The sequence below is a fragment of the Toxoplasma gondii genome, chromosome V, assembly GCF_000006565.2.
Source record: "Toxoplasma gondii ME49 chromosome V, whole genome shotgun sequence".
NCBI lineage: Eukaryota > Apicomplexa > Conoidasida > Eucoccidiorida > Sarcocystidae > Toxoplasma > Toxoplasma gondii.
In genome coordinates, this window is record NC_031472.1 from 1,532,581 (window position 1) to 1,635,857 (window position 103,277).

At 51.4% G+C, this 103,277-nt stretch overlaps 6 protein-coding genes across 6 annotated transcripts; 3 read left to right on the forward strand and 3 right to left on the reverse strand.

The window, feature by feature from the left end:
* Window positions 1-3,001: 3,001 nt before the first annotated feature.
* Window positions 3,002-18,992, forward strand: TGME49_287180 (hypothetical protein). Its single transcript, XM_018782002.1, has 11 exons — window positions 3,002-4,173; window positions 4,616-4,846; window positions 6,133-6,248; window positions 7,231-7,499; window positions 8,079-8,184; window positions 8,635-8,999; window positions 9,930-10,349; window positions 10,989-11,115; window positions 11,810-11,939; window positions 12,597-14,613; window positions 15,183-18,992. Exons 1-11 carry the CDS (start codon window positions 3,535-3,537, stop codon window positions 17,297-17,299), a joined length of 6,537 nt encoding a protein of 2,178 aa, XP_018637764.1. The 5' UTR covers window positions 3,002-3,534; the 3' UTR covers window positions 17,300-18,992.
* TGME49_287170 (hypothetical protein) lies at window positions 17,600-24,363 on the reverse strand. Its single transcript, XM_002369272.2, has 3 exons — window positions 22,514-24,363; window positions 21,311-21,709; window positions 17,600-20,758 (listed from the first exon to the last, which is right to left on the reverse strand). Exons 1-3 carry the CDS (start codon window positions 23,156-23,158, stop codon window positions 20,711-20,713), a joined length of 1,092 nt encoding a protein of 363 aa, XP_002369313.1. The 5' UTR covers window positions 23,159-24,363; the 3' UTR covers window positions 17,600-20,710.
* A 2,442-nt stretch (window positions 24,364-26,805) lies between these two features.
* On the reverse strand, window positions 26,806-39,435 carry TGME49_287160 (internal kinesin motor domain protein). Its single transcript, XM_018782001.1, has 14 exons — window positions 37,596-39,435; window positions 36,713-36,891; window positions 36,045-36,271; window positions 35,399-35,519; window positions 35,018-35,067; window positions 34,446-34,523; window positions 33,872-33,958; window positions 33,208-33,389; window positions 29,712-32,259; window positions 29,401-29,495; window positions 28,872-28,978; window positions 28,580-28,648; window positions 28,130-28,260; window positions 26,806-27,735 (listed from the first exon to the last, which is right to left on the reverse strand). Exons 1-14 carry the CDS (start codon window positions 37,698-37,700, stop codon window positions 27,641-27,643), a joined length of 4,074 nt encoding a protein of 1,357 aa, XP_018637765.1. The 5' UTR covers window positions 37,701-39,435; the 3' UTR covers window positions 26,806-27,640.
* Window positions 39,436-43,624: 4,189 nt separating this feature from the next.
* On the forward strand, window positions 43,625-46,988 carry TGME49_287040 (hypothetical protein). The gene is made up of 3 exons (XM_002369269.2): window positions 43,625-43,957; window positions 44,477-44,633; window positions 45,192-46,988. Exons 2-3 carry the CDS (start codon window positions 44,507-44,509, stop codon window positions 46,109-46,111), a joined length of 1,047 nt encoding a protein of 348 aa, XP_002369310.1. The 5' UTR covers window positions 43,625-43,957; window positions 44,477-44,506; the 3' UTR covers window positions 46,112-46,988.
* Window positions 46,989-47,182: 194 nt separating this feature from the next.
* On the reverse strand, window positions 47,183-96,027 carry TGME49_286932 (ATPase family associated with various cellular activities (AAA) domain-containing protein; the record flags this gene model as incomplete). The annotated part of the gene is made up of 59 exons (XM_018782000.1): window positions 47,183-47,371; window positions 47,856-48,091; window positions 48,664-48,920; window positions 49,600-49,748; window positions 50,277-50,539; window positions 51,027-51,198; window positions 52,345-52,615; window positions 53,144-53,297; window positions 53,808-54,083; window positions 54,301-54,563; window positions 54,852-55,145; window positions 55,847-56,311; window positions 56,845-56,994; window positions 57,525-57,713; window positions 58,895-59,110; window positions 59,538-59,774; window positions 60,061-60,252; window positions 60,638-60,782; window positions 61,702-61,783; window positions 62,367-62,519; window positions 63,009-63,165; window positions 63,480-63,647; window positions 64,353-64,952; window positions 65,276-65,536; window positions 65,758-66,268; window positions 66,706-66,850; window positions 67,186-67,240; window positions 68,690-68,893; window positions 69,411-69,530; window positions 70,401-70,564; window positions 71,428-72,072; window positions 72,945-73,192; window positions 73,620-73,773; window positions 74,117-74,384; window positions 74,658-74,802; window positions 75,550-75,693; window positions 76,357-76,481; window positions 77,444-77,859; window positions 78,789-78,950; window positions 79,822-79,985; window positions 80,443-80,635; window positions 81,110-81,352; window positions 81,665-81,833; window positions 82,213-82,544; window positions 83,559-83,751; window positions 84,300-84,554; window positions 85,333-85,513; window positions 86,178-86,408; window positions 86,794-86,969; window positions 87,810-87,896; window positions 88,618-88,777; window positions 89,501-89,577; window positions 90,270-90,409; window positions 91,215-91,336; window positions 91,936-92,174; window positions 92,824-93,032; window positions 94,452-94,689; window positions 95,317-95,542; window positions 96,008-96,027. The coding sequence occupies 59 exons, from the start codon at window positions 96,025-96,027 to the stop codon at window positions 47,268-47,270; spliced, it is 12,615 nt and encodes a 4,204-aa protein (XP_018637766.1). The 3' UTR covers window positions 47,183-47,267.
* A 13-nt stretch (window positions 96,028-96,040) lies between these two features.
* Window positions 96,041-101,304, forward strand: TGME49_286928 (hypothetical protein; the record flags this gene model as incomplete). Its single annotated transcript, XM_018781999.1, has 4 exons — window positions 96,041-96,060; window positions 96,125-96,315; window positions 97,675-98,046; window positions 98,530-101,304. The coding sequence occupies 4 exons, from the start codon at window positions 96,041-96,043 to the stop codon at window positions 99,081-99,083; spliced, it is 1,137 nt and encodes a 378-aa protein (XP_018637767.1). The 3' UTR covers window positions 99,084-101,304.
* Between the last annotated feature and the right edge of the window lie 1,973 nt (window positions 101,305-103,277).

A 103,277-nucleotide genomic window follows, 5' to 3' on the forward strand; every position in this document is an offset into this window, starting at 1 on the left:
CAGAGCAATTGTTGCAACTTCTCGATTTCAGTCAACTTCGTTCAATCCGTTTTTTTAAAAAAACGCAGTCGAAATCTACACCGGCAGTCCAACTCTCAGGAGACTCTCCTCAGAAGAGGGTGATCACTGCTCATGTCTAAGAGAGCATTTCTCTCAGAACGATGGTACTGATCGTACGAGCCTTTGAGCGGCCGTCGTCTATATGCTGCCGAGAAAAGAGAAATAATGCTGTCTGTGTGATTACTACTCCCAGAACGATGGAATACTAGTCAGACGAACATTTGAGTACTCGTTTTCTGTTACTGTTGATTACAGTGAAAACAGCAGCCTTCCGAAACAGAAAGAATTCTGTTTGAGAGGCACAAAACGCTCAAGAGTAGATTTTCCATGTTATGCACAGTCACGAGTCGCGGAAGCACTTATTTGCTATGCAGTGTCATAGCAGATCTCAGAGAATGTTACTTTCAGTCCGATGGTACTGATCATACTGGCATAGGTACGCATAGGTACATTAGGAAGGAAACTATCCCAATGAACAGCAAGATATTTGTACAACTTGTACACACTTGTGCCACTGCTGTGAACATGCCAGCTTGACAGATGGAGAATTCCCCAATCGTCCACGGGCGCTTCAATCGGTGATGAGCACAAGTGTCAGTGCTGCTTGCGCCGTAGCCGTTTTTTGTACTGGGCGTTCTGAAGTATATGTAAACGGTAGAAGTGCAAGTGCCATCCCCTTTCACATATGCGGCCTTTCCGGCTTAAATTTGGTTCATTTTCAGTAACGGATTTCATGCAGCCACCGTTCAAAAATTGCCGCCTCTTGCTACTTGAGGCAACACGTACAGATAGCTGACTGAAGGCAAGGATCGTTCTGCTCGTGCAGAACTGGGGTCAAGAAAAACCGATTACCGTAGACGAATTCAGCAAATGATGGAGGGTACACTATGGTATCGGGGCGTGTAGGTGCCTCAGAAATCAGCTGAAGCTGGACTCCCTGTTATACATTGTAAGATCGGATTCCGAGGCCTCTCGAAGCGTCGACTGAGGGTTTCTAAACTGCAAGTTGGACTCCTGGTCTAGATCTCCTAGATGAAACCAGATGAACTACGCATATATGAATACGTAGGAATGTTGCACATTCCTGGAAACCACCATGTTTTTGTTGTTTGTTGTTGGAAAAAACTCGCCTTTTACCCCTGTTGTCTTCAGGTTTCGCTGTACCGTCGGCTACCAATGCCTAGGTCGGCCTTCTGCTGCTGGCAAGTTTCTTGCAAGTCGCCAGACCTTTGTTGTACGCGAACGGCTGCTAAACATAGGACGGTCGCTGTATCGAAAACACTGCCACGATATCACAACGGCAGTCTAACAACAATTGGAAAGTGACTAGTTTGACACTTAAAATGAGTTTCGGCGCATCCGTGTCCCTATCGAAACCCGAATGTAGAGCCGTCGTTTGCTTTGTTCTTCCATACATTTTACACAGTATCCCACACAAATATGTACGGTTTATACGCGAGAACGGACACGTCAACAGACTCCATGATTAATCACCACTTTTCCTCCGTACACGTTGCTACAGTTTGGCTGGACACGCTGACGGCGAGAGGAACGGTAACTTACGATGCATCCTGCCATTCATTTCGCCAACCAATTCTCTAGTTCGGACCTCCTTTACTTCCATAACAAGTAATTCCTTTTCATACGTTGTGAGATCCTCTTCACTGCAGCAAAATGCTGTTGGTTACAGGGCTTGCACTAAAGTAAAAAGGGCACTCTACTGTAGTTGGAATACCGTAGGCGTTTATGTGTTGGTAACACATGAGGATAAAATACAACTTTAAGCGCAACACCTGTGTCTGCAAAGCTGCTAGAATCATTTACACGTAAGATGAATTTATGTGGAACTACTATGATCAGCCTATGAAAGGCGATGGGAAATGTAATGCGAAAAATCGTTTTAATGTTACATCGGATACATAGTACCGCGAACAGTGGTGAGATGCTGAACGCCGTACCAGAGAATTCACCCTTTCATGTTTGTCACGCTGCATCTCTCATAGTGCCGTCCGGAGAGGGTACTCAGTCAGTAAGCTTCGCTGTCTGCCTGTGTATCCTTGTTTGCGTTCCTGAAAACCTAGGAACCCCTTTTTTGTAATGTGTGACAGGAGGTCTAGCCTCATTTGTTATTTGATTAGCACTGCATGCCTTTTTCTTGTCTTCAAAGAAGCTTTCTGTCACTTCATCTCTCACAGGAGAGTCGCGAACCCTTCTCAGGTCGGTGCGAATTCCGCAACGATCTCGGATTGCCATTTGCGGCCCCCACACTGAGGCGACCCCTAAAAAGAAGTGCCTCGTACAAGCGACCAAGCACTGCTCTGTGGAATCTGGATTAATTGGTGGCTGTGAACACTTCCACTGCATTCGTTAAGCTCGTCACCTTGTCGTTTCTTGAGAGACTGATTCAGGTTTTCTAACACTCGTCGGCGGCCCTCTCCGACAGACCGTCAGACTGTCTTGCTGCTACCCCGTTACTCCATGATTCAGAAACTGGAGGTCAGTGGACTCAGGTGAAACGTTAGTTATGGTTTCTGCAGAAGAAAATGACCGAGAATGCCATTCCTGTCGGAACTGGACAAACGCAGCCACTCCCGGAAGGTTCGGTAAACAGACGTGTTTTCAAACGACTGGCGGCTGTCAGCAGCAAGGCAGCGCAGTATCTACCATGGCGTGATGGGGTAATAACGCTCCGTCAGACTTGAATACCGGGCGTCTCAGGGTTAGGAGACTCTGGGAAATAAAACGAAACAGCGAAAACTCAGTCTGTTTGTGCGCTGTCTGGCGTCGCAGGATGCTTCGACGTTGTTTCGCGGGCATGCATCGACGCTAAACGGCCACATGCAGATTCGAGGGTTTTTTCTGCATGGGTTTTGGAAACGAGCGCGTTTGCCACTGATGTAGTCTCGGTGATCTCCATTTCCCATAGCTTTCTTTCCGTTATGGCTTCTGCACGTTATGATTTCGTCTGTGGAAGGGCAAGTTTCTCCCGTTTCCAGTCCCTCGAACCTCGCCTTCGACGAGTCAAAGCAGTGTGGGGCCCGGGACGCCAGACCCTTCCGTCGTCTGCTGCGGTGTACATACACCTGACTTCGTTTCTGGCGCTCACCTTTGAATGGTCACTTCCTCACACTTCTCAGGTTTCTCACAGGGTTTCAGTTGTCTCTTCCCAATCCTTTCCCTGCCTTGCGAGGAGCTGTCGCGCCCACGGTGTAGCTTCACGCTAGCAAACCAAGTGGGGAGTTGAGGAGGCGACAGAAACGTCTCGTTTTCCAGTCCAGCGTTCCTCAAACCGTTTTCCGCCACTCCAAGGCAGGAAGATCTCAGGATCTCGTCGCTGTCATTTGAATTTACTGCGCAACCATCCTACGATGTTTCTCCGTAGAAATCGAGTTCTATGTGGTACAGTGTCTGCTGCCGTCGCTCGTTCGGCGCTTGATCTTTTTTTTTCGCCTGTTTGTTCGTCGCACTTCTTGTATGTCTGCGTACTGTTCCGTGACGATCCGTCTCGCGGCCCGTGGATCCGGAAGCTTCCGATGCGGGAGACTAACTTCCTCTTGGTTTCTTCCTAACGACTTTGTCTTGGCTGCGTGCCGAGCCAAAAAGACATTACCGCCTTTCAGATTTGTTCGTCTTCGCCAAGTTCGTCAACATCGGGCCCATTTAGGGCGCATTTCGGGACCAGGCTGGCGCATCCCCCGCCGCTGCCAGCTTGTCCGACGTCTCTGGAGTGACTGTTTCGTTCTTTTGTGTCGTCTTCCCGTTGATTTCACCATGGATTCCGCGAGACACTTCCTCGAATTCTTTTGGGCTCTTGGGAACAGCCAACCAGAGACCCGAGTGGAAGCTGCTGTGGGAATCGTAGAGTTCCTCGTCGAACGCCAGAAGGCTGGCGCCATCCGCTCCGGCCTTTCCCTGCCGGCCTCGGAGGCGACTGAGCCTGGCTGCTCACAACCTGACGCTCGCGAAGCAGAGGAGAAGCCTGAGTCCCAGAAGCGGAAGAAGAAGCGGGGATTCAAAGGGAGGCAAGGAGACCTTGGTCAACCGATTAAAAACCTGATTTCTTTTCATGGGTCCAGCGCATGCGACGATCTCCAGTATGCTGCCAATCGGCTGGTAAGCTGCGTCGGGGCCGTGATATCTGTACAGGGTGATACGTGGGGAAACACCTTCTTCTGTGGTTTCACAGACTCTCTGCAATCCCTTGTGTGTCTCCTTTTCTGCTTCTTTTCCTTCGAAGCCGATTACTGGGCTTCCCTCGGCTCGCCGTTTGCTTCCATCCTCCTGGATTTCTGAAGACCGCTGAAACAACGCAGGATTTCCACGTCCTGCCGATTTGCGAGTTGGCAGAGAAACTGGAGTCTTCAACAGAAGTGGCTTACGAAAATCATAGAACACCTCTGGTAGTCGATACCACAGTTGGTTCTGCATGCACTTTCACTCATTTGTTTCCATTGTATCGGGGCTCTGTTTCCGTTAGGATGTACGCCCTCAAAGGAAGACGGCATCTCTTAATTTTTTAATTTCTTGCCCCATGCGTTTCCGTGCCATCTTCCAGCTCGCAGGGCTCACGTCCCCGAGGGCGTGTGTCCGGCAAGGGTATTCTCTGGCTCTGCTTCTTCTCCTCCTCCATTTCAAGAAGGAGGTTCCCAGGGAAAAGGTTTTGACTGCGCTTGAGCAGCACACTTCTATCGCCAAAGCGTTTCCAGCAGACGTCAAGACACTTCTTCTCGGCCGCCTTTTCGGCTACGCTGTCTTACAGAAAACGGGGTATTTTACAAGTAACGCTGTAAGTGCGAATGGGGCTCTTTGGTAGTCTCTGAGAACCCGTGAGACGATGGTCGGCGACGCTTCGTTACTAGATGAGGTGTTTGTGTGGAGAAAAGCTGGCACATTGGATGTTCATTCAAATGGTCCAGGGAGAGCTTGGAAACATGCTACATAGCTAGTGGGGGTGCGAGTGGACTGGCGCGTCACACCGCTTCCTATCGAATCTGAAGAGTGTTTCTAGCCCTCCTAAAAGAAATTCTCTCGAATCTCGGTGGTGTGGTGGTATTCGTGTCATCAACGTCTCAAGGAAATATCGACAACGGTCGAAGTTTCTCTCAGCTTGCCTCAGGTCTGTGAGTGATGTGGCACAGCCTCAATGACATTTTACGGTAGTATCGAAATCCAACGCTTTTCGGTGTCCTAAGCAGTCCTATGGGGAGGTAGTCCCCAAGGCGACGACGCAAACCGCACACAAACAAATAAATGTCCAATATACATAGGAAATAATTATTACGTAAATAAAGTTAGGTCTGCATACATTTTCCCACTTGGTCTGGTGGCCCTCATTCAGTTACTACACAAACGCGAGGCAAACAAGAATTCGATTTGCTTATTCCTTAGAGACTCCCGCGGAACGCGCAACAGGGAGAAGACTGCCAAAGTGAAAGTGTTTCAGTCAAAAGTTTCAATTTCATTATAGGAGGTTTCATGCCTTGTAAATATCTATGAGAGCAAAACAGTCCCCTGTGTGGAAGAGCCGGGCAGGAGTGTCTGGACTAACCAAAGTATCTTTTTCCATCGAAGCACACGGGGTTTCTCTGGAAGCTTGCTGAGACTGCATGAAACGTCTTTTTCGCACTCATCGCCACTCCCCATTAATACTCTCCGTCTAGTGTCTGTGTGACATTCTTCGCATGCAGCTGTGTGTGGTTTTATCTGCATGCAACCCTGCGACCGGTTCGTCCTGTTTCGTTCCATTTGGCTCAGAGTGAAGGGAGATAGAGTCGTTTTTTTGATTTGTTTGTTTCCTTTATTAGTCGCAGAAGTATACGGTAGTGGCCCTGTAAACATGCACGAGTGGATAGGTGTTGAAATTTCTCCAGAGGTCCAGAGGTCTACTTACAAGATGCTGCCAATACAGCTCGCGTTGATACAGTGGAGTCTCTTGTGCGACGTTCCCTTTGATACATAGGCGGGAGACGAAAGCAAGAGTCGGTGATGTCTGACTCCTTCGCTACAACGACGGGTTGTGTGCTTGTGAAACGTTTTCCCCCCTTGTTTCTGCTTGTTCGTGTTTATCTGCAGTGCCTCACTCAGTGTAACACAACCTTCTCTTCGCTCTGGGAAATCGTGGATAAAAAGGTCTACTTGCAGGAAGCGGCTTTCCGGCTCATGCGTCGAATTGTTGTAGACTTATCCTCGTAAGTCTACGATTGAGAGGCCAGGCTGTTTATTCCTCATCACGCATCTGCATTCGTCTTCACGTATTGTTCTCCCTCTCATAACCTTTTCCCGTCGTCTTTTCTCTACGTTTCTCTGTGTGTTGTCTTTTTTTTCTGCTGCTTCGTACTTTTTCTACAGCAGAAAGAACGTCTTCGTTAGGTCTCTGAAACACACATGCGCGAAAGTTCGTGTGCTGACATGTTGACATGTGCCGTTCTGCGGGATATACATTTAGACTCTTTCCAAGTTCAGTTCGCATCGCCCACCGGCGTCGCTTGTTCCTAGCTCTTGTTTGCGGCACTGCATGCGCACCTCGATCTACGCGAGATGCAGATGTCCCCCCAGAGATGGCGCGACAAATGCTTGCTGTCTGGTTTCGTCTCTGCCTTTCTCTGAGTGGCGAATACCTCATAGATGTCTAGGCTGTCGGCTTTCGTGACAATGTGTGATTTGTCTTTTCTCATGGACGCCGACGCCTGTGAAAAAGGGCATTGAACCTAACCCACAGTTCAATCCTGTTTCATTCACCTGAGTTAAAGAATGTTTCGTTGTTTCCGCGTTTGCTCATTCCGACTGGTGCAACAGTCTTTCGACTGTGTTATTGTGTCTCATAAATTACCCACTAGAAGGGAGTTGTTCCCAAACAACTGGATGGTGTTATCTAGGTGAACTGGTTGTATTTCTATTCTAGGTTTTCTAGTGTGGGCGTATCACAAGATGACTGTCGGTCTAGAAGTACATACACAGCATACGTCTCAGCCCACCTCTGTCCGTTCTCTTCCTGTCATGCAACACTTTGACAGCCACACGCAGTCTGGTGGAGCAGCGGAACGTTCGTTTTGCAGCTCTTGTTTGCCGTTCTTGGTGCTTGGTTGTGTTCCAAAGGCGGCTGCAAGTACGAAACGAACGCGTAGCGAAGCTGCACGCACCTAGCTCCCTGTATGCGTGGCTTTTTCGCAGATTCTCTCCGTCCATTGCTCTCCAGTTCGTCCACGCGCGTCTGGGGGTGATGGCGTCTGTAAGAGTCACCACGGCGCCTTCGTTGCCTGAGGGAGAAGCGTCGCAGAGAGAAGCAAAGCCGCAACTCGGAAAAACCATCACAGGTCGCTTGCCTTGCAGCTTAGCTGCTTTCCTCCTCGATCTTCGGTGGGAGGCTTCTCGCTTGGCGTGGCGGAAGAAGGAAAACTTCAAACATCTGGAGACTCTGTTCAGCGTCGACCTCCTCCATGGTAACTCGCTGTAAACCGAGACGCTGTGAAAAAATTGCTGTACAGGGATTTCCATACTCTAGCCCCCCCTGTTGAAAAACATAATATAGTGGGATGCCTAAGTTCATATGAACTGCCTTTGACTGGGGAATTTGCGCCACGCGTTGACTTCTGCTTTACCGTGACCATCTTAACTCCTTCTGTGTGGCTCGTTCGCTGTCTGGACAGCCCCGGAGTGAATTGGCTTTGTGTTTCATGTAGAGGCCGGAGACGTTTGTGTGCTTGCGGATGGGGTCTCTTTCTAGTGGATCGCTAAGGGTGAGCATTCTATCGTTTTCTGTAAACTCCAAATGACTTGGTCTGTGTAAACCTCATGGCATTCACTGTGGGTGTTCACATCCCGAGTGCTCTTCTTCTCTCTTGTTGTCTGACCGAGCCCCTGTGCCAGCGGGAATGTTGTGCTGTGCCACAGTCCAGACTCGTTGTCGTTTCATAGCGTGGATCTAATCAGCTGGCTGTTTCTGCAAGCGTCTGTGAAAGAGTGTGTCCAAACTCACCTTCTTGCTGATCGAAAAATATTTCTTGTCTTTGTTTTCGCAGAAGAAGAGCGCCCGCGGCTTATGGCTTTCCTCGCTGATACAGCGGCCTTCCACCCTCGCCTTCACAGTCTATGGGACTCATGCCTGACACTGCTACTTCACTCCAAGTGAGTAAACCGGACGAAGCTTGATGTCCAGTCCAACTTAGATGCATGCTCGTGGATTTCACATCATGCCATGGTTATCGCATTCTCCAAAGATTCTGTGGTCCTCTGACCAGTGTCACGTCCACTTCCGATAAAGAGGCGCCAGGCCGACGAGAAGCCGCTGAGAGCAGCAGGGCAGACACTCGAGACAGTGAGGGGCTCTTTTCCCGTCTTGTTAACTTTTTTATCCGCCCTTGCTCTTTTCGTCGTCTTTTCTCCCTTTTAGCCTTGCATGCGTGCACACACGACAAGAGTTTCGAGCGCAGGTCTGAAGTTTCTTCATCCGTTTCTGGTTTTTCGGCCTGGTTGTGTTGCCTTGTGTTTCCGGAGACCAGACCCGAAACGCGACTTTCTGTGTCGAGGGAGACTCGTTGTTATCACTTTTTCTCTCTCGTTTCTCTTTCGTTGCAGAATCGACTTGGAGCCAAAGGATACATTTCTCAGGTGGTGCCGGAACGTGGATAAGACGCTCTTTCCGCCTTCGACGACCTCGCAAGTGGTGAAGGACCAGGCGCCTCAGCGAGAAGGCGAAAAAGCTCGCGTGGAAACGCAGAGCATGCAAAAGGAATTCCTGGGCTTCCGCCTCGCCATCGAGGTCTTGATTCGCCTCAAGCATCGCGCAATGGCACGCGAGGCCGGTGAAGACTGTGTCGACCGCAAGAGCAGAAAGGATACGGGGAAGAGGCAACTGACCAGCGAAGAGGCTGTGGAAGCCAGCGCCGAGTTCTGGGCTGCTGCCGACGGATTGCTCCGCGCTCTCGTCCGACATCTGGAAGGTGAGAACTGGAGAACACCTGAACCACGGAAACAAGGACCGCCGCATGCACGAGGGAAATCCGGAAGAAATGTTTCAGTCCCGAGACGAAATAAACGCTGCAGGATGTAGGACACAACAAACGCGACCGTGTTCAGGAGAAACGGCTACACTTCGTAGGGGAGAACTAATGCAATCTGTAGGAGCAAACAGAGACTGCAGTTTCTGAGTAAAGAAAACTTGTGCAGTTTGTAGGAGGAGTGGATACTGCAATCCCAGGAAGAAAACAAACGCTGGACTCTCGAGAAGAAAGACAACTCTGCAATCTGAAGAAGAAAGACACACAACAGTTTCGAGAAGATAACAGGTGCTGCCATCTATAGGCACACGCGTCTCGTTGAACGTCCTCCAAACTCGCTGCTGCGCTCCTCTATGAGGACAGGCGGCTTCTCGTCGGGGGGTTTTTTGAGAGATGAGCACAGTTTTGCTGTGAACTGCTGTGCATGTTTGCTTTGAGGCGGAGGTTGCCGCGCATGCATTGAGGTGGTCACACCCGTTTTTCTGAGCGTAGCGTCTTCCCCTTGACTTGCATCCCGTGTCTTTCCCGGAAAGGCAACTGTGAAGAGAACTGGCCTTGACGGGCTAGGCGAGAAAGTCTTCTTTCCCCGTCTGAAGGCGTCACATCGGATTTCTTGAACTCAGCAGCTTCGCGTCTCTTCTTTATTTCCGACGACTTCCAAATCTCCTGCTTATCTTTTCGCCTTCTCGGGTGGGCTCCGTGTGTCTTGTGTAGCGGAACGACACAGCTAGCTCTGTGAGCTGTTCACGCTCACTGGACTTGTCGTAGATAACTGCGTCTTCGCTGCTTGTCTATCCGCGACTCAGTGCCTATCACACACGCGGATTCCCGGTTCTTCTAGGTCCTTCTTTTTCTCCGTTTTCCTGTGCCTAGGCTCCCGCGGCGACCCCCTGCGCCTGATGGCAGATAGGATTTTGGATATTTTGATCGCCGTCTTAACTGGGAGAAGCGTTTCTGCGCCCCCCTCTCTGTCGTCGGCGTCGGTGGAGGACTCAGAGGCGAGCTCCGTGTCTTCGCGGCTAGCTGTCTCCCCGTTCGCACCCGTGTCATCTTCTGTGGGGAAGACGCAGGAGCACAAAATGAAGCGGGTGCACCTCGATTGCGGGTGTCTCCGCGACCCCACCGAGGAAGGTTTGTTTGCGACTCTACTCTCCGAAGAAAGCGAGGGGGACGCATGCAGAGGCTGGGTGCAGCAGCAGCTAGCTGAGGTTCTCGAGGATCCGGACAACCTGAAGGAAAGGCGAAGGCGGAAGGCCAAACAGGAAGCGAGAACGTGCCACGCTCCCAGTGCAGGTAAGGAGACGGAGACGCAGGAGACAAAAAATTCTCGAAAGGAGACTCCAGTCATGAGTTGGGTGCGCGTTTCTGTGACTCTTTTTGGGGAACCAGGACACTGATCATGACGCCAGTGAGGAGACAGGGTAGATTGCCGCTTAAAGACATCGAAAAGCATGCTTTTCCCAGTGTCCTACGGCCGAGCGGATACTCAATAGAATTCCAGTTCTGAGATACAACGTAGTACTTTGTGATTACTGTGCGGCACCTTAGTGGGCTGATTAAGGTAGCTGAAGGTCTTGTATTTCAAAAGAGTTTACAGGTGCGTTTCTCTGACATGTAACAGTGCTCTGCAAGCACATTTACGCTCTCGCCCCCAGCAGCGGGCGTTGCACGCGCGTAAATAAGAAGGCCTAGGTGAATGGGAAGAAAAAAACATATCTGCATCCATGTCCAGGCATGCAGAGATACACAGAAGTCCGGCGGCACAAAGCAGCAGTTTTCTCGCCTTCAGCAAATCTTTGTGACGAATCTGAGAGATGCATTTGCTGTTTTGCGGTTAACTTGTTTTTCTTTGTCTTGTGCACAGGCGATGCATTTGCCGCGTTGTCTCCACAACTTGTTTGCCGCATGTGTTTCTTTTTTTTGGCTCTGCAGCTCTCGGTGCCAGGCTCGAGGTTCTGCGTCAGCCTCTATCTCTTCCACTTTCCTCGCGTTTTGAGATTTTGCGTTCTTGGGGCGAAGCCGTTCGTTTCCGTCCGCTGAAGAAAGGCGTTATGAAGAAGTAAGAACAGAACGCGTCCTCGTCGAGCACATGTTCCTTCGGTTAAAGGCCTTTTTTCTCTTTCGTCTCTCCGCTACCGTCGGCGTGAAGGACGTGGAAATCGTTTTTTCCCCTGATTTTCGTGTCACGAACCCAACGAGCTCCCCGACGAACTGCCAAGCCTTTCAGAGAGACATTTGCATGTTGAACATCGTCTGGTTCATGCGGAGGCACTCCACGCATCCGGGTCCTCCGACGCTTCCGAGACCGGTGGAAGGACAAAACACAGCGTCCGTGTTGTGCGCAGACGTCTGAATCGCGTTGAGGCTTGTCGACACCGCGCCGGAAGCGTTTATTTCCTTTGAAATTGGCGGGCCGTGCCAATAACCAGTGCGAAGTTCAGGTTCTCCATGAACCTACTGTGAAAGAAGAGACTAGCGCGCAGTGTATAGACTTGTGAGGGACAGTGCGCGGCTCCAAAAGAAGCAGGTGTCTCCCTCGGATGCTTCAAGATCTCACCTTTCTCTCACTCAGGGCGTGAGGTACCCCGCAAAACCGTTTGCCTGCAGTTCCCTTTGGACTTAATTTCTTCCTACGCATCCGCGTTTCCGATGACTTCAGCTCACATTCGGGCCATGCTGTTGGGATTGGCCAGCAACTTTGGGTGATGGTTTTTCTCCGTTGTTTTCGCGTCTGTGGGTTTGTCCTTTTTCAGACTTTGCCTGCTGGTGTTTGGCGGCGGTTTGACCGCGGAGGCACTGCGCCCAGAAGTCATTTTGTCTCAGATTTTCGAGAGCTTCGAATCGGAGAAAAGCAGCCTTGCAGCTCGCCACGGCTCCGCCGAGGTAGGAAGTTGAAAACTCGAAAACAAGAAAACGGACAGTTCGTGAAACGTCTAGAGCTAACCGCTCTCAGAACGACTGGAGCGCGCCACTCGAAGGACAGTGGGGGACATGTAGAATCACCCCAGAGGCGGAGGCGTCATTTCATGAGCGAGACGAAGGCGGGACCCGGGGAACGGACGCCCGTCGGACGAGAGAAAAGAGCGAGAAGGTCAGGGCGGAAGAACGGACGGTCAGATGACTGGAACCGTAGATTGGCGCAACGCAGAGATGATTTGAGTGGATGCAGAACCAGGCGGAGACCTGGAGGATATCGGAGAATACGTGCCTTCGTCTTTTTTTTCTTGGACGGCAACGGAGTCTCAGCCTGCACGCACAGCAGTCTCGCAGTGGACGGCTTTCGAAGTCAAGAGCAATCGCGCACAAATTCAAAGCTGAACTGGATTTGTTTTTTCTCCAAGTTGAGGACGCGGCATCGAACTGACTTTTGAGTCAACGTTTCTTCTGCAGTATTATTTCTTGCGTGATGAATGATGCACGACTGTTGAAATGAAAGATTTCGCACTCCTACCGATCTCGTTGCTTCAGTGGATCCCATTCCTTAGATACAACAGCACCCCACCTAGACACGAAATACTTTCTGTGTCGATGTTTTCGCAGGCTTCTCCGGACATGGCAGGGTCGAGTTGGCGGCGTTTGTTGTGGCTAATCGACTTTCTCCTGTTGCTCCCACAGCAGTTTTCTTCTTCCGGATCGGATTTGGCGTGCGGTCTCCCGTTGTTTGCTTCGCTGCTTCTCTCACTCCTCCTTTCGTCGTCTTTCCAGGTTTCTTCTCGCTCTCCCCTCTCGTCGGTCCTGTTCGCTTCGCCCTCCCGGCTGCTGTCGGCTGCCAAGAGTTCGCTTTCTTCTCGCTCAGACGCCATGTCTCAGGGCCTCAAAGGGGTGTCTCTCACGCAGTTTTTCGCGTTTCTTTTCTCTTCCGCGCGGTCGCCTTGGCCTCGAGTCCTGCCCAAACTCATGTCCCTACAGTCTTTCCTTCTCGCGCGCCTTGTTGACTTGTTAATCAAGTCTCAGAGCTTTTCTGGAACCGAGGCCAGCCCCCAGTCCACTTCAACAACTGCCCCTTCTACCTCAGCGGCGGCTGTGGCCTCGCGCTTCGTCGAGGCTTTGCACGCTGCGCATGCTGTTTGTTTTTCTCTCGCGATGGCGACTGAGACAGAAAACGAGAAGTCCAGTGTGGAGGTCGTTGTGACGGCCGACGGGGCAGCAGCGCGGAGATGCCACGGGAAGAAGGAAGCGCCTGCAGAGACGGCGGGAGTCCATTTGGAGCTGTCTCGCGGGTCACTGCTCGTAGCGGGCTTGGCCGTTGCGAGCGAGATGTCCGAGGAGACGGAGGATCTGTCGGACTCGACTCGAGAGCATGGCGTCAAGTCGAAGGCGCTGGCGAGAACGCGAGAGAAAGGAGAGAATCCGACGAACAGCAAGAAAGGAGACGCGCTCCTCAGCCTCTGCTTCGAGGCCTCGACGCATGCGAGAAACCTCGATGTTGCCTTGCGGGCGTCAGAGACTTTGGAGATCACCTCCCCGGAGGCGAGGGCTGTGAAAAAAGGCTTGGAGACCGCGTGTCGCGCCGTCGCCACCAGCGTCGCGACTCTGGCGATGTACCCTTATTTGGCTTTTGCGAGCAAGAAGCGGCGCGACGAGGCAGAACGCAAGCGCAAGGAGACGAGTGAGGCGGCTGAGGCTGGCGAGGTGGGCGAAGGGAGTCCACCGAAGCGATTGCGCCTGTCGTCCGCGGACGGAGCCAGCGACGGCGACGTCTCCGACTCCTCACTGTTGGGCTCCGACTCCTCACTGTTGGGCTCCGACGACGAAACGGAGACACTGAGGGGAGACCGTCCCCTCGACGGGCCGCTCTTTGGTTCGCAGGCGGCCGAGTGGGGTGACAGCGCGGGAGTGCAGGAAGAGGAGGAGCGCGAGGAACTGTCGGATTTCGCCAGTCTCCTTCAGGATCTCTCAGCTCAGGCTGAGGCCCTCGCTGCGCTTCTGACATCGACGAAAAGTCAGGCGCGGGAGGAATCAGGATGTGGGGGCGCCTCTGCGAAGCTCGCAATCACTCTATCGGAGACCGCGAAGAGCGCCAGCCAGCTGATCTTCCTCGAAGGAAACAGTGCAAGCGTCGGCTTTTTGCGCGCCACTGGACGCTCGCTCTGGAAAGCGCTCTGCCCCTTCTCAAGGGAGACAGAGCTCGAGGCTCTCCTGGACATCGTGTTGGAGCGCAAGGGCGAGGCGGAGGGAGAAAACCAAGAAACGGAAAATGCAGTGGCCCGTCAAGACAAAAGTGAAGACTACGAGGAAAAAGAGGAAGAGGAGGAAAAAACAGAAGAGGAAGAAGATGAAGAAGAGGAAGAGGACGAAGACGAGGAAGAAGAAGAAGACGAGGAAGAAGAGGAGGGAAACACAAAAGGAGGTGGTGATAGAGTGGGGAACAGTAGGGAGAAATCGGGGAGACGCGGCGATTCAGAAGATAGTGAAGAGGGGGAGAGCGATGGGGAAAGTGGAGAGAGGCCGAAGGAAGGAGACAGCGACTCTCACGACGATGACAATTTCTCGATTGAACTCGACGCCGACGCAACCTACCGAGCGTTGCTCGATGAAGACGGAGATGCGCTTCCAGGTAGGTTTCTTGAGACAGATGGCCCAAGTCGCAGTTGACACCTATCGGATCCTTCAGCTGAATGCGCCTGATCTTGCGGACGGTGAATCGTCGACCCTTCATTGTCTTGTGATTCTTTCAAGATGATGGATTGACAAACATTTTGGTCATTGCATGATTCTTTGAACGCGTAGAGAACTCGTCATGAAAGGCTTCTGTCTGGTGGTGTCTCTTCGCGTCCGCCTCCTTCTTGATAAACGTTCTTGCGCCGTGACGCCTCAGGTGACTAGGCATGAAGACGGGGTCAAGGAGGTACATACCGTACAAGGATTAATTTCTTCTGGAGCAATCTTCGGTGTCTTCAGACGCCTTTTCTTGGCGCGAAGTCTGTTTTTTCCTCCCTCGGGATACGGTTTCTACTCCCTTTCCTTAATATGTTCCTACTTTTCTCAACACAATTGTTGTACCCGGTCTCCTTCATTTGATTCGTTTCTTTCTAAACATCAGTGGTGGAGCTCTTTTCATCATCTGTTTCTTTCTTCTGTATAAATTCATTTGCTGTACTCCGTTTCTTTACCTGTTTTTTTCAGGAGCCTATGCACCTCCGCATGCCGCGCTTCGTCGGCAGGCGCAGTCGGAGCGGAAGCAGCTCGAGCGGGAGCGTCTGGGGCACCTTCAGTTGCGCTTGCGAGCTCTGGATCTTTTGCAGGTTTACCTGGAAATGAATCCGCGTTCGTCTGACGCGTTAGCCGTGTTGTCTGCACTCTTTGGTGGCTTCGACCGGATCGCTTTGAGGAGCTTTTTGCGGCGACAAAAGAAAGCCGCAGGGAAGGCGACACCGACAGGCGGGCTTCACCAGCACATCGCAGACAAGATACAGAAAGTCGTTCTCGATGCATGCACCGCCTCAGGCAGTCGCCACCGGAAGCGTCCTCTCGCGAGCATCTCGTCTGAGTGCGAGAGTGTCGTCGCTTCTCGGAGAATGGAGCTGCTTCTCGAGAGCGAGAGGCGTCCGATTTCGCTGGCTGCTGCGCTCCTTCCCTGGCGAGAAGAGTCCTGGGCAGAGGGGGTCAAAACCGAGGCCGACGCCAGAGCCGCGAAACAAGCGCTCGTCCCGCTGCATGCAGTCCCGCCGCTCGTGCTGGGCGCCGGGTGGCGCAAGCCGGGGCGGGGGTTCGAGAGCCTCGCGAACAGCGTCACCTGCAAGGTGCAGGCGAGTTTTGGGTCTGTCGACGGCGTCGACGCATTGTCTGACAAGCCGAAAGAGAGAGGCAAGAACTCGGGAGGTTCACGCGTAGCTGCGCATGCAGAGAAGGGTCTTCGGAGGGCATGGGAAGCCGCTGAGACGTGCCTAGGCCTTCGCGCGTTGGAGATTCTGGAAACGTGCATTGCAAGCCGTCACTTGCCCCAAGCGCAAGCTGCAGCGAGCTGCCAGTTCGTGGGTTTGAGTCTGCTGGTTCACCTGTTTAAAGTTGAACAGCAGACTGCTGATTTCTTTTCGCAGCTTCTCACGGGAGAGCCGCGCGTGTCTGAAAGCTGGGGTGGCAGCGTCGCCTCCCAGGTGCTCAACTTGGCCCTCACCGACTGGCTGACGAAACACAGTAGTCGCCAGCAGCAACTGGACTCGGCCTTCTTCCGCTTTTTTGCGGAACGGCGCCCAGAACTCATGCGCTTCATTGACTTTTTCGGCGCAGCACGCCAGCGAGCCAGAGGTGCCTTTGTTCGACGCGAATGTGTAGCAATCGGCGCCGCCGTCGCTCGGCATCCGACCTTTCTGTCGGGGCGAACGGAGGAGCACAGAAGCCAGAAGCCGACCCATCGCGGAGACCTGGAGCCAGACTGTGGTGGAAAGCACTCGCGGTCAGAAACGCAGGAGACGACTGTCAAGAGAACAAAGTCGCCAGGTCTGCTGCCCCTGGTTTCGCTGGACTGGGAGGCGTGGACCCGGCGTGGAAAACGCAGCAGAGACAAGCGACGCCGTCGGACGCGAGAAACTGAAGAAGATGTGGAAGAGAGTGCAGAGGCGGTTGCAGTGTCTCCGCCTTTGCCTGTGAGGGACGAGGTAAACGGAAGAACCTTCTTGGGGCTTTTAGATCAACTCGCGAGCTTGGCAGACGAAGCCGCTGTCGAAGGAAGTCGAGGAACGTTTTCGTCGGCTAGCCAGATGAAGGCAAGTCACAAAGAAATGCTTTTGGCACTGAAGACACTGCTGCAAGCCGCGGTCGCGCAGGTGAAACGCGAGCGGCTGCGAGCAGAGTGTTCCGGGCAAAACGTCGTCGAGGAAACGAACATTTCGAGTTCAAGAAACGCCGAAGAAACCCGAGGCGAACGCGAGCTACAAGAGGCCTGGACAGAGATCGGCGAGAAAGTAGAAGCCGCTGCAGCGAAACTCAAGGGACAAACCGGCCGCCATCAAGGCCTCCACGACAGCGTCGTGCGTTTGGTGGGGACGCTCCAAGGACGGGAGGAAAACGTGACGGGGCAGACCGAGGCGGAGAAAAAGTTCAAAAAGGAAGAAAAACGGAAACGCCGTGAAGAGCGCAGAAACTCGAAAGGGAAGCGGACGGTGAAAAAGGAAGCTGGTGGCGACGCGAGACCCGCGCCAGCCCCAAAGAGTGAAAAGGAAACCCAAGTGAAATCGGAGACTGGCGATGAGGCAAACGACGCGCATGCTCAGTCCAAGAAAAAGAAGCTCAAGTCCACGTGAGTTGATTTGGAATGGAAGATCTCGCTGTCGTCAATATTGCGACTGGAGACATTTCTGGGTGGAACGAAAATGCCGCACCGTGCATGTTCTCAGTGGTAGAACGGGCCAGCAGTTTGCCTGCGAATCTCGGAAACCAAAGGTGTTAAAACAGTTGTAGACTGTATGTCGAGTCATGAATCGTTGACGAATTAACACTCAGACATTCAAAGCTCGACACTGTATTTCAAGGAACACACGTGTAAACGGATGTGACATAACAGAACAAAAATCTGTCACGCTGCATAACACAGAGAACTCGAACACCAATTGATCTTCGGTGCCCTTGCACTGAACCTCCGAGTGCCGACATGCACGCGTTGCGTCCGGGCGCTTCCCTGAGAGTCCTCCACTTAACCCGTCAGTAGCGGCAGGATTTAGAACCATTATCTAGGACTTAGTGAAGGGCATATTGTCCAATCCCGATTGCTGCTGAATCTGTTTCATGTGAGTCTCGCTCACGGCGTTATCAATCACTCTGGTCACGAGAAAATACCGGGCGCGGCACAGAAGCGCCATCCCCTAGAGCCTGTGGTGGCAGGGGCGCCAAAGGACCAGCGCCTCTCAGTTGAGTGTCCTGATCCAGACGAGGTCGACGGGCGATCTGAACTCGTGGACGTGGATTCAAAGCGACGGGGTGGGAGGCAAGGCGCGGGCAAAGCTAGGGAATGCACATGGTTCAGTCGAGTTCTTCGCTTCTAGCTCTAAGTTAAGGACGAGCGTCCAAACCAAGAGCAGCAAGCCAAGTAGCCATGCTCCTCCAACAGTACAGAGACTCCGAGAACCACGGGCCAAAACTCAAAACGCTGGTGTGTCCATCCAATTCAACAGACGTGCAGAATGCAATTGCAAACTAGACAAGAAGGGCGCATTTGCACACCTGTTGGAATCTTCATGCTGGTTGCGAGGGTCCACACAAATGGAGCTCGCTGTTTCATCCGTTCTTGCTGCACGAATAAAAACAGTGACGTTGGAAAAAAGACTGGCCTCAGTGCTTCGAGGTACGCGAGATATACCGGTGATGAAGATGTCTTTCATTGAATTCGACGCAGAGAGAGAGAGAGCCTGCATGTTCCGTAAAACATCTCAAGAGGGATGCAACTTTTTCTCTTCGAATAAATGCAAGCGACACTTGAGAAACGGCACCTTTCATTCTCCACACCGTGTCGTGCTCATAGTTGTTGTACTGTCGAATGACTCTTTGCACAGAAACTTCTCGGCACTCCGGGTGAGGGAAACAAGAACAAGAAAGGCGTTCCGTGCATTAAAAATTTGCCTCTGGGTGGCGGCGGGGTCGGGCTTGATACTACCGCCGTATGTACATAGTAGACAGTCCCAGCAATACCAGTTGAGCTGTAGAAGGCTCGCCTTTTATCCGCATATTCCAGGCGTCAAAAGACAGAAAAAGTGGATGGGAGTTCTGGTCGCTCTGGACCTGCTGAGTAAAAAGCGGAGTCGTACCGCGTGCCTATCTCATCTTCTGTCACACTTCCGAAAAACAAGAAAGTGAAGTCCACGTGAGAGGCGAAAAAAATATCAATACACCTTCGTGCAGGCACGTCTCCCCATGCAAACCTCGAAAAGCCAGAAGATAGCACGCGAAAAAACCCACATTATCCCGTATCTACACCGCCAGGTGATATTAAGTCTAAAGCATATATCCACCTCTCATATATATATATATATATATATATATATGGTTGTGATGCATTTACGAGAGTTGTGGGTTTCATGTGTGGTAGACTAGATGATCTCTACGGGGGACTTCTCAGTCGTTTTTTCTGACGACGCCTTACGTTTTACAGCGTGAAAAAAAAAAGACACTAAGCGAAGATGTGTTTGCTTCGAGCCCATCAGGACCTTTCAGGTTGCTTCGGTTTGTTTCTTTAAGGAATCTCTTCCCTTGATTTTGCTCAGCCTTGTTGTTCCACGCACGAGTCGTTCAGCACCTGGCGAGTTTGCGGATTTCCCTTCTCCACTTCAATCTGACGACAACGACTACGGAATATGTCCAATTCGTTTCGCAAAATCCTATTAAAAAAAGACTCAAGCCTCTGAACTCCTCCCAACGACGCGAGGAAAGACCAGCGGGGACTCACATCAACGCTCAACTTCTTCAAACGTGTAAACGCTTGACACAGAATGACAATATAAGTATCCGCCTGCATTTATATATATATATATATACATATATGTAGGCGGATACTTCTGTGTGCATGCATACTATATATATATATATATATATATATATATATATGCATCTGTAGAACTCTTCCCCGGTTGAGCATTTTGCTGCGGTTTTGAGAGAAGAGAGAAACTCCACGTGCCCATGCATACTGTCAACTTTTGATATCCATTTTTCCCGAGCGTCGTCGTCCCCTCCAAATGACACAAAGAAGTACGTCGACGGAACACAGAACGATGCGTGTAGTCGTCTGCGCGTCTGCAGGGATTGTGTGTGGTGTTGTGCCGGGCTCCCGAGTTCGACCAAGAGGGAACCCAGCTCCAACAAAGAATCGAAAGCGGCAAAAAACCACAAGAAAGGAACTTGTCTGTGTTTTCTCGAGGCCCCTCGATTTCCATGTCTCACGCTGAAAAAAAGAAGAGGGATGGAACAACGCCCTTCGAGATTGGAGACACGGACAAAGTGGGCACCCCACACTTGTCTGTGATCATGTGTGTGTATGTCTGCATCCATTTCTATATATCTCCAGTTCTGGATCTAGCACTTTCTTCTGCCTCTACACACGGATACGCGTTTCTCTGCTTGGTCGCCTATATAATATTGAATATATATATATATATATATATTAAACATTCATGCAGATACACCTATTTTGTATTGAGGCTGTATATAAGAACGTATAGACAAGAATGTGAACTTCAGGATAGAGGCTAGACGGAGAAGACGCGTCTCAGGGTCTGTTGAAACGTCAGTAACAGAGACAGTCGCTATGGTTGACGCGCGGGGACGTTTTTGAAAGTGAAGAACTCTCGAGAGAAGTGCGGCGTTTCCGCTTGGCATTTTTCCTCTCGAAAGAGAAAAGAGACTGCAAACGCGAAACGGCGAAAGTCACTTTCGCAAGTCTGCATCGCATTGGTTCGCCCATCTCGCAGATAAAGAAAAGTGGATAGCCACTTTGTCGCGATAGCTTAATCTTCTTCTGAGCTGTTAAACACATTCCCTCGTACCAGCAGCGCATCTCGCACAACATTTTCCCCAAAGAATTTGAGATCATTCCGGTGTGCTTCCCGGGCGAGCGTCAGGCCCACAAGGCTGTGTAGAGCCAAGCAGAAACTATTTTCGCTTCAACTCTTCTTCCTCCAGCTTTTACAGCCAGCCTGCAGGCAGGCCGAGACGAAAAAGCCTGGGATCTACATGTCCACGAGGCTCTGTGCGATCGTAGCTTGCATAATCGCCTCCTGAGACAGAGGACAGCGAAGACAATTTCAGCAGCTGCAGGGCCAGAAGACGGACACGGACAGTCCGGCAGGCGAAGAAAGAGATAAAAAGAAGAGTGAGAAAGAACCCAGGAATTCCACGAAGCGAATCCCCTGAATGCTCCCCATGTGCAGCACAGTAAACCAACCGAAAATGTGGAATGAAAACACACGAGACTGCTGGAGAGACGTGAGGAAAGAACGACAGAGATTATGAGGATAACCGTAGAGAGGGAAGAAAGAAGAGATCAGAGTGAAGGACCGTGACAATTGAGAGAGGCGAAAGACAGTCATAGAAGAAGAAAGGAAACAACAGAGGAAAGGAGAGGACCCGAGACGAGAGATGGCAAAGACAACTTATCGCTTAGCTCTACGTTACATGCATATATATATATATATATATATATATATATAGATACGTATGAACATATACAGATGTATTTACTGATCTCTAGCTCTATGTATACGCATGTATTTATACACGAATATAAATGTACATGAATGTCCGGATTTTTTTACATTTTTTAGACTCACATCGGAATCAATATCAATGCCAGCAGCGGCGAAAACTTCCGCCTCTGGAGAGGCGGCTGGATAGGCTGCCGCACTTCCCGGAGTAAGACCCCCTGCGCTCGCGTCCAGTGCAGGCGAGGTCCCTCGAAAGCCCCACGGAGACACCGAGCCGGCAGAAGTGTCTCCTTGGCGAGTGTGGGGTGGAGAAGCCGGAGAGGGTGAGTTCGGACGCGAAGAGACAACCTGCACCTCGCTGTCGCTCTCTCGGTCTACGTCGATCACGCACCTCCCGGGCGAAACATTCATGTGAAAAGGAGACGCTGGATTCCCTCCACGAGACGCCAGACCTTGAGGTGGGGTGTGAGCAGACAGCGTCCGCGAAGGCGATCCTCCTGAAGGAATCGCTGGAACAGGAGACATCTGAAGAAAAACACACAAACAACTGTTTCCCCAGTTAGCCGTCAACACTCAGGATACTCAAGATGCGGAAAGGCGCGGTACTCTACATATGGGAATAAGCATATATATATATATATATATATATATATGCATATATATATATATATTTTTTTTTCCGTATATGTGTATATATGTATGTATAGTTCTACAATGTCGGTTCACACACGTATGCGAAAGATGGTATTTTTATTCAAGGGAATCCTTTCTCCATATGTGCACATGATGAACTGAGTTGTTCTCTGGAAGTTGACACTTTCTGTGTTCAGCGAAATAGATCGAGGTGCAACCATCTGCAAAAGTGAGTGCGTTCTCTGTTTAATGTGACCGTGGACAGGCTAAGATAACAAGGGGGGGCAGAGCGCAGTTCGACATTGTCCTCAACAAGAAGGCACCTTTTCCTTCTCCGTTTGTACCTCCTCTCTCTTCCTTCTACCTTTCTCTTCTTCTCTCCTTTCTTGCTTCTTCCCTTGCTTTCTTCCTTTTTCTCTCTCTTTCGTTCCTCTCCCACGGTCTTCTTCACCTCTCCATTTCATCCTCCCTCTCTCCTTTTCTTCCTGTTCATATCTTTCACTTCGTTCTTCTCTCCGTTTCTTTCTTCTCGCATGCTTCCGTTCTGCTCCAGTCTGTTCTCTCCCTTCTCATTTGCCCTCTGTCTTGCTGTCTTTCTTCTCGCGCGTTCTCTCCTTTTCTCTCTGCGGCGCCTCGCTTCTCTTCTTTGTCTTGCTGTGCGGCGCGCGCGGCTCTGTCGAACGTCGCTGTTCGTACCTCTCGATGTCGGCTGTATTCTTCTTCCTGAAGTCGTCTGGCGAGAGCGGCGTCGTCTTCCTCGCCGTCCTGAGGAGACTGTCGACTCGGGGGCTGTTGACCTCTGCGACCGTCACTTCTCATCGACGCCGCGCGCGACAGACGAATCGGCGAGGCGCTAGGTCTTTCCCACCAGGCTCGGTGGGAAGGATGGATGTCCTCAGAAATCAGCGTTTCCTCGTAGGTGTCGTCTGGCGGTCGAATGCCCTCCATTTCCGCCTCGAACTGTCTCTGCAGCCGCCGGGCCTCCTCGAGGGACGCCGCCTCCTCCGCAGAAATCCGGTCCGAGTCCACCACCCCAAGTGCATGAGACGAAGACGCAGCCGCGGGAGAAGACCCCGATGGTAACGCGGCAGACGAAGAGGGTGAGGATGAGGACAGAGAAGAGCGCGGCTGGGAGAAGGCAGAGGAGGAGGGACAGCAGACGTGCGAGGAATCTTGCGGAGGGTTCTGTGAGTTGCTGGAGGAACAAGAGGAGGGAGCAACAGCGGGTTCTGTCGAACCGTTTCGCTGAGATGCTGCCTGTCTCTCGCGTTCTTCACGAGCCTTTTGCTCTGCCACGCGGCGCTCGTACGCATCCCGATGACGCTGGCGATAATCCTCCATTTTGGAGACAGACGCAATGAAACACAGACCGTATTCACATGAAAAGAACGCGAGCTACACGCATAAAACAGTGCGTACAGCTATCTGCACACACACCCATGCAAACCGACGGAGGAGAGAAGTCGACGCAAATAGATTTCGATGTAGAGATGGACGATGCCGATATAAACGATGGACATGGAGAGTCAACACGGAAGTCGAAATCGGGAGATTGACCAGTGCAGACCCCGGTACAGAATCCAAGACCTGTTCCCGGCGTACCTGACGACCGTTATTTTTAATTCAGAGGAGGAGGGTGGGACCAAGAGAAATATGAAGTATGGAAGAAGGATTCTGGAGAGGGTAAGAAGGGGTACACTTTTGAAACAGCCAGGAAAAGAAAGGCACGAGATCGGGACGGAGACAAAGACTCCTCTCGGGAACAGAAAACTGAGGACGGTGAGACGAAGTACACGAAGACGCCTCGCGTCAACAGACAGGGAAACGATGAAACAAGAAGGCGGGAAAAGGAAGCAAGCAGGCAAACAATCGCACTACACAGCGGAACTTGAGAAACGTCCCCCGCAACGCCGGCAACTGGACCCGCCGTTTGTTGTCTCCTTGGACTCTTTCGCGGCCTCGTTTTCGCGGACAGGAAGCGCACAGAAAAGACGAGTTCCTGATGAGGCGGAAATCTTTCGAAGAGACAGAATTTTTTCTGCAACCCAGAAAGAGAGCCAGCGACCTAGGGAAGGTACGCAAAAAAGGCCAGGCGTTGTCGCAATGCCAACAACTTTGGCGGACAAAAAGCCTTTCTGTTCACTTTGAAAGACAAGAAAATGGAGGAAAGGCTCGTTGTGAAAAAGGCTTTCTTCACTCGACGTCTCTTAAATGAACTACCACCGCCCAGATTTTCTTGAGCCGCCGTCGCAGCGGGAAGAGTGGAGGGAACGGCGGACGAGAAACGCCGTTACGTCTGTAGTTTCTCTTCGAGAGAGAAGTGTCTAGAAGAAAAGAGGGATATGCGTGAGCAAGCGTCTGGAGAGCGGAGCCGCGAAAATATACACAAACAAAGCAGAAATGCGAGTTTATCCATTCAACCTCGAAATAGCGAGCTGTTAGACACACCATGAATGCAGATCAGCGCGAGAAGGATTTTGCACAAAGAAAAACGTCGTCTTTCTCCGATTCCTGCATGCGTTTCTTCGGACTGGCTGGCATAGAGCAAGCACGCTGAGAAGAAAGTATGAAAAGCAGTCCATTCCGTGGCAGAACGAGGAAGTTTCCGCGAGAAAACTCGGATTTTCGCGCGGCACGGAGTAGACGGCTTAAAGACGAGAACGCAACTTCCCCGCCTCACAAGCACGGAGGACGGTAGAAAAGGCTGAAGAACCCGTGAAATTGCGCTGGAGGAGAGTGTCAGCGTCCCTCATCTAGAAATTTTCGCAGCGGATGGCACGGATCACTTTTTTTCTGTCGAAAAGCCGCCCTCTTGGCTCGATAACTCGCAGCGTCGCTCCCGCCACGCCACAACACACCTAGAGAAGAAGTGAGAAAAATGCCTTTTTTCACCCCAGACTCGAGAAACTCTGAATTCGGCAGCGGTCTGAGTCGGACGATGTACACTCTACCCATCAAGGAGTAGTATGATTCTTCAGAGTCTAGGGGCCACTGGTTGGGTCCTTCGGAGAAGCTTAGAAACAATTTTCTCGTCTTAAGGAAGACACAGATTTGCTTCCTAAAAGAAAGTCCGCAGTCACCGCGACACCGTACAGGCAAAGGAGAGAAAGTCAATTTCAGCGGCATTCACGAGACAATTACGATAGAACATCCGGTGGCAGCGTAGGAAGTTCAGTGCATTTCGCCCGATCACGCTAATTCGGTTTTCGCTTCCTCTTTGTAACACAGGGAGAAGCGCCAAAGAAACGGAACAGAGAGGGAAATTCAGTGACTAAAGTCGATCGTTGTTGGAGAATGCAGGTAACGGTGCAAAGGCAGGGAAGCAGCAGCCGAAAGACGGACATACCTCACAGGCGGGTATCTCAGTTTCGTGACTAGCCAAACAGGGGATTCACGAGCTGTCCTTGCGTTTCTCGTTTGCTGCAGGAGGTGCTCAGAAGAAGTTGAAACGCAGTCACTTCACGGCACGATGCTGATCCTACTCTATATCAGTGACGTTCCAGGCATGATGGATGAATAACAGCTAGCAGTCGTATTTTTAAAGCCGAAGAAACGACGACTCGGATGCCAGCATAGTCAGTAAACGATCGGGCTGAGAGTAGTCATCTCTTAGGATCTATATAATGTAGCGGGGCATTAGAACGAATGCGTGATAGCTAAGAAAATGTTGAATAACTGTACATCAGCGGCCAATTGCCAGTCAACCACGTGGACTTTAGGTTCTCTATGAAATCCATTTGAAGGAAGACGCTGGGCAGTGCTGCCTCAAATACATAGTATGAAGTAGCAGCATTAGCGGTGAAATACTTTCTTGGAAGGTGGACCTTAGCCTCTGTAGTTGATGACTTGTAGTCTCGGTGGAAAAAAGCTACGAAATCAAACCAGGCAACAAGAGAACGGCTTCTCTTCACTCTTACACCAAGGAACTACGTAGGGACCAACTCTATGAGAACAGTGCGCTCTCCAAGCCTTACACTAGTCTCCTGCTGCCAAGAATAGACGAAGGCAAACCCGTCTTGTCGAAAGAGAATCTCCTCTGAGGTGTGGTTCACGGGATTGGAGCTCTGTTGGTCTGATTTTAGTATGCAGTGAGCTGGATAGACACAAGGAACACGGCAAGCATCGCCACTAAACCTCAACCCACTATCTTGTCGCGACTTTTTTTACTTCCCAGTCAAATACACTCTGTCGATGCGCTAGAGCGCAGCTGCCACTCCTCATTTTGAGTTCAGGAGTCCTTTGTTTACAGCTTCTACCGTTCTATTAAGGAGCATGCCGTTATATTCGATGATCTTGTGTGTCTGGTGGAGCGTCTGCTCCGTGGAAATTCCAGCAGCTGAGACTCGCTCGGAGACAGTTTTCTCGACACACGGCGATCAAACCGACCTCATTTCTTGGAACACCGTCTTCCGATCCCCCAGTCGAGATTGGGACACAAAAGTTACGAGGATCCTCTGCACAGTGCTCGCAAAAATGATTCTCGCGTTTCCGTGTCTTGCACAGATATGTTGGCCGGAAAACACAACACGAAAATGACAACTAGTTGACCACGCCCAGGAGTAAAGACCAGTTTCGGAAAAAGCCTCTGAGCAGCACCGGATCGTGGTTGTAATCAACGCAGGAAAACTGTGGCTGGAAGACGTAGCGTGGAAGGCGTGATCGTGAAAACAGTTTGTTTCGTGCAAGCATAGAACCAGTTGGCGGTGTCGGTTTCCCCAACTTGTGGAACGAGCAGCGCGAATCCGGATAGGACGTTCTATTTCAGTCATAACTCCTTGCGGACTTTGGCATTTTATTGTCCAGAAGGCTAAATCTCGACAGGTTTCAGAATGAGTTGAAAGACAGAGGTTGAGCTCTCGCCTTGAGCCCGTAGTGTTGCACCTATCGCGACAAAAGCGTCATCACGTTCAAGGCTGGTCCTTCTTCCAGTGTGCGTGCACTGCCATGGTAAATCAGACTTCAGGAAAGCCAAGAAGAAAACTATCTTGCTCAAAGAGTCGCTGTCTCCGCGCCATGTCTCGATGAACACGAGACGGACAGGAAGGCAACAAGCGTTGCGGGGAAAAAGGTGACACCCAAGTTCCTTCCAATTTTGCGATGAGATGAGGCGACGAAGTCTGACGCCACCCACACCCGCCCCCTCCAGGAAAACGTAATTCCACATTGACGATAACCCACACATCTTCACAAGAAACATGGCAGTCGACTGGGGGTGCGACAAAAACGCAGTAAAAAATCGACGTCGCCAGAACACTCGAAGCGGCAGTTGTTGGCAAATGCCCCACGGAAAAAATCGCAAATCCACTGCAGACTGTGGAGTTTCCAGTTCCCAGTGCATGCAGTGTCGAGAAAAAAAGAGCTGCGACGAGCGGGAAACAGGACAATCAACTTTTCCAGCCCTCTGAACCCTTCGGGCAGACAACGCCTTTCTATCCTACGCCTACGGCAACCACTGGACTTCTTACGCGCCGTTGCAAACGTTGACACCGGCACATTCTTCAGACGGCGTCCTCCCTCGACCATCTATACATCTATACCAGTTGCTAGAGTAGAAAACGTTTTTCATTTTCTCGATGGGCGCAAATGCGGAGTGGCAACCGCCATGCGGGTGAAAAGCCGCTCGCGTCCTTCCGGTCCCTGACGCCACAAAGGCTATTGTCTTTGTACGAATTTTAGAATCGCCTGTGGCTCTCGAAAATGTAGTCTCGTGGGTGGCAAGGCGCCCTTGGTTTTTCTGTGGAACTCCCGCGTTCAGGATTTCGCGCCTGAGTCTACGGTGCAAGCACCACCATTCCGAACGCAAGCAAGCCACAGAGACTCGCTCTACGCAGAAATCCCGCTCTCTGCGACGGGAGAACACCCGGAGAGCAGCGGCGGGGAAGAAAAGGCCTCTGTCATTTCAACGTCTCTCGCCGTCTCTGAAACAAGGACGCAAAACATTTCGTTTGCTTTTCTAGCCTCCAGTCGCTGTGTCTCTTCTGGCTGCGAATTTCCCTCGAAAGAGGCCGCCTCTGCCTCGCAGGCTTTTTAAAACGCAGCTTTTCTTAGAAATGAACACCGCGTAAGCACGAAAACCAGACATTCGCGCAAGCGACAGTAAACACGACCCGAGCCTTCTTGGACAAACATATTTGAAAAAGAAAAAATTCGCGTACCCCGACACCACAAATGAAAATCTGCACATGCAAAAACATTCCACGATTCCCTGTTCTCTTTGGAAGTTCTGAAGCGCGACCTAACTTCCCCTGACTTTTATCTGCGCAGTCTGTAAAAAGGCCGTCTCCGATGCTCGCTCTGCATTCGCTCTCTTACCAAGATCCGGTTTCTTCCAGAAAGACGGCGACGCACTGTCTCCGTCGCCGGCCCCCAGCCTGCGAGAGGACGGTGACAGTCCTGCCTCCGGCAATGCCCCACCGGGGGCAGGAGCCCTTGCCGCTCCCGATCTGCGAGAATACATGGAGAAAACGCAGACATATTCCTGGAAAAGGATGCTGTATGTACACATGTCTGCATGCGAATGTGAATTGTGAATGCACACTCATCACAGTATATATATATATATATATATATATATATATATACATATATATATATATATACATATATATATATATATACATATATATATATATATATATATATATACGAAGACAGCGGGACACGCATGTGGATCTTGAATCAGCTGGCAGTTCTGCCTTCCGGAATCTGATGAAGGCATGGGAGCGTGAATCTATTTACGTATATAAACTGGCATCGGCTTACTTCGTTTGATACTCCGACGTCAGGAGGCGATTCAGCATCCTCAGCTCCTCTGCTTCGACCCAAAGCTGCCTGTGGTAAACAGAGACAAAGCGAGACGCGCACAGAACGTGAGACCTCCTCTCCGGAAATCTTGTATGCTTTTTTTGCGTGGTCCGCTCTGGCCCTCCACCGGCTCGAGTAAGGCGAGAGAACGAAACGCATAGAAGGTTGAAAGCCCAGTTTGCCATGTCGCTGCCGCAGAACGAGTTCTGGAAAGCGTTTCCGCCTCTCGCCTGCTCGACTCTGTTCTTACCGCATCGCCAGCAGCTTTCGGAAGTCTGCCTCCATTCTTTGTCTCATGTACTCGCCAAATTCGCTGCTTCCTGGATTCGCTTGATGAAGACGGCAGACCAAGATGTCCTGAGTCCGCGAAAGAGCCAGGGAACGCGCGTCTCTCTTTTGAAGGCACTGCGCATGTTCCATCTTGACGCCTCTCCACCGTGACACCACATTTGTTTCTACGCTCAGTCTCACCACACTCGTTACTCTTCTGATCCCAGGATCCAAAAGACGAATACACACTCAAGTTCACACATGCATTTATACGCAGACCTGCATTCATAGATGTGCAGATATATATGCATGTACATATATAATATGTGTGTGTATACGTATATATATATATATATATATATGTATATATTTATATATATATATATATGTATTTATATATATGGATGTATGGAAATGTACGTGAATAAGCGAAGATTTTTGAAGTTAGGGGGTCGCTTTGAAGAAAGTACTGGAGAGGTGGACAAGACAGGAGTTGAAGGATTTCTCACCTGTTGGCTTTCATTGATGCCGTGGCGACTCGAAGCTTCTTCCGCGCGTTTCTTCGCAAGCTGCAGCAGCTGCTGCATGCATGTGTCCCTTCGATCTGAAAAAAGCCAAAGCCGATTTTTTAAGTTTTACTTCTTAATTTAAGAACAGAATGTTGATCTTAAAGAGGCGCAACGCCCAATAACTGACAGTGAGGACTTCAACACTCACGGGGGTCCCTACTACGACCTTCGTTGTCTTTTCTCTGTCTCCTACGCTGGTTTTCCACGTCCTACTACTCTCTCCGTGCATGCTCTGTGTTTTTCTCGCTCACCGGCGACGGCGTCTTGAAGTCTGTCGAGTTCGGCGAGGTCGAGGTTGTGGTAGTCGGCGTTGCATGCAAAGGCCTCCTGGAGAATGGTCTGCGGCTCTCGCCCACACCCAAAGTGAATGCGTTCCTCGCGAGCGCTTCCCTTCGCAGACTCCGCGACGCACGCATCCCGCGCGTTCTCTTCACCCTGCTTCTTCCGCTTGACCAAGGCAGGGGCATCACCTGAAGCCTCGCCTCGCTCGCCTGCCGCCGCCTGCTCGGGAGCGCGCCGGGGCGAAGCGAGTGTGGCGCCGCGGAAGCCCGCGCGCGGCAGGAGGTGGGCGAGGAGGCGTTGGGAGGAAGCGTCGAGGGCAACAGCGACAGGACTTTTTATCTTTTCTCTGTCGCCTCCGAGGCCGGCGTCCAGCGAGAGGCCCGGCGCATGCGCCCCCGGCGAGGGCCTGGGGAGCTTGGACGGAAATGCCGCCGCGCGGGGGGGAACGGCCGCGCTCGCGGGTCTCAGTTCCTCCTTGTCGACAAGGTAGGACGGCACAGTGACGCGCGCTCCTCGGGGTGCGGCGTCTTCACTTCGCTGGTCGCGCCGCGCGTCGCCGCAGGCCTCTGCCTCGTCCTCGCGACGCTTCTTCGAGAGGCCGAGACCGCCGTCTGCACGCTCGGCCATCTCCGCGTCTTCCGGACTCGCGTTGGGGCCGACAGAGCGCGCCAAGGCAGTGGCAGTAGGCTTCTTCTCTCGCGACGAGAGGGGCGAGGCCTCGCGAGCTCTCCCGTGTCGCGGCACAAAGATGATGCTGCTGCCGTCCGGACAGACGAGGGCGCCGTCCTGGGCCTGTTGCTCGTGGTTCGCGCGGAGCCAAGATTTTCTCAGGAGACTCAGAGGCGGCGTCGACGCCGCCCCCGGCCGCCCACCGCCTCGCGCCTTCCCAGGTGCACTCGCGTCCTTCTCGCTCGACGACGAGTCACCCTTCTCCACGTCCGAACTCCGCTTCTCGCGTACACCCTGCGCGTTAGGTTCCGAGACTGCCGTTGCGCTTCGGAGGCCGCGGCTGCGCGCGACTGGCTTCCCGAGCAGGCGCGTCGTCTTGTACAGGCGCGTCGCGGAAAGCCCCTCGCTGCGCGGGGTCGCCTCGCTGGAACTCTCCTCGGCCTTGGGCAGCGCCGCGCGCAACGCACCCTTCTTACGCCCACCGTCACTCCCCAAAGAAATTTCAAAGGCCTCGCCGCCGCGCCCGCGCGTCGTCTTTGGCTCGGAGCCGAAGCCCAGCGTCTCAACGTCGGGAGACGCCGAGTCCGGAAGATTCGGGACCGGAGAAGCCGCTCCGAGGGACGTCCGCGAGGCTCCGAAGGGTGAGGCGCAGGCCGCGCGAGTCCCGCGGAGCCGCGGCAGCAGCGAGGCTCTTTCGGGGGCGGCTCTGGAGCCCGTGGCGAGTTTCCGCGACGTCGAGCGCGTAGCCAGAAACGCAGGCCCGTTCTCCATCTCACCCTCTTCGGCGTCCAAGTCCTGCGAGCTCCGAAACTCTTCGCTGCTTCCCGACGACGCTTGCAACCGCGTCAACGGACGGCCCATCCCGAGGCTCGGCCCAGGCCCCGTCACGGGTCGTGCGACCGAACCGCCACTCGAGGCCCCCCTGTATCTCTTGTCTCTCTCTCCGCTCGGCTCCGCGTCCTCTGCGCTCTTTGGCTCGCCGCCTCGACGCTCAAGCTGCGGCGATGCCTGCGAAGTTGCGGGGCGGCTTGGTCGCACGCTCGCCGCTCGCCTCTGAGCCGTCTGGGCGCTGCCGCAGCTCGAGAGTCTCTCACAAGAGCTCGGCGCACAAGTGCTCGCGCTCAAGCTGCTCCTGTCTCTCTGGACGTCTGCGCCTGCGGCGACCCCTGGGCCGAGTCCTGCAGCGAGGCGCAGCGGTCCGCTGGCGTGCATCTCCGCGTCTGTCTCTGCGCGCGCGTCGCTCGAGCTCGACGCTTCCTCGTGAAGTTTCTCCAAACTCGACCGCGCCGGAACTGTCTCCGGGCGCGCGCGCGACCGCGTTGAGCCTTGGGCCCGCGGGCCCGCCGCGCTTCCCGCGCGCCCCAGGCCCTCGCCCTTGGCTCGTGCGCCCTTCGCGGAGACACGCGACGGCGAGCCGGATTCGAGAGGCGAGAGGGCATGAGTTGCCTCCGCGAGATGTGGGGTCGGAAACTCTCCGAGCGCGCCCAAGTGCGGCTCGTCGAAGCCACTCTTTGGGAGTTTCTCCGCCAGAGTCCCGAGACCGTCGCTGGACGCGGCATGCATGCAGGGAAGCGACGCGCGAGCTTGTCGAGCAGCAGCGTTCGCCGAGGAGATCGACCGACTGAAGGCGAGACTGGAGCTCTCCGCTGTGCTGCTAGATGGCCGTGGTGGCAAGGGAGAAGAGGCAGGGACCACCGCTGTGGGTTGCGGTGGAGTTTGACGAAAATTCTTAACGCGAGACGCGTAGCGAAGAGTGTTCAGCGTTTGTTCGCAGCAAGATGTTGATGGAGACACCGTCGCGATCATCACGCTGCGACTGCTCCGACCCACGAAAATCTCGCGAAGAACCTAAAAAAACGAGACGCCAACACATGCAAACCATGCGAAAAAAGAGTAGAACTCTTGTCTATGTTTGTGCTCTCTTTCTCTCTCTCTATCTATATATATACATATATACATATATTTATATACATATATATATATATATATATTTATAAGCGTGGATGTATACTTACGCGTAGGTTTCGGTCTAAAAGCATAGATAATATGTCACCCCGGTAACGAAGCAGAAGCTACGCCCGAGTGCGGATACAGTCCGAGGATTCGAGTTTCCGCCACCCTGAACTGTGAAACTCTACTCGGCTGGAAAGTAACGTTTAACAAGCGCATGCGTCTTGGCACGAGCGTCCAGACTTATTTGTGTGCATTTCTACCGCATGCTTGCGTGAGTATCTCGGGGAAGATGCGTGGAGGACCAGGTAGTCGTGAACAGGCAGGTACGCATGCATGCAAAGGATTCGTCCACCCTTTTTGCCGTGTTGAGCGTTGGCCAGCTTGCTGTCTGTGGGCCGCCTTTCTCGACCTACGTCTCTGTGACCCGCAGTCAGACGTCTGACAAAAACTTCTATGTTTTTAGCACTTGCACGGAAAACATGTAAATGATCTTAAAAAAGACAGCTTTAGGTCTCTCTGCCGTTGATTTCCTTTGTTCTCTCTTCGCGTTTCGTTCCTCAAAAGATGCCACCTGCTCTTTCGCTGTTGGGAGAAAACTTCCTTGTGCAGTCGCTGCCATTTGCATGCGTTTCTGGTCAGCGTTGCAGGAACTGCAACGGTGTCATCAGTTCCTTGCGTCTGCGAAGCTGGGCGTCCGTTCGGCTACGCGCGCAGAGAAGTGAGCCATTGTTTGTGAACAACGCTGAAGGAAATCTCCTGTCTGGGGACCACCCTGCTTAGAAGTACGGTGCGCCTGTGTCCAAGATGCATGCGTCTCTCGGCTCTCGTTCCAGCAAAGTCTACCTTGGTCAGTTCGCTGTCTCTGAAGGGAATGTGACCTTTGTCTTGATCCATCGCTCGAATGCATTCCTTCAACGCGAGAAGCGACCGATTTATGCCGGCGCCGTCTTGCTGCGTCTGCCTGCTGTGTTGGAGAGTGTCGGCGCCGCGTTCGCTCCCGGCCAAGTCGATGAAGGCGATGCGGCCTAGAAGAAAACGGAGGAAAGCAGACAGATGCAGAGGGAAGAGACGCGCAGGGGCGAGAGCTTGGAGCGAGGCGACAGTGGCAGCCGGCGAGCGCAGGAAAAACGAACGCACAGGACACAGGAGCAAGAGAGCAGAGACTCGAGCCCAGGCCTGGGACAATCCGAGAGGACGCGAGGGAGAACAACAAAGAGAGGCAGAGAGAGAGGTGGATACACAGGAAGAGAGAGACGCAAACCGAGGGAGAAAGAGAAAGAGAGAGGAGCGACAGAGAGAGAAAACGAGGGAGAGACACACAGAGGGGGAGAAAGGGAGAAAAAAACAAAAGGGCGCAGAACAGAGACAGGAAAAGAGAAAAATGAGAGAGGGTGACGGAAAGGAGACATCAAGAAGAAAAAAAGTGAGAGAGAGACGGAGGAAGAGACCACGAGAAAGAGGAAGAGCAGACTGCAAGTGTCTGCGAACTCGCTGTATTGACTCTCACCACATGCTTCGCCGGAGTTTCTCTTTCTAAAGATAACTTGAAGGATCGCATGGGACCTCGAGGATTCGTCATTAACGGAGTTCACGCCTGAACCCCAGGACCGCAGCACACATCGAGTTGCCTTCCTTTGGTGTAACAAAGCGAATGCAAAACGCATCTGGCGAAGTCCAACAACGTATACGGACACAGAGAACATCGCGACGCAGAAGCAGAACGATACCACGCAACGTACCCAGAGAGGCAGACATAAACAGAGTCACAGAGAAAGATGGAGACAAGAAGACAGAGAAAGATGGAGACAAAAAGTCAGAGAAAGAGACCGATACGGAGAAAAACGAGTAGATCGAAAGAGGTGATGGACACAGATGGAGAGATACATGTAAATCGGAAGAGCGACAAACCTATATGGAGACAGATACCCCAAAGTAGAGCAGGCAGACGCCCGCGAGGAAAGGGAATTCGGCGCCTGAGTCCGTGCAGAGAACAAGGAAAGAGTTGTGACACACAGCAAGGCAGAGACACGAGGCCATACAGAGAGAGGAACGTTCTTCAGCGACGCGACTCGATTCCTCACCGATTTTCCGGAGTTCGATGCCCTCGATCATCTTCGACAACAGCATCTCTTTGTCACGCACTTGCTCCATCCGCAAGTCTGAGAGAGAGGCGGGAAAAGAAAGAACAATCGAAAATACGAAAGAGAGCATTCCACACCGAAAAAAATCGCTTAGCCGTAACGCACAGTCAGAAGGAAGCAGGAGTATATATATATATATATATATATATATATATATATATATATATAACTATAACTGCAAGATACACGTATGGTACCCAGCTTTCACTTGAGATCGTATACTCGGACAAAAGTGCGAATAAATACCGGTTCATACAAATATATAAATAGATATATATAAGAGTGTGCGTGGATAGATGGACTGATCGGTGGATGTCCATGGCAAATAGTGGCGTGGATATATTTACATTTATATATATATATATATATATATATATATATGTATATATGTATGTATGTATACGTAGAGATACAATTAGATAAAGAAACTTCGTTTCGAGAGGAATTCGCGGACTCTCTCTCTCTCTCTGGCCTGCGTTGTGATACTCCGCCAACGAACTCTCCAAGCTTACCGCGGACAACCACCTCCTTTTTTCCATTCTCCAGCGCCGCAACGAGTTTCCTGAAGAACGCGAGCAGCGGCCAAGACGGGCAAAGGACAGTTATTTAAAGAGCCTTCTCGACTCCAGCCAGCATGCATGCGCCAGAAAGAGCACAACTCGAGAAGTTTCACACATGCGCAACGTTTCCTGCACTGACTGCATGCACAAACCGCGCCGTATACTAGAACAGTGCCGTTCAGGGACGACGCGAAGTCACGTTGCGAGCCGGTCGACTGGCAGTGAGTTATCCAGATGCGACAGGTGCTACATCGAACGAAAAAACCCGCTGGGGTAAGGAAGCTGGAGTCAAGACCTCGGAAAAGAAGCGTCTCCCGAGAGAGGAGCACGAACCTGTTCTGCAGCAGGTCAAAGAGCTTTCCATTGTAGATTTCGAAGAAGGAGACGAAGGCGTCCTTCTCGCCACCCTCGAGACACTTGAAGATATCTTCCGCCGCGAGCTCAAAGACGCCGGCTGAGCACAAACAAATGCAAGGCCGTCTCTAAGCAGATCCATCCACAACGGATCGCTTGGGTTCCACGCCGAAAGTCGACTACTCCTTTATTTACGCTGTCCCTCAAAAAGATGGACAAAAGAAGACGCCTCTGTTCAGTCGACGTGCAGAGACGGCGCCACGCAGGACGACAGAATCATCCACATTTACGCATGCACACACATATGCATGTATTTGTCTACATGTGTATTTGTCTATACATGTATACGCATACAGGTAGATCTATAGATATGTTGAGACATACTTCCACAGACATCCCGACCGCTGCAAATGCATGTATGTCCAAGCAAAGGTGGACAGACGGAATGAATGAGATGCACACTCCTGCATTCGACATCTGTCACCAGGTATTCTATGTATGCACACTGCAGAGCGTGGAAATATGTAACTTTGCGAGAGAGGTCTTTTTGTCTCCAGACAGCAGTCTTTACGCGTTTCACTCGACCTTCGCCGTTCAAGTCGATCCAGAGCTTCTGTCGCCTTACCTTCAACACCGCGTCCGTAAGGCTGGGGACCGAGCATCGTGTAGGTTTTTCCACTTCCCGTTTGTCCATACGCGAAGCAGGAGGTATTGGCGTCTCCGAGACAGCAGGCCTCAACGAGGGGCCGAACGACTGCTCTGTACACCTCGTCGTTTGTGCTCTTCTCGTCGAAGGCGAAGTCGACTCGGAACTCGTGACGCATGACGTAAGGCGTTAAATCCACCTTCTCTCTGAAAAGACGAGAGCCAGAAGTGCAGAGACACACTGAACGGGGGAAGGCGCGCGAAAAAGAGGCCGCGCCGGAGAGGCAACGCACTGCGCGGACATACACTCAAAAAGAGGCCTGGTGTCATCTCCAACGTGACTCTCATTGAAAAAGCAGACACTCCTCTCCCTTCTGTTCTCTCTGCCCTCCTACCTCAATTGGCATCTCTTCCCCTCTCATCTCTCTCTATTCCTCTCTTCTCTCCTCGACCTGTCTCCCACACGTTCTGTCTCCGCAACATAAATATACAGAAAGATATACATGTATATATATATATATATATGTATATATGTATATATATGTGTATATGTATATATATGTGTATACATGTGTATATATGCGTATAGATGTGCATGTGTCTCTGTGTAGGTGACTACCTCATCTTTTTTTGGGGGTCTTCCTGTACCTGGGTTCGTCGACGAGGACTGCATTTCTGCCGCGCGTTTGCACGAGGTCTGCCTCATTTCTTTTTCTCTCTGCTTCGTTCAAAGGGCGCTTGCGAACCACGACGGCAATTCTCGGGAGGCTCCTCGGAGGCGGCGAAGTCGCGGTGCGAGCAGTGCATCCAGCGTCCGATTCGCCGCGCTGAAAAAAGGAAGAGAGGCGTGGACATGCGAAACGAGTGTAACCTCTCATATCGCGCCGACACCGGAGACCATGTTCGAGTGGACAGCGCCTGTCTAGATCTGAACCAGTTGTCTGGAAGTCGCACCGGCAGAGATGCGCCTTCCACGAACTGAGAGACGCACACAGAGCGCCGCTCGACACGGAGCAGGAGAAGACAAAGGACGTGAGAAGCAAGGGGAGGCAAAACGCGAAAACGGAAAGCGAGCACAAAAGAAGGATAATGAAGAAGAGACAAAACGGAGGGAGAACGAAGAAGAGGAAACACAGAAAAGGCTGCGTCAGAGAGAAAGAGAGAAAGAGAGAAAGGCGTCCACTCAGGTGGAAAACAGCATGGGAGTCCGCTGGCTTGGAAGAACTCAGTGAAGAGTGGAAGGGGACGCGAGGAAAAAACAGGTGAGAAGACTTCTCTCAGGATGCGCTTGTCTCAAGCAAAGAGACACAGAAGCGAGTCCAGAGACGGACAGCCAGGCTACGCCGAGAGCCTGCAGAGGTGAAGAAGGCAGGGACTCTGCCTGCCTTCTTCACCTTGCTCACAGCACCTGCCCGGAAAACTGCACAGCAAGAAGACAAAGGACGACGTACACACACGAGCCGCAGAGTCGCTGAACAAGACGAAAACCTCCCTTTTCAGATAAAGTTTCTCCACTGTTTCCACTGCCTACATCGCTGGTGTCGGGGCGAGGACGGCCGCCCACGGAGGCGCGCCACGCTCCATCGGAGACAGGGGAGACACCTGTCTCCGGGTCGCCCTGAGGTGAAGCAAGCATCCTCAGAGCGAAGGGAAGAGAGGTGGAGGGCGCCAGAGAGAGACAGAAACGAAGCGAGCGCCAGGAGAAGAGGCAGTCTCAAGGTCAAGCGAAGTTGAGGACGGCGGCTACGACTGAAGGCGACGTGAGTGAGAGAAGAGAAGGAGGCGACGGAGAGATCGACGATCAGGAGAAGACAGGGCAAACGGGAAGCAGAGGCGGACGGCAGAGAGAGGAGACGGCGGCGGGCCCCGTGAGGCCAAAGAGGTGTTTGTTTGGCGACCGGGACTGAAGAAAGGACAAGAACGAAGAGCTGCGAACTACAATGGAGTCCAGGGAGACAGAAAACAGAAAATTAGATGAAACGGCGGGCCGCGGCGTCTGTACAGCAGCTCGCGAAAACATCGGACAGGAAGGCAGTCGAGAACGCGTCACGGACAGTCAAGGGCGAACTCGAAGAGTGTACAGCTTTCCTCGCCTTTCTCCAGACAAGTTGGGGAACCGGAACGAGACACACAGATCGAAATGAAAATAACAAGGCGTTCTCGCGAGCGCCGCAACGGCAAACTGCTGAGCGTACACGGGTGCGGTGCACTGGGTTTCGGCGTCCAGCACTGACGGGCCACAGTTGCGGGACTGACGGCGTTCAGGTGAGTTTCATCCTGTGCTGGATTCACCCGGAAGTCCCTCAGCTCGCTACTGTGGGTGAATGTCCAAGACACAAGGGTGAGGACGAACGCTGTAAGCGACGCGGCGGGGAAAACAGCGCGGAGAGAAACTCAGAGACTCTTCACGGGGGCACAAGAGCACGAAGCGCCTGGACCAGAAGCAAGTCAGACAGGGTATTCTTCCAGTTCTGAACGTTGTGAGAAACGCGGCTGGCTTCTGGTTTCTAAGACGGCAGTGGAAAGGGGAGTGCGGCGAAGAAGGGAGAAGTCGAAGAATTCGCCGGAAAATGAGTCGGCTGTCTCATACACGAGATTGCAAACACAGACACAGGAAACCGGGCAGCCGTGTCAGGAACAAGACCTTGGCACAGAGCGCGGAACCGCGCCTGGCCTCCTCAGTGCTCAGAAACCGTGTCTTCTCTCTCGGGACGCCTGCAATTCACGATTTTCTCCGACAGACTCGTCGCTGCGGAGCCGCGCTTCCATTCTCAGTGGTTCTTGTTCCAGGAACTACCCCCATTGTCGAGCTGCCGCTGTCCAGAAACGTCTTTCCGTGCTGGCGAGGAGCGTGTACACAGGCGCTGGGAAACAGGAGAGAGAACGGAGAGACTAGCGGAAAGGAAAGGCAGAAGGAAACAGGACACAATCGGTGAAAAGCAGGAACGCTGTACCGCGAGCTCTCTACACAACTTGGGTGGGTGGAACAACGTGGTGGCGATCACTCCATCCGGCCGCCGCTTTCTTTTGCCACAGAAAAAACTCGCGTGCTTGTTCGTCACTTTGATATTTCAACAATTGCGGGAACTGCGAAATCAAGTCCATCTGGATCTCGCGTGTGTGTGACAAGTTGCAAATGGCTCCGCAAACAAGAAACAAAGGGGGGTAATGCAGCCATGTCGGAAACTGCGAAGGCGGTCGGAACCGCGGTGCTGGTGTGGTTTAAGGTTTAAACTTGCTAGGTTCGAGTGAAGTGTGACGCGAGTCTGTGAGGAGCAAATATTATAGGAAAGTGTGCATTGTACGGTGCGATATCGGGGGAGAGAAACGGTGCTGATTACAATCTCTTCGCGCGACACGGCTCTCCGCTTTCTGGTTCTTTGTGCGGTCGTTCACGTCTTTCGCTGCCTTTGCCCAGCTACGCCTCACTACTCGAGGGGTCACATCGTAACGCCTGCATAACCGCGAAAAAGAGGCGCGGAGCACGGGGAAATCCTCAGTTTCTGTTCTCCGTGGTCTCTAAACTCCACATTCCGAATGAGTTCACAAAGGCGACTGAATCCTAATCTCTGTGGGTGAAAAAAAGTGCCGAATATGCACTGTCTTCAAGAGAACGGTGGTGTTGTAGCTCTATGTCTTGTCCCTAGGAGGCGGAAAGGGGGAAGAAGCGAAGTGTGTTTCAGGGAAAAGAAGTTCTCTGGTTACAGGAAATGACGCTCCACAGCAACTTACTCGGGACACCGGCTACCACTGCATACTTGAGTGCCGGGCGGGACATCTGTTTGAACACCGGTAGAAGATTGATACGCAGCACTTCTACCTCCCTTAAGCAGTGAGTGGTGGTGTAGAACAGCCAAAAAGAACTTTGTTCTCGTTATCTTATAACAGAGGCTGTGGTCAGGATCTCACGTGCAGCACATCTCCATTCAGTACGAATGCGGGGGCAGAAACTTACCGAGATGCATACCAAATAAACTGCTGGATCTTAAGATCCTGCGGCACTGAGGTTCTTCAACATCGGTTATGTTGAAGGCGTTATGTAAAAACGGTTGACGGCGAGAGAAATGCTACTGAGAGGCTAGGATGATCAGTACCATCGTGCTGAGTTTAGTATCGCTGTAGTGGAAGCGATAGTCTCAGTCAGGAATATTTAGTAGCTTTCCCTGATTATCTCTTAACGTGACCGGAGTAGTGGTTTAGTCGCGCAGTGTTTTTGTTTACCATCTCTAGGTCCGGTCGTGTGGGCACACAGCGAGCTAACTCTATTCAAGGAACTTGATAGGCATGGGTTATTTATGACTGATGTACACAACCACCATCTGGACTTTATAAGACGGCTAGAGGTGTTGGGCATCTCTTCCCTGCAGCACTAAATCCATTCGGCATAATGTTTCAAAAGTCAAGAATTAGACGCGACACGGAAGTAAACAAATGCCAATATGGGTCACAGATTATCACGACTACCTCTGTTATATTTACACCTGGTGTTAAACTGGTCTAACCTCATGTCCATTCGTTTGACCACAAGCCGTTGCTGCTTGGGCCTGTGCCTTCACTAGTTCGCAATTGTGAAGACGAGTTTTTTCTGTCCAAAGGCAGGTCGCCTCAAAAGCTTGAGTACGAGGTCCTTTGTCGAGCTTCAGCTTCAGTTACATTTAGGACGTCACTGTTCGTTGTCATGTCATGCAGCTTTTGTAGAGATCAACTCAACAGAGAACCAAAAATAGTCTCACCTCCACGCGGACGGAACATCTCACGGCGCTAGGGGGCAAGAGAGGCGCTACGGGACCGCTCCAGTCCTTCCTCCTCCCTTCTCTTCCAGTGAAACGAAAAAATCGATGCCCTGCTGCCATGGTTCACTTCTCCTGCGTCCTCGACCTGTAGCGATTTCGTTGTTGACCGATTAGCACACTCGGCCGACTTGTTGTTAGGAATTATGAGCTCACTATTTTTGTCCACACAGCCACAAGTATATTCAAATGTGAATAGGGGAGAAGGGACTCGAACCCTCAGAAGTTTTGCAAAGTTGACGTAGTTCGATATATTTATAATTAATTTAGTTAACTTTTTAATATGCTCTATATTGATATTAATTAATTTATATTTACAGTAGAAGAAAAAAGACTTAGATTCTTTAGAAATTGAATTTTTGATTTGATGAAATATTTGATCTACACTCTACATTGAAATGTAAAAGAGATACATAAATATATACATGGTTTAAAAGAAGATCTTCGAATAGGGAAACCTTCAAATTTAAAATTAGAAGTGATTTACTTAGGGAACTGCATCCAGGACGCGCGAACGCGAGTGCACTTTCCTCACCAATAATGGCCTCCACGACGAACAACTATGCCTGCTGGAGACAAAGAACTGTTCGTTGTCGGCTACGACAAACAGTCCAGTAGGAAAGATTGTTTTCACTGAAGCTTCTTCGGTGGAAATCCGGAACTAACTCTAGAACCTCCCTGCCTGCACAGAAACTGTTGCACGGCCCGTTTTCCGACCGTGGCCTACACGCTAAAACGACTGATGCACAGAAGATGCCATCACCTAGTAAGAAGGAACCGCAGTCGTGTGCTAGTGTTTGAAAGTGGAGAGTGTGGAGGCCTTGACTAGTTTTTGGCGTTGACATTTTCAACGTCACAGAAGTCGGCTCGCAACCCCCCACCCTCAGGGTACTTATAATTGCCATATGAGACCCTTGGAAGCCTAGGCCTTTCGCGGCTTCTCCTACGTACTCCTTTCTACCATTGGTTATCAATGAAGTGCGACTCACACTTAACCAGTCTCGAGATCCACTGAGGACGAGAATTAGTGATACATCATATGGTGTACCGCTTCTTCGATAGTACGCAAACGACTTCGCCACGTGATATGTCATAAACTGACACCCAATTTCACAAGGCATTTTCCCTAAAAGCAGTGTCTACAAACAACCACACTTCCCTTTTTTGTCTGCCACACGTCCAGTTTGATGCAAGGCTGTGCTCAGTTGATTGTAGGTTCACAGTGGGTATCCCTGCGACTGTGAAACGATGGCCATAAAAGGCAGCCTCATGCTGTAACAAGTCGACATGTGCTTGCGCTTTGAGCCGTCTCCCGCTGCTGTCGAATAGGTTCAGCCACAGAAAGTGTCACTCTCGTCGTAAAGTCTGGCTGCACGACGACACCGTGGCACTTTTGTAAAGGAGTACTCGATTTCGGTAACGGAACTCGGTTAGCTTTATCGATGGGCGTACATGGTGCGAGTGTCAAGCTGGACAATACTCCGCTCCCTCGTCCTGGAGAGTACTGCCGCCACAAAGAGCGACTCTATCACCCGACTTGCGCCACCGGTGTGTCACGGCCAGTCGTTTGCTTCGGCCTCGCGTTGTCGTCCCCATCACAAACACGCCCACGTTTCCCCATCAACGCTCAGGAAGCAGTTGAATCACTATCCCGCGCAATCCACTCGAGTGACGGCAGTGCTAACCGTGTACCTCATTCGCGACTGCTGAAAGTTGCCTATCAAGCGTTCTACGTTCTGGAGTCAACAACGGCGCATCGCATCTGTACCAGAGCAACATCCCGTATTGACAGGGATCTCCTCCTTTCGCCAAAACGCGGGGTACGAAGGATGTCGGTGGAAACTTCAGTAACTGAACTCGTGAAGCGGGGCTTGACACTCGCTAGTAACATGCGAACGCAGAAGGCGTCGGGGAAGTGAAACAACAGGAACTGCGGTACAAGCTCCACAGACTCCCAGATTATACCTAGCCTTTCGTTTCCTCACACTACACTGCAGGCTTCACCTCCTTGATACCGTTTTGACAGGCAGTACCGGGACGACGGTTAGCTCGTCCCCACTACCCTCGAAAAAGGCGGGGATGGTCCGGCTGAAAGTAAAAAGCAACACCTACACGGGTCTTTCCGGTTCTTTTTTGGATTCCACGGAACTCCCCGGTTCGCAGCCTCGCATGGTAGCGGAAACTGCTGTTTCTAGACTGCGCCAGGTGCACCTCACTGAATGCCCGTATACGAAGCTGGAAGTTTGTGGAATCCGTCGCCTGACTTGCGCGGAACAGAGGTCCACTTGCTGTCCCGAAGATCTGCGTATCGCCGCGGTGGGCTTTTGTCACATGAAAGGGAGGAAAGTGGACCCATCGTTTTTGCTCATAAAACCAGGGCAGGAGCTCCATCCCCGTTTTTCCGGCGGATGTTTAACGTCTCCAGAGCTTCCCTGGTCAGCTAGCGACGTTGGCGTTCCAGGCGGATGCTCGATGCACACATCCCAAGAGGGAGAAGGCGGAAGACACCGGTGCCAGCGATCGCGATGCCGTGCGCTGATGACGACGCACCCGTCGAAAGGCTTTTCCCTTGCGTGGGTCTCTCGACTCTTTGAAAAAGCATGGCAGGGGCGCGCCGTAGTAAACACGCGGGTCGACCGCCCGGGTAGCGATCACTTGCGGCTGACAGTCGATGTTGCCTGCCGCTAGCTGGGAGTAGCGACCCGGCGGCTTGGCGTCACACGTGTAGGCGCAGTCTCTCCGATGACCACCCCGACGGTTACCGGTTTCCCTTAACATGTTTCTCTGCAAAAACTCGATCTCCTCTCCACGGCGTCGCTGTCGCTCAGTGCCCGTCCTTTTTCCCTTCATATCCCTTTAATCACTTCCCTCTGCTAACGCTTGTGCATTTCGCCCTTGTTTGTCTGTGAAAAAGGTCGATTTGGACGGGGGACGTGTGCTGTAGCGGTATCGGCGACTTACCTCAGTACCCGTTGCCTGTCCGGCGGCGACTTCTAGCGTCCTGGCTGCCTCGTTTTTTCGAACGCAGTGCTGGCCGGCATCTCCAACTTCTTCACTCTCTTCCTCTCCTTTTTCCACCTTCCCGGTGTCGCCTGTTTCTCTGGTAAGTCCACGAAGCAAGCAATCTTAGCTTGGCTAACGCTCCGAGCCAGCGAGCTCGGCGGGCGGTCGGGGGGTATATGCGGCCTAACTGCGTGCGTGCTCGTTTCCGGTACGAACGTAGTATGGCTCGCTGCGTACTACCTTCTCGCGCCGTCGGATAGGGAAGCTACTTGGTTTTAGTGGTAGTTTGGTATCCAGGGTGGCACACTCCGCTTCTCGACGCACTAGTGGCCTTCACAGAAAAACGTCTTTGCAGCCAAAGGTCCCACAAGCACACTCACCAGAGCTTGCGCGACTCGCCGCCGTGTGTCTGTAGTGGCGAAGCGCCGTTTGTCAGAAATGAGGGGGCAGAGGACAGTGGAAGTTAGTCTCTAGGGTTCCGTTGTTTACTTTTCAGAAATCGTTCGGCTTTCACCAGCAATTTTCTACTCTCCACCCCTGCTGCTACCACTCGGGCTCTGCGTATGACCGACGCGACAACGTCCTGGCGTGTGATGCTTCACGTTTTGTTTCTTTGTAGAACCCCATCATCAAATAGCAGCTTCCCAACATGAAGCTCGCCAGCGTCACCGTCGCGGTGGCCGTCGCCATCCTGGGCTCAGGCTCCGCGACAGCTGATACTCATTGCGCCAACGGAGGCAGGTTCAGCGAGAGGCTGGGTGACTGCATTCCGCGTGGTAAGCACAGAGCACCTTCCGGCAGGATTCTTCCTACTCGGCTTCGCTTCACAGGCCTTCCTCCGTGACGACGTGCTCCGATACTTTCTGGGACCTGAACCCGTCGTTTTCCACGAGTAGCTGTCGTCACGTAGAATGCCCCACCGGGGACCCTCTGCTCTGGAACTGGATCTTGGAACAAACTGCCTCTCACCGGAAGGCTCCATGCGAAATGTGTAGTTCTTATTTTTGTTGCAAAGTGATATGCACGAACATCACAAATAGAGTCTTTGTTACCTTTGCGTTAAGCAAATGTGTAGGGGGCATCATTGGGCGCCAAGAGGAATGCGTCGGCAGCTTTTTTAGGAACTACGTGCAGATAGGGGGACCTACACTTCTAGGAGTCCTGCTGAGCTGACGCCTGCTTCGAACTTGATGGTTGGTTGTTTCTATGCAGATTTAGTAGAATGCTGTCGACAGGGTATCCGTTTCTTACACAACAGTCAGTGCTGCGAGTTTTTGTGAAATATACCCGTTCATGGCGAATGGTGGCCCAGGTGCGTTGTTAAATACGTGCAGAATTATGCCACAATAACGGCTGCGGCGAACCCAGTTCCTACACAACTTGCGAGGTCGCGCCATCCGGCTCGCGCCTGTGCGCCTGTGTGGAGGGATTCGAGAACAGGCAGAGTGATGGCAACCAGCAGTGCCACCGGATTCCAGGAACTGAGCCCCCAACTGTAGAGCCAGTACCGGAGCCGGAAGGAAGCGGAGAAGCCGGAGAAGGTACCGTTCAGCCTGAGGGCGGCGAAACCGGTGAGCAGGTGGTTCAGCCTGAGGGCGGCGAAACCGGCGGGCAGGAGGTTCAGCCTGAGGGCGGCGAAACCGGCGAGCAGGAGGTTCAGCCTGAGGGCGGCGAAACCGGCGAGCAGGAGAGTGAGTCTGAGAGCGGTGAGACCGGTGAGAGCAACAGTGGATCTGAGGAGTCCTGCAATGGTGACGAGTGCGAGGAAGAAGCCGAGGGGACCCAGAACCCCGAGTCTGAGGGCCAGCCCGAGGAGAACGCGCCAGAAGTGGAACCTAGCGCACCTGTGCTCGAAAAGATTGAGTTTATGGACCAGGCAATCTTGAAGGTTATGGCGAGAGCGGCACCGAGCCGTATGCAAGTGAAGATCAGCGACTGCTTCAATGTCGCAATCGATCGCGCGGAGAAAACGGTCACCGTTGCAAACGCGTCGACGTCCCACAGTGGCAGGATGGCCGGCGAGCCTTCTCTGACTGGCGGCTTTGTCGCCCTCATCTACCACGACGGGCAGAACCTCGCTGTTATCTACGACTACCAGCAGGAGACCGGCGAGTACGGCAGCGTCACAGTGAATGTGCCTTTCGGTTCCTGTGGCCTGGACGTCGTGAGCATCGTCGCCAAGAGCGATGATGCAGGGTTCGACGGGCTGCGTGCCTTCGTGACTGCTGACCTCAAGCAAAGAATGAGTGCTTAAACTGTAGCCTAACGAAATGCAGCGACACACTCCTGCGGACTCTGACCTAGTATTGCCATTGCGACGAACTAGGTGCGGCCCGTCCTCAGCCGACAGACTGTCAGGATTGGGAGTGACATCGAGTCAGCCCGGGTCGGATCTTGTGCCACCTCTGCCGGCATCGTGAAACTGTAGGCTTGTATCGTTCAACTGTTTCACCCTCTGATGAATTTCAATCAGGCGTCAAGGTGGATTGGCCATCTCTCTGCACTGGACTAGTGCACACCTCGACCGTCTCTGACAACCGTCGTGTTTTGGAAAAAACCGTTTTACAGTGACCAGTGTTCTTGTACCCTGCCAGACCGTGAGTACAAGATTTAATGTTACGCGGATCGAACACCACCTGATGCGATATCAGGTGTGGAAGCGAAAAAAATGTTAAAGGGAGACCTCTCCTCCGTATCGATGTCCATTTCGTCACACACAGCACAACCACTCAAGAGACCACGTCGATAATTGTGAATGTCGCCAGAGTCACAGGTACACTCGATACTCGAGGGAAGTGGCATCATATCATCGCGCTGCCTCGCATAGCAACGTAGGGGTGACGAGAGGGCCTGAGCCTCCGCATGTTTACCGGTGAATGGCGCAAAGGTGCGGTGATAAGGAGCTCCAAGACTTAAAGTCGTCGTGCACGGAAGCGACGTAGCATTACTCGATTCCATGTATCGAATATAGTTGTGCTATAGCTATATAAGAAGCTAACGGATGTCAGGGTGTTGCGATTCTAGGCGATGTTTCACTTTTTGCATGTTTGGTCGCATTCTCACAGTCTGTTGCTCGTTAGGGGAAACCCTGAACGTACAAGCTGGTATGCAACATCCACTGTACACAGGGAATTGGTAAAGGCAACACAGACGTGGTCACTGGGTGACCGCAAGTTTAACGTGTCAGTTCAGTCTGCGACCGCATATGTCCGCTTAAAACTGACGAGGAACCTCAGACGTACTGCGTCCACTTGAAGAGAGGAATGACTAGTGACAAAACGGATGGATAATTGAGCTGTGGCGGAGAGCCTGTAAACTCACTGTAGAAGGCAGCTACAGATAAATGAGCGCACACTCAGTTGGTTTGCTGGATGCGGCGTGTGTGACCAAGCTAGTGGCATAGATGAGTTTCAGTCTTCTACAGAACAGATCAGTGCTGTGCCGCGTAGGATCCACTTGCTCGGGTGCTGGTCTGTCGGGAGGTCGATGGCGGTAATGAAGTTGGTTGAATGGCCTACAGAAGCGAACGGGGGCGTCATAGACGAGATGCACGCCGAGGTTTCAACTCCACCACCTGACAAACGACCTGGGGGCTACTGCCACTCGGACGACATATGGTAGTGATACTTCTGTGTGAGTTTCTTGTTGCTGCATACTCTTCAAGTAGTGGCGCTGAGAAAGTGTGGCTTGCCTTCAGGCAATTGTTTCTGCTGCGGAAACAGACTGACGAGCGCCGCATGCCTTAGCGTCCGCGAGCTCGGAACACAGAGTGTGAAAAGCTTAGCGGCACTGGCGTGCATTTCGCGTACCTGTCGCTCTCTCCACCCAATCTCTGACCCTCAGGACTACCAATGTCCCTGAGCTCACACTCGACTTGCCAGTCACACTAGTCCGTGTTCCTTACTTGTGTAGAACGTGAGAGACAAAAGGAATAAACGAAGTAGATCATTCGCTTTCCAGGAGTTGATCCAATAGTGTGAAGGTAGCTGATGACGTACCTGTCGATGAAAGGACACCCGCACGGCGCATCGTCTTATATACAGGACAGGTGTAATCTGCATCAAGGACAGCTGGCCGGACACCAGGCTGAAACTGTATCACGGGGAAGACGTCGTGCGTGGCTCCGGGAAGCTGGTCGTCAATGACTTCCCGGTGGTAATTCCACCGCGCTCCGTCGATGTAGAGACCATACACGTAGCAACTGTCCTCAAGGGTGTCCTCTTCGACTAGCTCTCTGAGCACCGCACGAAAACAGAAATTGAAGAAACACACAGAGGAGCAAAATCCGGACAGGATGAGATTTCCGTCGTATTGGCTTCTCAACAAGACGTGAGAAGATGAAGGCAACAACCACAGAAAAAGTTCGTCAGACTCCACGGGGGTCGACAGTGCAGTACACACTCTGCGATGTAGGGACACACAGTAATTTTCGAGGGTTTCTCATGAAGTTCGCAACGGAGAGTTTCTGTTGTTTCACAACCTCATGCGGCGAAGCGTGCCACGGAATTCCTAGGTTTATATAAACTACCTTTTCCTGGGGAGTATATACTACGAGTTGGACTACTGGTTTAGATCTTGAAGGTTCACTGCAGAAGAAAAAGAACCTACGCGTCCCTGCTCCACAAATACCTTTACGACGCCTGGGTCATGCACCTGGTATCCTGGATCCTGGAGGAAGTCCCGATGCAACACTGAAACGCACTATTTCCCTGGGTTGCATGTAGAAACAGATTCTGCAGTGCGCTGGCTAGGAGGACCCTCTTGATGAGTGCAACGGCATCCGGGAAGACGTTCGTTTTGCCGTACTCAGGTTTGCATGTACTCATCACGTGGAACGTGAAGCCAAGAGCATCGATTGGCGCCGAGACCTTTCTGGCGTAGTTCTGCAGCACTGCCGTGAGGAAGCCCTGGGGAAAGAAAAATCCTGAGAGCCAAAATGCCACTGGAGGTTTCTCGCTCTCTGTCCATCGCCGCAGGGCGGCAACGCGCTGTAAAAAGTCCTCGAACCAACTCCCCAGCGGTTTCAGCGACGGATACGCCTGCGCCGTCCACTGCGGCGGGACCTGAGCAGTTGCCACAAGACTTGGCAGCCGAGAGACGTTCATGTGAGCATGTGACCGGGGGTTTGCCTGGACCTTCTTGTCCGCAGATGCAGCCATGGCTCTGTATGCTGCTTTGTTCGGAATGGCCACTGTGGCCGTACGCGCCATTAGTCACTGTGGAAAAGGCGTTTCTGGAGTGGCGTTCGCATGCGGTGTGACAACAACTCTCGATTCGCCTTCTCCTGTCTTAACCGACTTTTCTACATTTGCAGGTGACGTTCCGAATCACCGCGAGAGCACATACTCGCACAAACGAGAGAGAGGGGCCGCAGTCAAGCGCAGAGGGATGTGCGTGACAAGTACGCGGCTGCCATCAACCTAGGCGTCCCCATAATGCGGAGCCACCCTCGGTTTAAGACCCTAGGTTCGACCTTTTTTCTGCCAGCCGTTTCTTCTTGTTTCCCCAAGTGTTTTCTTGCATTCGATAAAATGCTGCCACCAAACAGAAGCAGCGGAGGTCAGAGCAGCTCTAGAGGCAACTATTTCAGACGTGGAAGGCTATTTGCGGAGAGCTTCTCGAGCTTCCGTTTTCAGAGATGTTCACAGAAAAATAAGGATAGGTAAGCAAGGTGTTTTTCCCGTTCGCGGCGCTCCTAGGTTGCTGGAGAGGAAGCCTCTCAGATGAAACGCTGCCTCTCACCTGATTGTTCGAGATGCATGTGTGCATTTCATCCAGTTCTCCCGTGATAGAGATGAGACCCTTGACGGCAAGCTCCAGCTGCTGCAATGTTTCGCCCACGAGGTTGATAAGAGCGTTGAATCGCTCTGTTTCTTGAAACAGAAAGACGGCTGAAATACGCACAGAAACGAACGCGACGCCGGAAAAGACAGGAGGGAATGACGTATGTGGAGACTCCACTGACCACCGTAGGCCCTCGTCTTTTACAAATGCACTTGGTCGACTCATCCAGAAACAGAGGAGAAAGCGCGCCGACAACCTCCCCTCTATACATATACCCGACTTTCCCCCTCTAAGGTCCACGTACTAACTACGTATCTCTGTCTGTCTGTATCCGTTTTTATCTTTCTTCATATATATATATCTATATCTATATGAAAACCGATTTTAACGCAAGATCTGAAGCTGGGAGCAGAAGACTGCTCCGTTTTTTCCGCCTGGATTCCGGACAGGGGCGCATCGCCTGCGCCCTGAGAAGTTTGTGGCCAATTCGGAGGGAGGGTGCTTTGCCACAAGCAACTTCCATCCTCTACGGTGGAGTAGCGACTATCTCTTCCCTTGTTCCCGGAGAGGTCCTACGCGTTTATACTAAACCATCATTGTTCATGGCGAGAGTTCAGTTTGTAGGAAGCGCGTACCCATCGACTCAGGTTTCACAGGATGCTCGCTGTCTGACACTAACTCCCCGGCACCTGACAGGCGGCTGCTTTTGCCGCGTCTGTGGTCTCTCCGAGGTGCAGCCATGCCTGGAGGAATTGGTCGCTCTCCGTTTGGAGTTTCAAATGTATCTGCCGAGACAGGGCGCCATTTGAGAACCGGCGGGAGTTTCTGCTTCATCAGCAAGGCAAACTGCAGCGTTTGATCCTCCCTCGCACCTCCAGCAGAGACGGTGGCGTTTTCCCTTCATCGAAGAAGCGCGAAACACAAAGAGCAGAACGCTCGCTACGAGTTAAGCGACGGTTAGACGGATGCGGGGACAGTGAACAGAGTGCAGAGGGGCGGCCTCACGGAAAGAGCAGACGGACAGCCAGAGGAGAGACACGCAAGAGATGAGAGAAAGGCCCTCAGTGTTTCAGAGACAACCAGACCTCACAGTTGGCTACGCAAGACTTGTCCCCGGTATTTCTCTGCGGTCACATGCGAGGTATCCCGGTATCTGCTTGCCTTTTCTAATTCGTCGCAAAGAACTCGCGTTTGATCAGAACACACCTCCATCTCTTTCTAAATCCATGTCTTTGTCTCACATGCTTGGGAATGCTGCTCGTGACCGCCGTTTCGCCCCCGGCTCCGCCCCTCTCCCCTGTTGAAACCACAGGTAGGTCGCTTTTCGCCGACTGACAACTGTGTAGGCTGCTTCTTCTGGACGCATGCGATTCTCGCAGGCTCACCTCGAAGCAATTCTCAGGACGGTCTGAATGAGGGAGGCGCCTCTCTCTTGATGGAGACGGAGAGTGGCGTTCGGATGCAACCCAAACAATTCTGGCTTGTCTTCTACAGGCAAAGTCTCCACGTACTGGTTGAGAGCTTCTAGCGACCCCGCGTACGGGATGCGCTGTAGACCTACACGCAGACGGACAACAAGTGCACACAAACGTCGGCGTTTCAAGTGAAGGCTGGACCCTCCTCAACGCATTTGACCCGGTTGTCGCCCTGAGACGATTTCTCCCAGTCCTGGGGGGGGGGGGTCACGCTTGCTAAGTTAGCCTCTTTTTAGAAGTCGAGAGCGTCGCTCTTTTCAAAGCCAGTACCAGGAACCTACATCTCGTAGACGGTTTGTTCGGTGCGGAATACGAGGATCGAACTCCTCCTTCCAACGCGACTCTAGACAAACTGTACAGAGACGACTCGAGATCTCACACCATGCATGGAAATCTGCTTAACGTTTCGCCATGTTCCCGACAGAGTTCACCAACTTGAAACCTAAATGGAAAAGGAAAATGGAGTGGCTCCTAGAGTACGACATCCTTTTCGAATAGCCAGGCAGTCCACCTGGTAGCATCGACTATGAAGACTCATTTTTTCAGAGGCGTTCACAGGAAGTCTAGGTTGAACTGGGCTCTGATTGATCTTGCGCCGCCGGGGACTTGTATTGTTCTTATTGGGTCTTCTGGGAGCCCAGCGTTCTGGCTTTCCACTCCAGTTCAGACGGGATCCGGTCCATTGGTAGTCTTGCCATGTTGCATATCTAAGCGATGAGCTGGCATTGACTTTCTGCTGCTTTCTACTTTTCCCTTTGCCGCCCTCTATACTTCTCCGTTTCCGAGTGTTTGCCTGATGAGACTCTTTGGGCGACGCAGACGTTTCGCGTTTCTGCCTGCATCTCTCTGTGTACGCCGCCAAACCCCCACCCTGCTGCTACTTGTCTAACGAGATGCCGACCGCTCATGCATGCACAAGACGCATCTGAAGTAGATCTAAACGATCGAGTGTTCCACGTCCTCGTTACGAGGCCGAAGGTCACTGCGCCGCAGGCAGGAAACGGACAATCTCAACTTGATTTATACAGCAAACCGATAGAGTGATCAAGGCATGCGAGGCAAACACTGCCCCTGTGATCGACCCCTGTATACCGGGGGGCCGCCTCCACCGAAAAACGAACCTAAGGCGTCAGTGCGCTCGACAGACACCAGAAGCTTGACAAGGTCGAGTTCTTTGAACACCGAGCAGACCCGCTCCCGCTTTTTCCGGTGCTCTGCAAGTTCTCACCGAGATGCGACAGCGCGTCTTCTTCGAGAACAACTTCGGGAGACACGTACAGCGAAAGAAGGTTCGTTAGACATCTTCTATCCCACTCGTCCGTGATACACCCGCCGTAGTTGATGTTGCCCACAAGGTACTGCAGCGGCAGAAAGTCAAAGTCTTCAACTTTTTCTTGCAGCCGAAAGAGAGTCTTGAACAAAACGAGCGAAGCGTCCAAGTCGCTGTCCGTGAAGTGGTGCCCGACATTCCATCCAAGAGCTCCGAAGGTTCGGCGGCCCTGCATACGAAGACGGCAAAAGCGTTGGAAAGGGAAAGCGAATTTCGCCTTCGACGACAGCCGCCTAGACAGCGAAGTCATCGCCAGCCTCGCTCTCTGGCTGTGAAAGACACCAGAAAACTTGAACACGGGGAACGAACGAGACATGGGCGAAACTCTTCGAACCTGATCACCTGACCACGAGATACTCTGAATCGACGCCATGTGCATGCATGTTGTTTATCTTCAACAGATTCGAAGTAATTGGGCATGGATCTCGTTTTTTTCTCTACGGGTGGGCTTCTCTTCAGAAAGAGACCAGGTTCTCGAAGCCTACGTTTTTCGACCACAGAGACAACACAAAAAACGCACGATTCGTGGACCTGCTTCGCGGTCCACCAAACGGCATCGAGAAGACCTTTCAGGATCGCCAGTCGTAGGAGGAGACGTTCCTTGTCTTGGCGTGGATTTACGTTCAAACGAGCAACTCTGGTCGGAAACGCACGATGCGTCACGCCTTTGCTTCGCTAGGTGCAAGTCAAAGCCTACCTGGACGACAGCATGAAAAAACTGAAGAGCGAAACGAATGCGCGTCCACGCGTCGGCTTTCCCGCTGACGTCTCCAGGCACTCCCTCCGGTGCCCGCCCAAAGAGGTCGAGGTCCTCCTGCATGGTGTTCATGATCGAGCGCTTCAGGTTCGCTCTGAGAACGGAGTCAGAAAGGCGAAGAAGATTGGAGGAAGCGAAAAAATAAACACAGAGAGCCAGGAGAAAGAGATACGAGACACATGCACAGACATTGCTGGACGGGGCCTGGAACCGCACCGAAATCACGCGTCGACATCGAGAAACATTCAAAAAAAACCTGTGGAGACGTAAAAAGACTAGGCTTTGTAGACAAACCTGTGTGAACATACAGGCACGTCTGAATATCCATTTATATATATATATATATATATATATATATAAATAATATAATATGTATATATATATGTATATATATATATATATATATATATGGTTCCATGTGTGCACATATGCATGTGTATGAATGCTTGCATGTATCTGCACACGCCCGATTGCATGTATTATATATATATATATATGTATATATATATATACATATATATATACTTTTCTGTGCTTATGTGTGTCCAAGCCCTTGCATATGGCTGTGCAAGTGCCAAGAAGAACTTCAAAGTGCTAGTCGCACCGGATTCCACTGGGAGGTTCTAGAGTCACTTTTAAGCTGTTTTGCAAGACAGCGACGGGAATGTAAGGCGCCGGCATTGACGTCAGGAAGAGACGGAATTTGGGAGAGAGCGGCGTATCTCGTTCTTTGTTTTGAGGAACTTCGGAGGCCGAGGAGGGAGGAGAAGAGGCGGACGGCGACGACTCTGCCTCAGAAAGCGAAAAAACGAATCGGTCGAGAACGGGCAACCAACTCTTCGCCAAGTGACAGTTCTGCAGCAGCACCCAGCTTCCATCTCTGCAGGCACAGCCAGAGACCAAATATAACAATCGATTTGGGACTCAAACGTTAGGACGAGTGTAACTCTTTATTTTCAATTTGCCCGTTGTTTGGTCTGTCTCTCCCTCTCTCCCGAGCTACTGAGCTGTGCAGACGCATGTCGCTTTATCGGATTTTATGTCTCAACCGCCCTATACTCGGATATGAACGAGTGCCCTTTTTGCGCGTGGCTGACCGCATCGCGCCTTCAAGAATCCGGGAGGCTTTGGGACCCTGGCCTCTGCCGAGGGAGACGGTGTGAAGCGCGTCGTCTGGAAGGCCTTTTTCTCTCGCGAACTTGAAGAGCGAGGAAGAGGGATCGACTCCAGGAGAGAGGATGAACAGGAGCGGCGTCGTGTGAGATGTAGCCGCGAAAATATCTTGGAAGCGAGACGGACTGAAGTCCACGAAGGCTTCTCCCAGCACCTTGACAATCAGCTGCTGGACAGCAGAGATGACCTGAGGCGCCAGCGACAAGGAGAACACAGCTCTGTGCCGGAGCTACAAGAAGCGAAGACCGGCGCAGTGTGGCGTGTGTGGAGGTGAAGCATCCGAGAAAAGGTCGAAAAAAGCAAAAAGCGAGAAGGATTCTCCGAGTCTCGACGGCACAGCCGTCACGGCATGCAGAGACAAGCTCGGAAGACAGGAACATGCTGAGACTTGATTTCGACTCTCTCTTTACTTTTTTACTCGCAGGTTTCTCCACGTATCTGTTCAGTCGCGCGCGCGCGCCAGTCATGTGCTCACCTGTCGGCTTCGAATCGCCTTCACGAGGAGCAATTGAGGAAGCAGTTTTGCTTCTTCTGACAAGCCGCAGAAGGGAAACGGACTGGCTTCGAGACTCATGTCGCCTTCGATCCACAGGAGCCAGGCCTCTGTGTGATCCTCGATGTGGGCGCACAGCCCTCTGAAAACCTCCAAGTTCTCTTCCAGAAACTGCACGTTTCTCCACTCTGTCTCCGAAAACAAGGAAGGCAGAGGATTTGCAGGCACCCGCGCCTCTCCTACACGAGAGACGCCCCGCAAGAACATCTGCCAAGCCTGAGAAAATCAGAAATGCGCGGCAGAAGACAGAGACCCAAACCGACGCGTACAACAGACCCAAAACGGCGACAGGGAGACGAAGGGAGAACATGCAGAGAGAAAAGAGAGGAGACGGAGCAGACAGACACGAGACGGTGAAAAAGGCGAAGACTCCATCTTCTCCGAGCTTCACGCAGATGTCTCTGTGTGTGTATGTGTATGTTTGTCTCTGTCGCTGCTGTGTTTCCTTGCTCGTCGCGTAGATGGAGGCGATCTGCTGCAGGATAAAACAAGGAGGTTCCACGTCGCCGTCTCAACCTGAAGAGAGCGACTCACGCTCGTTTGGCAGAGCACCCTTCCCTCTCTCATATATCTTGGAGAATCGAGTAACAACAGATGTACACCTTCGCCCCGCGTGGAGACGAAGGAGAACAAGGAGAGCTCCGCCGACACTGCCATGTTCACAGGCAGCGAGAAAGAGCTAAAGGCAGTCCATCCGAGTCCCCGACGCCTGCACTTTCTTCTGTGCGTTTCTGCTACCGACCTGTCAGACAGTGTCTCCTCTTCTGGCCCCCTCCATCTGCGTCTCTGTGTGGATCTCGGCATGCTGGCTTCCAACGGGTGCCATGCGCATGTGAACATGCAAACATCAAAGGAGCCGCGAGCATTTTGCGGCCGTCTGAGTGCTTGTACGTTCCGTGTGGAGTCCGGCGACTCACGTCATGTTGAAAGTTGGCGCGTTCTTGTTTGAGAATCTCGACAGCGAGAAGAAAGGCGAAGAGCAGCTTGTGCGGGTGAAACAGGCCCCGAGCGACATTGGAGAAGAGAGTGTGGGTCGCAGCAGAGAGCAGAGACTCGCGGCGAGCCTGCACGGAGGCTGCGTCTGCGTTCTCTCGCTTGAGACTTTCTCGGAAGACGAGCGTAAAGAACTCCAAAGAGTACTGATACATCGACTCAACCTCGCTAAGACTCGCCACAACGAAGTACAGCAACGCCGCGCGAGAGGCTACAGGCGAGTAGAACCGCCGCGCGACTTGAACTTCTTCCAGAATGCTCTCTGCATCTTGCAAGCGCCTCGTCACGCTCTCAGCTGTTGACCGAGAGCGGTGCAGAGCTTGCACAACTTTCTCGTCGTCCAAAATGTTTCCTCCGGTCTCCGACAGCAGCTGAAGGATCAACTCCTCCTACAATAAACGGAAGGGAAATCGACACTCGCGTCCTCGTCGCTCCTGAGCCCATGTTCACAGTCTCGTCTCTCTCTCTCTCGGTGCCGAGAGATGTTCACACGAGTATACACATGCATGCATGCGTAGCTACGTTGTATACAGGTCTACCTCTTTCAGGTCGTGTATCAGAGGTGGACGCGTACGCTGGTCGATGTCTGTGTGTAGTCAAGTATTTGAATCCAGAAACATTTGTCGGGATGTGGACGACCCAGAGACGCCCGTGAAGTGACTTAAACGTTCTTGCAAGCTGCGCTCCGTTGACACACACGCATCGCCGCATGCGTCGGACTCCATCTCTTCCGGAATTTGAAGGTCTTCCTCGTTCTTGTTATGAGTTGATATGCATGCATGCTCACATGTAGGATTCAGACACGACAGACGAACGTTCTTGGTCACCGAGAACTCGAGATGTTTCCGAACGAAGCATGTAGGGCCTTGTTCTGGCATTCGCGGCTTCAAAGTCTGCTTTCGCGATTTAACGCGCCGCCTACCAGTTGCTTTAAGACGCGTTTGTCTTTCGTGATCTGCACAAGTATCTCTGTGCCTCTTTTCTCTGTGTCCGGCGTCTCCAGCCTGACGACTTCGGTGAGCAGCTGCTGCTCCAGACCTTCAGGAGTCACAGTGAAGTTAACAAGGAGGACCTGAACGACCAAAAGAAGAGTGCAGCTTCAAGGGGTGACAGAGCTGATAGCGCCCCAGACGCGCCAAGAAGACGTACATGCAGGCGCAAACAGACACAGAGGCCTCGCTCTCTTCATCTGCTTTGCTTCTCTGTGTGTAGCAATCGATGCGGTTAGGCGTCGTCGGTGTGAGGTGCGTCTCTCCATGTGAACGTCGCGCGAGAAAGAGACACACAGACGCCCACGATGACGCAGAGATCACTCGTAAGACGGACTCAGAAATGTAGACGCTGTGTAAGAGCTTCTCTACCTTCTTTATCTGCTCGCTCTGTTTTGTCGAACGGGAACCTCTACGTCAACGCATGCACGGGTGTCTCTGGAGCCTCGTTGTTTCAGGCCCTCGGCTTGTGAAGTACACCTCAACGCGAATGTGACAACTGCAGCTGTCGCGAGTACACAGAAGAGGCCTGTCTGCCTCTCCCAGCTGCAGGCCGACTCAGGATTAAAAGTACTCTATCGTCTCTGTGTCCTCGTCGTGAAGAAGAACCGACCTTGAGGGCGACCTCAGGGAGGTAGTGAGGATTCGCGAGTTTGGTGGAGAGAAAAAGAGAGAAGTTGGGGTCCAGTTCGACAGCTTTGTCTCCGATTTTGATTTTCGGATTCGAGCCGACTGTGCGCACTCTCGGCAGAAGCAAAACCGAGTCGAGGATCGGCGGCAGACTTTCTCCGACATCTTCAAGCTGAAGGAAGACAAGCAGAACACAATGTTTCCTCATACTCCGGTGTTGAAAAGACCCCAGAAAAGAGAATCTCGAAACCTAGACTCCCTCTCAGTGGTCTGAAGCAGGAGGTCGATCACGCCCGGCAGGAGTAGTGCCTGCAGAATGAACGCGAGAACTCTGTTCTCTGTTCCATAACTAGCCGTCTTTTTTTTGGGTATCTGTCATCCACGCGGCAGTGAACGTTCAAGACGAATCGAACCTGATTGGTTCACGGAACACAGACGGTCGAGCTCGCGACATTTCCGTGCTGTCGGGACGTCAAAAAGCTCATCTGAACTGTGCAAAAACGCGACAATAATCTGGTAAACGCCGTCGTTCAGATTTTAAACGACGATTGTCCAAACGAGCAATCGTGTAGGTCTCCGGCTTCGAGCTTCCCAGAGAATCACCTTGTCTCACCCTTTCAAGGAGGAAACCAAAAGAGGAAGCGACAAAAAGAGACCAGAGAAGACATAAAGCTCAACTAAGATGGCGAGGTGGAAACAGCAACAAGCCACTCAGGATGCTGAAGAGAATCCCGCCTATCTATGAGGGCTACAAACAAGATGTCTGGGATCCATTTCCAGGACCTAAAAGATACGAAATCTTTGTCTCCCCAGGCATGCGAGAGAGACAAGACACCTCAGTGAATTGCTTTCTCGCATCTAGGATACGCTGGAGGACTCTCAACTCTTGAGATGCGTGCAAACGCTTCACTCTTCTAGTCTGTAGGACATGCGATACAATCACCCTCAATACAACTCCACTCATGAACGCTCGAGCGAAGTTCTTTCTGACTGCTGTTCGGCACCAACCCAATTGACGGCTTAAGCCAGGCAGCGTCGCTTTTTTCCATTGTTGCCTATCAACTGAGTTCGACTCTTAGAGCCAACATCCAGAGCACTTGGAATCGCTACCTCTCTCCAGAAGACGTAGAAGCCGCTGTGATGGTGAAACGCCCCCCTTCCCTGCATTCTTTGGCATGGGATACCATATTTATTTCCTGGAGATCCACTCAGACTCGACCTGTGAATTCAAGCATTCGCGCCTTTCTGTCTCGCCTTGTTTTGAATGGCCGCAAATGGCGCTATCCCTCTGAAAACGAAAGCCACTGCACTGTGCTCTCCTTCTCTTGATGAAGGTACACGGGAGCTGCTAACCAGGACTGGCTGCCCAACGCGGACCGATGAAGTCAGAATTGTTTGGAGCTTCGGGTGAGACAAATCGAGAACTCGCAGGCCGTTCTCCGACTCTCGGTTTTTAATCCACTTTTTCGCCTGCTGCTGGGGGTCGATAACCAGCGGCGCTCTCCCCAGCTTCCCAGCAGAACGCACAAACACACCGCTCTCGAGAGAAGTTCGATCGGAAGGCAAGCCCTGCAGAGGTCCGAAACCAAAAACAATAACGAACAATTGAAGCTGCAACGCGCGCTCTACGCGACAGCCACCCATACCCACAGACACACACACAAAGGGAAACGGTGTCACTCTACGGAGCTGTCGATATCGTTGCCCTTCCAGCTTTTGTGTTTTGTCAACGCGAGGTTTGGAAATCGCCTTCTGTTCCTTCCTGTGCAGCTGTGGACCGAGTTTGCAAGATGACGCCTCGCTCTTTCCCCTCCTGGAACCATGTATTTATTTATTTATTTCATATATACATTTATTTTTTTATATTTATTTATATATTTACGCATCTATTTATATATCTATTTGTCTATTTTTCTATTTATTTACACATTTATCCATTTATTTATCCAATATCTGCGTGTTTATTACAGCTGTAATTGCATGTTTCCTCGCCTACTTGCAGGTCCCAGTCTCGGAGTTCGATGGGGTCGGAGAGCACTTCTGTGAGGCTGAAATTGTCGGCGCATGCAATGCCAGAATGCTTCGCTAGTTCAGTCCAGCTTGCATGCAACATCCCTCTGAAGCGACCGGTAAAAGGCCCACAGTAGCAAATGGAAGCGGCCGAGAGAAAGGCGTCTCCCTCCACGAGCACAAGCTGCTCGTTTAGGATGGAGATGGTGTTTTTCCATCTCGCCTACAGAGGAGAGAAAACGACAGCAGAAAGACATACCGGAATTCACAGAGAAAACGGACAGGGGAACGCCACACAGACACAGAAAGAAAGGTAATGCAGGAGCGAGAGGGAGAGGGAACGGGAGAGAGAAAAAGAAAGAAAGCGAAAGGGACAGAGACACAGAGCGAAGAGGGGATGAAAGAGAGACCATGAGATACCAAAAGAGAACGAGATAACGGAAGAGAGAGAAAACGAAGGAGCGAGACTGTGACCGTGCTGGCATCTGTTTCTCGACGCCTTGGCATACTGCTTCATCTGCAAGACCGGAAGTGAGGATTCCAGCTCGGTTGAGACGTTGTTGACATAGAGTTGTTTCCTCGAGAAGTTTCTCCTTCTCCGCATTCAGCGTCGCGAGTCTTTCTTCCATTGCCTGCACCTTCGCCATGACGAGACTCAGCTTTTCTTCTGCTTCTGCAAGCTGAGCACTAGCGCGGTCGAGCTGCGTAGGAGAAGAAAATGCACGAAGAGGAGAAGAGACATGGGAGACAACAGCAGAGCGAGACCAAAGCGACAGGGAGAGACCACAGCGTAAAGAAGAAAAACAGAGCAGGACATCCCTTCGTTCACGCGGCCTCCCTTGATTCGGGTGTGCCTCGAATCTGAAGAGTTGGCGAAGATAACGAAAAAGCGAAATCGAAAGGAAACGATGAGAAAGCGAGAAAAAGCGACAAGCACACGGAAAAGAGGGCTGAAGAAGGACAACGCTAATTTCGTAGCGAACAAGAGAGGCTGCGGAAACAGAAGAACGAGAGACATCTGGACCGTCAGAGAGAAGGAGCAACAAAGGAAGCAAGAGAAGGAGAGAAGGAGAGAAGGAACCTGACCATTTCGTTCATCGCAGCGAGCTTTTCTCTCTTAGGCTGAACTTCTCGAGCAACTTTCGCATATGTTTGGATGGCGAGGGTCCACATACAGAGTGACATGGCTGCGACAGATTGTTTGCCAACTTGTTCAGGTGTATAATCGGACCTGTTGAACGGAAAATCAGAGAAGAAACGGTTACACGAGCAACGTGGTAAGACCGCAACTTTGTGTCTCTCATCTTTTTCTGGATATCTGTACCTGTTGAATCGAGCATCTCTCTCCCCGTGATGCGCTCAACATGCGGCCCTTTGCATCTTTCCACAGCCTTGGATGCGTGAACACCCGTTTCTAGATTGACCTCGATTCACTCACACACTCAAACATTTCCTTACGCGCTTAGTTCTCTCTCCGGAGTCGGACCTAGAGCTACCTGCATCTCTCTGCATCTTCAAGCGCATTTCGCGCGCCCTCTTCAGACTTCCTGTAACTGTCTTTACCTATATAAAACTATATCGTTCTGCATCTGCCTGTTGCTCCCTTCACCTCTCTACTTCTCGATCTTCACGGCGGCGGAAGCAGAGAAACGAACAGGTAGCTGCCAGCGAGTGTACTCGATCGCTGGCGCCTTTGTTTCCAGCAGTTTCTCGCCATCGCCTCTCTGTCTATCTCTCGCGAGTCTCTTGTCTGCACTCTGTGCTCTGTACCTCCGCGTCAAAGTCCCTTCAGTGTTTTTCTCGTCACCTGCGTCTAGACGACTGGCGTCGAGGCATCTGAGTGAGATGATTCTACCGAATTCGAAACCTCTTGTAAGACAACTGGCCCAATTGGACAGGGCAGATGTTCATGAACGAAACGTAGGTGACGTTGTGTCAAAGACGCCTTTCGATTTAGCGTTTCTACGCCTTTCATCTTTTCTGGGAGGAACTGATGGTATACGATACCCCAGAAGCGTGATAGTGCTCAAACGCTGCCTGCAAGTAACGACTGTGTCTGGCGAACTATGGAAACGCCAAGGAATGTTCAAACAGTCATCCGTCTGCACAATGCACCGTGCAGGAAAGAGCCGCTGTGCTTGATCGCTCACCTCTGGAGAAGCTTGTCGAGTTTTTTCAGCAGTCCGAGAGAAATGTGATCTTTGTCGTAATTCTTCAGTTTCGTCATGAGACCTGCAAATGCAAAGAGTGAAAACAAGTCGTGTACCGCACAGAAAACCGAGAGAGTTAGAAGACCCCAAAGTATCTGCAGGGCCGCGATTCCCCCTCAAACGCTACCGAGTAGGATGCCTGCTTCCATACGAACCTGCTGATGCCCGTCCTCATGCGTCTATGGAGACAAGCATGCATGCCTGCATGCGCGTGGACGAGTATCCAAGTCCCTCCGCGCATGCACATATGTAGATGCGTCGTCCTGTTCAAACTTAGTTACTTCGAAATGTGTGTATCTGTGCGAAAGTACATAGATCGGGATGCCTGAATCTGCCTGCGGATCTCCCCAGGCGTCTTTGCATTTCCAGATGCAAAAACGAACAAACAAATAAACAAATAAACTTATATATATATATATATATACGTATATATGTATATAGGTATATATATATGTATATATACATAAATGCAGGTGTAGTTGGGTGATAACCTACGCGCAAATAAGGTTGCGCATATGTGAAGCTGCGCGCGAGTCTCTGCCGTTGGTGAGCTACCGAGAAGTCAGCAAAGTTCCGGCGACCTCGGTTCTTTTGCTCGTGGTTACCTGAATCGGAGAGAACCTTTCTGGCGGTGTCCCAGTCGGCTTTCTCCCCGAGAAGGAGATTCACGACTTCCATTGTGGCGACGACGAGGGGCGGAGGCTTCGCGAAAGACTTCATTTCTGTGAGGTCTTTCTTGTCAAGCGCGTCGAGAGAGGCTGAGCAAGAAAAGAAGACGAACGCCTGAGGCAGACGCACTCACGCTCTTCCTGCTCACGTTTGCAGCGACAGAGGCGAAGCAAAAACGGTGCTTTTCCGCCGAAGCAGTTGGGAGGCAGGCTCCTCTTGCATGCATAGCGAATTGGGAAGAGAGGAAAAGCAGCAGACGCGCGAGAGGTAAGAGCGAGGCGAGCACGACAAGCAAAAGAGGAAAGAGACAGAGAGAGGAAGACAAGAGAAAGAAGAAGACCGCTGAGGACAAGGAGAAGAAAGAGAACCGAGAGAAAGCAGAAAGGCAAAGGTTGATAGCCGGGAGAAGAGAGAGAAGACAGAGAAGAGGAAGAGAAGCGAACAGGAAGAAGACGCCGCAAGGCAGAACTCAGATGGGCAGGCGCGAGCCAGAAATGAAACGAAAAACAGGACAATGACGAGAAAATAAAAAAAGAAAACTCCGAATTCGGCCTTCCTCGCCTCGCACGCCAACGGACCGAGAGCAGCTTCGAGAGCAGGCATCGCTGTGTCGACATCTTTCTGGGCATCCGACTGAAGAAGAGAAACTTCTTGTTGCTGATCCATCACGAGTCGTCTCTCCGCCGCCACTCTCTCTTGCTCGCTGCATGCGGCGGCTCGGTCGCTCTCTACAGTCTGCAAAGACCGAGAAAAAAGACACTGTCACTGGCGTTCTGCTTTCGGAACTACACGCTCGACGCTCGATCAATCTCCTCTTGCTGGTCTCTCGCGCGACTCACGTTGCTGGTCACATTGCCTCTGCAGAAGGTATCTCCACTTCATCAATTCTTTTTTCGCCTCTTTCTTCTCTTTCTTCCCCCTCTTGCGCGTCGTTCTCTCTTTCCTTCGTCTTCATCTTCTATTCCTTCTTCGTCCTTCTTCTTTTCCTCTTCCTTCGCCTTCGTCGTCTCCTCTCTTTTTGTTCTTTTCCTTATCCTTCCTTCCCTTACGGCAAGGAGCTGCTCCGACTCGATTTTCTTCGTTTCCAGCACAGGCTTCAGTTGCTCGAGTTCTTCTCGCAGCTTCTCCACTTGTGCGTTCGTCCGGTGGAGTCTCGTCAGTCCCGCGGAAAGGAGCGATCGCTGTCGCTGCAAGGCGTCTTGTCTTTCGTTTTTCAGCTGCGAAGACCAGCGGTCAACGCCATGTGGAAAGAAAAAAAAGAAAGTCACACCGACCGTCTTCATCGCGCGCAGGTTTTCCTCTCGCTAAATGCGTGGATTTCTGCGTGCCCAGGACGCCGATCAGCGAGAGAGACCTCCCCTCCGAAGGTGCAACCGCACTCCGAAGCATTCCTGACTAAGGGAAAGGAGTACCATTCTCTCCGTCGAGAAAAAACGTCATGAACGCGCAAAACGCTTGGCGAAAAAGTCGTCTCTTTTAGACATGCTTCTCGCCGCAGATGCAACGACACTTTGGACGGCAATGCGACAGGCCTTGGTGCTGAAGAGTGCAATGGAAGACAGGGACGACTTGTTGTTTGGCCTCTCTCTTTTTAAAAGTCTCCTTTTTCCTCAACTGCCTGTCTTGGTCTCCTGTTGTCGCCTGTGTCTCTTCGCCCTCTAGCTCACCCTGTCTCCCTTCTGCTACTTCGTACTTCGTTTGTCTCTCTTTCTCTCCCGTTTCTCGAGGAGTCTCCTTCTTCCGGTCCCCGCTGCCTGCCTGTGGCTCTCTTTTTCTCTGTCTCGTAGCTCTACTTCCTTGCTTCTTTTCCTGCGACGCCGCGTTCTGTCACCGCATCTTCGTCCTTTCTCTTCTCTCTTCCTAGACCCGGTCTCTCCCCTTTTCTTCGAAATTCGCTCTGCGTTTTCTTTTTCCTCGCCTACCTTGACGACGAGTCCGATGAGGTCGAGAAAACATTTTGGAGTGACGTAGACGGGGCGGTTGAGTTGCGTGAGAAACGCCTTGGAAGTTTCTATCGCACTCTGATGCATCTGGACGCATAGGTATGCTCGGCGCTGAGCATTTGCCTCAACGTCCTCTCTTTCTCCTGCTGCCCGAATCCTCTTTTCGAAAAGCGATTCGTTCTCTCCTGAAGCCGTCTGCACCTCTTCCCAGACGCTCTCGCTTTCGCCTGAGACCTTGTCCTCGAAGGGGACTTCGCCACTCGAGGCCGGAGCGTCCTGCGTCGCGGAGGCCTGAGCTGAGAAGAAGTCCCTGGCGACTTCGGAGAGAGACTCTTTGCTCCAGGAGTCGAAAAACACCACCGAACAGCAAGAGAGAAGAGCGGGGAAGCACCGGAGACGCTCGCGGAGCGCAGAGCCGGCCGGCGACATCGAGAGAACGACGTGGAGGTTGAGGGCAACACGCTCCTGGAACAGCTGCAACAGTCCGTCGCGACTTGTATCCCGACGCGTCTCTTTCGCCAACGGAAGAAGATCTTCAACAATCTTGTCCACTGTCTCCGCATCCAAAGCTGAGGAAATCTGCTCAGAGACACACGAACCAACTATCGATGTATCTGCATGTGTGTATGTATGTGCCCTTCTTTCTCTCCACATATACATACACATATCTATATCTATATATCTATATATCTATATCTATGTATGTATGTATGTATCTATCTATGTATATATATATATATATATATATATATATATATAGGAGTGAGGCAGAGAATGCGAGGGCGCGAAAGCGAGTCTCCCAGAGGACATATCTTTCTTCTCACACGCACTTCAGAGAAGAGATGTGAGGCTCAGGAGAAGCGTACTGTTGCCTCCAAGACCGTCTGCACTGGGGACTTTACCTCGCCGGTGCTGAGGAGAGTGTTGATGTCTTGCAGAATGCCGTCGTCGACGATTTGCGTCTCGGTCAGAAGGAAGGCTGTGGGGAGACATCTAGAGAGTCCCGACTGAAGCAGAAAGGACTTCTCACACTCGCGAAACTGGTCGAGAACGCTGACAGAAGTTTCCGTCCGCTGAGGCTCGCCTGTCCAAGTCGTTGGAGGAGGTGAGTCCTCCTCGAGAGAACATGTAGAATGGAAAGACGTCGCAGCTACGAACTCGACCTGGGCAATGAAGACGCGCAAAAAGAAAGCAGAGAAGAGATTCTAGAGGCCAGTTACGCGAGACCCGCGTGGAATTCAGAGAGGCACACGCCATTTCCCTCTTGCTGTTTCCTGCTCCGTTCCAGGCTTGGTCTTTTTCTTCTCCGATGACGTCTTCTCCTCCCGCTTTGTCTTCTCTCGGCACCCTCTTCTGCGTTCGGTGCGTCGTCGCTCTGCCTCACCACGGCTGTCTCTTGGATGAACGCCGCGAGTCGGAAGAGTGTCTGTTTGCCTGTTCCGCCGACGCCGACGAGGAGGGCGTTTCCTCTCGCGAGCATGAGGATGCGGCAGAGCTTGAAAAGATGCTCGACGGCCTCCGAGAAGAAGACGAGGCTGCTGCCTGCGCTCCGACTTCCTGCACCTGTGGAGCGACTGTCTGCAGCGTCTCCAGTGTCTGCAGTGTCTCCGTTTCGAGCGCCGGCTGTTGTGGCGCCTCCGGAGGCGAAGAGTTCGTCGCGGAAGGTCTCGAGGATGGGCAGAACCTGCTTCGGATGAGGCGCTTCTTCGTAGAGTCTCTCCGGAGAAACGAAGTTGCCCCAGAGGCGAGAGCTGGGGTAAACGAGGAGGGTTTCGTTCCACTCGAGGGAGAACTTCCTGTTCACCAGCGAGACCAGAGAGGTCCGAAAGCGGTGCCGATCTTCGTCGGTCATCAGGCGGTCGTAGAACGTTCGACACACCTCGTGAATCCAGAGCCTGCGCAGACGACGGGAAGGCGAGAAGGAAACCGAGACTGGACGGGCACAAACGACAGTGAACAGAGAGGAAAGCTTGGAAGTGAAGGACGAGAGAACGGAGGAAGGGAGAGCCGACGCAGGGGCAGGGGAATTTGCAAATGGAAAACAGAGAGAGGAAAGGCTTCACGCGGCAGGGTGGCCAGCTGGAAGAACTCAAGAGGCAGTGGGCGAAGAAGGCACAATGCAGATCGAAAAGGCAGCGCGAAATGACGATTTCGGAAGAGAACGGTCAAAAGAGAGATCACCACCAAGTGTGAACGATGGCGAGAGAGAGAAAAACAGCGACATCTAGCGAGAGAGGGGAAGTAAGAGAGTCCTGGAAGAGGAGATAGAGAGAAGAGCCGAGCGCGACACACACACAGAGAGAGAAGAGCGTCCGGGTGTCTCCGCACCCACCGAATTAAAGCGTCTCTGTCAGGGAGGGTGGTCTTCTTCGCTGCAAGAATCCCCTGAAACAGTGTTTTCACGTTACGGAAGCTGAAGACGTAGACAGGGCGCGGGGGCGTCGGCAGAAACGTTTCCTTGACTTGAGTGTATAGCTCTGTCGAGGAAAACAAGAGTGCAACGCTCTGCGGTTCGAAAAAAAAGGCTACGCTTGGTAGACATCACAGTATCCCTCGACAGTCTCTCTGCACGACGGAGGAGCGATGCGTCACTGTGCGACTTGAATCCGAGACGCTGTAGTCCCCAGGATACCTCGGACAATGAACGATTCTCCAGTGGTGAGAGATGGTGAATTCTCTCGCATTCCTGTCCAGGCCATAGGATCCTGAAAAAATGTATGTCCAGCTGTGAGAAAACAGATACTCCAAAAGGGACAAAGGCTTTCTGCATTTTTTTTCTGTCGCCTTCGGCTTCAGTCGTAAAGAAACTCACCAATCGTTGCGTCGACGAGAGGTTTAGCGGCGAAGCGAATGTCGGCGTTCACACCCTGAACGAAAGGACGAACCATCACGGCTGCAGAAACTCGGAACTCGTCACAAGACGGAAACGCAGAATCTCCTCGAGGCCTGAATCAGCAGGCAAATTTGCCAACTCCCTTCTGTCGGCCGTTCTCCAACGATCCCTATTTTTTTTTCGATTTCTTTACTTTCAGATCCGTGCTTCATTCTCGCGGTGGCGCCCAGTTCAACGCATACGATAGTCTCATGTATATATATACATATATATATATATATACATATATAAATACATATATATATATATATTTATATGTATATTGATATGTATATGTGACACTATCGCTTCTGTTTTCCAACTATCTGTTCATTTTCTCAGTGTTTCTCTGCGTTGCGCGACGTGAGTTTGATTCACAGCTGGACTTGTCTCTCCGCGGCATTTTGTGTGCGTCGTGGAGACATTGTGTTGGCATCGCTTCGAGGAGACTCAGTCCAAATCTGTGAGTCTCTTCCGGGAACGTCTTGTCTTTGATCGGTGTTCTGTAAATCGAAATTCATCTTATGCTTTTGGTTTCGGAGTTGCAATGACCTTTGTACGCCAAACAAGTACAGGTGTCACGCTTGCTCATGCACAAAATTTATTCCACACTGCATGCGAATACTTTTCGATATCGTTCTGGCTCTGGGGGTTGCTGCTCTTTTTTCTCACCTCAACAGAAAAACCCCGTCGAAACCAGTTCCCATTACCCTCTCTATCCATGCACCAATACATACTCATGCACAAATGTACACATACATATATATACACATATACGGATATAAGTATATATTTATATATATATATATATTTATGTATGTGTATACATATAGCTGCATGGCCGGTATAATTGCTTGTGCGCAGGGGCGTAGCTGCGGGCAGATATTGAGGTGGACCTAAACAGGAATTTGGGTGTTGCCTGTGACTGCCGAGTTTGGTCACACATCGAAATAGAAAGCAGAAATGCGCAGGGGACTCTCCCTGTGAGGAACTGAGTCCTGCCCACGAACGTTGCGTCGGATCAGCTGCAGATGCATGAATTTTGGTGATGCAAGAACTCAATTTGCACCTGTAACTGTCGTGCGAGTTCGCAGAGTGAAGACTGCTCTAGGAATCTCCACGTCTCCGATTCTAGAATTTAAGCTTCATGGAGCGTCCTGGAGAAGTGCATTTGCGGCGTATCTGAATAGGTGAAGTTCAGGGAAGCCTCGAAAATCCTACCAATTCTTCGACTTCCGGAACGATTCCTACTCGGAGTGAAACTTGACGTTTGTCTCAGGTGCATTAACTCACACAAATTCAGCTTTTCTCTCGAAACCACACGAGAACGTCCCTACCGTCGGAGACAGGGCACCCTGTTGTCGAAACGGAAGCGCGAGAGACTTCTCTCTGTCGTCGCCTGCTCGCGTATCCTCCCCAGAGAAGGCAAATGTTCATTGCTCACCTCAGCCTCGAAGTAACCTGTGAGGATGCCGAGGAACATTTTCTGCGTGGAAACGTTGTCAGGTTCAGCGAGGCGAAGGGAGAGACTGTGGCGACAGAATCGCGGCGGCAGCGGCTTGCGACCGCTCGACGGCGGCGCTCCTCCGAGGAGAAGGAGACATTTTTCGATGACGTTCCACTGAATCTTCTTGCTGTCGTAAAATCCCTGAAACACCCACCCAAACAGAGGAACTGCACAGAGACCCATGCACCCAACTGGACAACTGCAGGAAAACAGTCATGCGTCTGTGCGAATATATGCCTGCTTCCGCATCTGTGTGAAAGCAGATGAGAGGTGAGACGTACATCTACACTTCCTGCTCTGTGTACGTAGAGACTTGCATACACCTATGGATGCATCTATGAATGTACAGGTATGTATGTACATGTATGTACATGTACGTATGTATGGATGTATGTATGTATGTATGTATATGTATGTATGTATGTGTCTGTCTGTAAGGATTGTGTATGCCTATAGCGGCATATATACCTTCACGGTTGCAAGTAGAATTTATGTGACGCTCTCATGTATGAGAAGGGCAAGGTGGAACGACGTTTAAGAGAAAGACTGATGAGCGATTCAGTGGTAGATGATTCAAAAGTCACTTCCAGTCGACGTTTGAATGGATGTACCGCAGCAAGTAGCGACTCTGGTTTCTTGTCTGTCCGGCCTTTCCTACTTTGAATTCCTGAAATTGTCTGAGGAACTCGATTGCCGCTTGAGTTCCAGTCTTTTCCGGCAAAGGAAGATTCACATCGTCCACGAACAGCACACACTCGCGACCTCCTGGTGCACTCAGCTGGAGTCCAAAGTGGAACAGAGAGGACAAATCGAAGAGAGAGCAGAAGAGCAACGTACAAGAGAGAGAAAAGAGAAGAAGAGAGAAGACAGAGGAGGAGAGAAGAGAGAAGACGAGAGAGAAGGAAGGTGGCGAGGGAATAAGGAAGCGGGGCGCAAAATGAAAGAACCGGTACATGAGAAGAACGGAGACGTCAGAGAGACGAAGGTCAAGATAGAAGATCGAAGAGGAAGAAAGGGAAGCGGCAGAAAGAGAAGAAATTCAAGAAAATTCAAGAAAAAGATCCTGTTCTTCAGGTATTGAAAGACCTCGATTGCAAAGTGTTGAAAATCTCCCTTGCGCATGCAAAAGAAAAGACACTGTGGCGTACACTCTAAAACATTCCACCGCTTGCACAGGACACGGTAACAAACTGTTCACATTCATAAATACATAAAAAAATATGCGTGTACAATTGTATATATATCTATAATTATTTATATCTATATCTATATCTACCTATATACCTATATATATAAATCTATATCTTTATCTATATATCTATATCTATTTATTTATATCTATATCTATATCTACCTATATATATATATATATAAATCTATATCTTTATCTATATATCTATATCTATTTATTTATATCTATCTTTCCAAAATATGCTTTAGCTGAAAATGCAATGACACGCAGGTGATCGTTCTAGGAAGGCAGAAGCCTCTGCTCACAATCTTCTTTGCATGTGTAGATCCATGCCTGTATGCGTCTGCAGGTAGGTCTCGCTTTTGTTTCGTTCTTCCAAGTATTTCTCTTTGGTATATTTGTGATGCTGGAACATCTCCGCAGAGGCGTTTCCGCTTCTTCAGCTCCGATACTCACCTGATTTTTCCTTTTTTTCTCCAACTTCGACTCGACTGTCTGTTGCACTTCGTCCGCCTTTGTACGGGCAGGAAAACACAAACGAATCGTGTGCAGCGTCCCCGACTCGCGTTTTTCGTCGAGAAGGTGAGTCACCACCGTCGTTTTACCTGAACTGACTGCTCCTAAATAGAAGAGAATCGACGCAACCAGACGAGACTGCGAAAGCACTGCACCCCTTGCCATTCATAGACACAAATATAGACATACAAAACCATATATATATATATATACCTATATGAGTACGTCTGAATACGTATCACTATGGATATCGATGTTTTTAGACGCAGGCGTGGACATCCGTCTCTGGGGATGGTCCAGGAACCACTGTTGATCTCAGTGTACATCCACCTTCTTCATGAACAGCGTTTTCCCTCTCTAAATGCGCATCGTAAACGAAAAAGAGACAAAGACGCCTTCTTCTTCATTTTGAAAAACGCCATAGCCGTCTCTCCAACGCAGCATGTACAAAAAGAATATGAGTAACTTGAAAACACACACACTTATATATATATATATAGATATATATATATATATATATATATTCATTTGTGCTTAGACATATGCATGTTTGTATCCACGTTCCTCTCGATGGGGGAATAGCCTCTAATGATGGTTAAATAGCGAAATGGAAAGCGGCTGGGCTACATGAAGAGACCGGAACAGATTCACATGCATGTATTTCGCCAGCGGACTCCACCGGAACACTCAGAGCCGCAAATCCACATATACATCCATACATGGGTGTCGATATAAACGTGTATGCAACCCCATACATTTGTTTGTTTACAAGTATAGGCAAAAAAACATTATGAAAGACATATATATTCATATATAGATATATAGATATAGATACATGTGTACGTACACGCACATGTATATACGTCGGACTGTGTGTGGTTTCCGTAGGTTTGCATGAATGAATTTTCGTTTTATACTGTCACTTGCGTCGCGCGTCGTGTGCCTGGCTTTAGCGCGGGGAGCTCACCGGTGAGAAAGACGGACTTTTTCGCCTCGATCATTTTATCGAGGAGAAACGCGGCCCTTGCGAACTCCTTGGTGGGGACGAGAAGTGAGAAGAACGGCTGACGGGGGTCGTAGGAGAAGGCAGGGACGACGGCCTCCCAGGAGAGAAACGCATGCAGAGTTTTTCGAGCTTTTTCCAGCTCCGACGCCTCCCAGCCTGTACCGAACTTCGTTTCGCCAAAGGTCGTTCTGCCGGCTCCCGAGCTTCGCCTGGTCCGCTTGAGAGCTTCTCGGTCTTCCTCGGAGCCAGGGCCGTTGACCTGTCCCCCGCCACCCTCTCTGCATGCTTCGCGAGAGGGGGAAGTCTGGGAGAAGAACTTGGAGTAGCCTACACCGAAGACGGATTCAAAGTTGAGAGCGAAGTCGAATACGTCGTCTCCGCGAGGAAGCGTAAGACGATCTTGAAAGAACTCCTCCACGAGCTTTCCGAAGAAACGCGAGGAACGCGACTTCAAGGCTCCTCCGAAGGACCATATGAAAGAGAACGCGAAGGCAGGGAGAAGCAGGAGTCGCAGGAGATCCGGAGAAATATCCAGAGCAGTGCAACATGCAGAATGCCGAGGGGAAGCTGCTTCTGAGAATGGCGTCGTTGTCGTTCGCCGCCGACCTGCACACGAAGAAGGAATTCAGAAATTCAGCTTTAGCACACTTGCGCGGTATCGGATGAGAGTCACCAGGGAGACTGTCTCCCCTGGAAATTCTGTACCTTCTCTTTGCAGGACACAGAGACGGCTGGAGCTGTCTTTCTGGAACGAGAAAGTCGCACAAGTTTTTGCGACCAGCGTGAGCGTCTCACGAGAGAACGGGAGAGGGAACTCCTCGACGGGAGCGGGGAGGAAACAGAAGAGAGAGACGCAGGAAAAGAGAAGAGAGAGGGAGAGCATTGACAGAGATAGGGCAGAGAAGAAGCAGAGTTAGATATGAGGATGGAACAGAGAGATGCGCTAGGCCGGCGAGAGAGAGAGACAGAGGAGCGAGGTGAGAGAGAGAGAGACAGAGGAGAGATGCGAGAGAGAGAGACAGAGGAGAGATGCGAAAGAGAGAGACATAGAGGAGAGATGCGAGAGAGAGAGACATAGAGGAGAGATGCGAGAGAGAGAGACATAGAGGAGAGATGCGAGAGAGAGAGACATAGAGGAGAGATGCGAGAGAGAGAGACATAGAGGACAGATGCGAGAGAGAGAGACATAGAGGAGAGATGCGAGAGAGAGAGACATAGAGGAGAGATGCGAGAGAGAGAGACAGAGGAGAGATGCGAGAGAGAGAGAGACAGAGGAGAGAGAGGCGAGAGAGAGAGACATAGAGGAGAGATGCGAGAGAGAGAGACATAGAGGCGAGATGCGAGAGAGAGAGACATAGAGGAGAGATGCGAGAGAGAGAGAGACAGAGGGAGGGAAGACGGCGAAAGGAGAGAACAGAGAGAACAGCAGACGAGACATGCATGTAAAAAACGACGGATTTGCTGCGGAGTATGCATGCCTGCGTTGAAGGCGCGATCGTCTTTGGGGCCATCGGATTCGAGTCTTTGCTCGGCTGCCGGGTCGAGAGGAATGTGGAGAACAGCTTGCAGAATGTTGCAGAGAGAAGACACAAGTGAAAGGAGGGGAGACGCAATTTCGCTCTCGAGCGTTTCCGCCTGGAAGTGTGTCAAAGTCGCGGGAACAACGAGCCGGAAGTACTCAAACAGGTCTTCTCGGAGCTCTTCAGTGAAGGGATCGTGTGGAAGGCTGCGACAAAGAAAGAGAAGAAAGAGACAGACAAATGTTGGAGTGCAGTGCTGTCTCCCCCTCTCTCGCTTCCTTCGCCACGACGCGGTTCTTCTCTCTCCCTCCATCTCTCTTCTCTTCGTCGACTCCTTCTCTCTTCCTCTCGCTCTCTTTCTTTTCTCCACAACTGCATGCACCCCCCTCACATGCATCCGTGGACAGATAGATGTAGTTGCATGTGCCGACCCCCGTGCAGCTACAGAAGCGCATTCTTCACTGCACTGCGTCTCTGGAGCCGAGGGACTCAGAGCGACCTAAGAGCAACGCCTTTTTCTCCTGCCTGAACGCGCAGGTGCATGCAGGTGCTCAGCTTTGCTGGAAAGCCTCCAGCTGCGTTGTCTTCACCCAGAGGCTTCTCCCTCCGACTCTTCTCTCGCGACCCATTTACCGATTCAGCCAGCTGCGGACGAGGCTCTCCCAGGAGACGCCGCGGCTCGGAAAGTGCAACATCCCGCATCTGCTGATTGTCGCTGGAGACGCTGCTTGAAGATCCGTCACCTCGAACAGAAGTCGCATCTCGGGACGCAGTTTGATTCGCTCCCCTGCGAAAAACATGACCACGAACATGCCAGTCATCGATGTCAAACCAAGAGCTCCACAAATATTCAGCCTTCGTTGAAATACATATATATTTGTATATATTTGTATATATTTATATAGGTAGAATTAAAGACGCATGCATGCTTGTACCTGACATGTATCTGTATATATCTCTCCTCATTCAGCTACCTGTAGGCTGCAGTACAAATGCATGCATGGTTTTTGTATGTTTGTGTATGCATGTGGATGCATTCACTTGAGTGTTGAGAGAAGTACAGCTGTGTGAGGCTTCGTTGTTGCATCTGTTTCGGCGAGGCCGCGAGGAAGCGCCAAGGGAGAACGAACCGTTTGGAAGGCAGAGCATCTGGTTGTCGTCCAAGGCGGTATTCATGCTTTCGATCCAGAGAGAGTCGACAGGGCCGTCGAAGATAATCCACTTCGGAGAGCCTGTCTCGGTCGCTGCGAACTCTCTGACCATGCGTGATGCGACTCCGTCCGACCATTCTTGCGTGAGAGAATCGACTTTTCCAAAGAGCGCAGAAATCGACAGCGCCTTCGGATTCACAACTCGGTAATACACCGCATACATCTCGTTGCCCCCCCCAGCCGCAGGCTCCGCGTCTCCTTCCTCGTTTTCCATACCTCCTTCGCTTTCTTCTTCGCTCGCTTCTTCGCTTTCTTCTTCGCTCGCTTCTTCGCTCTCCTCTGCGCTCTCTGCTTCTGCAGTTCGCCGTCGACCTCTTGCCCGAACTGCGGCGAAAGATGCCCTCGAAGTACGACTGGCGAAGCGCCCGGAAAACGCCTCAGCTGCGCGCTGCCTGCCGGCCGGACGCCTGCGCCTGGACGCGGAGCGCTTCGACGCGTTCATTCGTTTCGGCGAGCGAGCCAAACGAGAAAGAATGTCTGCAAGCAGCAGAATCGCGGTGCTCTTCCCACTCATCGGCGCACCCAGAAGAACCGTCCCCATGCGCGCAAGCAGCAGCTGCGACAGCTGACGCGTTGCCGTCAGACTCGAGGCAGACGCCTGCAAACTGAAAACACAAAATCCACACGCTTACCCACTTCAGAAGGTGACGCTCGAGACCTTCAACGACTCCAGATCATATCCCTATACATATATATATATATATATATATTATTTATATATATGTATATTATGTATAAAAAAATATATTATATCTATATCTATATATATACACGATAAAATATATATATATATGTGTATGTATACAATATATCTGAATATAATATATATAATATAAATATAACCATTACAAACGTACATTATATATATATATATGTATATGTATGCGTGGTATATGCCTGCCCGTTTTTGTGAGGCGAGAGAAGAGTGAACCATTGAGGTTCACCTGCAGACGTGAATGCAGCCGCATGTTTCGGTGTAACGAACATGTGAGCTGGAGAGAAGCGAGCAGACGCGAAAGTTTTTCGTTCGCGCAGCGAAACGCAGAAGCGAAGGTGAGCGTCCATTCAGAAAAACGGCACCACTGGGGAACGCACAAATCCGTCCGAAGTTCACCAAGGGTGTGGTGCACACAGGTGTACATACAGAACAACATACACATGCCGACAGATGTGCATAAGCAAATATGCTGTCACAACGAACATGCATGCGCTCATTCGTAGGGATCTACGAGAGCGACTTCAGACACAAGCAGAAATCAACAGGGATGCAATAAAAGGAACGAATGCAGAGATAGAGGCATGTCGATGTATATATGTGATGCATCCGATTCCTTTCTTTTTCAAGAGCCGACCCCCGCTCTTCAACTGCAGCAAAGTAGGCATCTTTAAACTCTTCGTCGCTTTCTGCTTCGCCGCAGTACGAAGGAAAAAAATCCGAGAGCGTCGAGTAAAAAAGAGGCAAATCTTCTTCGACAAACTTCGGCTCATTCGCGTCGCTGAACATCAATGCAGTCACACGTTCCTCAACGTAGACATATACAAATGTGAGGATTCCCTATTATAGCTGTATATCTATATATGCATATATATAAACATATATAAACATATACATATATATATGTATATGTGCTTCCGAGTAACTGAGTGCAGACAAGCGTACGCGTATGCAGATGAATATATAAATGTACATGTATATGCGAGAAATAGTACACAGATTGTTTGCAGAGGTCTATGGCAGTGTAGAAACACACTCGAGAGGAAGAATAGTGGATGGACCTTTTTCTTCTCGTCCTCGTGGCAGGAAGCAAACTCTCCAGCGCTCTGTTTGTATCAATCATATATATATATATATATATATACATACAGGTATTGCCCTCCTACAAGTCTCCATTTCAGTCCAGAGAGCTACATGTTTAGGAATATAGCCAGGTCTGCCCTTTCGTAGGTTCAGCCAACGTATCTATCTGTACACGTTTACACATCGGTATACAGAAGTACATATATATATATATGCACCTCTACAAATATATATATATATATATATGCAATATACATAAATACATACATGTATATATAGAGAGAGTGCGCATGCCGTTGAAAAGGAAATTCCTTGGCCCGTGTGCGTTTGAATGAGAGAAGTTCTGTTGTTTTTTTCGCACCAGATCGCTCGAATAAGTAGACTTTCTTCATTTGCAGAGGGGTCCTGTCGCCTCAACTCGCCTGCAAGAAGGAGAACGGTCTTCACGGATCTTAGTCCGAAGTCGTAGTGCGCCTGTTGGGAGAGCTGGAACATAGAGAAAAACAGAAAGTGGAAGACGGAGTTTCGCTCGGGGGACGAGGAGGTGCCATTGTTTCAGAGAGACATTTGTTTCCTCGAAACGAGCTCGATCTGCCTTGGCAAGTAACACTGTAGACAGCCGAAGCGCCATGTTGGAATTTCTGGAATGAGTGACTCTCCTAGACGTTGAATGTATCGTTCACAGTCTTTGCCAACAAACTCTCATGGCAGGCTGAAGGCTTCGAGGCGCGCATGTCGCTTGGACTTCAAGGAAAACGGAACATGAAAACACAAACGTCGGGAAGTCAGAACCGCCGCTCCACGACACCGTCAAGCGCCTTGATTGTTCCGACATTTCACAGGCGCATGCCGCGGCCAAATACTGGTGCGGACGCAGGTTGTCGTTCACATTTTTCTGGAAGACGTTCTTTTTTCTCTCTGGAAGAACTCAAGAAATCAACGAAGTTCTGAGCTGGCATACGCGTTCGCCACATCGCGTCTGAACGGCTCGGTCCATCCACGGCCCATCTCTAACGTCCTAAACCATTTATGCATTCATTTGGATGTATATAAAAACGCATGCGCATCTGCATCGATTGTACCTGCCCCCTTCATGTACCCATGGAGTCTGTTCATACTATTGTGGTACACACACACAGATATCTATATCTATATCTATCTATCTATATATATATATATATATATAATTGATAGCAGGCATTCATGCTTTCGAGTTACTTGACGTGTGCGTCTGCCTCGGTATCCACTTTGTAGTGGAAAAACGAAACCGTTTTTCGCGGCTAGCCCTCTGTGCAGCGATCCGAGGTTTTTTCAAGCCTATTTGATTGCATTTATCTGCGCGCAACTCCTGCACCTCCCCCCCACAAACGCATACACACACACACACATATATATATATATATATATATATATATATATAACCATGTGACGGCGCTGTTGTGTTTGACCTGTTCCGAGCAGCTTTTGTAGAGTTTGATGAGTTTTTCTGCAAGTCTCTTGGCGTCGGCGAATCCCTCGGAGAAAAGCAGAATTTCTGCGATGGCCGTGTAGTCTGGAACGACCATCGCGACGTTCCTGAAGAGCAGCTTCAGATTGTCAGGAAGCTCGGTGCGGCCTGCGTAGCCTGGATTCATGGTGATGAAAATTGCTGAAGAAGGGAGAACTCTCGTCAGACGCGAGGCAGAGAGGAAGGAGTCTCTGCCGCTCTTCGCGTCGCCTCGCACCTGAGCTCCCAAGCCTCTGCTCTCTTCCTTCAACAGGCAATGCCGAAGCGTCTGCAACTGTTGCGCGACCACCGAGAGAACGTCGACGTCCAAGCGATTGAATTCGTCCAAACAGGTCCAGCATCCGCTCGCTGCGACTCCTGGAAAAGCCTCAGGCACGTGAAAAACTGTCCAGCAACATCGACAAGTCAAGCTTTCTCTCATGGGCAGCAGCTGTGTTTTTTCTTGTTAGAAACACAACGCAAGCGAGAGCCATGTCGACCCCCGCGTTTGGAAAAAGGCTGTCGATCTCCTGGTCTCCTTCGTTTGTGCAGAAAGCCTATGGGGTGAACCTGCTACCGATTGTCTCTGCGATACAGGGCAGAGGTCATCGTGTCGAAGAACCTCTCGACAGCCACCGCCTTTTCTTCGGCCTAGATCCCGTTCTGCAGGCCTCTTTTCTGATGAAGCTGCACCTGCAACCTCTCAGATCTATCTATCTACAGATCTATCAATCCATCTCTCTTCCTATCTATCTCCTATATATCATCTACCCGTTTAAATATATATATATATATATATATATATATGTACGTATCTGTAGATGAACGCATTTTATTGGTGTTCTCGGGAAGGATGTTTGCATCTCCACCATCGACAGCTGCAGCAGTGCGTTGGCAGGCTTTGCGCAGGGAGTTCGGAGTGGAACCTTTTCGACCGGCTCCAGTGGAAAAGCGAGCAAAGAAACGCATGCCTTGGAGACTCGGGGGGGTCGCATGCAGGGCGGTACGGTGGACAGAGGACGACTCCGAGTACGTCGGGAAGTGTATCGACAGACAATCACCTGAGTGATTTGTGCTCGTTGGCAATCACGAGTTAGACACTCAAACGAGCAGCCGAGCTCGTAGTACATCTTCCTAGAGCGAGAAGCATAGAAGGAGGCATCCTTCGAGGAGCATTCCTCTCCGTGTGATGAACTGCGCCTACTCGCATCTGAGTCGCTCTTGCCGCTCACTGCTGATTCAAGGCAGGACAGTAACTCATTCTTTGCGCCTGAAACGTAGCCAATGGGGATGATGCCGGGACCTACCAGCAAAGACTTTTTCCAGAATATAGAGATCCACCGATTCCGAGCAATTGAAGACCAAACAAAAGTAGCCCAGCATGCGCGCGAGTTCCTTCACCGTCTCGGTTTTTCCAGAACCAGCAGGACCTGCTACGCTGCTGCTCAACTTCAGAAGTTTCAGGCAGCCTGATGAAAAAGACAGTGTTCCCAATCAATACACATTTATACACATTCACGTAAATATATTTATATATTCACTTATATATATATATATATATTATATCTATAAACAGATGTATATGTATATTCTCAAATATGTATTTAGTTATATTTTTTCATATCGATTTTTATCTCTGGGAAATAGGCGCCTTGCTTTGGCAGTGTGTTTAGCCTTGTGTGTCTTCCTCTACCCCATGGGCCGTAACCTCGATTCATCTCTGGTGGCCGTCGCAGAGCATCTCTTTCCCTCGCTTTTTTGGAAGCATCGCCTCCGATTGCCGACTCGTTCTGCGCTCGAATCAAGACTTTGTCGGGACTGCGACTCGCGAAATCCACGCAGACGTCCGTCGACGCGCGCGCATGTTCACAGGCAAATGCCTGTTTCAGAGACACATTGAGACAAGAGCGCCCCCGCGGTCTGCCTGCCTATCTCCACTTCTCTTCGTCTTTCTCCCGACCTATCGGTCTGCCTACCTCGCCACCTATATATATATACATATATATACATATATACATATATATATACATATATACATATATATACAGATATATACAGATATATACAGATATATATATATATATATATATATGCACACGCAGGTGCCCGCACACGTGAATTGTTTACAACCCATCTACCAATGCATGTGTATTTATTTACGTATTTTTTATTTATTTATTTTCTATTTATTTATTTTTTATTTATTTATATGTGTACATGGGTGGCCGTGTCCAGCTATGCGTTTGTCAAGTAGCGAGCTGTGTTTTCGCTTGCACTGGTTTGTGGCGAGAAAGCAGAGGTTCCTTCACTCGGGTAAAGATTGTCGTTTTCTCTCCTCACTGGTGATCGTCAGCCAACAGCGATCTGTGAGAGGCGTGACGACCAGACGAGTTGGAGCCCCCAAGAACTCGTTGCCGTAGTCGAAGCGCGCCTCCATCTGCTCGACGACGCATGCGTCTTGTTCTCCATCCCAGTAATGTCGGAGTTGCTGAGTCCAGGTGAAGCTGCAGAGAAACGGAGGTTCGGTGGAATTCATTCCAGGCGGCTACAAGCGCTGCACTCGCAGGGTCGGTAGCCATGCTTCTGTCAGTGGCTGATCTGCATGTTGAACAACGGCTCTTGCAAGTCTGCGCCGCCTGCCCGCATGTCTTCCCTACACCTCTCTACCTTGAACATCGACGCGCACTGCAGGAAAGTCGAATCCATGGCTCTGCCTGGGGGAATGGGGCCATCGAAACGCGCCCACAGTTCAACTCTGCACTCGTTCACTTAGTCAGCGAATACTTGCGTTCATCAGCCTGTCTCAGAGCTGCCTTCTTTCTCCATGGCCTGACGCCCACTTTGCAGAGGAAGGACTTGCGGCTCTCGTACGTCAGCCAAAGACAGCAAACTGGGAACGCTTCCGCATTCCATCGGCGCTCCTGGCGCTGGCTGAGGCATGTTGAGAACTCGTCCGCTTACTGCGTGCAGGACTCTGCGCGAGCGTCAATGAGCTCCGCGACGACGTCTCGGTTGTGCAACTCTTGAATGGCCAAGGCAGAGACCGTTCGTCTTTCCAACATCGTCAGGTCGTCGCGAACGATCTCAGTGAGCTCTTGCAGCTGCTCGCCCAGCCGCTGATAGTGCTGGGTCAGCCTGGAGTGGACGTCGTTGCCTGGAGAAGTTCGGAGAAGACACAGATCGAATAGACAGTGACAAGTGACATTGGAGTACCTTCAACGTTCCGAAAGCAGAAGACAGGAAGCACCCTCGAAACGAAAAAAGAGGAGAAAAGATGACCCAACTCTGCATGCAACCCTCTCGCGAAGTCCCCAACACAATTCTATCGAGGCGCAAGTCTAGCCACACAACCATCCTCTCACTGGATCTACTTCTTCAGTTATTCCTTCATTTATCTATCCGTCTGTATACCCATTGATGGAGCTCTCTATCCGTCTGTCTACCTGAATGTGTATACACATGTAGGAACGCGGTTTCCTTTTGACGTCTCTCTCTCTGTCTGTCTATCGATGTGCATGGCCATGTCAGTGCTCCTTCCCCTCTCTGTCGTCAAGTACAGAGCGTACTTTTTTTTGTGGTAAAGGAGCCGACCTGACAGCGACGCTGGCTCATGAGACCATCCGCTTACTTGCGAGAGCCTCTTCCGTCTGCGCCACCCAGAGGATTTGTGCGACGCATGCAGCGACCTGGCAGGGAGTATCCGAAATCCACTCCCGGCGGCCTAACGCCGCTTCGCCATGCTTCGACCGCAGGTTTCTTTTGACGGTGCAGAACATCATTTCCTCGACCTCAGGCATCCACTTCTCCACAGAGCCTCGAGGCTTGAGCGCTTTGGCAAACAGAACCTCTTCTCCTTCGGCGCTAATCATGCCTGTGAGGCGGAGGCAAAGAACAAGGCAGAGGCGTTCCGAGAAAGCAGAACAAAGTCCGGCGGAGATCGAGCGGGAGAACGAGACAGGACACAACAGGCAGAACGAGAAAAAAATTGACGAGAGGAGACTGCAGAGGGAGAACGAAAGTGGTTGAAGCGGGAGAACAAGAGAAAGAAGAAGAGAGAGAACAAGAGTGAGAACAAAAGGGAGAACAAGAGGGAGAACAAGAGGGAGAACGGCGACGGTCACCAGTAGCGGAAATGAGCCTCGTTGCGTTTGGCGGCTTCTCTTTATTTCCTTCTGGTCCTTACTGACGATCTCAGTTACTTTCGCTTCTTCCTGAATTCCGAGGTCGTAGATGTTGGCAAAACACTTGCGAATCAGCGGCTGAATGGCGGCGAGGTTTTTCGCCTGGCTCAACATCTCGAGGAGTTCGTCGCTGGAGAGGAAATAGAAGCGAGGAAACGCTTCTCGCTTGTGCTGAGGACAGGAAGAAGCCACACACGGAGAGATTCACGAGCGGTCCAGGAAGCGAAGGATTGCGCTTTCAGAGGACCTGAAAGCCGTTGACTGACTCAAGAACCTGCAGGGCAGACGAATCCCGTTCAGAGCTATGTCTGTCGCCTGAAGCACCTGCACAAACTCGTGAGCGCCTGACGGTTTATGCGTCTCTGAACAAGACAAATCTGCTGGTCCACTTCCGTATCGAAGGTCCACGAGGCCCGGCAGTGGCTGGGGAGGAAGCGTTGCAAGAGAAGCGAACATCTGCGAGCGTCTCCCTTCACAGCGTAGGTTCAGGACGTCGCGCTCGAGAGGCGTTGAGCCTCAGAAGGGCAGGCCGCCGAGTCATGTCAGCTACCTGCAGGTAGTCTTCCAGAGCCTTTCGAATGGCGTCGAGGACTTGGTTCATTCGGCGAAAGGTGGACAGGCAACCTTCCTTCGCCCCGGCAGCTAAGGCGAGAGAGTACTCCTGCGTTTCCTTCATCAGCGCTCGCCACTCTTGGTCGACGCCGGCGAACTTTGCGGCCTCAGAGGGAAGCTGTTTGCGGATGTCTGCCGAGGCGAAGATCGGTTCCAGGTAAAGCCAGTTCCGCTGGAGCACTTCCCACTCTTCGACGGTCTCTTGAAAAAGAAGCAACTTCTCGTGCTCGAACTCAATGTCTGCCTGAATTGGCCTTGCGGCCCGGGATCCTGCTCGCGACGCGGGAGAGAACGCGACAGAGCGAGAGAGGTGAAGGCCGACAGAGCGAGAGAGGTGAAGGCCGACAGAGCGAGAGAGAGAGAGGTGAAGGCCGACAGAGAGAGAGAGGTGAAGGCCGACAGAGAGAGAGAGGTGAAGGCCGACAGAGCGAGAGAGGTGAAGGCCGACAGAGAGAGAGAGGTGAAGGCCGACAGAGCGAGCGAGGTGAAGGCCGACAGAGCGAGAGTGGTGAAGGCCGACAGAGCGAGAGAGGTGAAGGCCGACAGAGCGAGAGAGGTGAAGGCCGACAGAGCGAGAGAGAGAGGTGAAGGCCGACAGAGAGAGAGAGGTGAAGGCCGACAGAGAGAGAGAGGTGAAGGCCGACAGAGCGAGAGAGGTGAAGGCCGACAGAGCGAGAGTGGTGAAGGCTGACAGAGCGAGAGAGGTGAAGGCCGACAGAGCGAGAGAGGAGAACGCGACAGAGCGAGAGAGGTGAAGGCCGACAGAGCGAGAGAGGTGAAGGCCGACAGAGCGAGAGAGAGAGGTGAAGGCCGACAGAGCGAGAGAGAGAGGTGAAGGCCGACAGAGCGAGAGAGGTGAAGGCCGAAGGCCGACAGAGCGAGAGAGGTGAAGGCCGAAGGCCGACAGAGAGAGAGGCGAACAGAGGCTTTGAAATGCAGCCAACGAGAGAACAGGAGAGACGGTGGCAGAAGCAAACGGGAAAAGGGAGGGATGTGGAGAGGGGGACACAGGGAGCAGCAAAGACGATCAAGAGCGAGAGGTCAAAAGGGAAGGAATTTCGACAGGATCGAAAAGACGTGAGAGAGGCCAAAAGAGAAGCGCGATGGAGAGCCGAACAACCAAGGGAAGAGAACGGTGAGCCGAGAAGAAGGACTGAACTGTCTGTCTTTTCGGATTCACATGTGAGAGGCGTCGCCTTTCCTCCACTTCCAGCTAAAGGTGCCTCGCCACCCATCCACCTGCTGCTCCAGATCAATGGCTTGTCTCCAGTGGATTCGCTTCACCTGAGATAGTTGCGAGCGTCGCAAGGGAGTCGTCGAGCACGGCGAGCACCTCGTCAAGCGATCCGAGAATCGGCAGCTTGTCTTTCGATGCCTTGTAGACGGTGGTGACTAGCTGCAGAGTCGTCCAAGTCTCCTTCACGCTTTCCAGCATCGCCGCGAGTGTCTTCTCTGCATTCGCGTCGGCGGCAATTTGCTGCGCAGGAAATCCAGAAAGAAAGGAAAAACTCTGAGTGCGGGCACAAGGCGCGAGTTCGATACGAGAGGGAGAAGCATTTGTGCATTCATGAGGTTTCAAGGGGATCTTGGAGGAACAGATGAAAGTCGAACTTCGAGTCGAGACTCTCCTGGACAGTTTGCCTCTCAGGCGGTGCGCGCTTGGCCTTGGCTACTCGTCTGTTCTTTGCGCTCCAGCCTCGGGCATCCCGCCCTCCTCTTTCTTCACATGTTCTTGGCTGCGGGTTATCTGCTGTCTCTCGCTTTTTCGACCTCCCGTATTCTTCTCAAGCTTCTTCCGCGAGTGCTCGTTCTTCATGTTCCTTCCCCTTCTTCATCTTCCGCATGTCCGCGTTCTTCTGCTGCTTCGTCTGCTTTGCTTTCTCTTCTTCTCCCCCTTCTGCACCTCCCTCTCCTTCTTCTCCCCCTTCTGCACCCCCCTCTCCTTCTTGTCTTGCTGCCAGGTCTTTCCCCGCTCGCCTCTCCGCTTCCAGAATTTTCCTGAATTTTTTCCAGTTCGTCTTGTACCAGGATGTCTTGAACGAAAGGCGTGACGTCGGCGTTGAGGAGATCCTTGAGGAGCAGCGAGGAGCTTTGCAGCTCGAGAGACTCATCGAAAAAGCCATGAATCTTCTCCCAGTGCCTCGGCAGCAGCGCGGAGCTTCGCAGCGCCACCACAACGGGGAGGAACGACCTGAATTTCAAAACGTCCGTCTGCATGCTTTGGAAGGCTGCGTTCGAGCCGAGAGTCCTCTGCAGGCGATTTAGCTGTTTCACGTAACTCTAAAAGCAAAAAAAGAACAGCTTACGCTTGGCACCGAGAGAGATGTCGCGCGTCTCGTCAAAGTCGCACTTATTGGCTGGTTGCGGACCATTCTACGCAGCGCGACGAGGTTGCGCTAGATCGAGGCTCACTGAGCGCGCGCAAGTTCAGGTCTCGCCTTTTGTGACGAACGAAGAGGCAAGAAAAAGACTTGAAGAAAGAAGCGCTCTAAGTCATCATGCTACAGTTTCTCTCTGTCAGAAGTGTATTCGCAGGCAAGACTTGATTTTATACATTTTTCTACCATCCTCATAGGGCGCCAAAGGCGGATTGAATTACAACTGCTTAAGGCATTGGACACCCAGAGCGTCTACACTCAAGTCCCGAAGGAGCTCAGCAAATATCGAAAGAAGTGAGCCGCAAAAAAGAACAGAAACCAGGAATACTCCACATGGCCAAACACATCCATAGAGCCCACGACCACCTACCCCCGTTCATCTCTATATACACATAACTGTCAATACATGCCTACTCAAACAACCAACATAATATACTCTCCTATATATAAATGTATATGTACATATATATATATATATATGCCTTCATACGTAGATATGCATACATAAGCAAACGAGTATATATATATATATATATATATATGTACGAATAAATGCTGAGCGTAGTATCCGCATCCATATAGAACCATTAACAGTGATACATAAACATAAATATATATATATATATATATTTATACACTTGTCTGTGCTCGAAGTTGATCAGAGTGGTTTCAGCACTAACTTGGACTTGAGCTTCAATGGCGTGGACGTCGGCGGCGGCGAATGCCTGGTTGCCCCATTGAATGCGGAGTGACGCCCAGGACTTCTTGGCAGTGAAGAACGTTTGGAGTGCGTTGAACGTGTGAACGAGTTCGTCAAAGTCCACAAACGCCGAGGTCTCTGTTCGCAGGACTTCTTGGCATCTGCAGAAAGAAGACGTGGAAAGAAGGAATTTCTGCGGTATGTCTTGTCGGCCAAGATTGAAATTCTCGTTGTTTCGAAAAAACCCGCGAGAGATCCTCCGATACACATGACCGTTCGCGCCGACAGCAGCGAATTCTGAAAGTGTGTTTGCAACTCGGTGGAGGCGCTCAACTCCACCACTCGCGGAGTTCGTCGCTTTAATGAAAATGAATTCCACTGCAGGGGCGTTTCTTCGCCTCACATGGCTCCTTCCCTCCCGAGGCCATGCCTCCGTTTTTCTTCCGAATGTGCGAACTACCACTGTGGCGTTAGCTGGGGAGCTTCTCGCTCCTACGCGATGCTGCGAATACATCAATTGTTCGTCTTCTTTTCTCCAACGCGATGGAGTTTAGATTTTTGCCGTAAATTGAGTTCATCGTTTTCGGTGGGACCCGTCGCGTCCTGCCTTGCCCGTGCTCCTCCGCGGTCTCCCTTCCCTCTGTGTTTCCTTGACGTTTCTCTCCTTTCAACGCTCCAGATTGCAGAGAGTGCTTTCGTCTATTTCCCCCCAATCCAGAGCTCTTGCTTTCCTTTGGCCGGCGAAGTTCTCGTTTCCTCGCTCCAGATCTCCCTCGCGAGCCGTTCGTTCGCAGCGCGTCACCCTCCCTGGCAGTCTCTCCCGACCTCCTGCATCTTTCCACTTTGGCAGTGACAGCTCGAACGTCGTTGTCGAGGCTTTCCAGCACCGCCAGCACTGCGTCCACGTCCGCCGTCTCTGTTGAGAAGACGACCGAGTCCAACTGCTTGTGCACCTCGGAAAGCTTCGCCTCGACTTCAGGGATGGCAGCCTCGAGCTCCTCGAAAAATCTCTCCGTGTTCGCCTCCGACGCAGAGACCGCAAACTGGATCTGCGTTCTGACAAACAAAATTCGAACGAAGACTCCGCGGACATCGGCGTTGATGGCGGAACATGCGGCAGACCCAGAGACAGACTGCAGGAAGGTACGAGGCAGAAAAAGAAAAGAGACGCTTGCCGCGAGTCTTCGGAGAAAGTACGCGCGGCAACGAGCAGTCAAAGAAGACTGAAAGACTGCACACAGGGAGAGAGAAGGCAGAGGGAAGGCGAAACGAAAGAGGAAAAGAGAGCACCGACGAGAGCTCAAGAAAGCGAACGAGAGAGCGAACTCCAGGACGGCCAAGGACGGCATCGTATCATCAGGGAGAACGAGGACGAGAGAGAACAAGGGAACGAGCAGGAGAGTTTGGGTCGCCGAGAAGGACTGAATTTAACGTTCCTCACCGAAGTGTGCTGAGAGCCCGGGACAGTTCGACAAACTGCGCTTTGAGAGCAGCGTCGACCTTCACAGAGAATTTCTTTACGAGATCAAAGATTTCGCTGACAAAGGAGCAACGCGCCTCGTACTCGCCGAACACCGATCCCTTCACTTCTTGAAGATACGCGTTGAACTGGACGTACTGTCGACACAGCAGGCGAGCAGACAGCGAAGACAAGTGGAACGAAGTGAACAAAGAGAAGGAACGAGGATACCGGAAGGGATGCTTGCATGCCAGAGAAGGCGACTGGAGAGAAGGAAAACACAAGTCGGTAGCCTAGTGTAGGCGGAGAGACAAGAAGACAACACAGCAAGAACAGAGGCAAAAAGGCTCACGGGAGCGCCAACAAGATAGGAGCGACTGAAGCAAGGTGGAAGCAAGAAAACGGCGTCCTTTGGAAAAGATAAGATGCAACGTGTGAGCGCCTCTCTGAACGAAAGGGAAGGGCACACCCGCGCAAAAAGGAAAGCAGCTGCCGTGGAAGAAAGCACCGGTCGGCGACGACAGAACGAGACGTCATCTTGAGAAAGGAGAGGTGAGGCGGAAAAGGTCAAAACAGACAGGGGACAGGAATGCAGTACGCGAGCACAAGGAAAGAGCGAGACGTCGAGGAGACGGAGGAAGGAATGCAAAAAGAGGATGCAAGTGAAACCACGGCAAACAGACGGCGCGCGCTCAAGAAAAAGGACCAGAGGTTCGGAAGCAGACGCCAGAGCGGCGAACCGGAGAGGCGAAAGGGAGGAGACGCAGACGCGAAGCGACAAACGAAGCCGCTTGCAAGAGTTCTGCCGTCGACAGGAACGAGAGAGAGAAAAGTCCGCGAATTCGACAAGCGTCCAAAACGAGCACACTCTTTTGATGAGAGTCTTTGCCAGCGCGCAGACTGGGTGAAACAGAGCAGCCCCGAAAGCAAGAGCAAACACAGAGCGAAAGCCTTGCCATCTGAAAAACTCTAGACGCGGTGAGGCAAGAAAGATCTACCGAGTCGATGTCTGTCGGAACTTCTCCCAGTTTCGTGGTTGCCCCCTTGATGGCCTGCAGCAGCGTCGTCATCACCCGTCCTGCCAGCTGAGAAATCAAAACGCATAAACGGCTGCGAATCCAACCATGTTTCCGGCACTCCTGTCGTCTTCGGAGACGCCTGCAAGACTTGGCCGTCTCTAGCTCTTTCTTTCGAGACGAGTCTGTTCTGTGGAGGTTTAAAAATCTGGGCCTCGGCCGCTTGCTTTTCTTCATGTTTGATCTGGCCCTTCGAGCTTCACGAGCTCCACAATCGATCCTTTCGACTCAAAACCGAATCGGGTGACTTGTTGCGGCATCCAGAAACCTACACTATGATCTCGCTTGCGTATGGACTCAAGCAATGAAACGGGATGGTTCACCTGTGGCGCTGGGCATGGGAGGATGGTTCTCTCTAGTCAGCTGCTTTGAGAAAGACAGGACTTTGTTCCTCTCCTTCTCGAGTTCTCAGACTTCCCTAACTCGACGCGACTCTTCAAGTGCTTCCCCAGACATTTCAACACATTCAGATTTGCTGCAGATCATTTCCTTCGTTTTGTTCACTTTGCCTTCTCCTTTCTTTCCTTCGTCCTTCGGTCAGTCTCTCTCTCTCTCCTCGCATCTATTCTGCCTCGATTTCTGTCGCGGATTTCTTTCTCTGTGTGCTCTGTCCGCGTCGTCCCCCTCTCCTTTTCTGCCTGAGCCTTCGGTTTTCTCTCTCGTTCTCTCTTTCTCTTCCTCTCCTTGTTTTCTTCCATCCTCCTCTCTGCCTCGCGGCTGCGTTGCTCACTGTCGGCAGGTGCTCTTGAATCACGGACACAACTCGCTTGAGTGAAGGAAGGAGAACTTTTCGCACATTGCTGGTATCGAGGCAGAACGCGCCGACTTTCAGCTGCTGCGGCATGGCAGAAATCTCCTCGATTTTCTCCAGGTACTGCGCCAGTGTGTCGCTGGTTAACGCAGAAAACAGAGAAAGTCAGCGGAACATGACGATTCGCAGACGGAGAAACAGTCTCGGAGCTGTCGAGAGGAAGAGTGAGGCGCAACAGGGAGAAGAAACGCGTGGACAGCGCAGAAGGCGGCGCAGAATAGAAACAAGCGAGCGGTGTCCGCTTCGACGAGCAACTATCTGTGAGACCTGGCGCGTTTCGAGACGCGAAAGTCTGAGTCTCCTGCGCAGCCGGTTCTCCTCTTTCATGCTTGCGTCTTTCTGTGTGTTCACGAAAGAACCGACGAGCAGGAAGCAGAAGGAACGCGACTCAGAATAAGGATACGACCCAGCAAGGGAGGGAAGGAAAGGGGAGAACGCAAGACCGCAAGGAAGAGAGGACGCAGAAAGCGAAGAAAAGAAAAGCGAGCCGACTCGCCACGAACAACCTCGGCTGAATCGAAGCCTGTAGTGAAACGACCGGCTTCGATTCACGGAACTGAGGTGCCTGAAGCCTGCGAACGAGACATGTACGAGTTCCACTCGAGACGTTTACCGATTCATGATTGGCGAACGCCGAAGCCCGGAACAGCGGCAACAAAGGCTGCCCAGGAATCGACTCGCGACTCTTCAACTTGTCCAGAATACGCAAGAAAACGGAACGCGCAACTCTCTGAAAAACTGGGCCGATGCATGCGGAGCGCTCAGGTCGCTCCTGGAAAACACCGCCACCCTCACAGCTTACTCAAAAGCCGCCAAGTCGTTCTCCTTGAAGGAGGCAAGCGTCGTCGCCTCACATCGGGTGTACAGACAGGCGAGGTGCTGAAACGAGGAAAGAAAAATGAACGCGGAAGCGAAGACTGGGCGGAGACTGCCCCGAAAACCACACAAGGGGGAAAGCGACTTCTGCCAGAAAAAAGCGACGAAATGAAACAGGGACGGCGACGCGAACGCGTCACAACGTCCACTCCAGAGCGCCAAAACGCGAGACCAAAGCGCCTCTCCCTTCACCAGAAACGATCACACAAGCAAAGCAAAGCAACTCCCCAGAACAGTCGCTCCCAGGGCAAGAGATGCCCGCGCGATAACAACTGCACATGCATGCACCCACTTCTCCAGTATCCATATTGCAGGACACAGCATATATATTTTTATTTGTAGCCACCTCGATATATACATATATATATATATATATATATATATGCATGTGTATATAGGGACAGTCTTGTGTATATCTGCCTAAAGTTTTGGTATATATATTTATATATAGGCATGCAGAGGTAGATATAGATCTGTGCATTTGTAGAGGTAGGTGCATGGAAAAGAATAGATTTATCTTTCAATATATACAGATACATATATCTATATATATATATATATGTATATGTATATGAACATATACAGATACACATCCCTGTGCATGCTCAGAAGCCGCAGGCGCCTGTCTAGACAGACTGAGAGAGACACACCGATATCGCACTTTGTTCGTGAATGCGTTTTGAGTTGTCGCCTACACTGAATTGCTCGGCTGTTTGCAGGACTTGGTTGAAGAGCGTATCCACTGTTTTTCCGACGCGTTTGACGAGGTCGAGAAAACTTGTGTCGTTTGTCGGAAAGAAGGAGGCGAACAGCAAAGCGTTCTTTTCCGTCGCCTCTGTGGTCGCAAAGAGAGAAGAAAACGGAGACTTAAGAGGTTGTGCTTAGGTGAGCTTCCCATCCTTCGAAAGGCTCGTTTAATGGCAAACGAAATGTAAAAATATTCAGTTCGAAATAGGACAGGCAAGATAAAGTGAACAAGGACCCCTGCAAAGACCCTTGTAACGACTGCTCCTATCTCGACAGCGCTGGCAAATAATCTTGCACATAATTATGTACTTATATATTATAAATACAAATATATATATATATATTTAATATGTAAACGCAGTGTGGCAAAGCATGCCAGTGCCATATATATATATATATAAATATATATAAATATAAATATATAAATATTTATGTGTGTGAATGTGTGTGCTTGTAGCCTATGTGTATCTGCAAGTGCACATGCATTTGGTTATAGGGGAGGGTGTGTGACCGAGCGGACGGCAGCATATGCCCCATGCGGCGACAAGTCGAGAAACTCCTGAGTTCGTTCGTTTTACCTTGTGCGTTTTTCCTTTGTTTTTGGACGTGCATTCATGTGCCTAGAAGGTCTTTCTACGGTTGTGGAATGTTTCAGCTTCTGTGTTTTAGCATCGGCCTCTCGAATCTCAGTCTTAGATCCCTGCATGTTTCGCCTCATTATCGTCTGTCTTCTAGGGTGCCTGTCATGCGTTCTTCTCCTTGTGCTTCTCTCTTCCTCGATTTCCTCTGCTTTCTCCTCCCTAGGCTTCTGTGTGCTTTCTATTATATGGTGTGCCCTTCCTTTGGTTTCCTTCCGTTTTTTAGTTCTAAAGTTTCGACGTTTCTCGTCGCACCGCCGAGGGAAGCTTCCGCGACGAAGGCAGCAACTTGGGGGGCCTCCGTGAGCGCCGGCGTCGTTGCGACGGCTTTAAAGTTCTCGAGCAGGACAGTCTCAATTGCGCTGCGAAATGCCGCCCTGCGAGAGAACGTAGATGGCAAATCTTCCATTTGAAACTGTGTCGCTTTGAACAACAGACCGACAATGGTCAAGCTCGTGGATGCTGTATCCAGGATTCCCTGACGAACCAAAAAGGTCTCCTCAAATGCGAAGGTGACAGAACATGCCATGCATGCACACGACCTGGCCTAGGCGAGAACTCTCGGCGGGGAACAAAGAAAGGCTGATTCTCCCGCCACAAAACATGCCACACGGGAAACCAACGAGCCGATGCAGCAAATCATACTACAATATATATATTTAATATATATATTTAATATATATATATATATATACGGATAACCATGTGTATGCATATATAGAAAGATAGGTAAATATACGCACACCGACATGTGCATGCAAACGAATAGCAACATGAGCGCCGAGAGAAGTACTCAAAGATAAGCATGTACATGCAGAGATATATTTAAGTATATTCATATATATATAGATAGATATCTATATCTATAGATATAGATATAGATATATATGTATATGCAAATGCAGAGATGCATTGAGAGAAGGAAATGCAGGCAAGCAGCCGGCTGGGCGTTTTGAGGTGCGTGATGAGTTCTGACTTGTTGGGAGTGACAGTGAGGCCGTTCACGTCGATCTGAAGATGTAGAAGAAAGAGAGCTTTGTCGCTTGGAGGAGGAGAGCCGTCTGTGGCGGTTCGACAGGCGTTTTGCTCGTTGCGCGTCGCTCTGTGTCTTCCTCGCCACTCGGCGGTAGGAGACGCAGGGACTTCGATCTGCTCCGCAGCCGGGGCGGAAGCTTCTGAGGCGTTTGGGAGAGCCTCAGCCTTCGCGAAGGCCTCCTGTGAAGCCGCGGAACGCAGAAGAAAAGAGCGGACGACGATTTCCAGCTACGGATCGACCGGGAGAGAGACCAGAGGGAGAAGACACGAGAGGAGAAGATAGGGAGGAAGGTAGAGAAGTAGAGAATGAGAGGGGAAAAGAAACCAGAAACGCGGAGAGAGGGCCGAGGAGCAGACACAAAGAGAGAGAGAAGAGACAAGAGAGAAACAGGGCCAAATCCGGGGAAGAGAAACAGGCAGGATAGAACAGCAGATGGAAGAGAGTAGCCGCGAAGAAGCAAGGAGGAGAGGGCGAGAAAAACAGAGAAAAACAGAGAAAAGAAGAAGAAAGTAAAGAGAGAAGCAGACGCGAGAGGACAGAGAAGAAGACAGAGGAGAAGACAGAGACGAAGACTGGGAAGAAAACTGGGAAGAAGAGGAGAGAGAACGAAAGGAGAGGAAAGAGAAGAAGATAAGAAAAAGAGGGAGCAGAGGCAAGTCCAGAAGAGAAGAAAGACACGAAGCATGTACAGAAACGCGCGGGAGGCGTGGACTGAAGAAGCGTCCGGCCTGCGGTCTTTGTCTTTCTGTCGCGATCCTGCAACAGATGGACCGGGCGAAACACAAAAGAGGGAGAACAGAAGAGTTTTTGTTTTTTTGCTAAACGAACCAGGGAGGCGGCGAATCGCGCCGTCGATCCTTTGACAAACGTCAGGAGAGCGTCGAGGAGGAGATACTCTGTGACCTTTACGAATTTTGCGAGTTTCCGACACTGGAGGCGGGCGGTGGCTTTCACCGTGTACGAGGCAGGAGGCCCTGAGGCTCGAGAGCCTCGCGAGAGCGCAGACGCGTCGCGGCTGAGCCTCGCCGCCGGGCAATCTGAGAGCAGACAAAAAGGAGAAAAGGAAAAACGATGGGGGCGAAAGGAGCGTAGAAAAGGCCGCAAGGGAGAGAGAAGGAGAAGGCAAATAAAGAAAACAACTGCAACGAAGGCAAAGGGAAGAGGAGAGGCAACGAGTGTAGAAAAGCAAGAGAAAGGCGAGAAAGGGAAGTCGAAACGAGACAGGAGGAAATAAGGAAAAAGCGAAAGGCGGAGAGAATCGCGAGAGGGGAGAAAGAGCAGGAAGCGAAAAGAAGAAGCAGAGGAGTAACAGGAGGAAGAGAAACGACGAAAGAGGAGGTCGCGTTGGAATAGAAGAGGAAACACCCCCGGGCAAGGTCTCCAGAAACTATGGACCTAGCAGTCGTCTGCTTTGCTCTACAACAGGGGATCTCGCTGCGGTTCGCGCATCTGATTTGTTCTGCACATCCCAACGAGCGAAGAGCGCGAAGAACTGTTGACGGTTTAGACTGAAGAGGCGACAGTATTCGAGAGAATTTGCGAGGCAGACAAAGGTGAAAGACAGTCACGAGAGAGACGCGCCAGTGCTCTCTCCTCGCCACGAACAGACACTGAGGGGCTTTCTTCACCGCAGCTACGCGACGAAGAACTTTTCTTCGAGAAAGACGAACGATCCACCGCCCAAAGCAACAGAGAAACAGCTCCTGAGCAAGAGCTCATACAGAGTTCGAGAGCTGTCCTCTCCTCACAGCGCGTCACAAAAGTGGACTATGTCCTCCGGTGTATTGTCCCCCCAAGGCGCCCCTCGCACACCCGATCGAGAAAACGTTTGTTTGTCCTCGTTCGATTCTGCTTCAGAGGAGCCGGCATCTTCAGCGGCAGGGACAGCCTCCCCTTTGCTTGGAACGTCTCGCGTCACGCTTGTCTTTCACGATTGTCAGGATATCACGTATCTCTGCTGTCAGCTTTACAAGTTCGCTTGAAACTCGTTTTACACTGCCTTTCACAGACTGCGTCAGACGTTGCTCTATCTCTTCGACATCCTCGAAAGAGCTCTGGAACCCCCACAGGTGGCGGTGCTACGCCTCCACCGCTTTCGAACGTGAGTTGCAGACTCTTCTTCCAGCAAATGCAGACGAGCGTCAACTTGCAAGTATCGACGGACGAGTGAAACACTGTGTAACAGACGCCATGTTGATGACAACTGCTACGCATCGACTGTCGTCAACTGAAACGTTCTTCTTTCTCGTCGTTTAGCAGAACGTGTAAATCGCAAGAACGCGTCACCTGTCTCAACCGGTTCTCAAGCTCCCTTCGCATCCCAGAATGAACTTCTCTCTGGCTGCCAAGCAGTCGTTCTCCCGGCCCAGTGGTGTGTTTGTTTGTGTGCAGTTTTCGTCAGTTTGGCAATGCAAGTCTCTTTTCAAAAAGTGACGCGTTCGTTGTGCCTCGCCCACCGTCAGGCTGTCCAATGCGCAACGGCGCGTCTCCGCGACGACTTGTGAAGGGGACATCTAGAGAGTTGCCAGAAGACTCGAAAGCAGACTTCTTCGTCGCTGGAAAGCCATTCTCCTCCAGAAAGCTTTGCAGAGACTCCGAGCACGCTCGCGAGAGCTGCGGAGAAAGGAGCATCGGGAGAGAAGAGTTGTGAATTGTCTCAGGTTTTTTGCGGCGCTGAATCGACTCGCCTTGGGCCTGAGAGAGAATCGGTCACTCTGTCGACGAAGAAGGACATACGCTACTCGAGAACGTCATTCCGAGCTTCCTTCCAGCGTCTGTTGTTTGATTTTCGATGCGCCTTCTCTCGTCCGATCGCCGATCTTATTCTGCAGGCTGCTTCTCTTTTCGCGCAAGGTTTCTCTGCTTGCTTTTCTGTTTTTTTTTCCAGACGCGACCTCTCTGTGTTTTGTGTGCCCCTGCTTCGCACTTTACTCTGTCGTCTCGAGAGAACGTTTTCTCTTTTTCTTTTCATCCTCGTTCGTCGTCGCGTCATCTTGGCTCTCTTGTCTCGGTTTCGTTTCCCCTGGCTTCTCTTTCTCCACCTTCACATCTGCCTGGCTTCTCTCTCGTCTCTGCCGCTGCCACCGGCTCATCTGTCGCTTGGTTTTCTTCTCGCCTTATCTCAGTGCCCCTCTTCGCTTGTCGGGAAGTTGTCTTTCTTTTTAGATTCTCCTTTTTCATTCTTTTCAAGTCGGCTGTTTTTGAGTTTCTTTCCCTTGCTTCATTTTCTCTCTTCTCAATTTTTTTTCATTTTGTATCTGCCCTTTATATTCGTCAGTCCCTGATTGACCGTCTTCTACCCTTTCCGAGTTCTTCGTCTACCTCGGCCGTGACGGTTCGCCAGACTTTACGGAGTTCGGCGACCAGTTGCTGGCGGCGAGAGGCTTGGAGTTCGAGGAACAGGTCCAGTGCGGAGGCGCCTTCGCCGTGGAACAGCAGGCGGGGACAGGCCGCCAACTTCGTTCCACAAGCGCGAATGCTCAGCAGCGCCTTCCGAAGAACACCGTCCAAGCTGAAGAGATTCTTCTGCAGGATCGACGCGCACAGTCTGAACAGAAGCCACAGACGGGGAACGCGGCGAGGAACAGCGGTGCAAAGAGACAATGAGAAGAGCAGACAAGAGAAAAAGAGGACGAGATGGCGAGAGCAAAGAGGCGGGGGCCAAACGCGCGAGAAGGAGACAAAAAGCAGGAGGGAGGGACTTCGAGGGAAAAGGATACCCCCAAGAGAAAGTCAAGAGTGAAAAGAGAGAAAAGTCATGAGTGAAAAGAGAGAAAAGTCATGGGTGAAAAGAGGGAAAAGTCATGAGTGAAAAGAGAGAAAAGTCATGAGTGAAAAGAGAGAAGAGCGATCGCGAAAGACGGAGAAGCAGACAGCTCGAAGGAGAGACAGAATGCCAGAAGGAGAACGAGAACGGGCGTTTGCTGCGACTTTGAGGTGTCTCTTCAGCTGATTGCCGTGAGAAAGCGAAACTCGACACAGAGACAGAGACTCGGAGTTTGCTGGAACGGACCTGAATCGGACTTCCCTCATGACGGCTTTCCAGATGGACAGAATTCTCCACTTGTGGTAGTTTGAGAAAAAGGGGATAGCGATGATTCTCCGGAACTTCTCTTGGTCTTGCTCCCAGGCTTGGAGGGAATGAAACTCGGTCTCGCCTTCTCGGTAGTGAACCACCCCGCGAGAAGAAAGCGTCAAATAGTCCTTCGGATTCTTCTCTGCAAACGGAACGATGCGGTAGCTGTAGGGAGCCGTCCTGCGAAGGCAAAAAAACAACGCACACAGCTGAAACTGTCGCCCATCCATCTCCACACCACTCGAGTAAATGTCCACAGCGAACAACATGCAATGAACCATACATATATATATATATATATATATGCATATGTATATGGATATATATATGCATATATATATGCATATATATATATATATATATATATATTTGTTTCGGAACATTGACACATGTCTTTACGTACGTGTATATCTGAGTATAACTGCAGGCAGGTTCTGTTCACGTTTCGGTTCTTCTACGTCTGTGCGAGTTTGCGTCAGGGTGTTTTTGCATTTCTTCAGTTGCAGGTGCCTATGTTTGTAGGTGCGAACATGCAGGCAGTCGTGTGTGTATCGAAAGCAGCAATGCCTCTGCATCTGCAAAAGTACAAAAATTTCGACTTGTGCCTGTGGACCTGTGTACAGTATTTGTGGGTATGAAGTCGTTTTCACAAGAGCAACGCGAGGTGGAAGGGAGTGGATTCCGGTTTGCGCCAATGAGTTTTTCTCGCGTGACGGAGCGAAATCAGCTCTGCAGCTCTTCCGAGAGAGCCTCTGCGGGGAGGCCGGCAGGGAAGTCGCACACTCAGCACAAGCAACGGAAGGCGCAGAAGAGAAAGGGAGAACGCGAAAAAGCGGGAGACAGAGGAGAACGTAGGGAAGAGCGAAAGAGAGAGACCAGCACTGAGAAAAAGAGAGGAAGGGAGAGATACCGGACGGGGAACAGGAGTATGTGTTTCTCACATTTGAAGAGAAAAGAGACACTGTGAAGGTTGTGGATGCCGAAATTTAACAGTCCTCGCGCTTTGCAAGCAGAGATCTTTTCCAACGCGTGGAGGAAGCGAGTGCGTTTTTTCGAAAGATCTAACTCAGGGCAAGGCGAGGCTTTGAAATCTCGACTGCCACCAGAGTTAGCTGTCTCTGCCTTTTGAGTTCTTGGTAGCATTTGCATTGCTTCACTGAAGGAGAGATGAACTCGAGGCAATCGTTTTCCCTCCAGTCCCGGAGCTGTGAAAGGTTCTCCTGCTGTCGCTTCAGTCAAGAGTCCTCTTTTTATCCTCTCCCTCTGTGAACGAAGTCGAGACGACTGGGTGGCGAAAGCGGCATTTGCCGAGACCGAAAACTCTCATTTGGCCAAGTGTAAGGAGAGTTCCGGTCTCCGGTGTCGCCGCCAGCGCAGCTCCAGCTCGCTTGCTGGATGTCTTCGTCGTCTAGTTTCTCCAGTGTCCTCCCCTGGCGCAGAAGGCGCAGAACGCCCTTCCGAGGCATCCAGTTCTTTTCTCTGCTTTTCGCGAAAGAGACGCTCACCTGTTCATGTAGCAGAATTCGTCCGTGAGAGATCTGTGGCTTCGGATGAACTCCACGAAGTCTCTTGGTTTGATCTGCTTCCCTTCCTCGCTCACGCAGGTCGGCAAGTCCGCCGCTGCGTCTGGGCCTCCAGGGCGCCGACTCGAGGTATTTGCCGCCGCGAGGTCGCGGGTCTGTGGAGAAGAAGGCACTCAAAATCACACAGGACAGAAAGCGGAGAGGTGCAAGTTGCGTCCTCGGTTTCGAAGGGAAGGAAGTCGCGAAGCACAAAAAGGAAGGCTCTAAGCGGCGTCTCCGTCTACTGCGCTCTGAGCCACTGGGGACGAACGAACGACGCCAGAGAACGTCGGAGGTCTCCACCCCTCTCGTCGGCAAGCTCGTGTGGATGGAAAACCACGGCAACGACACAAGGAACCTCCGCAGCGAAGGCAAAACGGAAGCCAGACTCGAAGCAGACGAAGACCGAGTCTGGTGAGAGACAGCAAATCAGACCGTCAGAGAAAGGGTACGGAGATTCGTGAGAGTCGCGTCGGCCTCCTTCCCCTCTCTCTTGTCGATGCAAGAGAAGGCTCAGGTCACAACTGGAGGCCTCAGGGAAAGCAGCAGTCTCTGAGGACAAGGAAGCATTCGTTGCCTTGAGCATGCTCTGGAAACGTGGAGTCGACATCTGCGAAAAACATCGGCTGCGTGACTCGTCAGATGCGAGTATCTGCTTGTTTCTGCCTCGCTCTCTCTTTCGAAACCGTAAACGCCCGGAAAAACCTTCGAGCTCGCGCTGTCTCTGCCTACGTGAAAAAGAGAGCCTTCATCTTGCCCCCTCGAGCTCGGACTGCTTCCGAGGCGTCTCTCTGCTCGCTTCTTGTCGCCAGGCGACGCAGACGTCGGACTCTGTCCGCCGCGAAAGCCGTTCTCCGTCTCCAACTTGGCTCTGCCTTCCCTCTGTGCCATATGCAGCTTCACGTTCAGCGGCAAGACATTCGTGTGTGGAACGACCAGCTGGCGTCGGCTTCCCTCCCGCGGTTCTCCTGACGCTGACGCGTCGGCCAGGAGGCCTGCGGAGACAGTCGGGCAGAAGAGAGGGAACGCGCGGCAGGCGTCGCCTTCGCGGACCTGAGATCTTTCCTCTGCTCTTTCGAGTTGGCGCAAGCGATGTTCTTCTCGCAGGAGCGCCCCGGAGGGAGAAACCGTATCGCCTCCCAACTGACTCTTGCGCGGCTGGAGGCCGACGGAGGGCAACGAGTCCGCAGGCGAAGAAGAACAAGGAGACCCTGGGGTGCCTAGGGTGTCGGACTGCCTGCACGGGGCCTGCCAGAACGCAGGAGACAAAAAGAGCAAAAAAAGAGAGAAAGAGAGAGAAACGAGAAAGCATTTTCGGTGTTTCTAGCGGTGGCACACGTCACAGGAGTGAGCTCCTTCGGAGCACAGACAGCAAGGGGGAAAAAGGCTTCGCTCTTTTTGCCCTGAAGATCTTTTTCCACTTCTCTCTCTCGCTGTTTCAGTGTCCATAATTGTGCGTCTTTTTCCTCATGCGAGACATGCGGCGCGAAGTACGCGTCTGGCCCAATCTCCCCGTGTAGGCGCATGGCTCGTTTGCGTTCCCTCTCTCGCCAAACCGGAAATGTGACCGAGGGCGTTTCTGTCTCATTTCAAACGCCCTTTTGGAAATGTGAATTCTCGCGTCTCTGTCATGCCGGAAGGTCCCTCAAGGACGCCTCTTTTCTTCTGTCGCCGTGCACTCTGCGAGGGAACTTTCTCTCCACCCTCCGCCCTCATAAAGTGCATTGTTTCTTCACTGGCTTTTCCGTCTTTGAAACCGAGGAGGCGCTACGCCCCTCGCGAGGTCTTCGGCCTGTTTGATCTGCGTCCATCTGCGGAACTGAATCGCGTCACCCACCAAGCGTCGAAAGTGAAAATGTTCGACGACTCGATTGCCTTTCCCCAGAAAGCAAGTGTCTGCACAGAGACGGTTTTAGATCCCAGGCGCGGTGTGAGACTTTCTTCCTAAAATGCTTGCTTCCAGATTCTTTCTCGCTTGTGTTCCTGCCGTCGCTATGGAAGAACGACGGGGAAAAGCCGTTTCTGAAAAGATTTGACTTCTCGGTTTCTCTCTTTTTCCTCTACCTGGTGACAAGCGAAGCCGAGCCCAACGCAGAGCCGCGACTGAAGCTCTGCTCCTCGCCGCTGCGCCTCGTGTCTGTCTGGAGCGCTTCTCTCGTCTCTTTTCTGGGGAGAAGACGCCGTTCTGGTGAATTCATTTTCCATGGTGGAAGGGCAGGGAGGCAAAGCGAGAGAAAAAAAGAAGAAAGACAGGAAAGAAAGAGAGAAGACGGAAGGAGCGGACAGAAGGAAGAAAAAGGAGGGCAGATAGAAAACAGAAGCGAAAGAGGGAGACGTTTTGGAGAGCAAGAAAAAGAGAGAATCGGAGAGGAGAAAATGAGAGGAGAGAAGAAACGGAAGAGAAGAAAACCGAGGAAGCGCAGAGAGAGGAAAGCAGAGGAAGAAGAAACAGAGAAGAATTGAACAGAGAAGAGATATCAACAAGCGAGAGACGTCGTCAACTCCACACACACTCTCGTGACTCGCGAAGAAGCCCTCGGAGAAAGTGCGTTTTTGAGGGAAAGCTTTGACGCCAAAGGCGATTGAGAAATGTTCAGAAAGCGGAATTAATTTGGAGAAAAAAGGCCAGCTCCGCGAAGAAGGCACACTGTGTATCTTCGATTGAAAGCGAACTTTGAAACTTTCTCGTGTATCTTCGATTGAAGGCGAACTCTGAAACTTCCTCGGGACCTCTGTTTCTTTCTGCAGTCAAACCTACATTTTTTGCCTAAGCGGTGCGACTACGGATCCACGCTAGCTCGTCGTCTGTCTCGGAGTTCTAAAGCGGTAGAAAATACCCTGGAAAAATACTGGAACAGACGCGTTTGAGTGCAATCACAGAGCGTATGAGTCTGTAGACGCAGCTCTATCGATCGAAACGTAGAGAGACTTGATCAGACACACACGACCAAGAGAAATGCCGAGGTCGAGGTGACCGGGACCGAGGCAGTCCAGCAGAGGAAGCCGGGAAGAGTGCGTTCTCGTCTTTGGAAAGTGTGCATGTGCGTAAGAACTGAGTTCCGACTCTGTGCATGCATATCTCTTTTTGCAAAATCTGCGATTCACAGGAAGTGCCTTTTGGGGTTCGAGCAAGTGCGCCCGCTCCGGCGGGGGGGGGGGTGTGGAAGCCACGCGTTCGTTTCTGTCGAGACAGCCGCGGCGAAAGCAAGGAAGAAAAGAGAGAGCAGAGAAGCAGAGTCCGTCTGGAAAATGCGAAAAAGAGGAACTAAGGACTCACACTGGCGAGGAGAAACGAAGGCCTCCTTCAGTCTGAGGTCGACAGAGAACAAGGCCGCGAGAGCGAGGAAAGAGAAGGTTGGAAATCAGCAAAGACGAAACGAAGGAAAAAGAGGCGGTTAAAAAGCAACTCCGTCCTGTTCCACGAAGTGTCTGGAAGCGGTTGGACGCGAGGAAAGTATCTTGGGAGGCAGGGCAGTTCCGAGTGGTCGAATAAACCACAGGCTGCCGTTTCGTCTTTGTTTGAAAAAGAAGACTCGTGACATCGCGCGGAGATGAACGTTTGAGTACTTTGACGAGCGTCGAGAGTGCATTTCTCCCCCTTTCTCCGGCGCGAACGAGGAGACTCCCTTACCCCGGCAGAACGCCGCTCCGTGACACGGCACAGAAATCCGGTCGTCCGTTCTCGGCGTTTTCCACGCTTTCGACACCTTGAAAGAACCTAGCGAGAGCCGCGAAGAGAAATGCGAGAACAGTGGGAAGCGAGATAACGCGGAGAAAAGTCAGCATTGCGATTTTTCTTGAAAAGGTGAGGTGCAGCCGACACCAGGTCACCTTCCACAGGCCGAGACACACAGCGCTTTCTGTACCGGTGTGTGACACGCTTTTCGTCCGCAGACTTCCACGAACCTGCACTCAATTCGCAGCAGGCACATGTCGCGCAATGCAGACAATCTCACCAAATACGCACATGCTACGTTTGTTAAAAGCTGACGTTTCACACACATACGAACAGCTGTAAATGCGTAGCCGAGGTCGACCTAAAATACGTTTTCAGTGCTCTAGCTGATCTGCGATGGCGGAGGCAAGGTAGTGACACGGTCTTGCAAATATTTACGAGGTAAGAAGACGTCTTTCGCGGCTTTTTTTGCAGGGGCATTGACACAGCATAACGGTGGATACGTACGAAATAGTGCTGCTGTGAGAAATGACGCTGAGGGTCTCGCCAGCGGAAGCGGGACTCGTGACACTTCACTGTCGTTAAACATGGATTTCCTGTTTTCTGGAGATAAACACGAACCGGACACCGGCTTTGCACGCCATAGAAAAGCTCCACTGAGCTAAAGACTCGACAGAAAACTGACCGAGTTCCACCTGACCACGAGGGACCGAAGCCTGCCGGTTGCAGTACACGGTTGACCGTGCACCTGAATCAGTCTAAGGGGGTCCGAAGGTTTCGCACTTTTCCGCAAAAAACGTGGATGTTTACCGGAACGAAATCCATTTCATATGTCGCAACTTAGGCGAGCCTGTTCCCAGACACTGCTTCTCGTCTTTTCGCTTTTACTGTGGGGAAAGAACGGCTCTTTCAAAGCGGATCGAGGAAAGACAGCGAACCTGCCGCAAACCGAACAGGATGCAGACGCGTGCGCGATTTCACTGATGGAAAACGGAAAATCATGGCTTTTGAAAAACGCGAGAGGTACAGCTGTGGACAGGGGGACAGCACCCCTCACCGGAATGAGGGAAATCTCGAGGTTGGAAGACTCTCCCGCCTTCACTGGCTTGGCTTTTTCAGAAGACTGGAAAGAGCAAACGGTTATTCTCTAGCAAAGAGCACGTACGCAACAGAAACCCAACACGCATACGTTCGGCAGACAGAGCGTTGCATGGAGACGTATACACCAGCTGTAGACAAAAAGGTTTCCCAGACCTTTCCATTGTTACGCGTAAAATACCTACATCTGCATGCTTGTGCTTCCTGTCTACACAAGCGTACATGTTTACTTATTCACACGTTTCCAAGTTTAGTTTCAGAGCTACGTGACACTCGGCAATGTCCATCGCCGCACACCTAGAGCGCCTGCCGCACCGCCTTAATAAACGCGCGTTCGCCGAGACAGATGAGGCCTGAACTGCCGCATTCAGCTCGGTCTTCATTTCTCCTGAAACAGGACTCCTCGTATGGTTCCTGAACATCGCCGTCTTCGTTGACGATTCCTCGGTGCTTCTTGCATGTCGTCGAATGGCGACTGTACTCTTGTATGTGCAAGAAGAATCATACCAGAGCGTTGACAGGAGCGCTCCTGCTCACTCTTTCCAGAGAGCATTCACTTTGTGGGTATACAGTGAAATCACAACAGAAACGTTAAAGCACCCACGATTCCGAATGTACGTCCAGTTTCAAGATACAAACACGATGTTCTTCACGGCTGCTGTACACCGCACACTCGTTGCCGACCTGAAAAGTTGGAGTTCGACGGAAAAAAAGCTGCTCAAGTTTCGCGCGAGAAAGACCCTTTGCCAGCTTCTTCGCTATGCACATACATACATTCCTAAACTTCGACTTGTATGAATATATGTCTATATATCTACTGGTAGACAGATGAATAGTATTTTCAAGAAAAGTTTCATGGAAGTCAAAGACA

Excerpts from the sequence above, each read along its gene's own strand:
- TGME49_287160 (XM_018782001.1), bottom strand. The coding sequence starts at position 37,700 with ATGCTTGCTTCACCTCAGGGCGACCCGGAGACAGGTGTCTCCCCTGTC. Across the intron at positions 35,068-35,398 it reads TTTGACCTGCTGCAGAACAG|GAAACTCGTTGCGGCGCTGG; the intron begins GTTCGTGCTCCT and ends CGCGTTCTTCAG. Across the intron at positions 32,260-33,207 it reads GAGACAGCGAACTGACCAAG|GTTCTTCGCGAGATTTTCGT; the intron begins GTAGACTTTGCT and ends TCGTTTTTTTAG.
- TGME49_287180 (XM_018782002.1), top strand. The coding sequence starts at position 3,535 with ATGTCTGCGTACTGTTCCGTGACGATCCGTCTCGCGGCCCGTGGATCC. Across the intron at positions 4,847-6,132 it reads GGTATTTTACAAGTAACGCT|TGCCTCACTCAGTGTAACAC; the intron begins GTAAGTGCGAAT and ends GTTTATCTGCAG. Across the intron at positions 6,249-7,230 it reads ATTGTTGTAGACTTATCCTC|ATTCTCTCCGTCCATTGCTC; the intron begins GTAAGTCTACGA and ends GCTTTTTCGCAG.
- TGME49_287170 (XM_002369272.2), bottom strand. The coding sequence starts at position 23,158 with ATGGAGGATTATCGCCAGCGTCATCGGGATGCGTACGAGCGCCGCGTG. Across the intron at positions 21,710-22,513 it reads AATACAGCCGACATCGAGAG|ATGTCTCCTGTTCCAGCGAT; the intron begins GTACGAACAGCG and ends GTTTTTCTTCAG. Across the intron at positions 20,759-21,310 it reads GCATTGATATTGATTCCGAT|GAGGCGATTATGCAAGCTAC; the intron begins GTGAGTCTAAAA and ends CCTCTGTCTCAG.
- TGME49_287040 (XM_002369269.2), top strand. The coding sequence starts at position 44,507 with ATGAAGCTCGCCAGCGTCACCGTCGCGGTGGCCGTCGCCATCCTGGGC. Across the intron at positions 44,634-45,191 it reads GGGTGACTGCATTCCGCGTG|AATTATGCCACAATAACGGC; the intron begins GTAAGCACAGAG and ends AAATACGTGCAG.